This window comes from Mobula birostris, chromosome 4 (assembly GCF_030028105.1).
Source record: "Mobula birostris isolate sMobBir1 chromosome 4, sMobBir1.hap1, whole genome shotgun sequence".
NCBI lineage: Eukaryota > Metazoa > Chordata > Chondrichthyes > Myliobatiformes > Myliobatidae > Mobula > Mobula birostris.
This window is the reverse complement of record NC_092373.1, coordinates 65464390-65588068: the sequence shown is the minus strand read 5'-3', so window position 1 is coordinate 65588068 and position 123679 is coordinate 65464390. Positions and strand designations below refer to the sequence as shown.

Below are 123679 nucleotides of genomic sequence, written 5' to 3'. Positions count from 1 at the left end.
CTTTTTGTAGTGGATTGCCAAAATACGGTGAGGATCAAAGGGGACGTGCCATCCTGAGGAAGTAGAGAAGCTGGTGAGCTTTCTATGCTATTGGTCTTGTTCACTCCTAGTAACTTGAAATTTCTTTCCTCACAATTGGTGGTGGATGTGTGGAACAAACTGCCAAAGGAGATAGTAGCGGTGGGTATATTTACAAGATTTAAATGTTTGGACAGGCGCATTGATAGGAAGGTTGTAGAGGGATGTAGACTGGATGCCGCCAAATGGGTTGTCATAGATAAGTATCTTGGTTGGGATGGAAGAGTTGGGCCAAAACAAAAATCCTTTAATCTGATCACCTCTACCCAACTTTATAAATCTGCAAATTAAGACATAAGCTGCCAAGTGGATGTACTCCTTGCCAAGTAATTAGTGCCAACAGGTCAAATAAAACTAAGGCTATACTTGGGCACACTACAATCAGGTTGGCTTTAATGGTCTTTTGGATCTTTTTATGCCTTCTGCTTTTTTCACCTTTAGCTGCTTCTTATGTGTTTCTTTGTAGTCTGGTGAGATATGGTGTTGGGACTGGAGAAGGAGTATATGGATAGCAAGAGACTAGTGGGCAAAGGAGGGCAGACCGAGGGAGACCACATTCCAGAGATTTTATTTAATTGAATATCCTACAATCAGCTAAAGAGACGTGTGTGCCATCTCTTTTTCACCAAAGGATGTGGACTGGGCCATCAGGCGTAGATATGCAGCTCTACTGCTTTTTATTGACCAGCACCCTGCCACTCTCCAGTCTGCTTCTGGCTGTAAAGTTCATTGTGCATTAAATGCCCCAGCTGCCACTGAGAGAGTGCTGCCAGTGACACAGAAAGCAAAGTTAATGCATGTACAATAGCAGCTAATACGAGATCATTATTCTTGTCCAATGCAACTTTCTATCTAGCTTACAAATATCCTTTAAGAAAAGCATATCATCCTTACTGAATCTGGCCGATGTATGACCAGCAACAATATGGCTGCTTCTAAAACTAACTTTCTATGGGTGGTACTAATCACTAATGTTCCACACTGATCTATGTTGGACCTACAATTATTCATAATATTTATCAATGACAAACAAGTAAGTGGCCATTTATACAAGTTTGCTAATAATGCTGGGATTGCTGGAAAGTAGAAAAAGTAGTGATTTGGGAGTTCAATCAGACAGAATGTAAAGGTTAAATATAAAGTTTAGGGGAACTGCAAATGTTCAATGGCCACTAACCACTACCTTCTCAGTGGAATTAAACAGAATAACAAATACTAACCTCTTTTAAACTTTTCATTTGATTTTAATTCATTTTCAGAGGTAGTGCATGGTAACTGGCCCCTGATCCTACACCAGCCAGTTACAGTCATGTGACCAATTAACCTACTAACCCGTACATCTTTGGAATCTGGGAGGAGCCAAGAGAACCTGGGGGACACTCGTGGTCACAGAGAGAATGTACAAACTCCTTGCACATAGCAGCAGAATTGAACCCAGATCAATGGTGCTGTGGTAGTAGTACACTAATCATTATACCACCGTGCCACTTCTGGCTGACAATGCTAAACGCTGTGACAAAGGGAAAATAAAACCATAAGACACAGGCGTAGAATTAGGCCATTTGTGCCATTGGGACTGCTCCGTCATTCCACCGCAGCTGACTTATTAACCCTCAACCCTATTCTCCCATCCTCTCCCTGTAACCTTTGACACCCTGACTAATCAAGAACATATCAACCTACATTTTAAATATATCCAGTGACTTAGAATTCTGAGGAAGTGCCCACTGGTCCTAGACCACCCCATACAGGAAACATCCTCGCCACGTCTACCTTTCAATATTCGATAGGTTTCAATGAGATCCCCCTCATTGTTCTAAACCCCAGCGAGTACCTAGCCACAGCAATCAAATGCTCCTCATTTGTTAACCCTTTCATTCCTGTGATCATTCTTGTAAACCTCCTCTGGACCCTCTGCAATGCCAGCATCGTGATTCAATAAGGGGCCCAAATCTGCGCAGAATATTCCAACTGCAGGCTGACTGAAGTCTCAGCTTTTATATTCTAGTCTTCTAGAAATGAATGCTAACATTTCATTAGCTTTCATCACTGACGCAACCTTTAGATTAACCTTTAACCTTTAGGGAATCCTGCACGAGGACTACCAAATCCCTTTGCACCTCTGATTACTGAATTTTCTCTCCATTTAGAAAATACTCTACACCTTTAATCCTTCTACCAAAGTACATGACCATACCTTCCCTACACTGTATTTCATCTGCTACTTCCTTGCCCATTCTCCCAATCTGTCCAAGTCTTCCTGCAGACTCTGCTTCTTCAGCTCTACTTGTCACTCACCTATCTTTGTATCATATGCAACTTTCTTCACAGTACCATAAATTCCATCATCCAAGTCATTGATACATAGCGTGACATGAAGTAGTCCCATCAGTGACCCCTGCAGAATATCACTAGTCACCAGCAGCCAATTAGAAAAGGCCCCCTTTATTCCTACACTTAGCCTGCTGTCGGTAAGCCAACCTATCCATACTAGTATCTTTTCTGTAATAACATGCACACATATCATGTTGAGCAGCCTCATGTGTGGCAGCAAGTAAACATTCACCAACACTCCTCTGTTTATCCTTCCTGTTATTTCCTCAAAGATTTCCTATTCAGGAAACCATGCTGACTTTGACCTATTTTATCATGTGCCTCCACATATCCCAAAACTTTGTCCTTAGTAATGGACTCTGACCACTGAAGTCAGGCTAACTGGCCTATAATTTCCTGTCTTTTGCCTCCTCCGTTTCTTAAACAGTAGAGTGATGTGTGCAATTACCCAGTCCTCTGGAACCATACTAGAATCTAGTGACTCTTGAAAGATCACTACTAATACTTCCACAATCTCTTCAGCTACATCTTTCAGAACCCTGGAGTGTACATCTGGTCCAGATGACATCTACCTTCTTCCTAGTAACTCACTTTTGTTCCCCGATATTCACGAATTTCTGCCATGCAGCTGGTCTCTCCTGCATTGAAGACTGATACAAAATGCTTAAGGTTTGTCTGTCATTTCTTTGTCCTTCAGTACTATCTTGCCAGCCCCATCTTACATAAATCTGATACCTGCTCTTGCCTCTTTTACTCTATATCTGAAAAAAACTTTTGGTATCCACTTTTATATTATTGGCAAGTTTACCTTAATATTTCACCTTTTCTCTCCTTACCACTTTTTTCCGTTGCCTTCTGTTGATTAGTAAAAGCTTCATAATTCTCTTAGCTCCCCTCTTCATCATTTTTGCTTTTATGCTGTTCCTGGTTTCCTGTATCGGCTACTATTGCCTCATCCTCCCTTAAGAATACTTATATGTGAAAAAGCCATCCTGGGCCTTCCAAATTGCTCCCACAAATTCCTGCTATTGTTCTTCTGCTGTTATCCCTGCAATGTCCCCTTCCAAGCAACTACAGCCAGCCCCTCTCTCATCCTCTGTAGTTCCCTTTACTCCTTGGTAATACTAATATATCAGATTTTGGCTTCTCCCTTTCAAACTGCAGGGTGAATTCTGTCATGTGATCACTGACTCCTAAGGGTTCCTTTACCTTAAGCTCCCAAATCAAAACCTGGTTCATTATACAACATCCAATCCAGAATTTCCTTTTCCCCAAGTGGTTCAATGCACAAACATTCTACAAATTCCTTCTCTTGGGATCCAGCTCCAACCTGATTTTTCCAATCTACCTACATATTAAAATCCTTCATTACTATTATAACATTCCCCTTTTTACATGCCTTCTCTATGTCCTGTTGTAATTTGCAACCCAAGTCCTGGCTACTGTTCAGAGGCCTGTATATAACTACCATCAGGTTCTTTTTATTCTTGCAGTTTCTTAACTCTACCCAGAATGCTTCTACATCTTCCAATCCCATATCACCTCTTTCTAAGGATTGGATTTTATATTATTTTTAGCAGCAGAGCCACTCCACTCTCTCTGCCTACTTACTTGTCCTTTCAATACAATGTGTATCTTTGGAAGTTAAGTTCCAACTATGATCCTCTTTTAGCCATGACTCAGTGATACACATGTCATACCTGCTCATTTCTAACTGTACTACAAGATCATCTACCTTATACTGTATACTGCATGCATCCAAATATAATACCTTCAGTCAACCTTTTCAATTTTGCTCTGTTTCCAGAAGTTAAAATTATCCTTAAATTTTCTTATTTATTCTAAAGACTTTCATTTCCTCTTCTGCACTCTCCTTCCCTTTTACTTTATCCTCACTTTTCCAAACTGCTGAACCGACAATTTAATTTAGAGATACACTTCAACCCATCCCACTGACTGCAATTTTGTCCTGTCAGCTGTCTATCAAATTCAAGTTCAGTTGCCATCCAACCATACACACAAATACAGCACAGCGAAAAGCATTCTTTGGGAGCCAAGGTGCAAAACGTAGTATGAACAGTCATATGCAGCACAAGGCACATATAGTTACAATAACGTAAAACGTATAGTCATGAAACATTATAGTACAAGTCGTCGAATGTCATGACCTGTAGATTGATGGTGCATTGGATGTTGTCCTGCAGCCATGTTTCTGCAAAGACAAGCACACAGTCTTCAGTCACACACGAGTGCACCTGCAGACGAACGCAGCCCAGCTTTATCTTCCAACAGGTGAACACTTGAGGCACGACGGGTCCTTCTTCAGAGTCTCACTAAATGTTGCACCTACTTGTATGCCAACTGCCCCACTCTCTACCCTAACACTCCAGTTCCTAGCCCGTTCCAAATTAGTTTAATTAAAAGGCATCCATTAGACTTGTGAGACCATGGATCTGCGCCTGGACAGTCTTCACTCTCCAGGGTATAGGCCTGGGCAAGGTTGTATGGAAGACCGGCAGTTGCCCATGCTGCAAGTCTCCCCTCTCCACGACACCGATGTTGTCCAAGGGCGAGGGTTGATACAGCTTGGCACCAGAGTCGTCGTAGAGCACTGTGTGGTTAAGTGCCTTGCTCAAGGATACAACATACTGTCTCGGCTGGGGCTCGAACACACGACCTTCAGGTCACTAGTTGAATGCCTTAACCAATTGGCCACATGCCCACACCAAATTAGTTTATACCTTCCCCATCAGCTCTAGCAAACCTGCCAGCAGAGATATTGGTCCCCCTTGTGTTCAAGTGTAACCTGTCCTTTTTTGTACAGGTCCTACCTTCCCTGAAGGGATCCCAGTGATCCAGAAATCTGAAGCCCTGTTCCCTGCTCCCTCCTCCAGTTCCTCAGGCACACATTAATCTGACAAATCATCCTATTCTTACCCTTACTTTCACATGGCACAGGCAGCAATCCAGATTACTACCCTTGAGGTCCTGCATTTCAGCTTTCTACCTATGTGGCTCCCTATAAATAAAGTACATATGTAAAACTTGTTACATATGGGACACACCTTAACAAGGATGCAATATTTGCAAATAATGCATTGTAGATAAACCAGGACCAGGCCATAACCTTAAATTAGCAGGCTATTCAGATGAGAATCAGGAAACTGCTCTTTGTATAATGAATGCCAAATGTGCCACACTCTTCCACAAAACAAAACAGTAACCTTAGCTCAATTATTAATTTGAGATCTATGAAGGGCAAGACCTTATGGCAACAAAATTATAAGTGGAAACCAAAGCAGCTACATCAAATTGAGATTCCACTTAACTTTGATCCCATAGAATGGCAGAACAGGGCAAATGTCGTATGGCTGTCTCTGTGGACTTAGCTGAGAGCCATGGAAGATGACATGAAAGTGGTTCTGAATTATTAATGAATGGCAAAGGAATTGCAGGGCATCAAACACCTACTTTTATTTCTATTTTGTTATGTTCTTTTACTGAATATATTAATTATGCCACAAAACCATTGAAAAAAAGAGGTAATGTTGTTAACCTTAATTTTCAAATTCAGTGTAAAATTATCAGTATTTGAAGATGCAACCTCAGAATGTCATTGCACATCAAGCATGAAGGGCGAAGGTTTGCCAAGGATTACTATCAATTCAAAATTGTATTTATCAGTGTACTACTTAGGTCAGCAGGAAAAAAAAACCATAATGCAATGATCTTGTTTCTGTCTGGTTCCATTGCAGACAGATTGAAAATGGCAAATAAGGTTGAAAAAGTATTTAAAAAGCATGTAGTATTCAAGCTTCTATAATTGGCAGCCAGATATGTTCGATCAGGTTATGGTTAGAACTCCGACTGCGCTACTCAAGGACATCGATTTTCATTTGAAGTCACTCCATGGTTGTTCTGGCAGTGTGCTTTGGCTCGTCGTCCTGCAGAAAGACTAACTTCCTCCCCAGCTTTAAGTTTCTGGCAGAGACTAGCATGTCTTTTTTTATCCAGGAGCTCTCTGTATTTAGCAGCATTCATCTTCCCATCAATCTTGGTCAGATCTCCAGTCCCTGCTGCTGTAAAACATCACTATAGCATGACGTTACCTCCACCATACCTTACAGTAGGGATGGTGTCACCTGGCTAATGCGCAATATACCCTACAAAGTTCCTCTTTAGTCTCATTCAAACACAAGACCGTCTTCCACATCTTTACAGTACCTAAGTGACAGTTCGCAAACTGCAATTTTTTTTCAAACCAGGATTTCTTCCTTGCCACTCTTCCATGAATACCATTTTTATGCAAGGCCTTGGAGATCATGGAGTCATGAACTTCATCTCCTGTTGCAGCCACTTACTTCTGCAGCTCAATCAAACTGACTGTTGGCATTATGGTAGCCTGACCTAGGCAGTGTGGCTGCAGTTTCATATTTTACCCACCTTTTCACGATGGACTGCACTGAGCTCCGAAGCCACTTCAGAGCCCAGTGCCTTTGAGATGGTTTTGTACCATTCCCCAGATTTGTGTTTCTCAAATTTCCCTAACTTCCCTCGAATGCATTTTTGTCTTCGTTTTGGTTTGGTATGTTGAAAAGTTGGACCTTACAGAGAAAGGGGTCAGTTGGTAAGGTAATATAGCACATTGCATCAAAGCGGATGAATACTTTTTCAGCCTCACAGTTTTGGTTTTTAACTTTTAATAAATTGTTGACACATTTTGGAATATTCCTTTTGATTTGACATGATGCATAATGTTTTGTAGATTATCTCAAAAATTCCTACTTCAATATATTTTAAATTTAGAAACTGAGACAGTAAAATGTGAAATTAGTTGTGGAAGCTGAATTTTTTTTTTCCAGGCACTGTAATTAGGATAAACTGGGGCTCTCCACAGAGAAGAGGACTTTGCAAGGGGATATGTCAGGGGTATTTAAAATCATGAAGGTTAAAACTGGTTCCATTAGTGGAAAGGGTAACAACCAGGGAGAATAGAATGAATATGATTGCATCACTTCTGTTTTTTTTTGCCCAAAAAAGTTTATATTTTGTTTTATGGACTCAGCAGTTACAGTCTGAAATGTACTAGCAACAGCAGCTGCAGAGGGAGATTCAAAAGGAAGTTGGGTAATCATCTGAAATTGCCAGGCTATGGTGAGAGTATAGGGGAGTCTGCAGAACCCATTGTAATTCTGTGATCTATTTCTGCAATACTAACTGCATTATACTGAAAGTGAAAGACATTTATGAAACAAGACAACAGCATTCCACTTTTTCAAGCAAAATTGCTTAAGGTGACATTAAAACAAGAATGCTTTTAAATAAGCATCTGATAATAGATTAGATGGTAGCACCAGAGGAAGAGAGAAATTTCACATTAAGAATCAGAACTGTAGTGACTGTACCTGTACTTAAATAACTCACTTTTGGTAATTATTAAACTTTTCATATATCATCCATAAAGGTAGGAGAATTATTTTTAAAAGAATGTTAAAAAGATAGAAGACAGTGCATCTCGGTGAAAGTAGAAAGAGGAGATAGGTAATGACAATTCCTCCCCTGACACCACCTTCCCACCCCTGATGGTGCTTGACCTGCTGAGATTTTGTTTGCTCCAGATTCCAGTATCTGCAGTCTCTTGCGTCAGTAAGATAACATTTACATTTCACACAAATTGCAACATTTTAACTGATCAAATACTAATTCATGAAATTAAACCAATTGCAAAGTAACACTATCCCCAAAAGATCAGCTAATTAATGCTGATCCGTGACCCTCCATGATTATATATTTGAATGACCAAGTGCATTCATTTGCTGTTTCATCTGGGATACCAGTATTGGTGAGATGTAATGTAAAAGCTAATGGCATCTTGAAAACAGATATTTTCTTCAGTATTATGTAATGCAGAAAGGTTAAGGTGCAGGCATTGTGAATCTGAAGGAATACATACTGTACAGCCTTACTTAACATAATGATCAATCCCAGACCTTTTGTTTGTTGTTGTGTAACAATTGTGCAAAACATTTCAATGTCTCTAATTTACCACCTGCACAATTCCAAGTGAAAAGGTTTGTGACAGCCAGTATTTCCAAGCACCAAGAATTGAACCTCTTTGACGTCAGATGCTTAAGGATGCCCACAGGCATAATGTGGGTTTTATTAGTTCTAAACCAGGCCATCATGGATGCCCATACAACTGCTGGACAAAATAATATGGCTGCTTCATGCAGCCAATTGATGAAACATTAACTACAAATTTCATGAAGGAAGCTGGGCCAAAAGAAGAGTTTTTAGAATAATATGCGAAAAGATTTATCACACACCTAATCAATATAATCAATACAAATTTCCAACAAAAATAGCCTTTAGAACTGTAACAGTCTAAGATTAAAATTCTATATATTTGTAATTGGAGATTTTAAAACAGTGATAGAAATGCACAACAGGTCAATCTCCAGCTGTTGTTCAGCACAACATTTCCTGGTCTATCAAACAATCCATCATTAAAATAATGCAGCAAAATTCTGTGAGAGTTGGGGGCTTTACTTGGAGCAAAGCTTTGGTTTCACATGATTTTCCACATATTGCACAGTCAAGACTAACTAAAGGTCCCTCAAAAGCAGGGGTTCTCAACTTTTTTCTGCCATGGACCCTTACCATTAACAAAGGCGTCTAAGGACTCCTCCTCTAAAAGGTACTTCTGATTCTAGAGCCCGTGCTCTGATTTAACACTTTCTGAACATAACCACTGCTTAAATCATATTGTCAAAGTCCATCAACAGCAGTTCAATGACTAAATCCAGTTAGATCCTGGGGGACCAGACTTTGTAGACTTATGAATATTACTTAAACATTACACTAAATCGGCCTTCCATTTGGAGCATAACATGGATAAAGGTACCAATGACAGCCGACACCTTGTTTACCCTGCACAATTATCCTGGGAAACCCACAGTATGGCTTTATATCACTGATAAAAATTATTCTATTAGCTTATATTTCATAACTGTGTTTGCTGCTGGAGAAAATCTAAATGGAATTGCTGAAGTTGAATGTCTTTTGTAGTGCAGTTCTATCCATCATCTCAATTTTAATTGTTTTATTAATTCTCAAGTTACAGTTATGTTGCATTGGATTGTTTTTTCCATACATTTACAGTTTTGGTAATTTATGCTAGATAATAAACTATAATGTTTCAAGCAACCAGATAAAATTACAAGATGGAAAACATATATAATCACAAAGCAGACACAGGATCCTTTGCCTTATTAAATATTTATCTTTACATCTGAGTAGTGTCACTAGCTGCTCTTTGTAAAGAATGGCAGAATGACATAAATGTGTGAAAAGAACCAAGAAGCAGCAACATCCTTCAAAGAAATGGCTCAATATCAATCTCAAGCGCAGAGCAGGGCATGGTCAGTTCAAATTTGGTGATAACATCAGGGTGAAGAACTCCCAGCTTGCCTATGCTCTGACCTTTAGCAAAGATCTCTGCACATCGACCCGGGAAGAAAGTGGAATCTATAAAAGGAAGAAACAGAACAAAAACCATCAGTATTTCTCTATCTTCAATAACCAGCAGATGCAATTCACTTCCATCACTCTGCCCTGCAGCTGGTAACTGATAACAGCTTTAATTAAATCTCAAACAGCTTTAAATGAAAATTTATAATTGTCTTCCGCAGGTCAGGAGTAAGCTACGCTTTGATGATGGTGGTCAACACCCTGTTTTTTTTTTCAGAATCCAAATGAGTAACTAGTCTTTATCACATTTTCAAGATAATTAACCATCAAAGGCACAAAATGCTCTTCACCAAAGAACCAAGCGGTAAAATAATTAAAAATGTGGAGTTAATTTCACTATTTTTTTTAAAGGATGCAACAGTGGTTTTTTGTAACAATTCTTACTAGTGTTGTTGCTTCCTTCCTGTTTTGTCTCACTTCTACATCAGCAAACAAACTTTCTGCAAATGATTGCAAGGCAGTTGGCTGTTTTTAGACATCTGAACTAGTCTTAGGTCATTTTTCTCTGCTGAAATCCTCACATTCTGCACATTCCTTCTTTCTGCCTTCCCTAAACTAAGGATCAGAAATGATCTACAGAAAATACCCTTTTCATATTCTGCAATCAAATGTCCCTTTTTGATATAAAGCAAAAGTGCAAATTAGTATTAAAAAGTATTAAAAAATAACTCATCTCCTTCTACCTTAGGCCACAAACTTATCAATCACCCCTGATGAGTTATTAACCTCAAACTTTCTGCATAATCACTCAAAGAGTTGAACTGCATGTGCATGTAACGAGAGCTGTATAACTCATCTCCTTCTACCTTAGGCCACAAATTTATCAATCAACCCTGCTGTGGACACTTTCTGGAGGTCCAAGATCCGTATGCTCCACGACCGCTGGACTACGTGTGTAAATGTAGGAAGGGTCTATGTTGAAAAATAAATGTGCTAGGTTTTCTAAAATTGACTCCCTTTACCTTAGGCCACGAACTTATCAATCACCCCTCATATGACTTTGAAAAATTCAATTGGTCTACAAAATCTAGATTCTAAAACTAAAATTTTAAATTCAAAAATTGCTATACCAGATAAAGAGCCATCACCTGCTGTACATCAAAACTTGCTCTTACCAATGAATGTCAGTGGTACTTGGCCCTGCAAACTGCTTAAACTGCAAGGTGAAAATGGGATGATGGCATCTGAGTAAATTGTCAGCAACTGTGTAACATCTTAACCAATCATTCTGAAGGATTTTGAATTGAATGGTACAAAACCCAAAAGAGGAAATATCTGTTAATAGTAGTGTCTAATGTCAAACCAGATACTGAATGAAAAGTAAATAGGTGGAAAGAATATTTCAATAAGGGAAGATCTTTTTTTAAAAAAAAAGAACCCCAGTAATAACTAAGATCTAAAGGAAAGCGCACACCGATAATTATTCATTTTCAGAGGTGGACAAGATTACTAGTAATTAATAATATTCCACCACTCAATGCACTGTCAGATTGAGAGAAGGTTTCATGTTACAGCAGAATAGATGCACATAAAGCCTTTGAATTCTTTGTCCAACTGCACAACTGGCTTCTTTGAAGTTATAAATATCTGCAAGGGCAACAAGCCTCAGATTTACTTTGACCAATTCTGTCCAATTATTTTTCCACATATTGAGGCAAACTCCCATTTTCCCTACATACACCATTTCTTTAAAGAAAAACAGGGAAGAAGTTAATTTACACAAGTAAATGTGTCTAGGTCAGCAGAGATATACTTTAGTATCTTTTACACACTGAACTGAACACACTGATGAGGGAGAGGGAGAACTGGAGAGTCCGTCATCGTGCCCGACGCTGGTCCCCTAGGCCTGAGTCGAAGTAGTAGTAGTATCTTTTACACATCTCCAATTTGCATATTTAAATTACTTTAATGGGATGAAAGTGAAAGTAGTCTCCATTCTCATTTTTGAAGATCTACAAATCAAAAACTTCCAAAACAGCTTAGTCATACATTAGTCCTTCAAGCTCCTCTGAATGCTTGATTCCAATTATGTCATTTTATTTTGGAGTACTGTCTTTTTGGAGAGTTCAAGAAATTGATTTGAAAAGAACTTGATTTTCCCAAAGCTGGAAATCAAGTGAAGAATTAATGATTGTCCTTGTAACTTAAAACAAAACATCACTATTCACACTGAAGATTGTGAAATTACTCCTGAAGAGTTTGTTTTCTTTTCTCCCCTTTTTAATTCCTCAAAATGGCATTTCATTAGTTTCTAATTTCCCTTGTACAAGAAAATTAAGTGTTTATAGTGCAGCCATTTTAATTATGCTTAGTTATCAAAAAGCAGCATGTATTGGCCAGATGGGACACACAGTAGAAACCCACACCAATGAGCACAGGAGGTGAGTCTTTTTGGGTTACCCAGAGAAATTGGCAGTAGCAGAACACTGCATTCTCTATGGCCATAGGACTGACTTCAACAGCACAAAGCTACTGTGGCTTTTGGGCCTGTCTGGTAAAGGAAGTCATTAAAATAGAACTAGAGGAAAATAATCTTAACAAAGACGAACATTTTGCTCTAAGTAAGAACTGGAATTCGATTGTAAACCAGGCAGAGCAGAAACCTGATTGGATGAGGAGTAACCAATAAGGAGGGACAGACTACAGGGGTATAAATACCACCGGACTAGACATGCCCAGGCATCATCCCTGAAGATGGCAGAACTGATCATTGAAACATGAGTTATAATCAATACCTGTACACAGCTGGAAGCCCAAGAAGAGTTTATTCGTTATGCTTAGCTAGGGTAAAAATTCTTCTATAATCAAAGTGAAAGATGATTTGTTGCATCAGTTTTACACAGTTTGAGATAAATGATGCTTGGCGAAGAATTGCTTTAATAGCCTGGTCGAAAATAAACGTAATCAAATATGAGACTGATTCAACTACTACAGACCTAGAGTATTGCAATTTTTTTGGAACTGGGCAAAAAACCAAAAATTTAAACTAGACTATGTTCCAACACAATGGTGAGGGCTTCTCTTTCTCACCCCAAATCACCCAGGTTCTTGCTGTAAAAATTTTCATCTAGCAAGTACTTTTCATTAACATTTTTTGCTACACTGGCAGAAGTGATCACCTGTCTACTTGAGACTCCATTAGATTTTCACTCCAGTTTCTCCTCATTTGTCTGATAGAAAAGCAGGTACAATAAATGTTCAGCAATCACTCCATGTCTTCTTGGAGTCATTCAGCAGATGGATTCCTTACCACATGGTGAAACTGACAATCAGCTTCTGGCTGTGTTTCTCATTTGGCAAATAACAACCACACTGACTGACAGCTCAATGTATTGATGAAATCCAAAGACACCCATTAATTAATAAGTGGTGGCATCATTCTGCATCCCAATTCAGTCTATTAAATTCCTTTTTTAAACAACAAAAATATTTTTCCAACAATTCGAATTAAGGGTCCACAGTGGATGGGTTACACTTTCCACTAGTTTTTATGTACAAGTTCTAGTTACGTATCAGAACATTGAAAGTTTGATAAAATAGCATCTAGTCACACTGTGTGTCATTTCTGATTTTTAAAGTAGCAAAATTAAATTTTAAAAACTGGTTCAACTTCAAATCCACAAAAACAAAAGTGGACCACAACATTGTGCTAAATGAAAAGCATAGTGAATAGTTCTTCAAAAGCATATCTTGTTTAATACAAAACCTTAGAAATGGACTAACTGCCTCCTCAGGAAGTTTAAAATTAATAGTCACTGCGTCTTCATTTGACTCAAGTACTTATTAAAAGCATTTCCCAGTAAAGCAACCAGATGCAGTCTTAGTGTCTGAATTGAACAGGTGTAAAGCCTCTCAGGTAGTATGTCTAATCCCTTTAGGTTAAGCACCCTTTCCACACATCAAAGAACACATCAACAAAAGATACCACTGTCAGATCCAGAGACAGAATCCAGTGGTTAAAACCAGCACATAACTTCACTATTTCCCCAGTCTTTGCACTGCTGGATCTGGGAAGAAAGTGATGTTATCTGTTGGTTCATGGTAATGAATCATTATATTATTTTAGTATCATTAAGTATTCTGTCCCTCTTCTCTCTATTTGCACACAACGTAGAATTACATCACAGTTATAATACAACAAAATGCTATCTGGTTTAACTCATCTTCTCTTACCAATCAAGAATCCAACCTGACAATCAATACTGAACACATAGATTTCTGATCTAACACAATGCAAAATGTAGAAGAATAAAAGCCTGTAATTTAAATTCATGGTAAGTGTACAGCAAGGTGTCTATATTTTTAGAAACATAGACAACCTACAGCACAATACAGGCCCTTTGGCCCACAAAGCTATGCCGAACATGTCCTAACCTTAGAAATTACCTAGGGTTACCCATAGCCCTCTATTTTTTAAACTCCATGTACCTATCCTGGAGTGTCTTAAAAGACCATACTGTATCCGCCTCCACCACCACCGCCGGCAGCCCATTCCACGCACTCACCACTCTCTGCGTAAAAAACTTACCCCTGACATCTCCTCTGTACCTATTTCCAAGCACCTTAAAACTATGCCCTCTCGTGCTAGCCATTTCAGCCCTGGGAAAAAGCCTCTTGACTATCCACACGATCAATGCACTCTCATCAAATTGTACACCTTTATCAGGTCACCACTCATCCTCCGTCGCGCCAAGGAAAAAAGGTCGAGTTCAACTAAACCTATTTTCATAAGGCATGCTCCCCAATCCAGGCAACATCCTTGTAAATCTCCTCTGCACCCTTTCTATGGTTTCCACATCCTTCCTGTAGTGAGGTGACCAGAACTGAGCACAGTGCTCCTAGTGGGGTCTTACTAGGGTCCTATATAGCTGCAACATTACCTCACGGATCCTAAACTCAATCCCACATTTGATGAAGGCCAATGAACCGTATGCTTTCTTAACCACAGAGTGTCCTATGGATTCGAACCCCAAGATCCCTCTGATCCTCCACACTGCCAAGAGTCTTACCATTAACACTATATTCTGTCATCATATTTGACCTACCAAAATGAACCACCTCACACTTATCTGGGTTGAACTCCATCTGCCACTTCTCAGCCCAGTTTTGCATCCTATCAATGTCCCGATGTAACCTCTGACAGCCCTTCACACTATCCAGAACACCCCAAACCTTTGTGTCATCAGCAAATTTATTAACCCATCCCTCCACTTCCTCATTAAGGTCATTTATAAAAGATCATGAAGAGTAGGGGTCCCAGAACAGATCCCTGAGGCACACCACTGGTCATCGAACTCCATGCAGAATATGACCCGTTTACAACCACTCTTTGCCTTCTGTGGGAAAGCCAGTTCTGGATCCACAAAGCAAAGTCCCCTTGGATCCCATGCCTCCTTACTTTCTCAATAAGCCTTACATGGGGTACCTTATCAAATGCCTTGCAGAAATCCATATACACTACATCTACTGCTCTACCTTCATCAATGTGTTTAGTCAGATCCTCAAAAAATTCAATTAGGCTTGTAATTTTTAAAATTAGTTTCATTTTGTACTTATAATACTCAACATAATGCCCAACCTAAGATTTTGTACCTCTGCCATTATATTTCCCAATGACAACCTCAGAGATCCATTTGAGAATCATCATAGATTCTGGCAGACTTCCTTTTCACTCAGCTTTTCATTGAATTCATTTTTAATGAATCTGTCAGATGACTGACACAAGTTCCATGGTACTTTTAATAGGGGGTTCATATCACTCTTCAATTACTGGAGAATTTTTTTTTTCTACAATAGAATGAATATCCAAAATATCCTAAACTCCCTGCAATCTGCCAGATATTGACCACAGAAGAATATAGTGCATCACTATAAATATTTTAAAGCCTCTAATTATCTCATAAGCAATCTACTTAAAGAGGATTTAGACATTTGTAAATTATTACTTTAGAACAATGAGGCATATATCTTGAATATATTGTTTCTCTACATGAAATGACTGAAAAGTGGATTGGCATACTCTATCTTATTTCTGGATTTTGAGAAATGCATTTGGGTAGTGTTGCGTCATATCAGAGTTTACATAAAATTATCAAAATATTGAACAAAGAAGGGGAAATCTGCAAGATTAAGGTGGAAATAGAAATACCATGAACAAACACACAAACAATATTCAGCTATCCTTTATACAGGTGACCGCTTGCACCAACCTGATATATTAGCTCCTGTTTTTTTTTTGTCCTCAAGATTTTTCCCTACCTGCTGAGTGCTTGTGATTTTATTTTAGAATTCCAGCATCTGCATTTTTTTGCTTTTCCAAAAATGGCAATTTTCACAGATTATAGTTGTAACACACACAAAATGCTGGAGCTCCATCACATTATTTACATTGGGACATTTAGCAGCAGATAACACTAATGTCATCTACAATTAGCAAGAGTCGACTGACTTCCATTTGGCACTCAATCAGTGCCCCAGTGTCAACATCCTGAAGCTTACTGTGAACCACAAGGAGAATTGGAAAAGCTTATTACACCTTTGGCTACTAGAGCAAGTTAAAGGCTGGATTTTCTGCCATCAAGTATCTCACCTCCTGAATTATTAAGTCTTTGCACCATTTACAATGCATGTGCGTAGCAACAAGTTCTCCATTTGCCTGGATATGACCAGTTCAAGAAAAACTCAAATACTTTAGATAATGGACAAAGCAGATATTCTAACTAGCATGTCACCCTACACACAACAGTTAACTCCTCAGTCTATGGTACACCGTTGCAGCACTGCATGACATCTTCAAGGTTTAGCGCAAGAACTTACCAAGGTTTCTTTGCCAGCACTTTAAAATCAGACAAGGACAGCAGGGTAAAGGAAAAACCATCACTACAGGTTTTGCTGTGTTGAATCCCAACCTAACTTGGAAAAATATCACCATTCCTCCTTTCATCAGTTCATCAAGCTCCTGAAACTCTATCCAATAATATAGATATTGCAAAGAATCAAGAAAGAAACTCACTGACAGAAAGATATTCAATACTGGTCATACCAACAACACCCAAATCATGAGTCCATAAATCACAAATCACTCAATACCAATGCTCTGATATTACTTAACATACATTTCTAACAAAAAATTATCTTCTGAACCAAAGTATCCCAAGAATATTGCAGTCTCTACTATGAAAAATTAAATGCTGACATGTTACCTGCTTTTTAAAGTCAAACCATTTTAATTGGTTTATTTAATTCGAGAGTGAGATCATCAAGCAAGTCTAAAAATGGAGTTTAAATTTCCCTGGTAGACTCCAACACTGTTAACGTTTCCAACAAAATCAAGTTAACTTTGACAAAATACACAAAGTACGTCTTTTACAAAGAACAGGTACAATATTTGTATGGAGAAAGCTCACATTGTTGCAAAACAAGTTGACAGACATTTTGCATTCTTGAAGTAGCTTGATGCTCTGCAACACAGCCTTGTCCAAACTGTATGATTTTGTTAAAAGGCAATGGTTTCCAGAAGCAATTCACAAAATATGAAAAATTAATTTTCTTTACAGCATCCTCATTCTGACCAAAATAATCCAATTAACCACTTGTAATCATTTAATAACACCCCATGGCACTAATTACTTAGATTATAAGTTCAAATTCTATATTCTAAAGGAAAAGCTCCATGATTTTGTGCCATGAATGCTTATTATAATACCATTACACCTCTTCATTCTACATATAATGGACTTAGATTCACCACCAGTCCCAGGAGATGTAACTGAACCAGACTTCTGACTCGTGCAAGTCTGCTTTGCTACGCCTGTTTGCTAATGCTGCTGTTCCGTATCCAAGCTTTAACAGGATCACTAAATCTCCTGATGATACACATTACCCTGAACGGCCACCTACAGTATCTCTGCTCCATTTTCAGTAGACAGAGCCAGGATCATTTTTCACACAATCTCTAAAAAGGCAAATGGCACTCAACAATTTCATCCCTATTTCCCGTCATCTAGATCTATGAACAGGTGTTTCTAAGAAGGCGACAGAAGGTCAGAGTGCAGATGCAATATGAAAAAAAATGTAATTTACAACCATGAAGGTTTCAAAACTTGCTCAACATGAGATACTAAGTCAAAAAGTACAAGATAGTTAATTGAAGGATATTGTAACTTTAAGGTGGCCTTCAATTGAATAGTTTTATTCAAGCTAAAATGATTTGCATCTAAATGCAAGTGCACATTTTTTCCTGCCAAATAGCAGAATTCAAATAATTTTGTAAATTTATAAAGCAGCTTCATTACATCCATGCAATGGAAACACAATCATAAAATTTACTTGGGTACTATTTGTAGAAACTAGTCGGAGAATTATAGAAGCCTACAGCAAAGAATGTTTTAAAAGGAGACACCCATCATTAAGGACTCCATCACCCAGGACATGCCCTCTTCTCATTGCTATCATCAAGGAGGTACAGAAGCCTAAAAACATGCACTCAACGTTTCAGGAACAGCTTCTTCCCCTCTGCCATCAGATTTCTGAATGGACCAAGAACCATGAACACTACCCTCAGTGTGATTATTTCCTGCTCTTTTTGCACAACTTATATTATACATTTTAAAAGGTATATAAAAAAATCAGAGTAGCAAATTATGTATTTCAATGAAATACAGAACAAATTAGAACACTACCAATAGTACAACAGCAATATAAAACTGTGTTTTAGTTCCTAATAGTTATCAGAGGAATTCATCCAGTGCATACAATGAATAAAATCAGCGCAGAGTGCAAATAATGAACTGCCTTCATACATGCTATTGACAATTGCATTTCCAAATCTTCATTTTCATTGTAATATTCAAGATGATTGTTGATACCTTCAAATTCTTCATAGTAGCCAACATGCTGAAGTAGTGCAATTGTTTAATTTTCACTCCTGGTCATTTCTGGCATCTCCAAGCCTGAATGCTTGAAACTGCAGTAAGCAAAACAGTTCTGAATTGTCTTACTGCTTATTTCTCGTCAACTATCAGTAACAAAAATCACTACTATTTAAAACACAAATAGATGCAACTAACGTTATTTAAAAACTGCTCACTCTAAGCATGGCTGTTAGGTGCTACACCATGCAAGTGTGTGTGGCTGACACTATTAAAACCCATTCGGCATCAGACTCCTGACCCAACTAAGTGGCAAAGTGGCCCAAATAAAGAAAGGGAATCATAGCATTCTTCTCAGTTAGTTCTTTTAAGAGTCATCCCATAAAAGCAGCTGTCCCAATTAACTGACAGCTTAATTAAATGGAATCCACTGTACTTCTTATTGTAATTTATAGTTTTTATTGTTATGCATTTCAATGTACTGCTGCCACAAAACAACAAATTTCCCGACATATGCTAGTAATATTAAACCTGATTCGGAGGCCACTCAGTTTGTGCCTCTGCTGATTCACTGTTCTTAAACCTCCTTTTCATCCATAACCTTGTTAAAGTTCTTCTAGAACAACTTGTTTAACTCCCTTATATAAAAATTTATGGAATCATCCATCAGCATCTCTTCAGCCAGAGCATTCCAGAACCCAAAACTAACAATAAGAGTTACTGGGCCGATGTTTTTATTCCCTCTAATTCATCTAGCAAGAATTTTGGGAACCACTATTGTATCTCCTCTATTATAAGGAAACCAGGGTCAATTTTTTATAAAATTTCCTCTTGAATGAAACTGCTCATTCTTGGTAACATTCTGATAAATTTCTTGTATTTTTTAATATCCTGTGGTGCCCATAATTGTCCATTATCTCATTAATCTAATATCTGCAATGTGGCCAAATGGTCTTTCTTCTCAGAAAATAATCCTAACCCTCCATTAGTAGCTAACTTGCTTGTCTTTCAATCTTCACTTTGGTCTCTGTTTAAACTTGTCAGTTCTGCATTCAATACCAGAACACATTTTATTTCACCCTAATTGTTAATTACAAATTATACAGCCCTGTTAAAATGGTTCTGAGAATGTCAAAGAAAAAGATCAGCTGCAAATGTAATTAATCTAAATAATTTTTTAAAAAGCACCAAAATAATTAGCTTGAAGTGCCTCATTTTTTTCCCATCAATAATTTCTACCTTTGATGAAGCTCTATGCAAGCTCTATGCAAGCATAAAGAATGTATAGACAATGAATTACGGAACAAGCTCACCCAATATAGCTCAGGTATTCAATGCATTATCACTATGGAGCTGATTCACACTTACAATGAGAAGGTTGTAGACAGCTGGATTATACACATCCATTCTCATGACTTTTATAGCTACGCAGTGGAGAGCATCCTAGCACGTTGCCTCACTGCATGCTACCGAAACTGCTCTAAGGTGGACAGGAAGGCTCTACAATGGGTAGTAAAAACTGCCAATGTATGACCAGCACTCGCCCACCAGCTATTAGGGGCATATATACACAGAAAGGTGCCAGGAAAGGGCCTGTAGCATCATGAAGGATCCCACCACCCTGCTCACAAACTGTTTGTCCCTCTCCCAACAGGCAGCAGGCTACCATACGCAAAATAAATATTTTCCCCAAGCAGTAAGTCTGATCAACATCTCCATCCATTAACCCAGCGCTCCACACCCCAACCACTACTACTTTATCACTTCCTGTCAGTCACCATATGTACAGACACTCCTGTGCCTAGCATCAATTTATGGACTTTGTGATGTTAGTCACTTACCATAAGATACAATGTATACAAATAAGCTATCTTATGTGTTTATATTTATTGTGTTTTTTTATTATTGCATTCTTTATTTTATTGTGTATTTTGTGCTACATCATATCTGGAGCAACAATTATTCTGTTCACATTTACAAGTGTGTACTGGAAATGGCATTAAACAATCTTGAATCTTGAATAGAGGTTCCATGTTTAATCTCTGGATGTTGTACTAAATTAGTCACTCTCAGCACAACCAGCCTGAAGACTCCAGTACCATAAATGGAAAGAAAACTAAAATTGACTATGAAGGCCATTCCTGACAACAATCTCTTTAGGAAGTACCACAGTGGATGGTATCAGAAAGTGCCTGTGGTGAGCTTGTGCAAAGCTGCCCTGGACTGCTCAGGGGTAACCGAAGGTTTGTATTTGACTAAAGTAATGGAGGACATCCAAGATTCTGGAACGTACATGGAGAGCAGCATTCAACAGAAAACACCTTTTCCTTCAAAGAAAAGGTTTGATCTGAGTGCACACATAATAATCAGAAATTTCTATTCCCTTACTGTTAAACCCCAGTAAATAACATAATGCATACAAAAAGTGAATATTGCACACATTTTTACAATTAAGCAAATATTCAGATTATTCAGGAAAGATCTAGGATGCCCTTTCCCATAAACTAGCTAATCTAGCTAAAATTAGTCATGAGTACTCAAAGTGAATAAATGCTCTTAATGGGTTCAATAATTTACTTTTATCTGATGCTGATGCCATCCAAAATTAACCGAAGCATTTCACAACCAGCTGCAAGATATATACTAAGCATTCAACATTTTTCTAATCAAACCGAAAATGTGATGTATTTTAGTGTCTGTAACCACAGATATTTTCTGCAGATCTCTGCTAAAGTTAATAGAGATCACAAGATCTCTGCACTGACTATACTCGCAAGTTTTAAAAAGGCTCATTCAGTTTAATTCTACAAAGAATAAAATGGAGGGCATTAACTGAGTGCCCTGGTTAGCAATGCTCCCTCCAACAATATGGTAAAAAAAAAACTAATTTATTCATTAAAAAGCTATTTGTGGAACTCACTGTACACATATTTGCTGCTTTGTGCAGTCACACTTTGAAATTCCCCATGATTAAAAAAATAATTCATGAGTTGTCAAAATAGTCTTCAGAAATGAGCTATACAATGGGTTATTGCTGAGTACCTCCAGCATTTTGTGTGATTTCCTAACCTGCAGAATCTCGCGTCTCTTATTTTGCTGCTTATACAATTGTGGCTACATAATTTGGAATGACTGGGGATTCAATGCCATAACTATCCCAAAAGGAAGCATGACCCCAGGGAGTATGGAGGCTTCAAACAGTTGTGACACCCAACTATAGACCATCCTGATTGCCTTCTGAGAGTATTATAGCGACATTCTCGCTAAAGATCTCTGATGATCCCAGCAAGTTAGAGTCACTGGAAATAAACAAAAATGTTACACAAAATTAAAGCACTTAATACATTTAACTTGTGTGTATTATTTTAATTATTATTAATGTTTTCGGATGAATTCAGAATAAAATAACTTAACTTTATAATGAGGTAGGGTGATCCCATTTAAATGAATTGGCTGCCCTAAAGTACAGGAAGTACAAACTGAGAAGACAGATGCAAAGTACATTGCAGAAAGTCCCTTGACTCAGTGGTGAGTCCAAGGACGGAAATGCAGGCCAGATGTACCTCTACTTGACCGCCAGCATTTTCAGTGCTCCCCTGTTGCATTGTCCAGGTGGAAATCCTGAGCACACTAACATGTTCATTGCAATTAGCCGGCATTTCTTTAAGTAACAATGCAATTCTCTCCTTTGCTTGCCCCATAAAAAATGTTTTGTATTTTTTGTAAAACTAAGTCAATCAATTTAAGCACAAGATGGAAGATTTTCTTGAGGTGCAATCTAATTCCTTTTATTGATCAAGGCCCAAATGCTTCACTGTGAAAAATCAGTACAACAGGGCATGGCACAGCTAATCGTTTTTAAACTTAACCTTACTTTCTTAAAACTCACCACTTCACTCCAGGTGATATACGAAGCTTACTAAATAATTTTTGAAAATATAGCTTACTTAGGGACCTTTGTGGATTGGATATTTCATTTTTCAACAATCTACATTAGCTGAAAGAAACAAACAAATGAACTTGCATTTATTCAACCACTTTATTACAACCCTTCAAAGTACTTTGCATAATACAAGTAACTATTAAGATTCAGAAACTGCTATAAAGGCATATAAACACAATATGAACCCTATAAACCCTAGGGTCTGACTCATTCTTGTGCATGTTCTCATCATCTGATGACCAAAAGACAGTTTATTAGCTTTAATTCCATTAGCTATGTGGTTGCTCAGTAAAAATATGAAAGTCCTTTTGGTTTATATTATGCAACTTAAGCTTTCCTATTATAAAAGTGGGGCATGTAACAGAGCACATTTCAAAGAGTGCATTCTGTATAAAGAGGCTCTCTGGTCACAAGTTCTCTGTTCCCTGGCATTTCCTGTTCCCACTATTCATCCAATTTTATTTTTCCTTACTGGAGTAAGAGAAAAAAAATCACTAACTGACTTAGTTATACTATTTCAACTGGCAAACTGTAGATAGAATGCATGTCAGAAGTAATATTTATAGTAACTAAAGAAAATAAAAATGATTTCACTGGAAATCGGGTGCATAAGAAACAGCCAGACATCCCACATCACACATAGATGAAATCATGTTAGAAGATGGAAATGTTCCAGTTATTAGAATATTTCCATTAATGCAACACTAACTATATTTTAATCAGTGAAGTACAGTACACTCTCCTGGAGGGTGGTATTTAATTTTTGGTTACTTCCTTTGGATCTAAAACGTTGCTGCAAGCGTTGCACAGATTAATGTACCATTACACTATCAAGCTTGCCAACAGCAAATTCCTCTAAAAGCAGTAGGTGGGTCACATTCTGAAGTAACTGCAGGATTACAACTACACTAATGTTTGCCTTTTTTTTTAAACACATTTTTGGGGATCTGAACATTAGTGACAAGGGCAATATTTACTGTCTAGTCCTAACTACCCCTGAAGAGGTGCTGATGAGTCACTACTCATCACTGCAGCAGCCTTTCTGAGCAGGATATTCCCAAAGTGCTAATGATATGGAAGAATAGAGGAACAGTACTACGTCTCCAATTTGAAATGGTGTGTGACTTGCTTGCAGCTCTTAGTGTTCTTATGCACATGAAGTCTTGTCCTTGTGGGTGTTAGAGGTGCTTGATAAATTAACTCCAGTGTCCTTTGCAGATTGTACACCAGCAGCCACTGTGCATCTGTGGTGGAGGGAATGAGTGTATGGGGTAATGGACGAGATATCAATCAACTGAATTGCTTTGTCCGGATGCAATCAAGCTTTGTGAACGTTATTCCAACATAACTCATCCAAGGAGCAGAGTGTATTCCATGTTCTTCTGTTTTGTGTCTGGTAGATAATGGAAAGGCTTTGTGATGTTAGTCACTCACCTTAAGATACCATGAATCTTATTCAGTTGTGGCCATGTACTTATGTGGCTGGCCCTGCCGTACCTTTGGTCAACGGTGACCACAAGTTAATGGCGGGCATAATAGCGAGGTTGATGCCATTAAAGTCAGAGGTAAGTGATTAGAGATACTCCTATGTACCATCACCTACAGGTTCTCCTCCAAGTTAAGCCAACCACACTGAATTGGAGATGTAACACTGCGCAATGGCTGTTGCATGTACTTTCTACATCGGGCACCGTAGCTAATTCATCAGACTACTCTACCGCCAAGATAGACAAATATTTGAAGTTGGCAGGAACAATATTTTTGCAGATTCTCCTCCACATCATACCATTCTGAAAAGCAGATGCATCATTGCTCCACATTGTCCAAATCCTTATGCCATTGTGGGGTTAATGTTACTTTAGAATCAGAATCAGGTTTAATATCATTGGCATATGTTGTGAAATTTGTTTGTTTTGCAGCAACAGTACATTGCAATACATAATAATAAAACTGTAAATTACAGTAAGTATATATATTTAAGTTAAATTTTAAATTAAATAAGTAGTGCAAAAAGAGAGGGGAAAAAAGGAGTGAGGTAGCATTGGGCCAGGCAGCATCTCTAGGAAGAGGTACAGTCGACGTTTCTGGCCGAGACCCTTCGTCAGGACTAACTGAAGGAAGAGCTAGTAAGAGATTTGAAAGTGGGAGGGGGAGGGGGAGATCCAAAATGATAGGAGAAGACAGGAGGGGGAGGGTTGGAGCCAAGAGCTGGACAGTTGATTGGCAAAACAGATAGGAGAGGATCATGGGACAGGAGGCCCAGGGAGAAGGTCGGGGGCGGGGGGGAACCCAGAGGATGGGCAAGGGGTATAGTCAGAGGGACAGAGGGAGAAAAAGGAGAGTGAGAGAAAGAATGTGTGTATAAAAATAAATAACGATTGGGGTACGAGGGGGAGGTGGGGCATTAGCAGAAGTTACAGAAGTCAACGTTCATGCCATCAGGTTGGAGGCTATCCAGACGGAACATAAGGTGTTGTTCCTCCAACCTGAGTGTGGCTTCATCTTCACAGTAGAGGAGGCCGTGGATAGACATGTCAGAATGGGAATGGGATGTGGAATTAAAATGTGTGGCCACTGGGAGATCCTGTTTTCTCTGGCGGACAGAGTGTAGGTGTTCAGCAAAGCGGTCTCCCAGTCTGCGTCGGGTCTCACCAATATATAGAAGGCCACATGGGGAGCACCAGACACAGTATTTAACAAGACCAGTGCTCTAGTTCTTGAGCTACGGGTTGGAGGAACAACACCTTATATTCCTGACGAAGGGTCTCGGCCTGAAACGTCGACTGCACCTCTTCCTAGAGATGCTGCCTGGCCTGCTGCATTCACCAGCAACTTTTATGTGTGTGCTTGAATTTCCAGAATCTGCAGAATTCCTGTTGTTTACCTTATATTCCGTCTGGGTAGCCTCCAACCTGATGGCATGAACATTGGCTTCTCTAACTTCCGCTAATGCCCCACCTCCCACTCGTACCCCCATCCGTTATTTAGTTTTATACACACATTCTTTCTCTCACTCTCTTTTTTTCTCCCTCTGTCCCTCTGACTATAGCCCTTGCCCATCCTCTGGGTATCCCCCCCCCCCCATCTTTCTCCCCGGGCCTCCTGTCCCATGATCCTCTCATATCCCCTTTGCCAATCACCTGTCCAGCTCTTGGCTCTATCCCTCCCCCGTCCTGTCTTCTCCTATCATTTTGGATCTCCCCCTCCCCCTCCCACTTTCAAATCTCTTACTAACTCTTCCTTCAGTTAGTCCTGACGAAGAGTCTCGGCCTGAAACGTCGACTGTACCTCTTCCTAGAGATGCTGCCTGGTCTGCCGCGTTCACCAGCAACTTTGATATGTGTTGCTTGAATTTCCCGCATCTACAGAATTCCTGTTGTTTGTGTTGTTTGTGAGGTAGCATTCATAGGTTCAATGTCCATTCAGAAATCTGATGACAAAAGAGTTCCTGAATTGTTGAGCGTGTGTCTTTAGGCTCCTGTACCTGCTCCCTGATGATAGCAATGAGAAGAGGGTGATGGAGGTCCTTAATGATGGATGCCACCTTTTTGAGGCATTGCTCCTTGAAGATGCCCTGCATGCTGGGGAGGCTAGTGCCCGTGATGGAGTTGGCTCAGTTTACAACTTACCTGCCACCTATCAGTCCATGCTGGTTAGCTCTTGGACTTGCAATCTGCCCGTGAACCACTTCTTTCAGTCTCCTAACATAGCAAAAAGTTGCCACTGAAAAGATTTATTTTCATTCATAATTTAAGTATTTTCACAGAATAAGTAGCTTCTGAATGTGATTATAGGAAAATTTCATATTCTGTATCTGAGATTCATTTCCTTTTAATTAAATTTGTGGAAAGTAAAAGTATGCAAATAGTATAGTAATAAATAGTATAATTTTTAATTTGTGACCGCAGGACCCCACTTACATCGGTGGTTCGCAAGTGGAACAGGTCAAAAGCTTTAAGTTCCTCGGGGCCCATATCACAAATGACCTGACTTGGTCCAACCAAGCAGAGTCCACTGCCAAGAAGGCCCACCAGCGCCTTTACTTCCTGAGAAAGCTAAAGAAATTTGGTCTGTCCCCTAAAACCGTGACTAATTTTTATAGATGCACCGTAGAAATCATTCTTCTAGGGTGCATCAGAACCTGGTATGGAAGTTGTCCTGTCCAAGACCAGAAGAAGCTGCAGAAGATCGTCCAACCACCGCACGCTGTCAGAGCAGTGCTGGCAGAATAATTAAGGACACAACCCACCCAGCCAACACACTCTTCATCCCTCTTCCCTCCGGGACAAGGCTCAGGAGCTTGAAGACTCGTACGGCCAGATTTGGGAACAGCTTCCTTCCAACTGTGATAAGACTGCTGAACGGATCCAGACGTGGATCTGGGCCGTACCCTCTAAATATCTGGACTTGCCTCTCGTTTTTTTGCACTACTTTGCTTTCCCTTTTCTATTTTTTACTTATGATTTATAATTTAAATTTTTAATATTTACTGTTGATTTGTACTCCAGGGAGTGCGAAGCGCAGAATCAAATATCGCTGTGATGATTGTACGCTCTAGTATCAATTGTTTGGCAACAATAAAGTAAATATCGCTGAACATTATCCACAAAAAATTCCCAATCAGACTATCTATTAGTGAATAGATACCTGGCAGAAAATATGAAAAGTGAACTGAAGTGAATCCCAATTCAATTCAGCAAATATGAGCACTAGATCGGGGTTCCCAAACTGGGGTCTATGGCATAAGAATGGTTGGGAACGCCTTGCTCTTGATCAAGTAAATGCAATTTTAGGACTTAAGTACCTGATCCTGGCTGACACTGCAGTTACAGCCACGGAAATACATTGTCAGAGATGTTACATTCCAGTTAACGTAGGACTGGATGTTGCAGTGAAGAAATTAGCAGATTCACATCATTAAATCATACAGCAACTTCCATCAATTACAGAGTCACACATGGAATTCACAAAACTGTAATCGAAGCTGTTTTGCAATAACAAAGATTCACCAAGAAACATGCGGAACGTAGAAAGTTGCTGTAGCACATAAATGGGTACTCAGTAAACATGCCAGAAAAGTTCACTCTATTGCCAGAACATTTTCAATGGCATTGTAAGTTTTAATAATGTCAAACACCTGCCTTACCAGTGAAAATTAACTTCAACAAATGTGGAGTCTCAAGGTCAAAAACAGGCAAATATATTTCCTTTTTATGTTCCCACCTTACCTCCTGTTTTATTTGATTTCTGCAAATAAATTTACAGTAAATTAACTATTGTGACTGAAATGTTGCCTGTTTGAGACTCTGTGATGCTCATGAAGAATTGTCAGTCTGATTGATGAAGGAGTGATACTACTGCTTTCCCTGTTCACTTGGGATATATCTGCTCTAGAGAAAATGGTACTAGAGTGGCATTTTAATCACTAAACCTTCCATGAAAAATCCTATTGAAAATCGGTACACGTGTGTACTGAATGACTGCTAGTACTCACACTGCAGATTGTAAAAAAAATTAGGGCTCTGGATTTTTGGACCCAACTCTAAAACTAGCTCGTCATACATCCCTCAAATATTTCTATGAAATAGACTAACTGCTTCTTTATGTCATTATTTTACATGCATTTCTGTGCTACATTAAGCCACCTAATTCATGTAGTACTTTATATTCCATGTCTTTTAAAATAGCTACTCACCATCTGCAGCCTGCATGTAGTACCCATTCGCATGTCCTGGCTTCAGGTCAAGAAGTTGCATTATGCGGTCCAGCAAACCATGAATCACCTCAAAACCAGGGTTCTTGTTGTAGTACAAAGCACAAAGGTGTCTTTCATTCTTTGCACCAACATCTGAATTGCAAAAAAAAAAGTTAAATTGGTGATTAAGTCTTTTTATTATTTACTTCCACAGGAAAACAATGCAACTTTCAGCACCATCGTTAGGGGAAATAGAGCTGAAGGATAATGTGGTTTCTAACTTAGAAACCACTATTAGCAACAATTAAAAAGAGCCATAGAGGATAGCTAGGGAAATGCAATTACGGGCCTGCTGAACTGCATGAGTACTGCTGTCTATAGACACGTGGGCCAACAGATTTTGGTTGAAGTCACAAGAGATTCTACTTCCAATATCCAGTTGGCCTTTTAGATCTGGGTTAAATGTCAAATTCAGATAGGTGGTGAAAAAGGCATTTAGCACCCTGGCCTCTATCAGTAAAGGCTACCATTAAAATCTGACTCAATATCCTCTTGAGTAAATATATTGGATTTAATAGAGATGGACACGCTCTTAGTTTTACTCTGAGAACTGGAGTGAAACTGCAAACCCCCTCCACCATCCAAAAAAATCTATTTTGATCTCCTGCCCTGATATGTGTCTCTTGGGCAAAAATTATATCAGGTTGGAATCGGTTAATGATTTTAAAAGTTTTTTTTTCATCTGATAGGATGATTCCAACCACGTACAGTCCAACTTATTACATTAATCCACTTAAATATCATACTATAATTTTATTTTACTTTACACATGCGCACTGCACATATCAATACGGGATGATCAAAAATGGTTGCGATGAAGAATACAACCACATAGAAAACACACATGCTCTGGAACCACCCAATGGGGAAAAAACCCCTAACTCTATTAACTACACATGGGCAAATCTACTTCTCACTCGTTTGCTACAGGGGTATCTTTCTGACATACATCTGTGTTGTGATGGAATATATTTAGAGAATAAATTGGGAGAAGATAGCCTTCTGACCTTGCTGCTTGATAAAGGTCTCAAGACTGGAGCACAACCAAATTAAGCCTGGAGCATTACTGCAGTTTATCTGCACATTCCACCATGTAACTGGCACCTGCACTCCGATCATTGAACCAGCCAATGATTTTTTAAAATCCTATATATCAGAGTATTCTTGAAATTAACTTTGATGACCTGTGTTCTTGCATTTAGCTATTATACAGTAGCATTTATATGTCATTTCATTTACAAAATCATTCCATCACATACCAGAAGTGAAAAGGCTTACAGCAGACAGGAGATGAGTTATTCTTCACTGAGTATCCATCTTCAGACTTGCTTCAATAGTCATGTTGTTGATGACAACTGACCTAGTTAGGTTTCAGACTATCTATGACTGCCTCCATTGCCAGCCCTACTCGATTTCCAATTTGATGTTCATATAGGGGACTATCACTACTGATCAAAACCATACCAAACCAGAATATTTATTTATTGAGATACGGCATGGAATATGCCGTTCTGTCCCTTTAAGCTGTGCCACCCAGCAATCCCCCAATTTAATCCTAGCCTAATCACAGGACAATTTACAATGTGCAATTAACCTACCAACCAGTTCATCTTTGGACTCTGGGAGGAACCCAGAGCACCCAGAGGAAACCCATGCAGTCAAGGGGAGATTGTACAAACTCCTTACAGATAGTGACAGGAATTGAACCCAGGTCGCTGGTACTATAAAGCGTTGTGCTAACCACTACATTACCATGCAGTAATATGCACAATATTATTGCAAAGCAGGGCAAGAATATGCAGGTGAATGGTTAGTGATTTTCCATTCCAATATTGCTTTCTACTTTCACCTCATTTTACATGAATTTTGACTCCAACATGAAGGGAGGTATTTCATGACTGCCCCCCACTCTTTTGCTACAATACTTTCCACATTTTTAAGCATAAATATTCTCCATGCTTAAATTAAAGCTATCAGCTGTTTAAAGATTGTGCTCTTTTTTTAAAAAAAAGACTATTCCAATCTACAGGTATTCAAACTATTTTCTGTAATTTAACAAGACTGAAATTATGTTAGGTAACTTAATAACTGGGGTTCTTGCAGCTCATCATTACCTAGTGGCCTAAGCTGGGAAATGTACTTGGGTGGACAGGATGAGACTCAGCTGTGATTCCTCCAATGCTTAGATTAAAAGTATAGCAATATTCAATTTGCAAGCTAACATACAAAGTGTGGGCACAAAGTAGCCACCAGCTTACGTCCCTAACATAACACAGCAAAATTTAGAAAACAATTTCCCTGTGGTGGGACTCAACAGTCTGTCCCTCAATGCAGAAAATATCGGTTAAGTTAAACTTCAAGAGGGAACCAAATCAATTGAATATTCAAATTTCATAAGTTTAGGGCAGGGGAAAAAAAGGGGAAAGTTATTGATTCTACAAAAATGAACTAGATATGCTGAATATTGTTTATTTCTTTTATCGTTCAGCATCGTTAGTCACAGTTTGTTTTTTATCTGCATATTCTTCCTCTGCACAGTATGGAACAGCTTCCCTCAAATTCAGAAATTTTACCCTCCCATGTAGAATATAATCTGGTTCTGCTTTCATTAAGAATAAAGCCATTTCAGCTAATAAGAGAGTAGAATTACTGAGCACAAAATAAATTCTTGCTTAATGTCAATAAAAAGGATACTACACATCAGATAAAATACTTATGCTATATCCTAGTAGTTTCAAGTAATTAAACAAAAATATTGTGACAATGTTATGAAAGAATTTCACTGCAACCTATAATAAGTAAATCATGTTTACTTAAGATTTGAGAGAGATCACTGGCTGCATGACTAACTGAATTTCCACCACACAAGAATTCTGTTCCGTTTTTGAAGTCTGGCACATGCAGGATATGAGACTGTAATGTGGCATGCTTTGAATTTACCCCTGATTAAAACATTTTAGCTGTTTTGTTTGTTCAGCATCAGCCACTGCATTGAACACATCTAGATAACGGACTCAACACAATATCTTGCCACAGGAGACTGCCAAAACAAAAATGAGCAAAAGGTCCTAAAAATATACATATTGCACAAGCTAAAAATTTTAGTGAAAAATGAACTATAATTTTCCCTGATAACTTTTTGGGCCCTGCAAACAACTGTCTCCTTTTGCTTCGCTGACAATGCACGCCATCTGAAGCTTTTCCCCTTCATTGTTGGAGTCAGGGCCATTATGACAGGACTTCAGACAGCAAGTGCAAGTCGCAGTCACTTATGTCAGTAAGATCTGGCCTGTCATTACAAGTGAATAATGTGAAAGCACCATCCAAAAACAAAAATACCAATTACACTTCATTGAACTTTTCTTAAAAGCCTTCCCTGATGGATCAGCAAGATTTTCTGATAAGTAGGTGAAGCACATTGACCAATAACTTCCTAAGATTGATTCCCGATATGTACTGAATCATTTGGCACAAAAGTGAAGGCTAAAAAACTATCCTCCTAAGGTCCCAGAAAGAAAGAAGACAAAGAAAATACCAACCAGGAGTGGAGCAGCTGGACATTCTCATAAAGCTTCTACAACTGCTGTGGCTTTCATCTGCAGACTTGGTACAAATCTACTACTGAACCCAAAATATTCCTGGCTTTCATTGTCTAGTTCCATTATGCTAACCTTTCAATATAATTTAATCAACTATGCTTTAATATCATAAATAATTGTTCAGAACACTCAGTATTCATGAAGGTGTAGAATATTGAAGTCATCTTTGCATTTACAAACATTTGCAGTTATTGTGCATTAACTAAAAAGGTATAAAGCAAGTTAAGACTAAATAAATATATTTAACTAAGTGCAAGTACCTTTTGATGGATCTTTCAGAACAACATCTGAAATTTCAAACAATTTCAGAGGTAGTGGCATTTTTCTGTTGGCTGCAACAGTCTTCAGCAGACCAGAGAGAAGAGTCGTGCGAGCTACCTGAATCAAAATAAAAAGCAGATACTAGATGTGTCTTGTTTTCACATAACAATGTGGCTCAATACATATGAAAAAAAATCCTCATATTGACAGGAGTTTCCATGATTGCTCAAAATGCTAATAGCGTCAAGTAGCTCCATAAGCTCTAGTTAGAGCTGACTCCATCAAACACAGGAACAGAATTAGGCCATTCAGTCCATTGAGAAATATGAGAACCATTTCATTCACAAAATAAATTTAGTCAAAAGAACAATAACATAAAACAGCACCTCTGAAAATTTATTTTTCTATAAGAGAATTGTTACTTAAAACACTTGAGCACAATGATCTAAGCTAAGGCGGGTGCTGAACTGTTTGATAAACATCTTTCTGATAAGATGTTAAACTAAGGAACTAATGTTCTCTCAAGCTGCCTCAAAAGTCCCTTGCCATTATTTTGAAGAAGGGCATGGTAGTAATCCTTAGTATTTAGACCAATTCTTTACTCCAATCAACATTTCTATAATATAACAAGCTTATGTGGATCATTATCACACTGGCATATTGCTGTTTATGGGAACTTACGAAGCTCAAGTTAGTTTCCAACTTTCTTACACTAGGGCAATGGCTACAGATTAGAAATACTTCAGCAGTAATGCACTTTGGGATGTCTTAAAAGAAATAAGGAACTACATTAAAGAGCAAGACTTTCCTTTCTTTAAATAGTATTTCAGTAACTTTTAAATGTAGATTCTATTACTGTAAATCCAGTTAATGAAAAATGGGTAAATGGAACAGCACAGGAACAGGCCATTTGACGCACTGAGTCTGCACCAACCACGAAGTTAATCTAGCTCATGGTCTGTATCCCTCTATTCCCTGCCTGTTGATGAGTCTGTCCACCTTTTAAACATTGCTACTGCACCTGCTTCCACGGCAGTGCATTCAAGAATCCCATTGTATTAAGTTTAAAAAAAACAACTTTTTTTAAAGTTTCCCCTTCCACCTCAAACCTACGTGATCTACAATTTGACACCTCCACCTTGGAAAAAGAACTCTGATTATCTACGCAAACACATGGAAATCTGCAGATGCTGGAATTTCAAGCAACACACATAAAAAATGCTGGTGGACACAACAGGCCAGGCAGCATCCATAAGAAGAGGTACAGTCAACATTTCGGGCCGAGACCCTTTGACTGTACCTCTTCCTATAGATGCTGCCTGGCCTGCTGCGTTCACCAGCAATTTTTATGTGTGGTGCTCTGATTAGTTACCCTATGTCTCCAATAATTCTTTATACTTCCACCAGTTCACCATTCAGCCTCCAACACTCCAGGGAAAATAAGCCAAGCTTGTCCAACCCTCTCCTTGTAGTTAAGTCTCTCCATTCCAGACAACATCCCCTTCACTGTCCAAAGCCTCCATTTCCTGCTGGCAAACAGAACTGCCTACAATATTCCAAATGCAGCCTAACCAAAGTTTCAAACAACTCCCAATATTTATACTCCATGTCCCCACCGATGAAGGCCAGAATGTCGTACACTTTGTTTACCATGGTATACATTTGTGTTGTCACTGGCAAGGAGCTATGTACTCACACCCTCATATTCCACTGTACATCAATACTCCTAAAGGTCCTGTCTTGCATTTGACCCTCAAAATGCCACACCTCATACTTGTCTGGACTAAACTCCATCTCTCATTTATCTGTCTAAATTTCCAACTGATCTACATCCTGATATATCTTTCAGCAACTTTACTCATTGCCCACAATTCCACCAGCTCATCTACCAACTTACCAATATTTTCATCCAGATCATATCTATCACAAGCGAGAGGACCCAGCAGCCAAACATTGATCCTTGCAGTACACCACTGGTCAAAGACCTCCAGAAAGAGAAACATCCTTCCATTGCCTCCACTTCATAAGTAATGCAATTAAACAGAACCCCCCCAAAAATTAAAGGAATTTGGTTAACACTCTACTTAAAGATAAATACACCTTCACAAATTAGATATTATTTAGCAATTCAGGGAACTACAAATTCAACTTAAGAATCAAAAATGAAGCAACATTTTACAAACTGAATTCTCAGCAGTAGAAAAAGAATTAAGAGAAACTGGAATAATATCGCCACCTTGTGGCCTTCTGTATTATAATATCAGTGACTGATATTAATCTGAAATGTCATCTCAGTGTTAAAAATTAATTATATTGCAATCCATTGGTGATAAGAGTGGTAAGTATAAACTGATGAAGCCAATTTAAATATCACAGGAACATCACAAAGTCAGGTTTGAAACAAAAGTGCACTCTCAGTTATTTTACCATGCAATTTGAAATTTCTGAACACCTGCTAACCATCCTGCATACTACATTTCGACACAGCCCGACTTGTTTGATCCACCTTGATGGGAGGTAACCTCCAACTTTGTAGATCTCCAGGACCTCTGTATTCCTCTGATCTGAGCTTAAGTTAACTCTAATTGCTCCAGTGAGTCAGCCACACAGTTTAGAAATAGGCTTGTCCGCTCCTTGGGCATATACTCCACTGACCCCTTACTTATACCTATTTACACGAACCTCATTTACGGTTGCCAGTTACTCTCCCAACCTGCACAGCCTTAAGACGTGGTAGGAAATCACAGCTTCGACAAGAAACCAATCACAGAGAAACCGTACAAACTTCACAAAGACAGCAGGAAAGGTGATGATTGAACCCAAGTCACTGGAATTGTGAGACAGCAACTCAATTACCCCAGTGCAATGGGGCAGCTGCACCCAAGCTCAGAAATCCGCTCTCTAGAGCTTTCTGCATTTCCATCTCATTACCTCTCTGACCATGCATGGAGGCTCAACAGCAGAGGAAGTTTCTCATAGCCAGTTTATTTACCACGCCACCCCACCCCCCAACTCCCAAAGCTTCACCCAATCATTTGACTTAAAGATACAAGGGACCCTCAAAAATTTAAATTTAGTTCTAAGCATTTTAGGAACCACAGAGTCAAGCGTAGGTTATCCAGTATTCAAAAGATGGTGGACATATCGAAACTTGCTTTTTCTCATCCTTTCTCTAACGTTCTTGAGGCCTGCATCCAATATTTATCAATCCTAAAAACTCAAATTCCTAGGATTTTTTGGAAGGATGAGTAGGAAAGTATCCTTGATTTCTAATCCTATTCTAAGAAGAAGTTTCCAGATTTTGGTTCCTCATGCTCTAGGCCTAATTTTAAAAATATATCCACAATCCTTAATTTTGCCAAGAGAAAACAGTTTTTCCTTCCTAACCCAACAATAATTTTTGCATTCTGAACACCAAAATGCCACAAATGGATGCATATTGGATCATATGAATTAAAATAACTCCAAAACTATAGAAGGTTTGAAACTAGCAACAAAATTATGAACATTTAGGAAGAAGAATTGTTTGGATCTTTGCCTTAAGATTTTTGTCACTTGGTTTTCCAAGATTTTATTTGCAATTGGCTATGGGCTGTGTTGAAGCCAAAAAATGTGAACCAAAGAACACTAAAAATAGTGTGCAAATGAAATTAAATAATTAGCCAAGTTGTTTCTGCTGCAGCCTTCCCATTTACTTTCTTGTGTGCAGCTGTCAAATGCAAAATACATGAGGAATGAAAATGGGGAGCAGAAAAGGGAAGACAGGAGCGACACAAGAAAATGGAAACAGGCAGATTAGTCAGATAATGAAGTGGGAAAAGATGGGGTTTGGAAGATGGGTACGTTCTTTGTTGCAAAATAAATAATTTTCTTAATGGTTAATTCATGATCTTGCTGCTAATACTGTACAATGAAAATCTTCCCAGTGCTGCCCATGGAACTCCAAGATCCATGAAATCAGATTTATAATCACAATTAAGATGTAAATTTAATGAATTTACAAGTAAATTAGTTCAATGCATTCACTAAATAATAAATAACTTCCCAGATATATCCTTTATCTGAAAGAAAAATACTAAATCTAATGGCAATCTTGCTAAAGAACATAACAGAAAATTCTGAATTAGTGAAGTTGCAGGACAGCTGTACTTTAAATCTGTATTATATAAACCTATCTAAGCTTCTTTAGACACAAATCTTCCTTAAATATGGTTGACACAGACAGTTAACTCTATTAATTACCTGAACAAAAGTGTATCCTTGGTTCTTACCTGAAATTCAGCTGTCTTGGGATTGGCGATATGTACTGCTCTCGTCTTTGCCAGATCCTTACCCAGTTTGTCAGCAATATCTTCCTGAGAACACTGAAGTAATTGGAAAAAAAATACTACTGAGAAAAGAAGGCAATGATTAAGTCATCAGAGCATCAACCAAATTCAACTGATCTTTTTCCTGTTCCTTCTTAAATCCAAGACACCTTGCAAGGTGTTCAAACAAATCGAGATACGACTCAACAGTGCTTCAAAGGAAACTGTTAGGTCTTTTATTGGTTAAAGTACGTTTGCCCACAAGATTGCTGGATGTCCAGGCTGGGTGTAGTATAGTGACGACAAAAGACCAACCAGATAATCAGACCAACAATATATCGCCTAAACTAATAAGATTTCATTAACATATAAAAAAAGCATGAATAGGTCTAACAAGGATGGTGAACATGTGTAGATGAAGTTAATGACAAATCAATATAGAATAAGAAATTACTAAGAGAGAAAGGAAGATTAAAAATACGTAAAAATATAAATTTAATAGTCTCTAGTGACAATGTTAATTGTAAAAACAAAATTCACTTCTAATGCTCTCATTTTGAAACAGAGATTACTTCACAATTGTTACATATATTCCTCAATTTACAAATATATGAATATGCGCCAAATTTATTGCAATAGAATACGTATCCTGACTCTCAATTTACTAAATAATTTTGTCTTTGGGAACATAATTCTTTAGTAAATCAGGAGATCTAAAATTACTTTTTCCTTCAAAAGATTGTTTACATGATTAATTACTAGAAACTTAAGCAGGCAATGAAGGTATCTTGAGATAAATTAATCAGGGTGATAGTGAAATATGATATAAGATCTAAGGAGCAGAATGTAGAGTTCATCTGCATAGAGATAAGGAATAGTAAAGGGAAAGAATATCACTGGTGGGAGTTGACTATAAGCCAGAAATCATAACAATAAGCTAAAAAAAATATCTGATGCATGTAAGAATGGAATGACAGTTGTCATGGTGAATTTTAGCTTGCACGTAGATTGGCAAATCAAGTTGGTCGAGGTAGTCTATAGGAGGACTTCATAGAATGCATCTGTGATAGCTTTCAAAAACAGCATGTCAGCAAACCCAAAGTGAAAATGTGACCTTAGATCTAGTCCTGTACAAGGAGATAAGTAACATTAATGACTTTGTAGTTAGGGATTCTCCTGTAAGAAGCGATTAGAGTATGGCTGAATTTCTCAGGCAAACAGTTGGAGCAACAGTTTAATCTAAAACTACTGTATTCTGCCTAAACAAGGGAAACTACAATGGGGTAAGGGAGGAGCTGCCTGGGAACACAGGCTATTGGTGGAACAGGCTATAGTTGAGGAACATTGTAACATTTAAATAAATTTTTCATGGTTCACAAGTTAAAAGCAAGGGCAGTAAGGGTGGGGTGAGCCAGCCTTGGATAACTAAGGACACAAAAGGTTGCATCAAAGTAAAAGCTCATGTATACAGTCACCAAGAGTAGTGGGAAACTAGAAGATTAGAAAGATTTTTAAATACCGCAAAAAAATACACCGAGCACGCAATAAAGAAAGGGAAGACAGATTATGAAAGTAAATAGCACAAAATATAAAAACTATTAGTTTAAGTTTTTATAATTATATAAAGCAGGAAAGAGTGCCTAAAGTTAAGAAGGAAGAATTAATGTGGAAACAGCCCAGGCCTTGATTAACTATTTTGAGTCAGTCTTCAAAGAGATGTTATGAATGTAATGAGAGTTGAGGACCCCGATACAGTCGCTGTCACTAAAGAGGTAGTGATGAACAAACTAAGGGGCCTAACGGTATAGGCTAGTCTCCTGGTCCCTGATGGCTTGCATCCCAGGGTACTGACAGAAATGGTGGAAATTATAATAGTCGTGTTTGAGTTAATTGAGCAATACTTTACTGGACTGAGCATGCCCCGGCGGACTGAAAGACATAGGCCAATTAGCTTAATGCCAGTAGCTGAGAAAATGCTTGAGGAAGAAGCAGTGAGACGTCAAGATAGAAAAGGTTCTATCAGGCAGACACAGAATGGGTTTATGAAGAACAAGTCCTTATTGACAAACTTACTGAAATTCTTTATATGAGCGCAGCGGATAAAGAGGAACAGGTGGATGTTGTAGACTTGTGATCTGGGAATACAGATCCATAATTCCTTGAAAGAGGGGCATCATGGGAAGATAGTGTTGTAAAAGAGAGCTTTTGGCATATTGAGCTTCATAAGTCAATGTATTGAGTACAGGAGTTGTGATATGATATTGAAGTTATTGGTAGGCTAAATTTGGAGTATTGTGTGCAATTCTGGTCATCTACCTACAGGAAGGGTAGTAATAAAATTGAAAGAGTGCAGAGAAAACTTACAAGGATTTTGCCAGGACTTGAGGACCTGAATTATTCAGAAAGATTGAATAAGTGAGGACTTCATTCCTTACAAGATAGGAGAATGAGGGGGAGATTTCATAGAGGTATATAAAATTGAGGGGTATAGTTAGGGTAAATACAAGCAGGCTTTTTTCCACCAAGGATGAGTGAGCCTAGATCTAGGGGTCATGGGTTAAGGGCGAAATGTTCAATATTTAAGGGGAACAGGAGGGGGAACTTCTTCACTCAGACGGTGGTGAGAGTGTGGAACGAGCTGCCAGCAGAAGTGAGTGATGTGGGTTCGATTTCAGCACCAAAGAGAAATTTGGATAGATACATGAATGGCAGGGGTAAGGAGGGCTATGGTCTCGGTGCAGGTGACTGGGACTACGCAGATTAATAGTTTGGTATGTACTAGATGGGCCAAAGATCCTGTGTCTGTGCTATAGTTCTATGACTATGGCGTTCAATAAGGTACTGCATACAAGACAAAGATGCATGGAATTGGGGGGTAACGTATTAGCCCCCAATGTCCCCTGATTCTAGCATATACAGGATTGGTTAACCAATAGAATATAGAGAGTTGTGTTTCTCTAATTGACACTCAGTGATGAGCAGTGTGCCACAGGGGTCAGTGACAGGCCCACAACTGTTCACGATATGCATTAATAATTTGGAAGGGGGACTGAGTGTAATCTTTCTAAGTTTGCTGATGATACTAAATTCAGTGGAAAAGCAAAACTGTGCAGATGCGGTGAGTCTGCAGGGGGGTATAGATAGGTTAAGTGAGTGGGCAAGGGTCCAGCAGATGGAGTACAATGTTGGTAAATGCAAGGTCACCCGCTTTGTTTGTAAGGAATAATAGAAGTTCTGCTTATTATTTAAATGGTAAAAGACTGCAGCATGCTGTTGGGCAGAGAAACATGGGAGTGCTTGCACATGAACTGCATGCAAGTGCAAAAGGTTATCAAGAAGGCAAAGGCAATGTTAACGTTCATTGCTAGATGGTTTGAATTTAAGAGCAGGATGTTATGCAGCAACAGCACAGGGTACAGGTGAGATTATATGCAGAGTACTGCATATAGTTCTGATCTCTTACTTGAAGAAAGACATACTGGCTTTGGAGGCAGCGCAGAGGAAATTTACCAGGTTGATTCTGCAGAAGAGTGGGTTAGCCTATGAGTAAAGATTGAATCCACTGGAATTCAGAAGAATGAGTGGGGCTCTAATAGAAATATAAAAAAAAATAAAAAATATTTTAAAAAGATAGATAAGATAGAGGCAGGAAAGTTGTTTCCACTGAGAAATGAGACTAGAACCAGGGTACATTGCCTCACGATCGGGGAATAGATTTACGATGGCGACGGAAAGAAAAATGCTTTTCCCAGAGAGTAGTGAAGCTGTGGAATTTTCTGCCCAGGAAAGCAGCAAAGATTACCTCATTAAAAATATTTAAGGCACAATTAGTTAGTTTTGCAGAGCAAGGAACTGCAGTTTTTAAAATGGGTGCAATAATTGTTTAGCAATTGGCAACATCATTAACAATAAAACATCATAGTTAAAAGTCTTTTACGTCATTTGGAACCTGTACATTAGTCAACTGTCAAAGATAAATTTATAGCTTTGTTAATAGTTAAGAATTGATTCATATGACCAAAAAATCTTGCACTAAAGCTTTAGACCCAAGAGCTTTGTAATAAGCTAAAAACAGCACCTTTACTAAATAACCTATTGTATAAAGCAATCAAGTTAGCCAACATTTTAACAGAAAGTGCGAAGGTATTCATAGTGTTTTCTTTAGGAGTGTTACACTTACTGCATAAAGTTTACAAATTTTACCACATCAGAAATTTGTCACCTGGATTCCCATCCAATTTTTTTATTACTGGGAGATCTGGTTCTACCCAAGTCTACCACAGTCCACCTTCCTGCCTCCTTGGCTTCAAAGAATGCTTGTTGCTCTCTAGCTTTTCTGTAATGCTCCATTTATCTCTACAGGGAAGGTGTACAGTGACTCATTCCCTTCATTAGAGCAGCTTAATAAAAATCAAGCAATTACATTAGACCTAGCAGAGTTGAACATTGTACCCCTGAGATGAGGTACTGGATGAGGGAACGGGGAGATCATGCTTAGAACCCAAATCCTAACTCTTGATGAATGACCATGCTAAAAAAATTCCAGAAATTGCATTTCTCTCCCCAACCTTATTAAAATCAAATCACCCTATATAAGCCAGTTAATAGAAAATGCGTGCTCCTCCCTGTTGAGAGATGACGCATACAAAATTCAAAAAAATAAACTACACCATGCTGGAAATCCTAAAAAAAGAAAGTGCTAGAAAACTCAACAGGCTGGAAAGCACTTGTTGGAATGAGGAACAAAGAGCGTTTCAGATCCAGGACCCTTCCTTTGAACATGATCATGAACACAAAATGAGATCATGAATATGTTTATCTTTGCAAACCATTCTGAAACAAAATGAATGAAGTAGATCTTAAGTTTATTGTAACATTAAAAACTTACCAGAGCAAAGGTCAAGGCCTCTGTGAAGCCCCCAGCTGCCATATCTTGCCTCAGCAACTCAGATAATTTGTTCAATGGAAACTAATGAAGACAAAATAAAAACATGGCAATGACCAAGCTGGATATTGTTCATGCTGATATCTAATCATGTTGTCAAGTAAGTTGTTTTTTTCCCCTCACAAAGAGCAAGTAAATATAGATTACAGTCTGGCAATTATTCCCAACTAAAGTGGCCTCAGGTTCTTGCAACCAATAGGAAAACCTACTGATTTTCTGATTGTTGTGACCTTAATTCTCCATACATAAACTCTAAAGGACAAAGCTCTCTTCAGGCTAAATATTTTTAAGTCTTAATTTTTGCTGCTCCTACTGAAGTGAGGAAATGGAATTGCTGGAATTGTCCGAAGAGAAATGTGGACTTGATGACCCAAATGAATTCCTAGGTCATAAGGAAATGAGAACTAACTGACCCATTCTAGTGACCATCATGCAACAGTGCAGATTCCATCTTGTCAATTCACAAGGGCAGCATGGCAGCGTAGTGGTTAGTGTAACGCTTTACACCACCAGCGATCAGACTGGGATTCAACTCCCACTGCTGTCTGTAAGGAGATTGTATATTCTCCCTGTGGCTGCATGTGTTCCAATAGACAATAGGTGCAGGAGTAGGCCATTCAGCCCTTCGAGCCAGCACCGCCATTCACTGTGAACATGGCTGATCATCCACAATCAGTATCCAGTTCCGGCCTTATCCCCATAACCTTTGATTCCGCTATCTTTAAGAGCTCTATCCATCTCTTTCTTGAAAGCATCCAGACACTTGGCCTCCACTGCCTTCTGGGGCAGAGCATTCCACATATCCACTACTCTCTGGGTGAAAAAGTTTTTCCTCAACTCCATGCTAAATGGCTTAACCCTTATTCTTAAACTGTGGCCTCTGGTTCTGGACTCACCCATCAGCGGGAATACGTTTCCTGCCTCCAGCGTGTCCAATCCCTTAATAATCTTATATGTTTCAATCAGATCCCCTCTCATCCTTCTAAATTCCAGTGTATACAAGCCCAGTCACTCCAATCTTTCAACATATGACAGTCCCACCATCCCGGGAATTAACCTTGTGAACCTACGCTGCACTCCCTCAATAGCAAAAATATCCTTCCTCAAATCTGGAGACCAAAACTGCACACAATACTCCAGGTGTGGTCTCACCAGGGCCCTGTACAGCTGCAGAAGGGCCTCTTTGCTCCTATACTCAATTCCCCTTGTTATGAAGGCCAACATGCCATTAGCTTTCTTCACTGCCTGCTGTACTTGCATACTTGCTTTCAGTGACTGACGTACAAGAACACCTAGATCTCGCTGTACTTCCCCTTTTCCTAACTTGACTCCATTTAGATAATAATCTGCCTTCCTGTTCTTACCACCAAAGTGGATAACCTTACATTTATCCACATTAAACTGCATCTGCCATGCATCCGCCCACTCACCCAGCCTGTCCAAGTTTCCTCTGGAGTCTGTGATTTCCTTGCACATTTCAAAGACATACAGGTTACCGTTAGTAAGTTGGGGGCACGCTATATCGACGCCTGAAGTATGGCAACTTCCAGCACATCCTCAGAACGTGTTGGTTGCTGATGCAAATGATGCATTTCACTATGCTTTGATGTACATATGACAAATAAAGCTAATCTCTTTACCGTTATCGTGCAGACATGTCCTCTACCTTCCCAATCCCCGGGGAAACCTAGGACCGTCCATTCTTCCAGAACCCTCATGATTTTATAAACTTTTGCGAGGTTTCCCATCATTCTCCTACGTTCCAGGGAATAAAGACCTCTAGTTTAGCATCAACAAACTTAATAGTCATGCCACCATTTATCTGAAGATAGACAAGTCAGATCAACTACTGCCCATGGTTCTGAATGAGGTGGCTGAAGAAATTGTGGAGGCATTAGTCCTGATCTTTCACGAATCCGTAGATTCTGGAAGGGTTCCACAGGACTGGAAAACCGCAAAATATCAGTCCTCACTTTTGGGTGGCAGGGTGGAGATATGTCTCTACCAAAGGAGGTGTAATGCACTCCTTCGTTCTGCTAGCCTGAAGATCACCCTTGGGCAAGGTGTAGCTCCTGTTTAGCCCACCCATCGCCCCCAATCGGCGACATGTGAAGCCATCGGAGCAGGTTATCCGACCACGAACAACAAGCAGGCCATCTCTGAAGAGTATTGATAATGGCTGGCATCACCTGTCTTGTAAAGACACTGCCCAGAAGGTAACAGCAAAACACTTCTGTAGAAAATTTATCAAGAACAATCACAGTGATGGAACGACCATGACCGCCCACATCATACGACATGGCACATAACAAACAAACTCCACTCTTTAAGAAGAGAGAGAGGCAAAAGGCAGGAAATTATATGCCAGTTAGCCTAATTTAAGTGGTTGGCAGGTGGTTGGAGCTCATTATTAAGGATAAGGTTTCAGGATACTTGGAGGCACATGATAAAATAGGCCAAAGTCAGCCTAGTTTCCTTAAGAGGAAATCTTGCCTGACAAATCTGTTGGACTGCTCTGAAGAAATGACAGGCAGGATAAATAAGGGAGTGTTGGATTTTTAAAAGGCTTTTCATGAGGTGCCGCACATAAGGCTGCTAAACAAGATAAGAGCCCGAGGTTTCACAAACAAGATACTAGAATGGATAGAACATTAGCTGCCTGGCAGGAGTGAGAATAAAGAGGGCCTTTTCTGGTTGCTGTCAGTGATTAGCGGTGTTCCACAGCAGCCTGTGTTGGGACTCCTTCTTTCCATGTTCTACAGTATGTCAATAATTTGGATGATGAAATTGATGGCTTTGTGGCCAAGCTTATAGACCATACAGAGTTACTGAGTTGAGAAGGTAGTGTTGAGGAAGCAACGAGTCTGCAGAAGAAATAGTGTAGCGAAGTGTATAGTCATACACTTCGGTAGAAGGAATAAAGGCATAAACTATTTTCTAAATGGGGAGAAAATTAAGAAATTAGACCTGCAAAGGGACTTGGAAGTGCTTGTGCAAGATTCCCTAAAGGTTATCTGGTAGGCTGAGTTGATGGTGAGGAGGAAATGCAATACTAGCATTCACTTTGAGGGGACTAGAAGGTAAAAAGCAAAGGTGTAATGTTGAGGCTTTATTAGGGACTGGTAAGGCCTCTCTTGGAATATTCTGAGTAGTTTTGGGCACTTTATCTAAGAAAGGATGTGTCAGCATTGGAGAGGGTCCAGAGGAGGTTCACAAGAATGATCACGGGAATGAAAGGTTTAATGTATTTGGAGAGTTCAATGGCTCTGGGTCTATACTTGTTGGAGCTTAGAAGGACCATGGAGGATCCAATTGAAACATCAAATATTGAAAGCCGTAGATAGAGTGGACATGGAATGTTTTCTATGAGGGGGAGGGAGGTGATGTTTAGGACCAGAGGGCATAGCCTCAGATTAGAAGTACTTCTCTTTGGAACAGAGATGAGGATGAATTTCTTTAGCCAGAGGGTGGTGCATCTGTGGAATTCATTGCACATGATGGTCGTGAAGGCCAAGTTATTGGGTGTATTTAAAGCAGAGCTTGTTAGATTCTTGATTAGTAAAAATGTAAAAGGCTATGGGGAGAAGGCAAAAGAATGGGGTTGAGAGGGATAGTAAATCAGCCAGGATAAATGACTGAGCACATTCGATGGGCCAAATGGCCTAAGTCTGCTTCTATGTCTTATGGTCTTACTTACATTCATTCATCTCCAAATTATTTACATAAGTAATGAATAACAAAGATCCCAACACTAACCCCATTGTTGCAGGCCTCCAGTAGGAAAATCAGCCTGCAGCCATCACCCTCTCCTTGCTATCATTTAGCCAATTCTGAATCTACATCACTAGCTCCCTGAATCCCATGAGTCTTTACTGGTTAGTATTCAAGGACGCGGCAGCTAACCTCGATGAGTACGCCTCAGCTGTCACGGACTTTATTTGGAAATGCATGGAGGACTGTGTGTCTCGCAAGACGATCCGGGTATTCCCTAACCGAAAACCTTGGATGAATTATGAGGTCAAGTCCCTTTTAAAGGCTAGAGCTGTGGCTTTTAGGTCCGGGGATACCAGTCGCTACACGGAAACCAGGCGTGAACTCCGGAAAGCCATTAAGGGCGCCAAGAGGCAATATCGAGCCAAGTTGGAAGCCCAGGCTAACCAGACGGATGCCAGTAGACTATGGCAGGGTCTAAATGAGATCACTGGGTGCAAAGAAAAGGCTGGGAATATCAATAACTGTGGCGCTTCTCTTCCTGACGAACTAAACATATTCTACGCAAGATTCGAATAGAAGAGGAGCGTCCCGCTCCCTCCAGATGAACCGGACCTGGTGGCATCAAGATTCATCGTCATCGAGGAGGACGTTAGAAGGGCCTTCCCGAAGATAAATCTGAGGAAGGCGATGGACCCAGATGGCTTCCCAGGACTGGTTCTCCGAGCCTGTGCAAGCAAGCTAGCTAGAGTGTTTGCTGACATCTTCAACAGCTCCTTGTTTCAGTCTAAGATCCCCTCGTGTTTTAAGAAGGTAACGATAATCCCGGTGCCGAAGAAGAGCAAGGTGGCATGCCTGAATGACTATCAACCTGTGGCTCTGACGTCAATTGCTATGAAGTGCTTCGAGAGATTGTTTATGGCACACATCAACCACAGCCTACCGGTCAACCTCGACGCTTTGCAATTCGCCTACCAGAGCAACAGGTCAACGGCAGATGCCATCTCTCTGGCCATACATTCCTCCTTAGAACACCTGTAGAATAAAAACGCATATGTAATGCTCCTTTTCATTGACTACAGCTCTGCCTTTAATACCATCATTCCAAATAAACTGATTCCTAAGCTCTGGAACCTGGGCCTTAGCACCCAGATCTGCAGCTGGATCTTCAACTTCCTCACAGACAGGACCCAGGCTGTAAAGATAGGGGACAAGCTCTCCTCTACAATCACTCTGAGCACCGGGGCCCCACAAGGCTGTGCCCCTGCTGTACTCACTGTACACCCATGATTGTGTAGCCAAGTTTCCATCAAACTCAATATATAAGTTTGTGAATGACACAACAATTGTAGGCTGTATCTCGGGTAATGATGAGTTTGCGTACAGAGAGGAAACTAAGAACCTGGTGGCATGGTGCGAAGACAATAACCTATCCCTCAACGTCAGCAAGACGAAGGAATTGGTTGTTGACTTCAGAAGGAGTAGCGGACCGTACAACTCAATTTACATCGGTGGTGCGCAAGTGGAACAGGTCAAAAGCTTTAAGTTCCTCGAGGTCAATATCACAAATGACCTGGCTTGGTCCAACCAAGCAGAGTTCACTGCCAAGAAGGCCAACCAGCGCCTTTACTTCCTGGGAAAACTAAAGAAATTTGGCCTGTCCCCTAAAACTCTCACTAATTTTTATAGATGCACCGCAGAAACCATTCTTCTAGGGTGCATCACAACCTGGTATGGAAGTTGTCCTGTCCAAGACCGGAAGAAGCTGCAGAAGATTGTGAACACGGCGTAGCACATCACACAAACCAATCTTCTGTCCTTGGACTCACTTTACACCGCAAGCTGTCGGAGCAGTGCTGCCAGGATAATCAAGGACATGACCCACCCAGCCAACACACTTTTCGTCCCTCTTCCCTCTGGAAGAAGGCTCAGGAGCTTGAAGACTCGTACAGCCAGATTTGGGAACAGCTTCTTTTCAACTGTGATAAGACTGCTGAACAGATCCTGACCCGTATCTGGGCCGTACCCTCCAAATATCCAGACCTGCCTCTTGGTTTTTTTGCACTACCTTACTTTCCATTTTTCTATTTTCTATTTATGATTTATAATTTAATTTTTAATATTTACTAATTTTTACTATTTTTAATATTTAATATTTGTAATCCAGGGAGCAGAAAGTGCAGAATCAAATATCGCTGTGATGATTGTACGTTCTCGTATCAATTGTTTGGCAACAATAAAGTATAAAGTCTAACCTTCCAGATCAGCCTATCATGTGGGACTTTGTCAAAGGCCTTACTAAGGTACATAAGACAACATATATTACCCTACTTTCATCTATCCCGAGTTACTTCTTAGAAAAACTCCAAAAGGATTTGTCAGGCATCACCTTTCACACCTATAACTATGCTGATTATTCCAGATCAGACCTTGAATGATAGTAATGGTAGATCTGGTCCCTCAGAATTCCCTAGAGTAACTTCCTTACAACTGAAGTCAGGCTCACCAGCTTGTAGTTCCGTGGCCTGTTCTCGCCTCTTGAACAATGGAGCAACATCAGCCACTCTCCAGTCTTCTGAAACTTCAATAGTTGCTAATGACTACGTAAAAATTTCTAAAAGGGTCTCTGCAATTTCTTCCCTGGCTTCCCATATGGTCCATGGGTGCTCTTGGTCAAGCCCTGAGGATGTGCTCACCTTAGTGCTCTTCAAGGCTGCAAATAACTCCTTCCTTGTGGTACGGATATGATCCAAAATCTCACTATTTATTGCCCTCGCTTATTTGTCATCCATGATATTCTCCTTAGTAAGCAAGGAGAAATAGACATTAAAAATCTCAGCCCTCTCCTGTGGCTCCACAAATAGGTGGCCCTGATGGTCTTCAAAAGGACCTGGTCTCTCCCTAGCTACCTTTTACTGTTAATATAACAGAAGAACAGCTTGGTACTATCTTTAACCTTGCCTGTCAAATCCATCTCATAACCTCTTCCTGCCCTCCTGATTTCCTTCTCAAGCCTGGTCATAAACTTAAATCAAGGGATTCATTGTAGCCTCCTCCTTTTTCCTTACCAATGTCTTGATATCAGTCAATATTCCCTGAACTTGGTACGTCTACTCTACACCCCAACAGGAACATTCTGCCCACAGTCTCTTGATACGGCTCTCTTAAAAGCCTCCCACTTGCCAACTGCTCCTTTACCTTCACTGAGTCAACTCCAGCTAGATCCTGCCTAATGCCCTCAGAATTGGCCCTGTTCCAGTTCAGGTTGCTGTGGACCCACTCTCTCTTTTTCCCAAACCATTTTAAACCAAATAGAATTGTAGCCCGTGGTCCCAAAGTGCTCCCCAGCTAGCACTTCAGTTACACAGCCCACATGGTTCCCTAAAAGGAGTTCCAGTATTGCTCCTCCCAGAGTAGGCTCCTCTATATACTATGTGAGGAAACAGTCTTGAACATACTGCACAGATTACACCCCATCCAGGCTCTTTGCACTCTGGGTGGCGCATTCAAAACCAGTAAAATTGAAAACTCCCACTATCACTACCCTATTATTCTCACAACAGCATATAATTTCTTCACACAACTGCTCCTCAACTTCCACAGACTATTGAATCTATAAAACAGTCCTACAAAATGGCCATCCTGTTATCAGGTCCAACAAAATGGTACTATATAGTTTAATTATTTATCATACTAGGGCATTGGAAATCTGAAACTTACTTCACCAGAAGGCATTTTGAAGCATTCTTTACTAAGAATTCCTCACAGTGTCCAAACAAAGTAAATATAGTCATTGAGAGGAAATGAAGAAGTGATGAATGATGGGTGATGCTTGAAAATACAGTAAAATTCCGTTACTCTGACATACATGGGATTTGGTGGACTGGCAGATTATTCACTTAAAATGTTTTTCCAACTAATACAGGTGTCCCCTGCTTTTTGAACGTTCGCTTTACGAAACCTCACTATTATGAAAGACCTACATTAGTACCCTGTTTTTGCTTTCAGAAGGTGTTTTCACTGTTATGAAAAAAAATTCAGCATGCGATAAAAGGCAGAGCGCGTCCCGAGCAGCCGCTCTCCCCCGTCTTGGGAACTGCTTTGCTTTAACACGTGCCTGTGAGCAGCCGTTTGCAAGATGAGTTCTATGGTATCGGAAAAGCCTGAAAGAGCAGACGACGAATCTCGACCTTCCACATCGAGGCGGGCAGAGATAGAAGAAGATGAGCTGCCTGCTCTAATGGAAACAGGCAACGAGATGACACCCCAGTGTCCCACCACCCCACCCCCCAGGCCACGGACAGATACCGATTCAGGGAGAATGCAACGGTAGCCAGGACGTACACAGCACATCTTTAAGAAAAAAGCCAAAATAAACATGCTAATTAATTAGGTGCCGCCGACACGTAATTGTCAGCCCAGATCAGAGACAACACAGTTGGAAATTGTCGGGCGGCACCTAATTAATTAGCATGTTTATTTCGGCTTTTTTCTTAAAGATGTGCTGTGTGCCTCCCGTCTACCGCTGGACCCCTGCGTTCTTCGCGGCAATGTATCAGTCGGCGGCCTGGAGGGTGGGGGCCACTGCACCACCCAACCTGCGACACACCAACATCCGTGTGCTCGGCAAGCTATCTTCCCGATTCCCGTAAGTGATACTACACTGTACATACATTATTTCTACTTTATATAGGCTGTGTATTTTTACGTGTTATTTGGAATGATTTGGCAGCTTCATAGCTTAAAGGTTACTGGAGAGAGTGTTCTTGCCAACAGCGCTTGCGTGAGATTTTCGCTACGGAGAACAGTTCAGTAATGACTGTGGAAAAGTATTTTTACTTTACATAGGCTGTGTATTTATCATATCATTCCTGCTTTTACTATATGTTACTGTTATTTTAGGTTTTGTGTGTTATTTGGCATGATTTGGTAGGTTATGAACTTTGGGTCTATGAACGCTCACAAAATTTCCCCTTATAAGTAAATGGTAATTGCTTCTTCGCTTTATGACATTTCAGCTTACGAACCGTTTCAAAGGAACGCTCTACCTTCGGATGGCGGGGGAAACCTGTACTCCAAAACACTAAATTCATTTTTTAAAAAAAATATGATACGTATGAAAGCAAGGAACCAGGGCATCGTTGAGTTTAAAATGAGCGTGCACACCAGGGCCCTGCTGAGTTTAAAGGGAGTGTGTACTTCAGGGCCCTGCTGAGTTTAAAGGGAGTGTGCACATCAGGGCCCTGTTGAGTTTAAAGCACGTGTGTACATCAGGGCTCTGTTGAGTTTTAAGGGAGTGTGTACATCAGGGCCCTGCTGAGTTTAAAGGGAGTGTGTACATCAGCGCCCTGTTGAGTTTATAGGGAGTGTGCACATCAAGGCCCTGTTGAGTTTAAAGGGAGTGTGTACATCAGGGCCCTGTTGAGTTTAACGGGAGTGTGCACATCAGGGCCCTGTTGAGTTTAACGGGAGTACAGTATGCAAAAGGAAGCAAGGGAACCAGCGCCCCAGTGAGTTGAAAGAGTGTGTGGAGACTGGGGCACCTGTGTGTTAGATGGAGAACAGTAAACAGGGCACTGTTGTGTTAGTGAGATCACAGGAAGTAAGACCCCATGTGTCAGAGAGAGCATAGGAAGAGGGGTCTGCTGTGTTAGTGGGAACATGGAAACAGAGGCAGCACTGTGTTGAAGGGATCGTGCTAATCAGGAATGCTCAACCCATCAGCATTTCTAAACATCAAACAACAGGTTACCTAATTTTTATTGTACACTGGTGATCAGACAATTACATTAATCCTTCTCTTATCTATACCATTCGAATAAACCGCATAAGTATCTTTGGCCTGAGTCTTAAGTAGCCTTGCTCATCTAATGGAAGATTATTGCATTAAAGACACCCTACTCCAATTATCAGAGTACTTAATTTAGACAAGCAACATTATCAGAAGTGCCCTCTTCATTTTAAAAATAAAATCATGACTCACCAGCCTACTCAGATGATATAAATGATCTCCAGGAAGTATTTGACAAACAGAAACTTTAGGTAAAATAGCCAACATGCACTTCTCAAACAACAATTATAAAAGATTAAATGCTCTGTTATTCATTGCTATTGCAGAGACCTTACCATCTATCAATTGGTTGCCATCTTTTATATAGCAACACGGGCATCATTTCAACAATTATTACTGATCTGCTAAGAGTATAATGCAAACCTCAGAAATATGATACTGTATTCCCACCTGATTAGCCACAGTATAGGCTTTGGGAACTGTCATCTTGATATTGTTGTAACCATAGGCTATTGCTACATCTTCTACAACGTCACATGGATGGATGATGTCTGCTCTAGTAGGGGGGATTTCAATTTCTAATTGTGCACCATTCCCCATCACCTTGGATGTTAAATGCATGCAAGTCAGCAATTTAGCAAGAGAATCTGGCGTTTCACTAAAAGATAAAATAAAAATACAAAGTTATTATTCTCCCAAATATAATCAAGCCAATTAAATCTATGTATTAATTTTAATAACTTACTTGATTCCAACTCTTTTATTAATAAATTCTGTGCTCAGAATTTCTTTTCTGTACTGCATCTCCTGCAAAAGAAACATATGCTGTGGTACATAACAATTATTTTAAACCAACTTTAAAAACAAATACCCTTCAATTTTTTTGAGTCACTTCTCCTGAAATCATTTACTTTTGGAAATAGTTCTACAGGTTTTGACTGGCATTTACCAGTAATGATTGTGTTAAGAAACTCCAGTGTGAGTCCAAACCAATCCTATCAATTTAGAAGAGGTATATCAACATTGTTCAAGACAATGTTGCAACAAAAAAATATATACTGAGCAATTTTATGTCTAACATCTCATGCAGGAACATAACTAAAATAAACAATATTTTTCATATCCAAATATTAGCAAATAAACCTGTTCATTAGCTGTCCTGGATATAAAATTGTAACGTCCTATTTCAATGACTTGCATGATTCTCATATTTAAAAGAAAACGTCCTAGACCACATATTCATTAAAATTGCACTGAGGATAATTCACATAAATAGAGGCATACTACTCGCTCAACATTGTGTACAACTGTTTTTCAAATGTTTTTTAATGGTTATTTTTAAAGCTTTAAAATTACATGGAGATTAAATTTGATACAAATTCAGCAGAAAACTGTAACAAGATACTCATAACTTACTTTATATTTGTAAAACTGTAAATATTCTCCAGGTGGTTACTTCTTGACTTGATAATGTTCAGCCATCAAAGGCACAAAGAACATAGAACAGCACAGCACAGCAACAGGCCCTTAAGTCCAACATGTCTGTGCTGATCATTATGCCAATCTAAATAACTTCATCTGCTTGCACATGGTCCGTGTCCTTCTATTCCTTGCCTGTTCATGTACCTATCTAAATGCCTCTTAAATGCTGCCATTGTCTCAGCCTACAGCATTTTTCTTAGCAGCACATTTCAGCTCCTGCCATTGTGTTTAAAAAAATTGCTCACACACCTTCTTTAAGCTTTCCCTTTTTGCCTTAAGCTTATGCCTTATTTGACATTTCCTATTTACATAACGATAAAATATATCTGATTATACTCACTGGATAAACGTACATTTCTTCATTAGGATAAATCACTTGAGTTGCCTCAACTCTATAAGATAAATTCAGATTTTATATAAAAATCAAATTCCACTAAGTAACTGCACTTAATAAGTATATCATATCATAAGTATGCCACTCCAAGAAGAGTACAAAACAAATCATTTATTTTGTTGGAACTCCACACATATTTTAATGGCCTTCAATACAATTTCTTAATGTGTGAACATTACTTCTCTTCTTCAAATTTAACTGCTTATCAAACAAGTATACCCATTTGTTAAGAAACAGAATACTGTACTTACGTAAATGGTTTTTCACAGTATTCACTAAACATTGTGACAATTGTATCAAGCACAATTTTTGCCTGTTATAAGAAATAATAAAGCAATTAATTCAAGATTTACAAGCACTGAAAATGTTGATCTAAGATGGTATAAAACCCTAGCTTATACTGATCTACTTACTTTAGTGCGATCAGTTGCTGTGCATTCAATAAAAACATTCCGTGTGTTGAGTGTTATTTTGCTGTGGTCTCCTGGCAAATCAAAGATATTGAAAAACATGTTCACGGTAACTATATTTTGGACAACCTATGATAAAACATAGCAATAATTTTGGAGAAAAAACATTTACGTTGTGTTTATGTTTGCTTTAGGTACTGTCGCCTCACTGTTTCCTTTATCAATTGTCTGTTAGTGGATGGAATACTATACTCATTCCCAGATTTGAATATTCTGTTTAAGGAAGGATGTCAAGAAAAAAAAGTATGTCTCATACCAACATGTCAGTCCATGGCCTCCTCTACTGTAATGATGAGGCCACATTCAGGTTAGGGGAGCAACACCATATATTCCATCTGGGTAGCCTCCAACCTGATGGAATGAACATCGATTTCTAAAATTTCTGGAAATGCACACCCCCTCCCCCACCTTTCAGCATTCCCAATTCCCATTTCTCTCTCTCACCTTATCTCCCTACCTGCCTATCACCCACCTCTGATGCTCCTTCTCCTTTTCTTCTGTCCATGGTCTTTTGTCCTTCCCCCATCAGATTTCCCCCTTCTCCAGATCCGAATCTTTCGCCAATCGATTTCCCAGCTCTTTACTTCACCCCACCCCACCCCCAGTTTCACCCATCACCTTGTAGTTCTTCCTTCCCTCCATCCACTTTCTCATTCTGACTCATTTTTTTTCCAGTCCTGCTGAAGGGTCTCAGCTCAAAACATCAGCTGTACTCCTTCCCATAGATGCTGCCTGGCTGGCTGAGTTCCTCCAGCATTTTGACAGCGTTGCTTAGATTTCCAGCATCTGCAGATTTTCTCTCGTTTGTGAAAAAAAAAAATTCACTGGATTGTACTGGAAATGCTTGGCTTTAAATACAATAATAAGATTTAGAGGAAACCCAATGAGTGTTCAAATTAATTTAAAGGTTTTAATAAGATAAACAGAAAAACCTATTCCATTCAGTCGGTAATTGAGTAGCTAGAAGGGCAAATAATTAAGACCGTTAGCAAAAGAACACAGAGAAAATTTAAAAGGGCATTTTAAAAATGTAAATTGTTATTCAGACATCAAATACCCAAACAGAAAATAATGGAACAGGACTTAACAGATGTTCAAAAGGAACAGAATAAATGATTGGAAAGTGTGCACAATGTTTAAAATACAGAAAAATAACATGGCAATTAAACTCAGTGGCTAACTTTGCAGAACAGCTGACATCTCCTCAAAAAAATACAACACATTCTTCAAATTTATCATTAAAAATCACTAAATATGAGACAAAAGTAAAACACAGGACAGTCTGCAGATGCTGGAAGTTCAAAGCAACACACACAAAATGCTGGAGGAACTCAGCAGATCGGGCAGCATTTATAGAAATGAATCAGCAGTCAGTGTTTCAGGCCAAGACCTTCCTTCACGACTGAGAAAGAAGGGAGAAGGTGCAAGACCAATGTAACTATGTATGAATAAACTAACATGAATATGATACAAAATGATATATCATAATACGACTGTGTAATTCATAGTCTATGATGGAAGAAATCTAGGAATGCTATTTCATATTGCAGTTATTCCAATTTTGTGTTTAGCAAATACAACGCACAAGCACAATGGTGGGCAATTCCACAATTCCTTTTAATAGCAAAAGAACTGTTTAATTCTTGTTGGAAAAGCAAACCAATGCCATGATGAAATTCTGTAAAAGCCCATGAGTTCTGAATGGGCTGAAGAGTGAAATATGAAATTGTTTAAAATGACAGAGACTGAATGGGTGGAAACAGAAACCATTTCGCTGGTGCGATTCCGAAAGGAGGAGAGACAATCCTACAAAGAGACCAGTTACAAGTGAGAGCAGTCTTCTCACACAAACAGTTGTGAAAATCAACCCTGAATGGTGGAATCAGCAAAACAATTAAATTTTTTAAAAATACAGTAACATTTTGTAAGGAAAATATGGAAAACATTTAAAAAGGCATCATCAGCAGGCATGAGCTGAAACAGAAAAGCTGCCCCAGCAAAAGCATAAATGAGAACACACTTTCCATATTACTGTACTCACCATTTATGATAGGAGGCATAGAAAGAACTATGCCATTGCTGTCGTAGATAATAGGGTAAACTGGTTTGTCTTCAATAATGTGTAAATAATGGCGAAGGTGACTATCTGTCTAGAAATCAAACCAAAGTAATCATTTTCAAAACTAGTACCAGAACAAATTATCGTCAGATAGATGGGATTATATGTCTGCTTCTTTCTCTTATTTATCACAACATTAAGCACAATTGACAATAGAGTGCATTAAGTCCTCAATATCTCACTGTATGTATATATATATATATATTACTTTGTACATATATTACAGGCACTATTCATCATATGGAGTACAGAGAAAACTTACAAGGATGTTGCCAGGTCTGGAGGACCTGAGCTATAAGGAAAGATTGAATAGGTTAGGACTGTATTCTTTAGAACACAGACGATTGAGAGAAGATTTGATATAGGTATACAAAACTATGAGGGGTATAGATAGGGTTAATACAAGTAGGCACTTTCCACTGAGGTTAGGTGGGACTACAACCATGGGTTAAAAGTGAAAAGTGAAAAGTTTAAGGGGAACATGAGGGGAAACTTCTTCATTCAGAGGATCGTGAGAGTGTGGAATGAGCTGCCAGCGCAACTGGTGCGTGTGAGCTGGATTTCAAAACTGAAGAGAAGTTTGGATAAGTATATGTATGGTAGGGATATGGAAGGCTATTATTCCAGAGCAGGTCGATGGGAGTAGGCAGTTTAAATAGTTTTGGCACAGACTAGATGGACCGAAGAGCCTGGTTCTGTGCTGTACTTCTCTATGACACAATGACTCTATTAAAAAACACATTCCTCCATAGCCCTTCACTGTGGTGTCAGGTAAATTCGAGTTACCATGAGATGGATTGTGTTTAATGTTGTCTATGAAAATAGTTATCGGATTTAAAATATCCTTCAGTGAAGGAAATGTGCCATGTTTTGCCTAGTATGACCTTAGTGTGATTCCATAACCACATTACTGTGGCTGGCTCTTCACTGCTTCCTCAAAGAATCTAGTGAGCCCATCAGCTATATTAAACTAAAGCAATACACAGAAATATTGAAGGAACTCAGCAGGTCAGGCAGCATCTAAGGAAATGTCAACGTTGTGGGCCAAGACCCTTCTTCTAGTCTGAAAAGGAATGGGGAAGAAACCAGAGCAAAAAGGTGGGGAGGTGGGGGAAGGAGGCTAGATGGAAGATGATCGGTGAAGCCAGGTGGGTTGGAAAGGTAAAGGGCTGGAGAAGGGATCTGATAGGAGAGGAGAGTTGACCATAGGAGAAATGGGGTTGGAGGAACCCAGTGGGGAGTGATAAGTAGGTGAGAAGAGGTAAAAAGCCAAACTGGGGAATAGAAGAAAAGGATAGGGGTAGGGAGCTATTTCTTTTAACCAGAAAAATAAATCGATACTTATATCATCAGGTTGGGGGCTACCCAGATAGAATATAAGGTGTTGCTCCTGCACCCTAAGGGTGGCCTTATCCTGGTACAAGAGGAGGCCCTGGACAGACAAATCGGAATGGGAATAGAATCGGAATTAAAATATTTAGCCACCACGAAGTCCTTCTTGTGGCAATGGAACGGAGGGGCTTGATGAAGCAGTCCCAAATTTATTAGGGGTCTCACCAATGTAGAGGACACCATATCAGGAGCACCGGACCCAACAGACGACCACAGAAGACTCGCAGGTGAAGTGTTACCTCACATGAAAGGATTGCTTGGGGCTCTGAATGCAGGTGAGGGAGGAGGTGAATGGGCAGATGTAGCACTTCGGCCTCCTGCAGGGATCAATGCCAGGAGGGAGACGTGGGAAGGGATGAATGGACAGGGAATCGTGGGGGGAGTGATCCTTGTGGAAAGTGGGTAGGGAGAGCTAAAGGTACGTTAAGTGGTCGGATCTCTTTGGAGATGGCGGAAGTTATGGAGGATGCAGAGATTCACGGGGTGGTAGGTAAGGACAAGAGGAACTGTACCACTGTTAAGGAGGCGGGACGATAGGCGAGCCTGGATGTGCAGAAATGGAGATGCAGGTGAGGGGAGCTTCAATAGTGGAGGAAGTAAAGAACACTGACACCTCTGATGTCCTGGAAAGGAAAGCTGCAAACTGGAAACAGATGTGGCAGAGAAAGAACTGAGAAAGGGAATAGAATTTTTACAGGAGATAGATGGGAAGAGGTATAGTCACGATAATCGTGGGAATCGGTAGGTTTATAAAACATGTCAGTTGTCGAGAAGGGGGGGAGGAGTCAGAAATGGACATTTAATATATATAAAATATCACAATTGCAAGTTTTTCTTACCCTATAAAGATCCATAAGTTCAGGTGCAGTGTATTCCCTTGACTGGTTTAACGGTTTGAACTTAATTTCAGATGGTGGTTGTGCTGTGTAAGTGAAAGGTCCTGATATTGTATCCAGATCGTGCGTTCCAATAGCAACAAGAGCTCGCCTCCTAGAGAAATATGTACATGCACGTTAGTCTCAAAATTTATTTCTGCCCTAATCATTCAGTATTGCAATAAAAACACCGCAAGACACAACATAAAATGAAACATCCAAAAATTGAAAGGACTGCAAGCAGTTAATTGCACATATGATATGAGCAGAAAACACTAAGACTACTCAGCATATCAAGCAGCATCAGTGGAGAAAGAAACATTGTCAACCTGTTAATCTTTCAAGCAAACGTCAGTTCTGATGAAAGGCCACCGACTTCAAATATTAACTGCTTCTCCATCATTAAACCGCTGAATCTTTCCAGCACTTCTGTTTTTATATAGAAACTCTGAGATCAGTCATACTTCAGGCATGTTTCAAAACCACACCTATAAAATTTAGATTTTATTTTAGTCTTGGATGGTCAGAAAATCAGAGAATGAGAGGTCTCACCTGCAGATGTTCTGATGTAGTTTTTCTTGCAGCTCAATGAAACTATCATAGCGATCCTTGGTAAAAGTTATATTGCGAAGAACGGCTGCTACAGCATGTGGTCGAACCTGTGACGTCTACAAAAGGAAAATCTTCACAATAATGACACTTACGCAAAGTAATATTAAGGATACAAAATAACACTGCTACACAGCTGTGAAAGGCCCAGACCTTGCAACCATAATATCAAAGATTGCTAAATGTTACTAAAACTGTCAGCATCTTCAGAGTTTCTCTGTGTGTGTGCACTTGAACATAGGAACCCAGTAGTGCTGTCAGTGATTCACACTGCTTTCCTCTGCATCCTTACACACTATAATCAAGGGAAATGAACCATTTGATAAACCCTGGAGTTAAAATATAGCGAAAGATCACACATTCTGTTTCCTGTTTGCTGTCTTTGTAAGTTTTTCAATACTCTTAGCCCTGCAGCCAGCAGGAAGCTTGGTGACATCATAGTTAGAAGAAGGATCTATGAGGTACCACGAGGCAGCTAATAATGGAAAGGGGAAAAATCAAAGAATGACAGATGACAGATAAGCAAAAACCTGGGCCCCTATACCTCCTTCTGCAACTGGATTCTTGGCTTCCTCACCGGCAGACCACAGTCAGTGCAGATCTGAAATAACACCTCCTCCTCGCTGACTATCAATGCAAGCCTAGACTACTGCTCTACTCTCTCTACAGCCTAGGCACAGCTCAAACACCATCTGTAAATTTGGCTAAGACACACCCGTTGTTGGCAGAATCCCAGATAGCAACAAGGAGACATACAGCAGTGAGACAGAATGGTTGGTTGAGTGGTGTCACAACAATCTTGCAGTCATCATCATTAGGAACAAGAAATTGATTGTGAACTTCAGGAAGGAGCAGTCATGAAAGAACACACACCAGTCTTCAATGAGGAGTCAGCACTGGAAACTTCAAGTTTCTGGAGATCTCTGAAGATCTATCCTGGGCCCAGCATATTGATGCAAGGCATGCCTGCTGCTATATTTCTTTAGGAGTTGGAGAAAATGTTGGTACATCACCAAAGGCTTTGGCAAATTTCTACAGACGTACCATGGAGAGCATTCTGACAGGGTGCATCACTGTCTAGTATGGAGGTGCCACTGCACAGGATTGGAAGAACTTCAGAGGGCTGGAGACTCAGCTAGTTCCATCATGGGCACCAGCGTCCCAAGCACCGAGGACACCTTTAAAAGGCAATGCCTCAAGGGCTGACTTCCGGGTCATCAGGGGAATGGCGGCGAAAGGAAAAAGTCTCTCGACAAAAAAGAAGGTAAACTGCCCCAAAATCGAAATTAGGCAAATACTTAATATTGTATAACTATATTAATAAAAGGGGCAAGGATGATGTCTAAGAACAAGATTAAAAAGTCCGCTGAGAAGGCTGATAAACACAAAGAGACGCAGCAAGGCGACGGGCCTAGCTCCCCCACGGCAAGCCAGGACGGAGATAATGAAGAGCAATCGGTGAATCTGTCTTTGATTCTCAGAGATTCGCGAGTTCCGACAAGGTAACAACAAACAGCTGGAAGATATTAAAGGAGAAATAGTAAAAACTAATTCGAGGATAGATGAAGCTGAAGCGAGGATTGTAGGAATTGAGGAGAGGCTGCAAAACGCAGAGGAAGTGATAGCAGAAATGCTAAAGGTCTTGAGAGGAGAGGAGGTCAGAGAGGAGAAACTCCACCTTCCTGGAGAGAAGCGATTACTTCAGTTATTCCTAAAGAGGGTAAAGATAAACTAGAATGTGGTAATTATCGGCCAGTTAGCGTTCTTAATTTAGATTACAAATTATTTATATCTATATTAGCACGCAGATTGGAAAAGCTTTTACCTGGCCTAATCCATTTAGACCAGACTGGATTTATTCAACAAAGAAAAACACAGGACAACATAAGGAGAACTCTACACGTACTAGAACAGGTTACTAAGAACGGGACAGAGACAATGGTAGTGGGACTAGACGCTGAGAAAGCTTTTGAATCAGTTAGTTGGGCATTCCTATACAGAGTGTTAGGAAGATTCAGCTTTCAAGAAAAGTTTATTAAAGTAATCCAGACTTTATATGACAGCCCTACAGCTCGAATTAAGATAAATGGGGACCTCTCTGACTCCTTTATTTTAGAGAGAGGGACTAGACAGGGATGCCCAATTTCTCCTCTCCTTTTTGCGCTATACATTGAACCACTTGCCCAACTAATAAGACAGAGCGAAATTGTAAAAGGTATCAAGGTGGCAGGGATTGAACAGAAAGTGGCGTTATTCGCAGATGATGTTTTAGTCTATCTGAGTGAACCAGAAAAATCACTTATAGGATTGTTTACACTGTTGGATGACTTTGGGAAAATATCAGGTTATAAAATAAATGCAAAGAAAACGCAGGTTATGTCCCTAAATTATACACCATCCAAAAAACTGCAGGATACATATGATCTTAAGTGGGAAGCTAAATCATTAAAATATTTAGGAATAACCCTGCCGAAGGATCTTTCAACGCTGTCACAGGTAAATTATGGGCCATTAATTTCAGAGGTAAAAGCAGATATACATAGATGGAATCTTAGCCCCTTTTTAAGTTTAAGTTCAAGGATAAATACTATAAAAATGAATATTCTCCCTCGGTTACTCTATCTTTTCCGGACTTTACCTGTGGAGGTGGATGATAATCAATTCAGGGAATGGGACAAATGGATTTCCCGCTTTATCTGGCAAGGAAAGAAACCTAGAATTCGATATAACACCTTACAGTTAGGGAAGGAAGGAGGAGGTATGGTGCTTTCTCACTTGAGAAGTTAATTTTTATGCTTCACAGATAACCCCTCTGTTATATTGATGTAATAGGGAATATAAGGCTAGATGGAAGGAAATAGAATTTGGATTGGTTGACAGTTTTCCTCTACAAGCCTCAATAGTAGACAAAGGATTGATGGCCCAATTGGAAAAGTTTAAAAACAGCTGGATAAATCTTACATTAAAAGTATGGCAGAAGGTGGTTAATTCATGTGGAATCAATAACATGTTAAAACTTTTCAGATGGTGTGCATATGATACTAAATTCCTTCCCAACAGAGGAGATAAAAGATTTGAACTATGGATAAAGAAAGGTCTTACAACCTACCTCTCATTCATACATAAAAGAGTATTACAAAATTTCCAACTCCTGCAGGACAAACATGGCCTACATCACCTTCAAGTACGACACTATGTTAACCAGAGTTGTAGATATACAGACTTATCAACAGTAGAATTATAATTTTTCAAGATTCTGAATTCGCCTTACAGTTCAATACCAAGTAAATCAGTTTCTCGATTATATAATGCACTCTCCCATGCTAAAAATGTAAACACATTGTATATTAAAGAGAAGTGGGAGCAAGAAGCGAGGTTGGTACTTTCAGAGGAGGCTTGGGGGAAAATATGCAGCTTTCAGTGGTATTCGACTAACTCTTTGACTTGGACAGAACATTGTTGGAAAAATATTATAAGATACTTCAAGACCCCATACCAGGAAAAATATAAAGACACAAATGTGATGTGTTGGAGAAGGTGTGGCTCCAAGGAGGCAAATCATTTCCATATTTTCTGGGATTGGCCTAAATTAAGTTTATATTGGAAAGGTATTCATAGAACATTAGTTAAGGTATTTAAGACCCAGATACCTCTTAACTTTGAGACGCTCTATTTGGGGCATGTATTGTTTCTTGAACAGAAGAAAGATATAAAGTTGCTGCAGGCCCTGTTAGCGGCAAGTAAGAAATCAAACACTAGAAAGTGGCTAAATCCAATACCACCTACATTAGAAGATTGGCACAAAATTATCTTGGAAATATTTAAAATGGAAAAGATGACTTACTGTCTGAGAATTCAAAAAGAAAAATTTTATCAAATTTGGAATAAATGGATTGAATATATAACCCCAAAGCGAGCAGACTTTAGATGACTCTCCTAATGATTTATACTGCTCTTCTCATCAACACAGTAATATTGCTAACGTAAGCACCCCTGGTCTGAACGTTTACTGTTTTTTTTTGGAAAATGGAGAATTAACACAAGTCAAGGAAAAGATTTGGGAAAGGGAAAAAAATGATAAAATTAAGTAAATAAGTACATAGGGATTGGATAATTATATTTGGGGGTAGGAGCAAACATGAACAAGTTAGGATATAAACACCTACAATGGTAGTTACATAGGCTTACATACAATATTTTGGACCAGAAGAGATATATGGAAGTTATTATTAATCCACTATTATTACTATTTTTCTTAACAACTGATATCATTACTTAGCCTAATAGAGTAGAATTTCAACTGCACCTAATTATCTATTTAAGTGCCTAATTTCTTTTTATATCATCTCAATGTGTACTTAGGAATGTATAAATAATTATAGATTTATATATATATAAAAAAAATGGAAAAGGTTATACATGTGAAAAAAGTTCATGATACTTGTGAATTCCTTATCCAAATAAAAATAAAAAATTTTTAAAATATTTTTAAAAAGGCATTGCCTCAGGAAGGCGGTATCCACCACGATGGAGCCTCACCATCCAGGGCATTCCCCCCTTCTCAATGCTTCTATCAAGGAAGTGGTACAGGAGCCTGAAGATGCACATTCAATGCTTTAGGAACAGCTTCTACTCCTCCAGCATCATATTTCCAAACGCTCCATGACCCAACAATACTGCCTTATCATTTTGTTCTCTTTTTGCACTATTTATTTTTGTTTTATATATTCTTATTCCAACTTATACAAATTTTTATGTATTTCACGACATAGGGAAGAATCGCTACTGGGTCCCTTGTCGTTTGCACCTATATCAATGATCTAGACGATAATGTGGGGAGTGTGGTAGAACAGAAGGATCTGGGAATACAGATCCAAAATTCCTTGATGTCACAGGTAGATAGGATCGTAGAGAGAACTCTTGACACATTGGCCTTCATAAATCAAAATACTTAGTACAGGAGTTGAGTTATGATGTTAAAATTGCATACAATATTGGTGTGGAGTATCATGCACAGTACTGATTATCTACCTACTGGAAAGGTATTAATAAAATTGAAAGACTACAGAGAATTTAAAATGAAGTTGCAGGACATGAGCATATGTGTTACAGGGAAAGGTTGAATAGGTTAGGACTTCATTGGAACATGCGAGAATAAGGGGAGCTGTGTTAGAGGTACATAAAATAAGGACTGGCATAGATAGAGTAAATGCAAGCAGGCTTTTTCCACTCAGCAACTGAGGTTAGGTGAGACTACAACTGGAGGTGATATCAGCTCGTGGATATGCATACACATGCACTAATGAACTATTGGAAAAAGCAGAATCACACTTTTGCATGCAAAATTAGTGTAGAATAACAATTGTACCCTAAAAGAAATCACTCATTCATCTGAGGGAGAAAAACCTTCAGTAATCCAATGTCTTTTTATACACAACACAATTTAATACCACAGTAAAGCAAACCACTATGAAGACAAGTAGTTGCTGACCTTTACTACAAGGACATCAGATAAAGTCTTGCTGCAATTATGTAGAACTTTAGAGACCACATTGGAATAATGTACAGTTTTGTTCTCCATATTTTCCTAGCTTTCGGGCCATGTAGAAAAGTTCTTTGAAATGAGTGATAGGTTTGTCCTATAATTCATTAGCATGGCACATGGTTTCAAGGGCTTACAAGAATAAGCTAATATCATTGAAATACAAGATTCAAAGAGTCGAATAAGTGGATACTATTCGCCTGGAATCATCTTACTACAGTAGGATGAAAGAGTTTGTGTTTACTTAGAGGTCATCAACCTTTGGAATTCTGTAGCCAACAGAACTAGTGCACCAAACTATTGCTTAGAAATATTGTTGGATGGAGTACCAACAATAACAGCCATACATTTAACCATTTTATTGAATACAAACACAATTAAACAAAGAAATAATGCATGACTGACACCCTTCATCTTCAGCAAATGTAATTACAAATAAATACTCAGATGCTTCACAGAATTGACAAAATAGTAACAGGTGCTGTTCACAATTCTGCATCTTACACTTCAGTTCACTATTTTTTTCATCCATTTACAAGGCAAATTATTTCATACCTCTTTGGTGATCACTAACTTCTGCATGTCTCCATTTAGTGGTCCCACTCTCGTGTATCTAGGACCTTCAATTCTGTTTTGGAACATGAAAATTAGACTATAACCATCACTACACTGCTGAAGCAATGGATATTTGGAACATTAATGATTTCATAACAAACCGAACAGTATCTAAGAAACAAATTCTGAACAAAGTAAAGGAATAATATAATTTTTTCAGAAATATTACTTGCTCTTGAAGACCTGCAATCCACGGGTTAATCCTTCCAAGCATAAGAGGTCATAGCGATTCGCAGGCACGTCAATTTTATATAGTACCACCTCTGATGCACCATCGGCTTTGCCATCTCCTTGTTCTCTGGTTATAATATCCTTTTCAGATGTCTGATGATAGTGAAATATATATATATATTACATACATATATACCATATATTAAATATTTATATTTACACATATCAATTTTATAACCATTGGGCATTATTCTATTTGGATTAGAAGTACTGTATCCCATAATGTGACCACGCCATCAAGCTAAGGAGCTAAACAGAATGAAGTAGAATGATAAGGACCACTGACTAAGACTTGATCCCAGACTGATGCTAATAGTTGTTCTCCATCGCTACTAAATAAAGTGAAATGAACTCTAATTCACCACGTGGTTTGCAGGCTGGTGGAAGCAAATGAGTACAGTCATGTATCCACACTTTGTGCTGTTTAGTTAAGTTTAGTTAGTTGAGAGAGGGTAAGCCAGGGACAAATTTTTTGTCGATCACTAACTTTACCTGCTTCATTATTTCACTTATTCTGCTAATTGTGCAGTTGCTAATTTTGATCACTCATCTTTGCTGGTTTTGTAATAAAGGACTGAAGGTACTTTTCTTGACTTGGAATTCAGTTATTTGGAAACTCGAATTCTTCCCTCAGTCTCTCAGTGATTTTGGCTTGTTTTTAAGTAACTGCTACAACATACATTAGGACAAGTTCAAATATAGCACCCTATATTATTTACAAAGAATGATCATGAGCATGAGATAAAGCTAAGCAGGGTAAATACACCATGCAGTCAGCAGAGAACACCTGGGAGGACAAATCCTCCCATACTTTTCTTTCAACTAGAACGTCTGTTTCCTTGCAAGACAGATCTTGACATCTAGATGTCATATTTACAAGCTATTTATATGGCATTTAGAAACAATAATTTGATACTGTACCACTTCATCCAATTCCAGGCCAAATTCAAAACATAATTCATCAAATTCTTCATCAGCTGTAAAACAAAATAATCAAGTTGGACATTGCAGAAACCAAAAACTGAACTAAATGTCTGAAATAGTCCTAGAATGTCACAGAGTTAAGAGAAGCCATTTGCAGAGATGCATTAAGTCTACTTTAAGTATCCTATTTTAATCCTCCTTGCATTAAAAACTTAGGTAAGCATCAAATCACTGTTTGAAAGTCAATATTCAACTGACCACATCATCGGAGGATGGAATATACACTTCAAAGATTTCTATTCAGTGAATGCAAGTCCTAATACTGATGGAATGCTAGGTTCATCACAAATTGGATTCATGTCATTTCATAGCACTGTCTTAGACTAACACTTAAAGGAATTAGTTTCAATCAATTTGAAGGACAGAAAATTCTGTATTCTTCAAAAATCTAACCTGAAGAAGATTAAGGAACTAAGTTTTTGTTAACTTTCTACTATCCTCTAATTCTGTGATTAATTTACGTCAATTCATAATAAAAAGAATCTAATAACAGCTCAAACAAAAGAGAAATATAATGAAAGCCATGTTCAGTTAAACATCCTGTCAGTTAATATAACAAAAAAGCTACATGTTTTTTTTTCTTGCCTCATCAACTGAGATTTCTCTAGTACTTCCTTCCTTAGGAAAATCCTTTAATTATCTCCGTTTTTTTCTCCTCTCCTAAGATATTTTTTCTGCTCTTCCGAGGGTTTTTACTGTACATTTCTCCTAATCTGCTAACTTTTTGACTTCAATCCAGAAAGTAGACACTGTCAGGCTTTCTAATTGTAAAGAGATTTGCAACAAGGCAAATGCTGAGATCTTAGTGGTAAGAACATGAGAATGCTCTCCAGCAAGAGTAACAAGATATTACCCAGGTTGCAAGATTACACTGACCCCTCCCTCACACACAAAAGAAAGGCAAACTTTAGTGCCCAATACAGCCTAATATCAGAAAGACAAGGTTCAAAATGTCAGGCCTTTTAGTATTTATTACAGAGGTTGGCAAATGTCCTTCTATACAAGTTTAGAAGTTGACTGGAGAATGATTCGTATGGCAAAGAGGAGAGGAATAGCAGTGAGATAGATCAGCTGGTTAAGTGGTGTCACTTCAACAACCTTGCACTTAATGTCAAAAAGCCCAAGGATTTGATTGTGGATCTCAGGAAGGGGAAGTTGGGACAACACAAAATTATGAGGGGCAGTGGTTGGTTTACAAAATTATGAGGAATATAGATAGGGCAAATGCAAGCAGGCCTTTTCCACTGTGGTTGGGTGAGATTAGAAGTCATGGGTTAAGGGTGAAAGGTGGAATGTTTAAGGGAAGCATGAGGGGAACCTTCTTCACTCAGAGGCAGTTGAGAGTGAGGATTGAGCTGCCAGTGGATATGGGTTCAATTTCAACATTTTAGAGAAATTTGGATAAGTACATGGATGGGAGGCGTATGGAGCGCTATATTCCAGGTGCAAGTTGATGGGACTAGGCAGAATAATAGTTTGGGAAGCACTAGATGGGCTAAAGGACCTATTTCTGAGCTGTAGTGTTCTATGACTCAATGAACACACACCAGTACACATTAAGGTGTCAGCAATGGAAAGCATGAGCAGCTTCAAGTTTCTTAGTATCAACATCTCGAGGGATCTACCTTGGGGCCCAACGTATTGATGCAATCATGAAGGAGAAATGCCAGTGGCTCTACTTCCGCAGGAGTTTGAGATGATTTGGCATGTTACCAAAGACTCTTGCAAATTTCCACAGATCTACAAATCAATCCAATGCATAGGACCAAAAGACATTGCAGAGGGTTGTAGACTTAGCCCATCCATCATGGGCTCCCCACTATCCACAACATCTTTATGCGGCAGTGTCTCAAAAAATGTGGCAACCATCATTAATGACCCTCACCATCTAAGACTTAACCTCTTCTTGTTACTACCATCAGGCAGCAGGTACAGGAGTTTAAAGACCTACACATAACTATTCAGGATCTAAATCTGGCTTGATGATAAGAGGCAGAGGGCAATGGTTGAAGTATGTTTTTCTAATTAGAAGTAGTGGTATACCACAGGGTAGGTGTGGTGCAAAGATCCTTGTATGTGACCCAGATTACAAATGCACTACCTATGGACACCCATGCATACAAGTTCACACAAATATTATTAAATTCACATGAAAAACAGCCTTGTTTGTATGTAACCCCCCCCCCACAGTAATCACAAATCATTGTCTCTGAATAACATAAGCTGTCAGTTTCACCATGTTTTTGGAATCACTTCTATTGATGCTTGTGCAATGACACTTTATTTGTAATCCAACATGCACTGATACTTCAAGCACATCAAAAACAGGTATGAGATAATTCAGCAAACACATGGAAATCTGCAGATGCTGGAATTTCAAGCAACACACATAAAAGTTGCTGGTGAATGCAGCAGGCCAAGCAGAATCTCTAGGAAGAGGTACAGTTGACGTTTCGGGCCAAGACCCTTCGTCAGGACGAACTGAAAGAAAAGCTAGTAAGAGATTTGAAAGGGGGAGGGGGAGGGGGAGATCCAAAATGATAGGAGAAGACAGGAGGGGGAGGGATGGAGCCAAGAGCTGGACAGTTGGTTGGCAAAAGGGATATGAGAGGATCATGGAACGGGAGGCCCAGGGAGAAAGGGAGGGGGGGAAGCCCAGAGGATGGGTAAGGGGGATAGAGAGGGGGACAGAGGGAGAAAAAGAATACACAATAAATATATAACGGATGGGGTACGAAGGGGAGGTGGGGCATTAACGGAAGTCAGAGAAGTCAATGTTCATACCATCAGGTTTATTATATATGTATGTATTCTTTTTCTCCTTCTGTCCCTCTAACTATACCCCTTCCCCCCTCCCCCTTTCTTTCTCCCTAGGCCTCCCTTCCCATGATCCTCTCATATCCCTCTTGCCAATCACCTGTCCAGCTCTTGGTTCCATCCCTCCCCCTCCTGTCTTCTCCCATCATTTTGGATCTCCCCCTCCCCCTCTCAAATCTCTTACTAGCTCTTCCTTCAGTTCGTCCTGACGAAGGGTCTTGGCCCGAAACATCGACTGTACCTCTTCCTAGAGATGCTGCCTGGCCTGCTGCGTTCACCAGCAACTTTTATGTGTGTTGCATGAGATAATTCAGATTCTGTACCACTGTAACTAGTTAGCGGGTAGACAATAAATAAATATTCACATTAACTGGCCATCATCAACACCTTTCATTTCAATACTGTGGAGGTATGTTTATCATTATGAGTAATTCTGTGCACTTTCTAACTAATAGACATCTATAACAACAAAACCTGTTCGTAACCCAAGGACGACCCAAAGTCCGTATATTAATGATTTATGTGTTATGCTGCAGGTACTGTATGATTGCTAAGTTTGTAAACACAGAGAAAATCAGTTGGAGTTATGGTTGTCTAAATCTCCCTGTCCAAGTTATGGTCACCACACTATAAGAGGACACGGTTACGCTGCAGAGAGTGTAGAGAAGATTCACTGAGATGTTCGGTGGATTGAATGACTTTAGTTGTGAGGATAGATCAGAAAGGCTGGATCTATCTTCTAGGAGCAAAAGAAGCTGAGAGGATACCTGATTGAAGTATCCACAATTGCAAGAAAAAGTTTCTGAACCCTTTGCAATTTCCTGGTTTTCTGTATTAATTACTCATAAAATGTGGTCTAATCTTCACGTAAGTAACAATAATAGATAAGCACAATCTGCCTAAACTAATAACACATAAACAATTGTACATCTTCTCGTCATCAACACTGAGTACACCATTTCAACAATCATAGTCTAGGTTCAAAAAAGTACATGAACCTCTGAGATACTGCCTTCTACAAAAGGAGTCAGGTGTTCCAGTCAACGAGATGAGATTAGAGGTGTGGGTTGTGGAGGAGTCCTACCCTATAAAAAGGACACAGAAAGTCAGGTTACTGACAGGATTCTCTTAGTGTTGTTTAGAGTAGGAAAGATGGGTTGTTGTTTAGAGTAGGAAAGATGGGTTGCGCAGTTAAGATTTTCATGGATACCTGAGCATGCTGGGGTGGAGGGAAATGAAATTGTGGATGGCATTGCAAAGTATTCCTTACAGAGCAGGCAAGTAGAAATTCCCCTAGGCAGAGCAGAATTGAGAAGTAGGATTAAAAAAGATAAAAAGAAGTGGAAGGAGGATTGGAAAAATGAATTAAGGGGCAGGCATTATTTTTATAGTCACCCACTAGTTAAAAAGGTCTCAGACTGGTACCTTTTACGTTGTAGAGATATGGTGAAATTTACAAGATTTAGGCTGGGGCATTGTGGGCTAAACTGTTATTTAAAGATAATAGGAAAATATCCTACTGGATTATGTGACTGCGGTAGTCCAGAGACAGTCCAGTGTGTTTTGCTGAGCTGTAATCAATACAAAATTGAAGGAAACATGTTGTTCAAGAGGCTATCTGGCTTAAATTTATTTTGGTTTTCTATTCCATCTTTGTTTGGCCATCAAGAGAATCAACATCTGACTGAAGAGTCTATCATTCAGTTTATACGTGAGACTAGGTTGTATTTGAGAATTTGAGTTCCCTGAAGTTCTGTAATTAATTATACACCCTGCGGAGGGCTGTAATACGCCTAGATGTGTCTAAACAAGGAGAAGAAGAAGGTTACTGACAGAGCCTGTTCTTCTCAAGAAAGATCTGTTTATGTGGACCATGATGTGATAACAGCACATTTGGAAAGCGGTGAAATGATTGGACAAAGTCAGCATGGATTTGTGAAAGGAAAATCATGTCTGATGAATCTCATAGAATTTTTTGAGGATGTAACTAGTAGAGTGGATAGGGGAGAACCAGTGGATGTGGTATATTTGGATTTTTCAGAAGGCTTTTGACAAGGTCCCACACAGGAGATTAGTGTGCAAACTTAAAGCACACGGTATTGCGGGTAAGGTATTGGTGTGGGTGGAGAGTTGGTTAGCAGACAGGAAGCAAAGAGTGGGAATAAACGGGACCTTTTCAGAATGGCAGGCAGTGACTAGTGGGGTACCGCAAGGCTCAGTGCTGGGACCTCAGTTGTTCACAATATATATTAATGACTTGGATGAGGGAATTAAATGCAGCATCTCCAAGTTTGCGGATGACACGAAGCTGGGTGGCAGTGTTAGCTGTGAGGAGGATGCAGGGTGACTTGGATAGGTTGGGTGAGTGGGCAAATTCATGGCAGATGCAATTTAATGTGGATAAATGTGAAGTTATCCACTTTGGTGGCAAAAATAGGAAAACAGATTATTATCTGAATGGTGGCCAATTAGGAAAAGGGGAGGTGCAACGAGACCTGGGTGTCATTATACACCAGTCATTGAAAGTGGGCATGCAGGTACAGCAGGCGGTGAAAAAGGCGAATGGTATGCTGGCATTTATAGCGAGAGGATTCGAGTACAGGAGCAGGGAGGTACTACTGCAGTTGTACAAGGCCTTGGTGAGACCACACCTGGAGTATTGTGTGCAGTTTTGGTCCCCTAATCTGAGGAAAGACATCCTTGCCATAGAGGGAGTACAAAGAAGGTTCACCAGATTGATTCCTGGGATGGCAGGACTTTCATATGAAGAAAGACTGGATGAACTGGGCTTGTACTCGTTGGAATTTAGAAGATTGAGGGGGGATCTGATTGAAACGTATAAGATCCTAAAGGGATTGGACAGGCTAGATGCAGGAAGATTGTTCCCGATGTTGGGGAAGTCCAGAACGAGGGGCCACAGTTTGAGGATAGAGGGGAAGCCTTTTAGGACCGAGATTAGGAAAAACTTCTTCACACAGAGAGTGGTGAATCTGTGGAATTCTCTGCCACAGGAAACAGTTGAGGCCAGTTCATTGGCTATATTTAAGAGGGAGTTAGATATGGCCCTTGTGGCTATGGGGGTCAGGGGGTATGGAGGGAAGACTGGGGCGGGGTTCTGAGTTGGATGATCAGCCATGATCATAATAAATGGCGGTGCAGGCTCGAAGGGCTGAATGGCCTACTCCTGCACCTATTTTCTATGTATGTTTCTATGTAAAACAACTTTCAGAGGATTTTAGAAGAATTGTAGAGATGCATGAAGCTGGAAAAGGCTAGAAACACATTTCTAATGACCTGAGTGATCATCAGTCCACAGAAGAGAACCTGTCTATAAATGGAGGAAATTCAGTACTGTGTCACTCTTGCTAGGAGTGGGCGTCCTGCAAAGATTGCACCAAGAGCACAACGTGAAATGCTGAAGGAGGTGAAAAAGAACCTAAGGATAACAGCAAAGGACCTGCAGAAATCTCTAGAACTTGCTAAAGTCTCTGTTCATGTGTCCACTATAAGAAAAAGACTGAACAAGAATGGTGTTCATGGAAAGGCAAAATGGAGAAAACCAATGCTCTCCCAAAAAAAACACCAGTATTGAAACTTGCATGTCCCAAGTTTGCAAACACCACCTGGATGTTCCACAATGCTTCTGGGACAATGTTCTGTGGACAGATGAGACAAACATTGAACTTTTTGCAGAGATGTGCAACACTACGTTTGAAGGAAAAAAGGCACTTCATACCAACACCAAAACCTCATCCCAACTGTGAAGCATGATGGAAGGAGCATCATGGTTTGGGACTGCTTTACTGCCTCAGGGCAGTAAAGCTTGCAATTATTGAGGGAACAATGAATTCAGCATTGTATTAAGACATTTTACAGGAGAATGTCAGGATAGCAGTCTGTCATCTGAAGCTTAATAGAAGTTGGATGATGCAATAAGGCAATGATCCGAAATACAAGGGAAAACCAACAACAAATGGTTTAAAAGGAAGGAAATTCGTGTTTTGGAATGGCCAACTCAGAATCCAGATCTTAACCCAATTGAGGTGCTGTGGCATGACCTGAAGAGGACTGTTCATGCAAGGTATCCTAGAAATATTGATGAATTGAAACAGTTTTGTATGGAGGAATGGTCTAAAATTCCTCCTCGCCATTGTGCAAGTCTGATCAGGAAACATTTGGAGGTTACTGCTGCTAAAGGAGGTTCTACCAGTTATTAAATACAAGGGTTCACATACCTTTTCCAGCCTGGACTGATAGTGATTAAACACTGTGTTCAATAAAGGCATGAAAAATACAATTGTTCGTGTGTTAGTAGTTCAGGCAGATTGTGTTTGTGTATTATTGTGACTTAGACGAAGATCAGACCAAATTTTATGAGTGATTAATGCAGAAAACCAGGTAATTGCAAAGGGTTCACAAACGCTTTCATGTAACTGTGAAATAGGCAGCACAGATAGGGTAGACAGTCAAAATATTTTCCACCGAAGGGGTAACAGACACAAATGAGAAGGTATTTCAACGGGCAAAGGTTTACTTTCAACCCCCGCTCGCGCGCCCCCCACCCCAAAGAACGCAATGATAGGTGAGATGGTGGCATCAGATATAATCACTATATGTTAGAGTCGTTTTGACATACTGTATACTTCAAACACAAGGAAATCTGCAGATGCCGGAATTTCAAGCAAGACACATAAAAGTTGCTGGTGAACGCAGCAGGCCAGACAGCATCTCTAGGAAGAGGTACAGTCGACGTTTCGGGCCTGACGAAGGGTTTCGGCCTGAAACGTCGACTGTACCTCTTCCTAGAGATGCTGCCTGCCCTGCTGCGTTCACCAGCAATTTTTATATGTTTTACTGTATACTTCAATGGGCAAGACAGAATGATATGGATACACAAGAACCCACAGGTGCTGCAATCTGCAGCAAAGGCAAACTGCTGGAGGAACTCAGTGGGTCATGCAGTATCTAGGGAGGCAAAGCGATTGTCAAAATCAGGGCTGTTGCAGGGTCTCCACCCGAAATATACGCCATTCCTCGTAAATAGACAAAAGGAACAGCATAGGTGTAGTGGGCCGAATGGCCCGTATCTGCACTATTTGACGCTGTTTGTTGAATAAAATATATTTATTGGAAAGGAGGAGAACGCCCATTGCACGCTGCAACCACAGGAATGCAAACGCCGGCTGCGTGATGCAATCGCGGGACGGAAGGGTGTTCAAATGAATGAATACAGGACCCTAGAAGGGCCTGCATCCAAGCTGTATTGCTCTGTGGTTCTAGCGGAGGCTCCACACAGCCTGTCTGATGTTGCACATTTTACACTGTATAGTCCACCCTGCAGCTTCAGCTTCCTCACCATCCCCTCCGTCAGTCTGTGTCTGTCCCCGCCCCGTGTGTGATCTTTCTTTCACCCCCCCCCCATCGTCGTTCACCGAGACCCTCAAGCCACCGACACGTCTACAATGAATGAGTGAATCAATCAATAAACTCACTGTACGTTTGCCCTAAAGCCCGAAATAACAAATCCCGCTTCACACTGACGGTCGGCATGGTCACAACCGGAGGAAATCAACACAGAGCGCATGCGCACCAAGGCTGACCTTAACCCCCTGATAGTTGTCTTCTCCCGTTCCTGCGGTCTCCTGCTATTTTGATTTTTTTTTTGAAAATAATGTTTTAGAAATATACGTTGTTTGTTAATTAAATCTTATTGAAATAGTTAAAATATACATTCGTTTGGCGTACCCTTCCGGCGAGTAATGTAGTTACCTACTCGGGTACATTAAGAACTAGTAATGTACCAGGACCGGGGGTGCCTGGTGTAATTTCTGGGCGGATCCCGAGAGAAAACGTGGGCGAGGCGAGGGTTGGAGTTACCAGCTGTCAGTATGTGGCTTTTAAAAAGCGAAAAGCTGCATGCGTGCGAACTACAAATACGACTGTGGCATGTCCGTACATATTCGTATTCGACAGAGTTGCAAACATCATTTATAGTGTACATGCAACACACATCAAAGTTGCTGGTGAACGCAGCAGGCCAGGCAGCATCTCTAGGAAGAGGTGCAGTCGACGTTTCAGGCCAAGACCCTTCGTCAGGACTAACTGAAGGAAGAGTGAGTAAGGGATTTGAAAGTTGGAGGGGGCGGGGGAGATCCAAAATGATAGGAGAAGACAGGAGGGGGAGGGATGGAGCCAAGAGCTGGACAGGTGATTGGCAAAAGGGATATGAGAGGATCATGGGACAGGAGGTCCGGGAAGAAAGACAAGGGGGGGGACCCAGAGGATGGGCAAGGGGTATATTCAGAGGGACAGAGGGAGGAAAAGGAGAGTGAGAGAAAGAATGTGTGCATAAAAATAAATAACGAATGGGGTATGAGGGGGAGGTGGGGCATTAGTGGAAATTAAGAGAAATCAATGTTCATGCCACCAGGTTGGAGGCTACCCAGATGGAATATAAGGTGTTGTTCCTCCAACCCGAAGCTCAAGAATTAGAGCACTGGTCTTGTTAAATACTGTGTCCGGTGCTCCCGATGTGGCCTTCTATATATTGGCGAGACCCGACGCAGACTGGGAGACCGCTTTGCTGAACACCTACACTCTGTCCGCCAGAGAAAGCAGGATCTCCCAGTGGCCACACATTTTAGTTCCACATCCCATTCCCATTCTGACATGTCTATCCACGGCCTCCTCTACTGTAAATATGAAGCAACACTCAGGTTGGAGGAACAACACCTTATATTCCGTCTGGGTAGCCTCCAACCTGATGGCATGAACATCGACTTCTCTAACTTCCGCTAATGCCCCAACCTCCCCCTTGTACCCCATCTGTTACTTATTTTTATACACACATTCTTTCTCTCACTCTCCTTTTTCTCCTGTCCCTCTGAATATACCCCTTGCCCATCCTCTGGGTCCCCCCCCTTGTCTTTCTTTCCAGACCTCCTGTCCCATGATCCTCTCATATCCCTTTTGCCAATCACCTGTCCAGCTCTTGGCTCCATCCCTCCCCCTCCTGTCTTCTATCATTTTGGATCTCCCCCTCCCCCTCCAACTTTCAAATCCCTTACTCACTCTTCCTTCAGTTAGTCCTGATGAAGGGTCTCGGCCTGAAACGTTGACTGCACCTCTTCCTAGAGATGCTGCCTGGCCTGTTGCGTTCACCAGCAACTTTTATGTGTGTTGCTTGAATTTCCAGCATCTGCAGAATTCCTGTTGTTTATAGTGTACATGGTTCCTTCTGCTTAGTTGCAATGTTAATGCGCGGGTATCTGTGACAAGTTTGGGGCCAGAGCTAAATGCAGCACAAAACCACAACATTATTTGACGTGTTATTTGACAACTGGTCAAACTGATCCTTTGTTCTCTGCACCTCGAGATCCAATGATCTGACGATGCTGAGGATCCGGGTTGAAGGAGCCAGAGCGTGTACCAAGAACTGACTGTTTTGAATAATCAAGGGAAAGACGCCAACTCCCTCTTAATTGCAGCAAAGAACTTGATCATATTGTGCTCTGTGTCATGGTGTATGGCACAGGTTATGTCCATACACCACATCTGTGTTACAGCAATCATTCAGAATGAGTTCCAGGGAGCATGTGGATCTGCAAGTTCCATAGAAAGTGTAAGGTATACCCAATTTAACCCTCATCCTGCCAACCCTGGTACTCAAATACCATAAGATAGACTGTAGGAGCAGAATGAGGCCATTATTCCGTCAAATCTGCTCCATCATTCAATCGTGGCTGATTTATTCCCTCTCAACAGATGCCTTCTCCCCTAACGTTTTGACACCCTGACTAATCAAGAACAACCTGTGCTTTAAATATACCTAATGACTTGGCCTCCACGGCTACCTGTGGCGATGAACTACCATCTGGCCAAAGAAATTCCTCCTCATCTCTCTTCTAAATGGATATGCCTCTATTCTGAGACTGTGCCCTCTGCCACTATGGGAAACATCCTCTGTGCATCCATCTAACTACGCATATCACTCCACACTGAAGTCCCACATGTTCCCAGTGTTGCAAAGGGGTGGCCTGGTCTTCTACCCATATAACCTTCTATTCTGTTGGATTTTGCCATATCCCCTGTCTCTCATAAATTTCTGCAAATGAACACCTTTTGAAAACAAGTCAATCAGCCTGTGGTCTGTGCAGAAAGCCTTCTAGTCCTATGGAAGAAGGAGATGGTGGAATCTGTGAGGTGGTTTCCCAAGCAAACTCTTAGTCATTTTGCGTAAGTGTCATCATTTCAACAAACTTTCAACAAAGCTTCAAGGCTTTCCATGGGCAGTGGTGACATGAGCCATCTGTTAGATTCTTCATGAACACCCAATGTCTATGTCCCTCTATGCACTCTCCTCAAGGTGGCGGCTGTGTGAATGAGACTGTCATCCACCTGCTTATGACACACTTGCAAAGAAAATCCAGAAAGAAATGCTGTGGTCCTCCTCGAGATTCACTTAAGTATTTACATAAGAGAGCTCTACAGCACAAACTGAGAAAAATATCAACTGCTGCTGGGAGATCATCACCTCAGTGAAAGGCAGCCCTTGGTTCTCGTGAAATGTGCTGGTGAGCTGATGGCAAATGACAGCTGCAGGCTGGAGCTCTTGAAATCAACCTAATGTGCTGAAGCTGGCTGCAGCTGGTGCAAAGGCTCTTTGGAGAATGGGTCCTCCCACCACTGGACACTGAGCAGCTGGGCCTGCCTGCGTAACAAACATCAGGCTTATTGCTGACAACATACTTGGGATGGAAAAAAATTATGGCATGGATAGAATGTCAACATTAAATATCAGTGTAATGATATGAAGACAATCAATGTTCCCTAATCTATAGTTCCACATTTTATGAATAAACTATGACTTGAAAAAGAGGGTGAACTTCACAGACTGCAAGACATTTGAAAATTAAGAGTAAACTGGAAGGCAAATGAAATATTCTCCTTCATTACATGGAATATCAAGTATAAATGTAAGAATATCTGACTATGACTCTTCAAGAGTTTGGTGAAACCACACCTTGAAAATGGTTTGGTCCCCTTTCATTAAGGAAGGACACACTTAGTAATGATGCGCCGAAGTTTCATTTGATTCTCGGTAATGAAAAAATTATTCTACAAGCAGGGTTGGGTGGAGTGGGTTTAACGTTATAGAACTTAGAACATAAACAGTACAGCACAGAAACAGACCCTAATGTTGTGGGGGACCAAATAAATTAGCAATCAAGTGTCCAACTAAATTAATCCCTTCTCCATATCCCTCCCTTTCATCTACATTCATGGTCCTATCTAAGAGCCTCCTGAATGCTTCTGTCATATTTACCTCCACCACCACCTCAGGCAGCGCACTCCAGGCAGCCACCATTCCCTGTGTAAAAATAAACTCTGCATATCTCTTTTCAGCTTACCCCCCTCACATTAAATGCATGCCCTCTGTATTTGATATTTTAATCCTAAGAAAATTATACTGGCTGTCTACTCTGTCAATGACTCTCATAATCTTACAAACCTCCCCAGGATAGATCCTCAGAGGTGTTGACACCAAGGACATCTATCTTGCTTCAGTATGCTTCCTCATTACCATCTGAAATTCTATCAACAATTGTCATTTATAACAATCTATGCTGCTGGTCCATTTAAGTTTCTGTTCAACGATGGTTCCTAGTATCTTCAAACTGTTGGATTAACTATTGTAATTGCACAGAATAGCAAACGAAAATGATTAAACTTTCCTTTTGGAGATGGTCATTGCCTGGCACATCTGTGGTATGTATGTTATTTGCCATGTGTTAGGTCATATGAGAATGTTGCATAGATCTTCTTGTATTTGCTGCAATATTGATAATGGAATCGCTCATTATGCAATCATCAAACAAAAACATCCCATATGAGGAAGATTATTGATGAAGCAACTGCAAATGATTAGGTTGCTCTTAAAAACTCTAGCAATGGTGTTCTAAGGATTGAAATGATGGACCTCCGATAACTATAATCTTCTTTCATTATACTATGTATGATTATAGCTGCTGGATTTTTTTATGCCCATTGTCTTCAGTTTGATGATACACTTCAAATGCAACTTGGATGTCAAGTGTAAGTAACCACCACTCACCTCTGGGATTCAGCTGTATTGTACTTGTTTAGATGAAGGATGTCATAAAGTCTATCGAGAGTCAATATTAGATCTGTGTGCAGATTACAGATAGTATGCCTTAGACCAAACTGTTTGTGACACCTTCTGTCATAAAATATATTCAATCAAAAGTAAAAGTTAGGAAGGATTATGGGTTATTTAGATCTTGGAGAAATGTGGAATTGATGCTAAAGTTCAAATCATCAATATCTTTTTAAATGTGAAGAATGTTTAAGGAGCCACAAGGGCTATGTATATTGGAGTTTCTATTGTTTTTATGCCTGGACTTATAATACTGATAGTAATAATTAGCAAGTGTGTCATTCGCCTAAATTAATAACCCACATAATAAGCACAATTTTCATTTAAAAAAACTCTTCCACTCAACATGGAATAATACTGAAATATCAGGAACTGATCCAGATCTGATCTATAATTATAATTTCTTTTTGCTATATGCTAACTCAAATGACCTTATGCGTAGTTCTCTTAATTTCTAAATTACAACAGTAACAATATGTAAGATGTAAATCATTATTTGCTAACTATTCAAGATATTCCAGGGTTGTAAAAGTCAGCACTGTATACAAATGCAAGTTCTTTCAGTTTAATTTTGATCACCCACATGTAATCTAATTAGGGAAGCAAAATATATCTAGATAAATAGCCCCAATTTGTTAATTATGAGCACATGCATGACCTTAGATAATACATCCCATCATGTCCGGAGACAATAGTTACAATATATTACCAAATGGCATGTTGTCACAGCTTATGTGTTCACAACTGGGTTGCTTGCTACAATATAATAGAATGGTCAGTGGTAAGCAGGTTTCTACTTCTATTCTGTATCCCTATTAGTAGAAAAACAGGTTTTTATTTTCAAATCCAGCCAAATTTTAAATATACTGTAGTAACTGAATACTATTGCCTTCCATTCATGGTCAGCACATTTCCTGAGTAAAGGTGTGTTCTTTATATTATAAAAAAAAGTTGAGAAGTGTAAAATAAATTACTTCATTCAAACATTAACTTGCATCTCAAGTTTTCTACAAGATACCCTAAGGGACCCATTTAAAATATATTTAAAATGTATTTTAAAAAATATAACTGCTGTATTTACCTTATCACCTTTTACCAACCTGCCCGATGCTTGTCCTCAACACGTAAGAAATTCTTTCACTTACATAATAAAGTCATTATTAATGGCCTCACTGAGAAAGCCTGCTCCATTTCTGTCAATTCCATCGATCATCAGACCGTAAGACATCGGAACAGAATTAGGCCTTTCAGCTTGCTTCACCATTTGATCATGGCTGATCCACTTCCCTCTCAATCCCATACTTCTGCCTTCTCCTCATAACCTTTCACGCCCTGACTTATCAAGAATCTACCAGCCTCTGCCTTAAATCCACTCAATGACCTGGCCTCCACAAATTCCACAGATTCACCACCCTCTGGCTAAAGAAGTTCCTTCTCATCTTCATTCTAAGTGGACATCCCTCTATTTTGAGGTTTTGCCCTCCGGTCCTAAACTCCCCCAGTACAGGAAATATCCTCTCCAAATTCACTCTATATAAGCCTTTCAACATTCGATAGGTTTCAATGAGATGCCCCTCATTCTTCTAAATTCCAGCGAGTACAGACTCGGAGCATTCAAAGGCTCCTCATATAATAAGCCTTTCAATCTTGCAATCATTTTCGTGAACCTGCTTTGGGCCTTCTCCAATGTCAGCACATCCTTTCTTAGATAAGATGCCAAAGCCTGAGATCTTCTGACTCCCACGACACATCGATCTCCTATCTGGACACCAACCTCCAATTCCACACCCTCCCCCAGTCTCCAGTGCCACAAAATCTCAGACCTCCAAAGGCGACAAAGCTCTTAGGCTGCGCACTTGGCATGCCGATTAACAGCCAGTCACGAAACCCCGAGAGCAGGTCCCATTACCGCAAAGAACCATAGTCAGCACGTAACTCCAGGTCAGGATCTTCAAAAGAGCCTGAAAGGGAAAAACAGAGATAAAGATAGAAATAGAGCGGTTTCCAAAGATGCAAACAAAGGAGTCGCTGTTAGGCGCCATTGCTAAGCTACTTTTCACATTGTCAGTGATTTGGATAATGGAATTGATGGTTTTGTGGCAAAGTTTGCGGATGATACGAATATGGATGGAGGGGTAGGTGGTGCAATTGCAGAGAATGGGCAAAAATGTGGCAGATGGAATACAGTGTTGGGAAATGTACGATAATACATTTTGGTAAAAGGAACAATAGCACGGACTATTATCTAAATGGGGAGAAGGTTCAAACATCATGGGTGTAGAGGGATTTAGGAGTTCTCGTGCAAGTCTCCCAGAAGGTTAATTTACAGGTTGAGTGTATGGTAAAGAAGGCAGATGCAATGTTGACATTTATTTCAAGGGGAATAGAATATAAAAGCAAGGAGATAATAAGACACTATTCAGGCCACACGGAGTACTGTCAACAGTTTTGGGCCCCATAGCTCAGAAAGGATATGTTGTAATTAGAGAGAGTCCAAAGGAGGTTCATGAGGATGGTTCTAGGAATGAAGGGGTTAAGATATGTGGAGTGTTTTGCAGCTATGGTGGGGGTATCTGGAACTAGAGGGCGTAGCCTCAAAATTGAGGTGAGACCTTTTAGAACAGAGGCCAGGTGGAATTTTTTTTAGCCAGAGAGTAGTGAATCCATGGAATGTTCTGCCACAGACTGCAGTGGAGAGTGAGTCTGTGGGTATATTTAAGGCAGAAGTTAATAGTTTCCTGCTCAGTCAGGGTATCAAAAGATTTGGCGAGAAAGCAAAAGTATGGGGTTGAGTTTTTTATTCATTTATCGGATGTGGGTGTCGCCTGCTAAGGCAACATTTGTTGACCATCCCTAGTTGCCCTTGAGAGGGTGCTGATGAGCTGCCTTCTTGAACCGCTGCAGTCCCTGAGCTGTAGGTACACCCACAGTGCTGGTAGGGAGGGAATTCCATGGTTTTGACCCAGCAACAATGAAGGAATTACGATATATTTCCAAGTCAGGATGGTGAGTGACTTGGAGGGGGATTTCCAAGTGGTGGTGTTCCCAGGAACCTGCTGTTCTCATCTTTCTAGATGGTACGGTCATGGTTCCGGAAGGTGCTACCTTAGGAACTTTGGTGTGTTGTTGCAGTGCATCGTGGATAGTACACACTGCTGCAACTTTTTGTCAATAGTGGAGGGATTGGATGCTTGTGGAAGGGGTACCAATCAAGTGGGCTGCCTTGTACTGGATGGTGTCAAGCTTCTAGAGTGTTGATGGAGCTGCACTCATCCAGGCAAGTGGCGAGTATTCCATTACACTCCTGACCTCAGCCTTATAGATGGTGGACAGGCTTTGGGGAGTCAGAAGGTGAGTTACATGCCATGAGTGGGATCCAGGATCAGCCATGATGGAATGGTGAAACAGACTCAAAAATGCTGAATGATGTAATAGTGCTCTTATGTCTTACGGTCTTATTTCTCCTTAAAGAAACCATACTGACTTTGGTCTATTTTATCATATGCCTTCAAGTACCCTGAAATCTCATCCTTAACAATCAAATTCAACACTGAGGTCAGGCTATCAGGTCTATAATTTCCTTTCTTCTGCCTCCCTTCCTTCTTGAGGAGTAGGGTGATATTCATAATTTTCCAGTTCTGCAGAGCTACACCAGAATCTGTTGATTCTTGAAAGATTATTACTAATACCTCCACAATCTCTTCAGCTACTTCCTTCTGAACTCACATGTATAGTCCATCTGGTCCAGGTGAATTATCTACCTTCAGATCTTTCAGCTTCCCAAGCACCTTCTCCGTAGTAATAGCAACTGCACTCACTTCTGCTCCCTGACACTCACAAATTTCCAGCATACTGCTGGTGTCTTCCACAGTGAAGTCAGATGCAAAATTATTATTCAGTTCATCTGCTAATTCCTTGTCTCCCATTACTACCTTTAGAGCATCATTTTCCAGTGGTCCGATATCTACTCTTACCTCCCTTTCACTCTTTATATATCTGAAAAATCTTTTAGTATCCTTTTTTATATTATTGGCTAGTTTACATTCATATTTCATCTTTTCAACTTTCTTGTGACCTTCCATCCCAGCAAGAAGCAGACTGATCACAACCTCAGTACCTATTAAATCTGAAGTAAGCTTCTGGCCCTTCTTTCACTGAGACTATTTATTACTGGGTTTCTAAAGTTTATGCTCTTTCCTCAACTGGTCTCATTCGTATTAGCATAACTTCCAATTTTTACCCTTAATAAAGATAAGGTCATTTGAAACTCTGTTGCTCTTTCTTAACTTCACCATGTCATTACTCTCTCATCACTGGCCAACACTGGCACACTGTCTTAAGTTTAAGAATATTTAAATTTAAATGTTAAAATAGCCTTACATTGTGTTCAGTTTTCCTTATTTGCATCTCTCCTTTTTGCTGTGACCTCTCACAGCAACCCCCGCCCAAACCTTTAAGATCTCCAGTTTTGGATGAGCGTCTGGGTTTCATCACTGACACCATATCTTATGCTGCCCGCTAAATGTTCTGGATCTCACCCTAAGCATATCTTAGAACATTTAGCAGGCAGCATAAGATATGGTGTCAGTGATGAAACAATATTTCTAATATGTATCTTGATGATAATTTTTTTTCATGTCTTAAGACTAGGTATTTGGTTATCTGTAGCAGTGTCTTTTTTTTTGCTCCATTCTCATTTCTATTTAATTTTGTTCCTATGATGCACATAGATGCATTTGACCAGAAAGTAAGTACCAGGTTAAGGTGACGGAAATCTGTGCATCTCTGTTCTGGAGAAGAGAGGTCTACCTTTCAGAGAGAAAAGGGCATTTGGAGAAATTACTCATTGCTGGACAATTGGGAATTTGGAAGTAATATTTTTGAAGTTTCAAAGATTTGGGGGGCAATCCTAAAAGTTGCTTTTATTAACAAGACCGCTTTGTTTTTTACAGAACATAAAATATATTGCTAATGACTTTTGACATTGATTTTAGGATTGACTTCCTTTGGAAACTAGTTTTGATGTATCAAAAAAGAACAACTTTTCTCAATGGATTTGAGTAATACAGGGCTACCAAAGGAGGAACAGAGGACTCAAATTTTTATTATGCCGGGGTGGATGGTTTTAGATGCATGAATAAAATCATAAGTAACCTAAAGGGTACAAATACACAGTTCTTGCATAAAATTCCAGAGGTAACATTATCAATAATTAGTCAGGTCGATTCACTGAGCAGCCTTCAGGTAATGATGGCTATGGTTCTGTGGGATCACACTCGTGTGAATATTGAGTAGGGCAGTAATTCACATGAGAGATATATCGATTGGGGTAGTTATAATCAAGCATTTTCTAAGGGTTGCTTTGATCGTTATTAACTGTACACAAGGGGCCATTGCACATTGGGGAAGTAGTGAAAAGGATCACAGAGCTTCACTTCCAGATGAGATCAATGCCTTCTATGCCTGCTTTGACCATCAAAACATGGAGGAACCATCACAAACTCCCACACCCTCCGATGATCCTGTGATTTAATTCTCTTAGGCTAATGTGCAAGCATCTGTCAGGAGGGCTAAACCACGAAAAGCATCCAGACCAGATGAGGTACCTGGCCAGGTGCTAAAGACCTGTTCTAATCAGCTGGCTGGAGTGTTCACTGAGATTCTTAACCTCTCACATCAGCAATCTAAGAGACTGGCCTGCTTCAGTTATACTGATGCCCAAGAAGCGTGTGGTGTTCTGCCTCAATGACTATCATACAGTAACACTTACATCCAGAGCAATGAAGTGTTTTGAGAGATCGCTGATGAAACATACCAACTCCTGCCTGAGAAGTGACTTAGATCTGCTCCAATTTGCCTACTGGTGCAACAGGTCCACAGGAGATGCCATCTCATTGGCTGCTCACTCAACCCTGGAATATCTAGACAACAAAGATGCATGCATGAGGATGCTCTTTACAGCTAATAATTCAATGTCATCATCCCTCAAAACTAATCAATAAACTCCAAGTCCTTGGCCTCAATACCTTCTTGAGCATTTGGATCCTCGATCTCCTCACTTGACCCCAGTCAGTTCGGATTGTCAACAACATCTCCTCCACAAGTTTGCGGACAGCACCATTGTCATTGGTCGAATCAAAGGTGGTGATGAATCAGCATATTGGATGGAGATTGAAAATCAGGCTGAGTGGTGCCACAACAATAACATCTTCCTCAATGTTAGCAAGATCAAGGAGCTGATAATTGACTTCAGGAGAAGGAAACCAGAGGTCCATGAGCCAGTCCTCTTTAAAGGATCAGAGGTAGGGAGGGTCAGCAACTATTTTGGAGCACCTGTCCTTGACCCAGAATGTAAGTCCAATTATGAAGAAAGCACAACAGTGCCTCTACTTCCTTCGGAGTTTATGGAGATTCAGCATGACATCTAAAACTCTGACAAACTTCTATATATATATGTAGTGGAGAATATATTGACAGGCTACATCACAGCCTGATAGAGAAACAGCAATGCCCTTGAACAGAAAATCCTACAAAAAGTAGTGGATATGGCCTAGTCCATCACAGGTAAAGCCCTCTCCACCTTTGAGCACAATTACGTGAAATGCTGTTGCAGGAAAGCAGCATCCGTCATCAGGTACCCCCACCACTCAGATCAAGCTCTCTTCTCACTGCTGCCATCAAGAAGGAAGTACAGGAGCTTCAGGACTCACACCACCAGGTTCAGGAACAATTACTACCCACAACCATCTGGCTCTTGAACCAGAGTGGATAACTTCACTCAACTTCACTTGCCCCATCATAAAATTTTCCCACAACCAGTGGACTCATTTTCAAGGACTCTTCATCTCATGTTCATGATATTTATTGCTAATTTATTATCATTAATTCTTTCTTTTTGTATTGGCACAGTTTGTTGTCTACTGCACTCTGGTTGAATGCCCAAGTTGGGTGTCTTTGATTGATTCTGTTAATGTTATTATTCTATAGTTTTATTGAGTATGCCCATAAGTAAATGAATTTCAGTGTTGTATATGGTGACATATGTCTGCTCGATAATAAATTTATGTTGATCTTTGCACAATGTGAGCAAGTATCATGAGAACACTTGTGGTTTCATTACTGGTGAAAATTGTTCATTGTCTATTTTGCCTGTGAATTATCAGTCTTTCTCTCAATATGCACTGTTGTGACAGACATATTTTATATTTTATACTGCAGCAACAATGGAAAAGTTATACCAAGGGATGTCATTTGGATAGTCATGATGTTACCATTGGAAACATGACCTTAGGGTCTGGCTATTGGAGGATGAACTTTGCCTCAGCCAGCAGTAGATATGGTAACGAACAAAACCCTCATGATTGGATGCACTGATATAGATTGATGTTTGGGGGACTATATTGTTACTGAGTTGCCACCGATTCCCTCACTTGACGGCAGAGTGGACACAAGTTGTGGAGAAGGCAATGGAGATAATATATCAAAAGACTAAACACATGAATGTAATTAAAACACATGCTGATAAAGGCAAACAAACTATTGAATGACTCAGATTTTTAAATAAGTATTGGAATTGGGGACCAAATGTTCAAATACATCATGGATGAGAATGTTTTTGCAAGTTACTGTAATACTAATTTTATTTATGGATAATTGTAATGCTCAATGTATATTAAGTTCAAAGGAGGAAGGCTGAAATGATGTGAAAGTTAGCAGATGGCACTCATAAAATAGAAGAGATGATTCTGGTATAAAAATGTATGAATTCAGTAAATAAAGGTTATTTTTACCTTTACATAACGTGAGTGTAGCACACCTATGGGGCGGGAGGTCCACGGCAGTCAGCAGAATGAGAGGAGGATAATGATCCTAATATAGTTATCTTTGGATCAAGAGGAAGAAAGTGTTGCCTAGAAAGAACTACAATCACAGATCAATAAACAGGAATGAGGCAAGGGCAGTGGAAACAGACAGAATAATTTGTTCTTGCCATGTGGTGACAGGAATTGAAGTGGCCATTTTGTGAGACTGCCCTTGCAGCCGCCATCTTGTGGAAGTGTTTGGTGAACTGATTCTTGCTCTTCTATAACTTAGTCAGAGCAGTGGAATGTGGACACAATGAGTTTCTCCTAATCATCTGCTAAATCTGAGACATACTCAGATAAGAAGCTGTTTATTATATAAAATGGCAGGTTTGCAAAAGGAACAGCTATGAACTGGTTATCTGGCTCCAGTGTTTCACTGACCAGGTTGGACTGATTTGAACCAGTCTGAGTTGGACAAAACAAAATAAATTATCTCATGTGCAAAGCTGAAGGGAGGGCCATAAAACAATACTCCTAGTGGTTTTGCACCTCATCCAATGAGAAACTGATACAGGTCAGTCAGGTGATCATTTCCGACAACATTGAAACATCATAGATTGGTCCAATGAGGGAAAGAACAAGAATGGAGAATTTTGGGAGCACCGGCAGCGACAGGTCTGTGGAGACCAACAATCGCAAAAGTGAATGACCTCACATTGGAGATGTGGTGATTATATCAGGATCAAGAAGAATGACTGTCCAGTATAGACTCCTTTTCCCAGGTATTGCCTTTTCTTTTCTTTGACTCTTCGAGGAGGATCAGGAAAACCTTTGAGGTGTGCACATAGGCATCTAGTTTGTAAATTCACGTGGATATAAACTGGGCCAATAAAGGTTCTTTTCAGTAAATACAGATCCTCTCGGTGTCTAGCTGATTGTTAATACTTGAGGGCTAATCCTTGTAACACTTAGACCAGAGAGTACAACTTCAGAATAGAGATTCATCCCTTTAGAAGAGATATGAGGAGGTATTTCTTTAGTCAGAGCATTGTCTGTCTGTGGAATTCATTGCCACTGATGGCAAAGTCATTGGGTACATTTAAAACAGAGGTTGATAGATCCTTGGTTAGTTAGGCCATCAAGAGTTACAGGGAGAAGGCAGGAGAATGAGTTTGAGAAGGATAATAAATTAGACTTGATGTGGTGTTGGAGCAGATTCAATGGGTCAAATAGCATAATTTAGCTTCTATATCTTATGGTCGAATGGCCTTGGGTTTTGCAAAAGCAGGAAGTGTGCTGACTACATCAATATTACTGGGAAGTCTGAATTTTGGAGTAGATCAAATTAAAAACTCATAAAATCTAAGGATAAAGAAAAAGTAGAAATTAACTAATCTAAAATGGCAGCTTAAGAACACATGCTGAATCTTCCCTGTTTGACTTGTAACCATCTTTCTCCAGAATTATCAAGGAAAGATACACAATTATCAGGCTCATGAACAAAGGGAACAGCTACGTTCACTTGCCCATCCATTGAGATGTTCTCAAAACCAATGATTTCACTTTAAGGACTCTTTATCTTGTTAACTCAATTTCTCATTATTTATTACTATTTATTTATATTTGCTTTTGCACATTCTGTTGTCTTCTGCACTCTGGTTGATCTTTCATTAATCCTGTTATGGTTACATTCTATAGGTTGCTCACAGGAAAATAAACCTTGGGGTTGTATACGGTGATATATATGTACTTTGGTAATACTTTGAACTTTGAAAGAAGTCTTGACTTTCCTTAAACATTACTGTTGTTACAGAGTTGGTTGGTCATCGTATCTTCTCAAAGTTATCATGGAAATGTTCTAATTAGGCTTTAACATTTCCCCATTCTAATCACAACCCTTTACAATGTTTATGGTCTAAAGATGAAAAACGTGATAGTGGTGATATATTTTAACGTGATATATTTTAAACAGGATTAAAATTGGCCTGTTCATCACAGGTGCGGTAGCAACACTACCCCAAAAGAAACGCGAACACATTGTTTTGAAAATGTAGCGGTCGCAGCTGTTTTGATCAACTTTCTGTGTACATACAGAGTTGGGTTTGGAAATATTGTAAAACAGATAACATCAGCATCAGCTGTGAGAAGGAACAAGGTAATGATTCAACTCCTTCATGGGTACGACCAGCACCATAACATCAATTTTCTGCTCAGATGTTAACTCTTCCGCTCTGCCCCAGACTTTTGTTTGTTTTTGGTTTCAAATCCCCAAAATTTTGACGGGGATACTTTAAAAAATTAGATTTAGGAATGAAATGTTTGGCTCCCCCTGTTGTTCCTCCTAGCACCTCTCTCCTCTGGAAGTCAAAACACGCCACGTTTCCGAAGTGAAGCGCGTTGTCCTGAACAAGAAAGATTTATAAAACTCCAGCAAAATAACTTAATTCGTTTAGCACATCTCACAACATTCCGAACAGCAACGGATTTCACAATATCCTTCAATAAAAGTTGTTCCCTTTATAAAATAGGAAGACACCACCCTGGCTCCGAGGTAAGATTCGGTTCGAAAGCATTTTAACACATTTCGGTTTAACAAATTACACGCAAACGAAGGGACCGACAGTCGTGGAAATTCGTTACAGTGCTAGGAAATTGATTTGTTTGGACGTGGTGCTTTCAATTTACGCGCTGACTAAACAGACGTAACGTATGGCGCTCACTATCTTTCAGATCTGTGAAAGTGCTGAGGTATTTGCAAGGAGCTGCGGTGAATATGAAGATTGAGTTTGCGCCCATTAACATTCCTTTTAAGAGGAGGATTCAAACGTTTGCTGTGCTTCAGTGGATCTTCACTTTCTTGTTCCTGGGTAATTTTTCATTATAATGTTGGGGTAATTTATGAAAATATTGTATCCTTTTGTTAAAAAAAATTCAACGTGGTTGGATATACACATTAATTCATTGCCGTCTGGGCATTTCTCTAAGTGTCTCCTGTGCAGAAAACTTTTATAGTGTAAAGTTACAGTCACGGTGTGGCTATTTCCGTAGGGTCCCCATAGCAGCAAGTGTCTTCGTTATGTGATGCCACTAATATACAAAATACTTAACCTAATGAGTGCTGACTTAAAGTTTGTCCAAAATACACGTGGCGAGTGTTCAGTTTAAAATTCAATTCCAAATTATTTTCTGCTGATCTCAAGAAACAACCAGAGTAAGATTTTAAATACAGATACTGTATTGATGATAGAAAACAACAATTTTCAAAGAGGCGAGGCATAGCATAGACAACGGCTGAACATTGGTGTGCTCAGAGTCAGATATAATTTTCTAATTTTTTGGGACAAGGAATAGTCAATTTTTTTACGACATGGTCATTCTTTAAAAAATAAGAACTTTAAATAGGAAAAAAATGTCTCAGCTGTACAATTACCAGTGTTCAAGAGAATATATTTGAAGGAACACTCAAAGCAAAATAGCCAGATTCAAGAAACACACACATCAAAGTTGCTGGTAAACGCAGCAGGCCAGGCAGCATCTCTAGGAAGAGGTACAGTCAACGTTTCAGGCCAAGACCCTTAGTCAGGACTAACTGAAGGAAGAGTTAGTAAGAGATTTGAGAGGGGTAGGGGGAGTGGGAGATCCAAAATGATAGGAGAAGACAGGAGGGGGAGGGATGGAGCCAAGAGCTGGACAGGTGATTGGCAAAAGGGATATGAAAGGATCATGGGACAGGAGGCCCAGGGAGAAAAAAAAGGGGGAGGGAGAAAAAAACCCAGAGGATGGGCAAGGGCTATAGTAAGAGGGACAGAGGGAGAAAAAGGAGAGAGAGAGAAAGAATGTGTGTATATAAATAAATAACGGATGGGGTACGAGGGGGAGGTGGGGCATTAGCGGAAGTTAGAGAAGTTGATGTTCATGCTATCAGGTTGAAGGCTACTCAGACAGAACATAAGGTGCTGTTCCTCCAACCTGAGTGTGGCTTCATCGTTACAGTAGAGGAGGCTGTGGATAGACATAACAGAATGGGAATGGGATGTGGAATTAAAATGTGTGGCCACTGGGAGATCCTGCTTTCTCTGGCGGACAGAGCATAGGTGTTCAGCAAAACGATCTCCCGGTCTGCGTCGGGTCTCGCCAATATATAGTAGGCCACATCGGGAGCACCGGAAGCAGTATATCACCCCAGCCGACTCACAGGTGAAGTGTCGCCTCACCTGGAAGGACTGTCGGGGGCCCTGAATGGTGGTAAGGGAGGAAGTGTAAGGGCATGTGTAGCACTTGTTCCGCTTACAAGGATAAGTGCCAGGAGGGAGATCAGTGGGGAGGGATGGGGGGCACGAATGGACAAGGGAGTCACGTAGGGAATGATCCCTGCAGAAAGCAGAGGGGGGGAGGGAAAGATATTCCTCATGTTTACATTTTTAGATTCAGGAAACATCTCGTTAGGAAGAAAGGAATAAAAGACAGAGGTTCTTAAAAGGAATTTCACAGAAGAAGCCTGACCTGGTAAGGTAAGTGGAATGAGGTATATAAAGTAGGAGAGTTTTTGAGGATTAAATGATAGGAAGAAAGAAGAATAAATTTGAACACAATAATGAAAATATAAGATTTAAGGAATGGTGTAGGTGGACAGAACTCTGCCATGGGTGGTCACAAGCCAGGCTGCAAAAGGAGGGTTGGGCGTGGGCCTAGTAACTCCATCCGTAAAAAAAAAAATCAGTGCTACAGAAATGCCAGCAGAAGCGCAAAAGGCCTAATCCCTGGCAGTGGGGGGATCTTCAGCTGGAAGACGTATGAAGTGTGTGGTGAAAGCAGAAGCTGCAGGACTGGTGGCCATTCAGCCCAGGATGGAAGACTGACCATCTGCTGTCAGCAGCCCATGGGCTTAAGAAGAAGAAGAAGGCTGACCGGCTGACTTTAAATATTGGCAGTAAGTATTTAGATAATAATTTTTTAGACATAACTTTCCCTTTGCATATTACCTTTGCCAGTGTCCCAAAGTACTTTATAATAATTGAAGTACTGTATTTCAGAACATTCTTCGAGAGGGTAACCCTTACATGGCGAGATGCAGGGTGATGAAAACCTGTGCTGACAAACTGGCCAGAATGTTCAAGGACATCTTCAACCTCTCACTGCTTCAAGCAGAGGTTCCCACTTGTTTCAAAAGGGCAATCGAACTTGCACCTAAGAAGAGCAGGATGAGGTGCCTCAATGAGAATCACTCAGTAACTCTCTCATCTGTTGTGATGAAGTGCTTTGAGAGATTAGTCATGGCTAGAATTAAGGCCAGCCTCAGCAAGGACCTCAGCTCATTGCAATTTGTCCATTGTCACAATGGGTTTACAGCAGAAGCAATCTCATTGGCTCTCCGCTTTGCTTTGGAGCACCTGGACAACAGCAATATACATGTCAGAATACAGCTGACAACTATGCAGAATCTAGCTCACAACTAATCAACAAGCTTCCTCAAGCTCCAAATGAAATATAGCTGTAATCAGGACTTCTTTATAATTGCAACAATATGTCGGGCTCAGGACAGATCTTCAGAGACGTTGACACCCAGGAACTTGAAAATGCTCCTCTTTCCACTGCTGATCCCTTGATGAGAACCGGTGTGTGCTTCCTCAATTTCCCCTTCCTGTAGTCCACAGTCAATTCCTTGTACTTACTGATACTGAGTACAAGCTTGTTGTTGCAACACCACTCAACAGCTGATCATCTCCCTGTACAGAACCTCCTTCTCACTATCTGAAATACTGCCAACAATAGGTATGCCATCATCAAATTTATTAATGGTGTTTGAGCTGTGGCTAGCTACACAAGTCATCGGTACAGGGAGAGCAGAGCAGTGGGTTAAGCACACATCCCTGATGAATGCCAGTGTTGATAGTCAGCGAGGAGGAGATGTTCGTTCCGATCTGCACTGACAGTGGTTTCCTAAGGAAGTCAAGGATCTAGCTGCAGAAGAAGGGACAGAGGCCCAGGTTTTGGGGCTTGGTGATGTGTTGAATGCTGAGTTTAATAAGCAACCTGACATGGGTATTGCTGTTGTCCAGGTACTGTAAGGCTGAGTGGAGAGCCAGTGAATTTGCGTCCACTGTAGACATATTCTAGTGATAAGGCAAATTGTAGTGTGTCTACGTCCTTGCTCAGGCGGGAGCAGATTCTGGCCGTGAGTGCAACTGGGTTACAGTTGTTTTGGCAGCTCATCCTGCTCTTCTTGGGCATTGGTAAAATTGTCGCTCTTATGAAGCAGGTGGGAACCACCGACTGCAGCAGTGAGAGGTTGAAGATATCCTTGAACACTGCGGCCAGTTGGTTGGCACAGGTTTTCAGTGCCATACCAGGTATGCCATTGAAGCCCGATACCTTGAGGGTTCATCCTCTTGAAGAGGGTTCATCATCTGGAAGTGAAGCATCACAGCCATTCATAATGTTAGATTTAGCTTTGTAGGAAGTAATGGCCTGCAAGCCCTGCCAGAGCTGAGGTGCTTCCAATTCCATCTCTAATTCCAATCATAATAGTGTTTTTTACTCTCATTCTTAAAATGGCCTTCTTTAAGTTGTACCTGGACTTCTAGCGTAGTGCTGGATCACCAGTCTTGAATACTGCTGATCTAGCTTCAGCAGACTGCAAATCTCTTGGTTCATTCATGGCTTTTGGTTTGGGTATATCTGGTAAGTTATCAAAGGCACACACTCACCTAATAACTGTGCCATATCTATTTGGATTTGAAAATGAATCCTTGAATATTGGCTAGTCCACCAATTCCATTCCTTAGCCTCCCTTGACCATACCTCTGTGCTTCTCGCCACTGGTGCTGTGGTCCTCAGCCTCTGTCTGTATGCAGGAAGTAGAAGTACAGCTAGATGATTGGGCTGACCAATGTGGGATGGCACAGTAAGTGTTTTGATGGTTTTGTAATGGTGGTCAAGTGTGTTGGCTCCTCTGGTTCCACAGGTGATATGTTGGTGGGAGTAATTCAGAGACAACTTCAAGCTGGCCTGGTTGAAATCGGGAAGGCATCGGGGTGCATTGTTTTGTGCCTGCCGATCACGGTGCTCAGCTTCTTCAGTGCCTGCCTGACATTAGCCAGGTTTGGAATGTACATTGCTATCAGGATGATGGTTGAAAACTCCCTTGCCACTCAATTGCTAGATATGCATTGGGTGACTACAGTCAGTGTGGATTGGTAATAACATCTCCTGCTCACTGATAGTCAACACAGGTGCACCTCAGGAATGCATACTTAGCCTGTGGCTCTTCTCTCTCCCTACACTCATGGCTATGTGGTTAACCATAGCTCAAGCGCTCTCTATAAATCTGCTGATGACATTGCTGTTGTTGCCAAAATCTCATGGTAACGAGGGGTCATACAGGAGCGAGAAAGGTCTGTTGGTTGAGTGGTGTCACAACAATAATCTTGTACTCAAAGTCGGCAAGACCAAGGAACTGATTGTGGACTTCTGAAAGGAGTAGTTGGGTGAACACACATCAGTCTTATTTGAGAGTTAAGTGTTGGAAAGGGTGAGTAGCTTCAAGTTCCTGGTCGTCAACATCTCAGAGGATCTGTCCTGGCCCAGTACATTGACGCTATCATGAAGAAGACATGCCTTCACCTTTACTTCATTAGGAGTTTAAGGGAATTTTCTTCACAACCGGGTATGGATGCTCTGTTGTGCCGGATCACAAGAGGCTGCAGAGGGTTGTAAACTCAGCCAGCACCATTACTGGCATCACACTCCCACCGTCAAGGATATCTTCAAAAGATGGTCCCTCAGGAAGGTGACAACCTCTTGGGATGGGAGCCTGATGACCCACATTCAATGTTTTAGGACAGGTTCTTACCCTTTGAATTCAAAATTTTTAAAATATCCATGAGCACCATCTCTCTATGCCTCTTTTGCACTATTTATCTATTTTTGTAACTTATAGTAATTATTTTGTGCCTTGCACTGTACTGCTGCCAAAAAACAACATATCTGCATGTTAGTGATGATAAACCAGATTCAGTTTTATAACTTGCTGTTGCCATTGTGTTGTAATTCACATGCAGCAAACTTTCACAAACAGTAATGTGGTAATGAAGAGATTATTCCCTTGGCGGTATTATTGAGAAATAAGTGTAGTCCGGGAAGTCAGGGTAATGCCTCACTTTATGTTGAAGAGTGCTACATGATTTTTAATAAATAACAGATAGCACAAGTTTACTGACTAATTTGAAAGATGGCATTTTCAACCATGCAACTCTCTTCCAAAGTACAGTGTCACCTCAGGCTTGTGTCTAATTCTTTGAAATGAAACACAAAACCACAGCCTTATGACTCACAACCTTATGACTTGGAGGCAAGCATACCATCAGCTATGCTATGGCTGGTACTTGTAGGTTTACCAGGAATCGTTGGAACAGTGTCTTTTCTCTGAAGATAAGAAAAGCATTGACAAGCTTGTAGCACATGAGCTGAGGCAGTTAATATTTCTGGAATTGAAGTAAACTGTCCTGATGGTAGAAAAAAAACTGTATCAGAAGCTCAATTTATGGTTGGAGAGCACTTTCAATTTTGAAGAGGCTGTTTTTACCTGAGAAGCTGGCTAAAGGAAGATTGAATGATTTGATTGAATTGGGCTCAGAAGTCTTTAGTTTTCTCAGTGTTTAGCTGGAGGGAATTACTGCTCGCACAGTACATACAATGACAAAAATATTCTGAGCAATACAGGGTATCAAGAGGTGACATGATTGTACATAAACAGCCAGATGTTTTTTCTTCATTTCTGTCACTTGGGATAAGAATGTGGATCAGGAATTGGGAGGAACCAAGGATAGTTATGCATGATGTCACATATAATGTTGAAGGGTAGGAGAGAATCTGCTGATGGAAGTAGTCTGAAGGCAAATAAGTAAGAGTGGATGGTGCCACTGGATAACAAAAGAGAGGTTTTGGAAGTAAATGATGCAGTAGACTATATTAAAGCCTGTTGGGTTCAGAGAAGATTGAGCCATTTACAATAGATGGGTTTGTGATTTTAAAACTACTTGTCTTATTTAAGATTCAATGGTCATAGTTTCTTTCACAGCAAGGATGAAGATGCTTGCAGGGCCGTTTACAATATCTGTTGGCATGGGCAATGGAAAACAAAGATCGATGGTCAGCTTTTAAGCAGAATGTGGGCTAAGTGAAGGAAGGCATGGACATTATGAACTTGAAAAAGTGTTGCTGTTGTTGAGTAGCTCACCGAGCTGGCTTGTTAGCTTGCAGACGTTTTGTTACCCATCTAGGCAATATCATCAGTGCAACTTCGAATGAAATGTTGGTGATCGACATTGTCCGTCTTTTATGTGTCCTGTGATTAGTCCACGTGTGTGTGTGTGTGTGTGTGTGTGTGTGTGTGTGTGTGTGTGTGTGTGTATGTATGTACCATTTCTGTTGGAAAAAGTGTCAAAAGAATAGCCAGAACACCAAATTCAAAATTCAAAGTACATTTATTATCAAAGTAGGCATAAATGATACAACCTTTAGACTTGTCTGTTTACAGCCAACCACAAAGCAAGAAACCTGAAAGAACCCAATTTAAAAAAAAGAAAGACCAACACTCAAAGCGCAGCGAAAGAGGAAAAAAAAAACCACAAATCATGCAAACAATAGAAGCAAGCAACAGCATTCTGAACCAAATTGAGTCCAGTCCATAGACCTAAATCCCTGGAACAGCAGAGTATCCCCAAAGCCTTTGTTCATCATGTAGCGGGGCAAGCTGCCACGAAGCGCGTAAAGGCAGGAGCAGAGCCACAGCCTCAGCGTCGCGGAGGGAGGAATAACATCACAGGAGAGCGAGCAAAATCGTTCCAACCCTCGCCTCCGATCCTGGCTCCCTGCCTTTCCAGTCTATCTGTGTTGGTGTTTAAATCATCCAGACACTGGCCTAGGCCTCACCGCCTAGCCCGAAGCTGTTGTTGACCTCTTCAAATGGGCTTGGTGCTTAGAGCAATCCAACCTCAGACCCAGTTCAGGTGGATGGGCACCAGAACTTCTCTGCCTCATCTCCTCTTCGTATCGCTCACTCTAGCTCCATCTCCGTTTCCAAAACCTTCTCGAAGATGTGCCCTGACTTTGCAACATACCAGCATGATTCATCCCTCGAGTCAGCTTCGCCTCCTCTTGCCTTTTCATTGTTGGTGGTGATAGTATACCACAACTTACCTCATAAAAAGTGTTCCTAATGTTTTTAGTTGATAGTAAGATTGGAGATTACTCTCCAGTCGCCTTTTTTTTTCCCCCCAGAGGCTTTGGGGGGGGGGGTCATGGGTTTAATTGGACACAGTGAGATACCCCTAGTGTATAAGTGTGGAGGGAATTGATGGCAAAGTGGGGAAATGAAACAGCATTAGTGCGGGATTGGTGAAAGTGGGTGCTTGGTTGTTAGCATGGACTCAGTTGGCTGAAGGGCCTTTTTCACATTGTATGAATTATTAACAAGAGTTATGAACCGAGCATGAAAGATAATATTAATGATAGTTACTGATTGTATTTGAAATAGTTGCCTTGAGGTGGTGAACACGGGTAGCACAAGTAATAGGGGTCTGGGTGGATCTGTGCTAGAACTACTGTTGTTCCTGATGACAGAACCCTGCATGTGAGTGAACAGTGACTTAATTAGTTCTGTGCAATTCATTTCCTACAAGCAATATTTTTGATAAAAGGTATGAATGCTTCTTTTATAAAACTCCCATTTCTTCAGCTAGATTAAGATTCCCTTTCTCAATGTTAATCACACATTGTATCTATGTTCTTTAATATTTTAAATTTATTTATGACATCCATCATTTTGCTCACTGTGCCATCTGCCAGTCTTTTATTAATACCTCGAGTGGCCTTCCTGAAATCCTATTTTGTTTCTTGAATGAGACTTGGATCTTCATTTTAATACTGTTGGTGTTAGCCAGTGACAGGGATGTGAGATATTGCTCAGCTATTTTCAGTCAACCAATTAGTGAAAAACCACCAAATTTCCCTTATAATTTATCATTTAACTGTGTTACAATGGAGAGTCAATGTATTAGACGAAGCATAAATGGGAGGTGATCTGCATTGTTCATGCCATTGAGAGATTATTTTCTGTATTTTAAGTTTGCTTTGTCATAATTCCCAGTCAGCAATTCCAGTGATAGTACATTGAAATTCAAGCTTTATTTGGCCTCCTTACTTTATCTTGATTTTCAATAATTTTTTTCTGGTACTACTACTTGTGGCAAAATGGAGCAGCAGTAATTTCTCTGGATATTTACTCTGGCACATGCACTTCTAGAATTTAAATTGGATAAAACGACATTCAATTTAAATTTAATTGAATGTAGTTTTCCATTCAATTTAAATGGAAGTGACACACATCAAAGTTGCTGGTGAACGCAGCAGGCCAGGCAGCATCTGTAGGAAGAAGTGCAGTCGATGTTTCAGGCCGAGACCCTTCGTCAGGACTAACTGAAGGAAGAGTGAGTAAGGGATTTGAAAGTTGGAGGGGGAGGGGGAGATCCAAAATGATAGGAGAAGACAGGGCGGGGAGGGATAGAGCCAAGAGCTGGACAGGTGAGTAAATGGAAGTGAGTTTGCTACTTATCACACAATGTAATACTGCTGTTTGCATACCATAATATTGTTCTTGTACTCTTTGAGAATAACTTCCCTTAAACCATCCCGAATGAAAAACTAATCTGAGGCTCACTCAATGTAATAACCAAATCATATGGTGTTAAGGGATCACTGGTTCACCTTGATGGTATGATACATGTAGCAATTCTCGGTACAATAACACATCTACCCTTCAAGTCCACTGGTATTTCATAAGAAATAGCCATTTCCACCTTGAAAGTTTGAGGCTTTTATTTGAAACCTAACTCATTTGACAGAATTGTTAGGTTCATCCAAAATAAATGGAGTCCCATTTATACCGAGATAGACAGCACGAGTTATCCATGTGAAAGTAATCCCGGGTTATCCTACAGCATACAGCATGAGCCCTTCAGCTCAGCTCATTCATGCCAATCAAGGTGCCTACCTGTGCTAATGCATTTGGGCCATATCACCCAAAACCATGATCTATACACCTGCCACTTTCTCTGGTAGCTCATTCACTATACCCACCACTCTCTTTGTACAAAATTTGCCCTACTGGTCCCTTTTAGATTTTTCTTCCTCTGTGCCTTGTAGTTGGAGGCTGTCCAATCCAAGAAAAAACCTGATACTTTAGCTTATCTATTCCCTCTCATGATTTTATACAGTTCCAAGGTCCTCCCTCAGCCTCCTACATTCCAGTGAAAGCAGTCCCAGGTTCTCCTACATTCCTTATCTCTCAAGCCATTTAATCCAAGCAACTTATTTATTTGTAATAATTATCTATATTAGTTGATCAGACTTGTATTGAAAACATTTTTATTTTTAATTCTTATGTTATATCTTGATATAAATATTTCAGAAAAGTTATGTATTCATAACCGTGCTTGGAAAACTAAGACTATTCATCATCACAATATTGAGGTTGACAATTTCTTGCAGCAGTAAGAAACGGTGTCCTCAGGAGAATTTCTTTCCCCTGGATGAAACAGTATACCATGGCCCCATTTCCCAACTTGCAGGGAAGTACTTTGTAGAAAAGCAGGGACATTTACCCACTTTTCTAGCTGATAAATAGACCTCAGTTAATCTGTGTTTCTTATATTGTCACAGTGATCTCACTTCAGAATTACTTTACTGGCTGTAAGAGACTTGTCTAGGAATTTCAGTTACTTGACATCCTTAATTCATGAATAAAGTTGTTTTTATTACAAAGTATTTAACTATATTCTTCACTTTTGAACTCTGACCATTGAATCTAAAAGTCAAACTTGAATTTTGTTGATCATGGTATGGCTATAATTTCTTCTCTTCATAGGTCAGTGTTGCCTTGCAGTCTTTGTGCTTCTCCTCTTTGCTGGTTACTGGTACATAGCTGCAGCTTACGTTGTTTGGTTGTACCTTGACTGGGAAACACCGAATCAGGGTGGTAGAAGATCACAATGGGTCAGAAATTGGACCATCTGGAATTACTTCCGTGACTACTTTCCTATTCATGTGAGTTGTATTCTTTAGAGTTAACGTGTCAATGACTGTGGAAGTACTTTTTTATTGGAAATGTGCAGAAGAGAGTTGACTGCGAACCTCTTTCCTGCATAAATCTTACTGGCCACCGTTCTGGATGCAGCTTGTTAACTGAGATTCCTGACAGGGACCTCCAGAATGCACGCAAATTATGTATTTCAGAGGCAGAAATTGCAAAGCTTCCTGAAGGCAGGTGGACACCTTTCAGGATGAAATAGTCATCAAAAGTAAGGGGATATCTTTCCTTCGTCAGACAAGGAAGAGCAGGTAACAAGGAAAGCAGAAAACAAAGAAAACCCTTGCCTTAGACTAAACTTGTAAAGAAAAAGTCCCTAAATTCCCTTTTCCCACTTAATCGGCCCTTAACATATGGTATTTCTACCTTCATTTCCACCCATCAGCAAGATGATGACCCCACCAAACTCCCTCCCTCCAATTTTGAATGGGCAGCTAATAGATGGCAGGCAGATGAGGTCATAAGTTAAAGGACCAAATCTCACATTAAGTCATAGGAGTGTGTCTTGTCCCAAACTTGATGGTAATGCTCGTAAAAAAAAAAAAGAGTAATCCTATAAATTGCTAAAAGGTCTAAGCCATGTAGGTCTGAAAAGAGATAGAAATGAACAGTCAAGGGTTCATTTGAAACTCTTAATCTTGCCAGTCCAGATGAAGGGTATTGACTCAAAATGTCAATTGTCTGTTTTGTTCTACAAATGCTTCCCTTCAGTACCTTCTGCATTGCTCCGTATTCCAACATCTGCAGTTTACATCTGGAAAGGGATGCAGTGATACCTGTGGAGATTTGTTCCAAGCAGCTGTGTAACCCAGGATGAATGTAGATAACAAAATGCTCCAATTATATTTACTATATTCTGAATGATATATATTTTGGGAAGAATGCTCATAATAAAGTGTTTAATTGTTTTAATTAGAAAATATATTTATCCAAATCGTTCAAATTATACTCTGTGAAGTAACTATTCTGGAGGTCTATGATGTAGAAGATTTATTTCATGTATTTTATGTCCCAATTATGTTAGCTGTCAACAGCTGGATGATAGCAGTTGTGGAAAAAATGTTCACTTTTTTTTAAACTGATAATTTGGGAGAAAAATATCTTTGACAAACATTTAAAATTTAGAGTTGCTATACCATTCAATTCCTTTAGATGCAAATAATATTCTTAATCTGAAAGAAAATCACTTTTCAGAAACATTTTATTTATTTATTTATTTATTTTACCTGTGATCTAAATAAAGCATTTCCAACAAAGGTTGCTACTGATTTTGAATATTGAATTAATGCTTGAGGAAAGTTACACAATCATTCACAATTCTATTGTGGTGGAAATAATTGGACTTTGGGTAGTGTATCATATGTACTTTATGATATCCCACCAAAATATTATGTTTTATGGATTAATGAGTACTTTTTTTGGATAGGTAATGTTCAGTAAGCTTCGGATGAAGAAGTGTTGTTAATGTTCTTCATCCATTAGAGAGACAATGGTCTCCCTAAATTCCCTCTCTCCTGTTTTGGATGGGAAGCTAACTGAATGCATGTTGGAGTCCTGAAACTAGAGCTGTACTTATATGACTAAATTTCTATTTTTAGTTGCTCTATGATAACTTGAGCATTAAATCAGTTTAAGCACAATACCATGATGGATAGTTGGGTCAGGTCAATTTCCCAAAGAAATTACTATGTGCCAGATTAAAAACATGTAAGCAAAATGAGACCCAAAGACTAAGACTGCCCCATAAGAGTAAACCAAATGGGATATACCATCCCTCTGGAGGCTATATTTGAAGTGAAAGCTTGAGTTTTGTGGCAATATGACTGTCTGATTGACATGTGGTCTAAAGTGATGAAGTCCATCTGAATGAAACAGATTGTGGCTATGAGACCAAGCCCTTTAATACTTCTTTAACATTGCAATTGATGAACAGCCAAATATCCATAGTGAAACATCAGAGGAAATGGTTAGCTAACGTTGATGGATCTGATTAGGCATTCTTGCGGCATTGCAGATGAGCTCTGGGGTGAAGGGTACAGTATGTATATCCATACTGCAAAAGAAGCACCACACTACTTCCTTCATTTATTTAAAGAAACAACATCAGTTGAAGGGCTTTAAGATTTAGTTTAGAAATTGGACCAGAAAGTTTTTTTTATTGTCCTAAAAAAATCTTTGTATTAATCTTCCTTATAGGTTTAAAATACTGTTCTTTCCCAAACTAATGTTGGTCCCATTCCACCATGGTTGATTCTTCTTTGTCAACACTGGAACATTCTGTCAATACATTTAGGAATGGGGTTAACTAGAAGTATCCAAATCCAAAGAACTAATTAAAATTGTAATATGCTGCTTGACATTTAAGATCAAAATGATGCAGTAGCTGCAAGTCTTGCTATATCTAACTATGTGCAGCAAAGGAAAGCCTCTGGATTGTCCAGTTCTAAATAGCAATATCAGGCAATCAATGGCACAAAGAATAGTTTCTCCTTCCTGATCATTTTTATGATAATTATATATAACACACTCAATAAATAGGTTCCTTTTTTTTGTTTCAGTTTTCCACATTGTTGTATGATTAATCTGTACAATGATGTCAAGTTGATATCATTCAGTACTACAGTGGATTCCAGTTAATTGTGGCACATCAGGACCAGTACATTTTGGTTCAATTAAGCAACTGCCCCAATAAACTGAAGTTTCGTTGAAATATTTAAAAGGTATAAAAAAAAAAAAACAAACTGCATCATTTTGGTCTAATATGTCAAGCAGCATATTACAATTTTAACTGAGTAATAAATTATGTATTTAAATGAAATACAGAAATAGTTAAAATACTATCAATATTACTACAGTACTATAAAACTATGTATAATTCCTGATAGTTATTGACAGAGGAATTTAGCCAGTGTATGCTGCCGTGTGCTTTTGATCAATTGTAAATGAACAAAATCAGTGCTGATAACTATTGTAGATAATTGACTGTCTTAGTTGCCTTCCTGCATAAAGTCAAAAAAGAAATCACAACTTTTTGTATTGGCATCTGTTGGCCCAAATGGATAACATAACATGAGCGCACGCAACTAATGCTATTTCAAAACTTCTTGTTCCGTAGTGTTCAAAGGCCACACAACTGCACATGCAGATGACAGTTAAAAACTGTTTGGCAACAGTCCCCTGTCCCAATTAATTGGTGTATTTTCTGTATTAGTTTTGTTTTTTATGAGCTGTCCTAAATAAGTGGCTGCTGTGATTAACCGATGGCCCAATTATCTGGAATACACTGTATTTGCATCAGTTAACAAAGATGAATTGAGAATGGATTTGAACCAGAGTCAAAATAGTACAAGTGTGTTTATCAGCAAGATCATTTATGCTTTAACAAAATTCAGATTAAAACATTGAATCTTTTACTACTTTGCTACTTTTAGGTTTGTTTCAAAAAATAATTTTATTTAACTGTGGTGAAAGAAATAGCTTTCTATATCCTCCATTGTCTCGTGAATTATTTAATGTGAACATTCATATTCTGAAACACTAATGTACAGTTGAAGCTGTATCATAATTGCATTGGCTGATGGCACTAATTCTGATTTCTCTTTGTTATAAGCTTACAAAAACAACTTCTTTGGATCCAAAATACAACTATCTGTTTGGATTTCATCCTCATGGGGTGCTTGTAGCTGGAGCTTTTGCAAACTTTTGCAGTGAGACTACGAACTTTCAGAATTTGTTTCCAGGTTTGACATCGTACCTATGTGTGCTGCCTTTCTGGTTCAAGATTCCTTTTTACAGGGAATACATCATGTGTGGAGGTAATGGTCAAACACATACAATTTTAAAAATTGCAAAATATTCTTAGCTTGATTTTTGCATGCCTGTGATCTATGAAAATGACAGTGTATTATTACTTTATTGATAAATTATTTGAGGAGCATTTTAGAAGTAGCATGAACTTATAATTCAGACAATTCTAAGTTCAAAATTTATTATCAAAGTCACCATATACAATCCTGAGATTCATTTTCTTGTTGGCAATCTCAATAAATCTATAGAATAATAACCATAATAAAATCAATGAAAGAGCCAACTTTGGCATTCAACCAGAATGTAGAAGATAATGAACTGTAAAAATACAAAAAGAAACAAATAATAATAAATAAACAAGCAATAAATATCCAGAACATGAGATGAAGAGTCCTTGAAATTGAGTCCATTGCTTGTGGGAATATTTCAATGATGGAGTAAGAGAAGTTGGTTGAAGTTATCGTCTTTGGTTCAAGAGCTTGACGGATGAGAGGTCATATCTGTTCCTGAACCTGGTAGTGTGAACCCTGAAGTTCCTATATCACCTTTCTCGTGGCAGCAGCGAGAAGAGAGCATGTCCAGGGTGGTGTGCCTGATGATGGATGCTGCTTTCCTGTGACAGTGCTCTATGTAGACATGCTCAGTGGTGGGGAGGTCTTTACCCATGATGGATTGGGCTCTATCCACTACTTTTCCTGGGATTTTCCATTCAAAGGCATCGTTGTTTCCATACCAGGCTGTGATGCAGCCGGTCAATATACACTCTACTACACGTATGTAGAAGTGTGTCAAAGTTTTAGATGGCATGCTGAAACTCCGTGACTTCTGAAGAAAGTCGAGGCACTGTTGTGCTTTCTTCATAATTGGACTTCCGTGCTGGTCCTCCAAAAAGACAGGTCCTCTGAAATAATAACGCCATGGAGTTTAAAGTTCCTGACCCTCTCCACCTCTGATTCCCCCGATGAAGGCTGCCTCATGGACCTCTGGTTTCTTTCTCCAGAAGTCAATAATCAGCTCTTTGTTCTTGCTGATAGTGAGTGAGAATTTGTTGTAATGGCACCACTCAGCCAGATTTTCAAACTCCCTCCGATGTGCTTATTCATCATCACCTTTGATTCGGCCTACGACAGAGGTGTCATCAGCAAACTTAAATACGGCATTGGAGCAGTGCTTTAACCACCCAGTCATAATTATCATACGAATAGAGCAGGGAGCTAAGCACACAGCCTTGTGGTGCACCTGTGCTGATGCAGATCGTGGTAGAGATGTTGTGGCCAATATGAACTGACTGCGGTCTGTAAGTGAGGAAATCGAGGATAAAGTTGCACAAGGAGGCTTGGAGGCCAAGGTCTTGGAGTTATTGATTCAAAATGTAGATTAAAGCTCATTTATACTTGCCTGCCCTTAAACTCTCCTGCAGTTCCATTAGGTGGAAGTTTTGTCAGTGATCAACATTGAGCACTTTATTAGGTGCTATATTTGTTTCACATATCTAATTAGTAACATTGAAGCAAGGTAGAAAGAGTAAGAGTGGCACGCTAAACATCAAGGTTTCTTGGAATAATTTTACATCAACAGGACTAGTGATCATTGTGGGGAGGTGCTCAGAGGAGAAGGGGAAGGGAGTTTTAAAAGTCACAACAGCAAAACCTGACTGTAATGGATTACAAGGAATATACTTAACAAAGAGTATTGGGGTGTGTATTTCTAACTGGCTCTTTAGAGACAAGTGGCTGAATTAAGTAGTTTCATCTTCATGCCAAAAACTGGGGTTTTCCAAGCTTTGGAAAATCCAGCAGTTGAATAGAGGTGTCAAGGTTAATTGATATATAACACTGCTTCTTTGTCCTGTGGAGGAAAGGGCACCACCCTTTTTCCTAGTTCCAAGTACAGGTGACTCAATAGCAGTTGGGGGTGGGTGGGGGTACAGGGAGTTACATTCCTAGAAAATGGATTGTATCGTGTATTTGAGTAACATGAAGCTGTGTCATCCATTCATGTATCCAGGGATGTAATTTGTAGAAGCAAGTTTTGAGTGATGTGTTTACTTTATTCCCATACAGATTTCACGAACAGATTCTATTATCTATCTCAAACTTCTGTGTCGCAATTTGTGAATTCTATAAAAGCAAATTTCTGTAACTTGAATAACCATAGTTCAGGGGTTACTTGAGAAATTTGTTTTCCGGTCCATTCCCTTGATTTCACCAACTCCTGGCTTGCCTCCCCACTTTTCCCTATTTCTCCATGATTTAACCATGACACTTCCCCCACCTTACCCATTATAAAGTGCTGGAAAGTGGGTGCAAAGGCAACAGAGTTAAGCAGAAGCTCAGTGTATGATAGTCAGCATGAAACTAGTGACTGACAGGCCCCTTTCTGTGCTGTATGACACTAAAGTGCATTTTATCTAACTGATAAAAATTATTTTCTGTCTGATTTTAGGTTTGGTCTCGTCTGTGAAGAGTAGTGCTTCTCACATCCTAAGCAGGAAGGAAGGTGGTAACGTGGCTGTCATTGTAGTAGGCGGTGCTGAGGAATCTCTGGATGCAAGGCCTGGAGCACTAACTTTGAGAATCATGAACAGGAAGGGATTTATTAAATTGGCTATAAAATGTGGGTATGTAAACTAACTGTGTGGGGAAAATATTGCCTACGAATGAATGTTCAGAAGTATTATTACTCAATAAGAGGATAGTTAACATTTTGTGAGCCTAATTTTTTTCCCATCTATTTGAAAAGTAATGAATTTTGTTATGTTGTTCCAAAGGATTGCTAGTTATTCTGTATTTTGACTAATTGGCAATTCTTTAATAAGGGGCCAACTGAATAAATAAACTGGGGGGAGGCACATCCTTATTCTGGTTTCTTTCCCTTTCTTTTCCAGTACTGATGAAGGGTCTTTGCCCAAGATGTTGACTGGTTATTCATTTCCATAGATGCTGCTTGACCTGCTGATTTCCATCAGCATTTTGTGTGTGTTGCTCGGGATTTCCAGCGTCTGCAGAATCTCTTGTGTTTATGATTGTAATGTATCTTTTTTGTAATGTGAATGTTAATCTGTACATTTTCACAGGTCCAGAACTGCACACTCTAATCCGGGGTGGACACTTCACCATGATACAATTGCAGCAAAATTTCTATACTCATATTAAAATTTCTTTGCTGTGAAACTGAACATACATTGTTTTTCCCATTACCATAGAACCATAGAAACTACAGCACAGAAACAGGCCTTTTGGCCTTTCTTGACTGTGCTGAACCATTTTCTGCCTAGTCCCACTGACCTGCACACAGACCATATCCCTCCATACACCTCCCATCCATGTATCTGTCCAATTTATTCTTAAATGTTAAAAAAGAACCCGCATTTACCACCTCGTCTGGCAGCTCATTCCATACTCCCGGCACTCTCTGTGTGAAGAATGTTCCCTAATGTTCCCTTTAAACTTTTCCCCCCTCACCCTTAACCCATGTCCTCTGGTTTATTTCTCCCCATGCCTCAGTGGAAAAAGCCTGCTTGCATTCACTCTATCTATACCCATCATAATTTTATATACCTCTATCAAATCTCCCCTCATTCTTCTACGCTCCAGGGAATAAAGTCCTAACCTATTCAACCTTTCTCTGTAACTGACTTTCTCAAGTCCCGGCAACAACCTTGTAAACCTTCTCTGCACTCTTTCAACCTTATTTATGTCCTTCCTGTAATTTGGTGACCAAAACTGAACACAATACTCCAGATTCGGCTTCACCAATGCCTTATACAACCTCATCATAACATTCCAGCTCTTATACTCAATACTTCGATTAATAAAGGCTAATGTACCAAAAGCTCCCTTTACAACCCTATCTACCTGTGACGCCACTTTTAGGGAATTTTGTATCTGTATTCCCAGATCCCTCTGTTCCACTGCACTCCTCAGTGCCTTACCATTAACCCTGTATGTTCTACCTTGGTTTGTCCTTCCAACGTGCAATACCTCACACTTGTCTGCATTAAACTCCATCTGCCATTTTTCCAGCTGGTCCAAGTCCCTCTGCAGGCTCTAAAAACCTTCCTCGCTGTCTACTACACCGCCAATCTTTGTATCGTCAGCAAATTTGCTGATCCAATTTACCACATTATCATCCAGATCATTGATATAGATGACAAATAACAATGGACCCAGCACTGATCCCTGTGGCACACCACTAGTCACAGGCCTCCACTCGGAGAAGCAGTTCTCTACTACCACTTTTTGGCTTCTTCCATTGAGCCAATGTCTGATCCAATTTACCATCTCTCCATGTATACCTAGCGACTGAATTTTCCTAACTAACCTCCCATGCGGGACCTTGTCAAAGGCCTTACTGAAGTCCATGTAGACAATATCCACTGCCTTCCCTTCATCCACTTTCCTGGTAACCTCCTCGAAAAACTCCAATAGATTGGTCAAACATGACCTGCCACGCACAAAGCCATGTTGACTCTCCCTGATAAGTCCCTGTCTATCCAAATGCTTGTAGATTCTGTCTCTTAGTACTTCCTCCAATAATTTACCTACTACCGACATTAAACTTACCAGCCTATAATTTCCCGGATTACTTTTCGATCCTTTTTTAAACAACGGAACAACGTGAGCCACTCTCCAATCCTCTGGCACCTCACCTGTAGACAGCGACATTTTAAATATTTCTGCCAGGGCCCCTGCAATTTCAACACTAGTCTCCTCCAAGGTCCGAGGGAACACCCTGTCAGGTCCCGGGGATTTATCCACTTTAATTTTCCTCAAGACAGCAAGGACCTCCTCCTTTTCGATCTGTACAGTTTCCATGATCTCACTACTTGTTTCCCCTAATTCCATAGACTTCATGCCAGTTTCCTTAGTAAATACAGATGCATAAAACCTATTTAAGATCTCCCCCATTTCCTTTGGTTCCGCACATAGGCGACCACTCTGATCTTCAAGAGGACCAATTTTATCCCTTACAATCCTTTTGCTCTTAATATACCTGTAAAAGCTCTTTGGATTATCCTTCACTTTGACTGCCAGTGCAACCTCGTCTTCTTTTAGCACTCCTGATTTCTTTCTTAAGTATTTTCTTGCACTTCTTATACTCCTCAAGCACCTTATTTACTCCCTGCTTCCTATACATGTCATACAACTTCCTCTTCTTCTTTATCAGAGTTGCAATATCCCTTGAGAACCAAGGTTCCTTATTCCTATTCACTTTGCTCTTCACATTTCTATTCACATTGTTTGCTCTTCCTTTGTATTAGCATTTTGCATTTCAAGTTCAGTGGTTTGATGCCCTACAAAAGATATTTATCCAAAAATAGAATGCCAGTGTGAGGCCTTGAATTCCCAATGTCTTCTATTGGATTGGTCTTGGGAAAGACAATGGATAAATACAGCAACCCTTGCCCTTAAGGTCTACTTCCAGTGACACGATCGTTCATTAGTTTCTGAATGTTTACCATGCCTTCTACCAAATGTCAATTTGAGAACTGTCACTATGAGTAGAGATAATGTTTAAAATATGTGCTTCTTACTCAGTTTCCTAAAGAATGTGCAAGCTGTTCCAGGACTTGCAAAACTATTTTGACATATTGTGTAAGAAATATAACTTCCTGTTGCCTTCTTTTTAAAGCACCAAAGAAGTTCTAGGTTACTGAGTTTTATGTTCACAGTTTGCAAGATATTCTATATTTGTTTCTTCTTACCAACTTTGATAAGATCACTTTTCCTTTCCTGCCCTGTTCCACTTGTTTACTTTTCAAGTACTTCAGTCTGTTTCACCTACCAAAATTTTGCCTAAGCTCTAAAATAGCTGGAATTGGGCCCTGCCACTTTACTCTAGGGTGATATCCAGAACTAACAGATTCAGGCATTCAAATAAGTCAGTACACCTACAAACTATTGGGGAGGTTGCATTTACATAGAAACATAGAAAACCTACAGCACAATACAGGCCCTTTGGCTCGCAAAGTTGTGCCGGACATGTCCCTACCTTAGAAATGCCTAGGCTTACCTATAGCCCTCTATTTTTCTAAGCTCCATGTACCTATCCAAAAGTCTCTTAAAAGACCCTATCGTATCTGCCTCTGCCACCAATGCTGGCAGCCCATTCCACACACTCACCACTCTCGGAGTAAAAAAATTTACCCCTGATATCTCCTCTGTACCTACTCCCCAGCACCTTAAACCTGTGTCCTCTTGTGGCAGCCATTTCGGCCCTGGGACAAAGCCTCTGACTATCCACACAATCAATGCCTGTCATCATCTTATACACCTCCATCAGGTCACCTCTCATCCTCCGTCGCTCCAAGGACAAAAGGCCGAGTTCACTCAACCTATTCTCGTAAGGCATTTGGAATATGTTTCATCACCCTGCTATAGGAAACATTATATTTAGCTAGAAAGAAGGCAGAGGAGATTGGAAGCTGCTGGGACTTGAGTGATTGAGTTACGGAGAAAGGTTGAGCAGGTTGGAACTTTATTTACTGAGTGTAGGAAAATGAGGGGTAATCTTACAGGGGTGTATAAAATCATGAAGGGCATAGATAGGGTGAATGCAGGCAGTCTTGAACCCAAGGTTGGGGAATCAAGGACTAAAGGTGATAATTTTAGGGTGAGAAGCGAAAGAGTTAATAGGATCCTGAGGAGCAACATTTTTCAAACAGAGGGTGGAATGAACTGCCAGAAAAAGTGATAGAGGCAGGTATGTTAACAACATTTAAAAGGAACCTGGACGGGTATGTGGGTAGGAAAGGTAATGGGCCAAATGTATGCAAATAGAACAAATTCAGCTGGGAAGCTTGTTTGGGATGGACTGTTTGGGCTGAAGAGCCAATTCCCTGTTCTGTGACTCCATGATCAAAATTTCCAGATCCCAACCACTCTGAATAAAATAGAATATCTTGTGTTTATAGAATAGTTTTCTCTATCCTCTCAGTATCTGTAATCCAAAATTTTAAATCTGTGTTGTTTAATTTTGATCCTTCTAATACTGGGGCACAATTTTCCTCTATTTTACACCATGATTCTCCTTTGATACAAGATGAACAGGCCATCTTCTCTAGTGTAACTTTATGGATGAAATCCCTCATCCTTGGAAACAGTACAGTTCAGGAAATCAGCCTATCTCTGAAATTAAGTTGCAGGCAGTACTCTGAGGGTCTGAATCCAAGAAATAATAAACACTTTAAAAAATATTTTTCCAGTTTAATACTATCAAGGAAACCAAGTTTTACACCTTAACTTTGTGCATTCTATTGTGTTAGGTCTTATTTAGCTAGTGTATTCTAGTATTGGGTGAAGCTTTAATGACTAAATCAGGAATGTTTGCCTGCACCTTAATTGTCATCTCTCTTTAGGGCACATCTGGTTCCAGTCTTTTCCTTTGGGGAAAATGAACTTTTTAATCAGGTAAACAATCCCAGAGGGTCAACACTTCGAACAATCCAAGAGCGATTACAGAAAATCATGGGGTTTGCTTTGCCGTTGTTTCATGCCAGGGGTGTCTTCCAGTATAACTTTGGGCTACTACCATATCGGAAACCTATCTACACTATAGGTATGCACAATTTCATAAAGTATTGCCAAAACTAGTGTTATATGTATGTTGTATTTTAATAAACCAGGATCTTGTAGTAAAATAATTTCCTGTACACTCAGATATGCATTTTTGTTACCGGTTACATATTTTCACACTTATCTCTTATACATGCAGTTCACATATTTTCAGATTAATTATGATTTGTGTTACTTGTTCTGCAAGCTATGCATCAGAGGAACATGAATGATCGCTCAGATGCATATGTGCCAGTATAAAGAATTGTTGGATAATTTTCAATGAATACTTCTCTGTATTGAATGTAGTTAACAGTGTTTGAATGTTAATTCAGTTTTGGACATAGCCATATTACTTCACATATAAATCCAAAGAAGCTAACATTTGGGGAAAAATATTGAAAATAAACAAGACCAAGGTTGCGTGGAGCCTCAGGAGATGGGCAAGGTTTCAATGAATACTTCTCAGTTTTTACTGAGGAGAAATACATGAAGATTTCAGAACAAGCAAAAGTTAATGGGGAGGAATTGGGAATAGTCTGCCTTACAGTAGAGGAGAAACTGTATGTCTTGAAACATATGAAGGTAGACAGATTTCCAGGGCCTGGTCAAATATATCCAAAAATACTCCAGGGAATTAAAGAAGGAATTGTGGGAGCCTTAGCTGAGATATATGCATCATCATTAGTCACGGGTGAGGTAGCAGTACACTGAAAGGTGGTGAATATGTTACCTTTATTTGATGAGGGCTGCAAAGAAAATCCTGGGAACTAAAGACCAATATACTTAATATCCTGTGGTAGGTAAGTCACTGGAGAATATTCTGAGGGCAGGGCATTAGGCATGATCTACAGTATATGGAGTTAAGTGAGCCTTTTGATAAGATTCCACGTGGTAGTCTGCTCTGGAACGTTAGAGCACATGGAATCTAGGGAGGCCTGGCTAATTGGATACTCAATTGGCTTGATGGTAGGAAGCAGTGGGTGATGGTGCAAGATTGTTTTTCAGACTGGAAACCAGTGACTAGTGGTGTGTCTCAGGGTTCAGTTCTAGGCCCATTCTTGTTTCTCATCTATATTAATGATTTGGATGAGAATGCACGTGCATGGTTAGTAAAATTCTAGATGATACTAAAATAGGTGATATTGTCAATAGTGAATAAGATCAAAAATTGCAGGGGAATCTTGATCAGCTGGGTAACAGGGTCACAGAATAGCAAATTGAGTTTAATTCAGTTAAGTGAGAGATGTTGTATTTAGAAAGTCAAACCAAGGTAGGACTTCCATGGTGAATAGTAGGGCTTTGGAGAGTGGTGTAAAACAGAGGGACCTTGAGTTCAGGTACTTGGTTCCCTGAAAGTGGAATCACAGGTGGAGAGGAGGTGAATGATGGCTTCCATCATTCAGGGCACTGAGCACAGAGGCTGGAATGTCATGGTGCAGTTGTACTAAACGCTGGTGAGGCCGCACTTGAGTGTATCATTCTCATTTTAAGCCACTCTGCTGTAGAAAAATACTGTTAAACTGGAAGAAGTGCAGAAAAGATATACAAGGATGTTGCCAGCACTTAAGGGAGTGAGTTATAGGGAGAGGTTGGATAGGCTATGACTTTTATCCTTTGAGCAAAGGAGACTGAGAGAGTATAAAATCATAAGGGACATAAACAGGATCAAGGTTTAAGGTGAGAGGTGAAAATTTAGTAGGAACTTGGAGGGGGGCACTTTTTTTTAAAACTCAGATGGTGATAACTATATGGAATAAGCTCCCAGAGTAAGGGGTTGATGCAGATTCAATAACAACGTTTAAAAAACAATTGGACAGGTATATAGATAGGAAAGATTGAGGGTTATGAGCCAAACACAGGCAATTGGAACTAGCTTGGATGGGCATCTTGATTACTGGATTAAAGGGGCAGTTTCTGCGCTGTATGACCCTGACTTTACAAACTATAGATGTTGGAAATCAGAAATAAAATCAGATGATTCTGGAAGCAATCAGCAGGTGACACAGCATCCAATGAAGGACGTTGACCTGAAACATCAACCTGTTTATCTTTTCACAAATGCCACTTCACGTTCTGGGTGTACCCAGCATGTTCTGACTTTATTTGTGTTTGTTTCTGCTGTTCAATTTTTCACTTAATGTGTGCTGACAAAATGACAAGCCACAAGTTACAACTGATGATGAGTGAGTGAAGCCTCTGTCGGTCAGGGATGTTGCACCCTAGCTGTCTTGATACACAAGCTGTTATCCATGTAGCAAGCTCCCCCTCTCCATGCATCTGATGAACTCAAATGAACAGCAGAGACTGATACAGTTTGGTACCAGCAGCATTGCACGAGTTGCCAGTCAGCATGGAACTCAATGTAGGACTGCCTTAGGGACTCCAACTCCAGATTTTTCCCTCGGGGTTTATTGCTGAAGCCTTCCCCATGAGTGGGTACAGCCACAAGGCGGTAGAGGTCTGAGATAAAAGTTTTCTTTCTCCAACTGACAAGTGCAATGGAAATTGTCATTTTTGATTTGTAACTTTTCCATTGACAGTGGAGGATACATTTCCAATCGCAATTTGCTGTAAGTTTTATGAAATGCATCCTCATCTCTATGTTCAACAGTGCTAATTGAAATTGTTATTAATTTGTTATGTATTTATAATTTATTTTAAAATAATTAATTATTTATAAATCCTTTATTTTAATTTTTTTGTCCAATTTGATATTAATTTTCCCTACTTTCCTTTTCATTGTTCCTCCTTCCCTTTTTGAAACCCTAGCGTCATAGTAATTTCTTTATCTACCAGGTTCATAATTACACAATCAGGATTCTTTGATGCATTTTAGCACCACCAAAATGAATACACATAAAAGAGAAGAAAAATTGAAATCTTTTAAAGATATGAAACATAATAAGTAGGAGAAGGTATGAGCCATTTGGCTGATTGCGCCTGCTCTGCCATTCAATAAGATCATGGTTGATTTGGCATAGACTGAGCTCTATCTGCCTGCTTTTTCTCCATAACCCTTAATTACTTTGCTATGCGGAAATCTATTTAACTGTGTCCTAAATGTATTCAATGATGTAGCATCTGTAGCTTCCCGGGGAAGAGAGTTCCATAGGCTTCTCTCTCAAAAAATGCAGTTTCTCCTTGTGTCCATGAAGCCTCAGGGTATGTCCCCAGGTTCCAGTCCCACTTACCAATGGAACAGCTTTCCTGCCTTTATTTTATCTAACTGTTCCATAATTTTATATGTTTGTTGCACCTTCCCCTCCTACAAGCTAGCCAACACACACCCACTATGAATTTTCAAATCTTCAACTGTGTTTTTGTTTAAATGTACAAATATTCAGAAATTACAGAATTGCTCAGACCTTTACTTTCCATTTAACTTTAAAAAGAAAACAAGTTTTTAAAGATAAAATCCTTTAATGTTATTCTTGAGAATTGTTGTGAACTGCTGACTTAGGAAGAAGTAGGCAAGTGACAGTACCACAGTACCTGAAATATTAGTCTGTCCCGAGCCTTATAGGCTCATCAGGCTGGTGCTTATGCCGGTTTCCATGGCGTGAAGTGACTGAGAGTACCCCCCCACCCCCGCCGGATAGGACGCCAGTCTATCGTGAGGTTAACCCCAGCATTCTGCCAGTACCCATTTTCAGCTGGGTGGACTGGAGTTGTGTGTGGTTAAGTGCCTTGCTTAAGGACACAACATGCTGCCTCGGCTGGGGCTTGAACTCACGACCTTCAGATCGCTAGTCCAACGCCTTAACCACGTGCCACATACCTGAAATATTAGTTATGATTAATAGTTTTGTTTTGTTTTACAGTGGGAAAGCCAATTGTTGTGCAACAGAGCCAAATTCCTTCAAACCAAGAGATTGAAGCGCTGCATAGTAAATATATTGAGGCACTAAATCAATTATTTGAAGAACACAAAGCTCAATATGGAATTCCTGAAACAGACCATCTGATTTTCAGTTGAATTTCCGATTTGAGCACTTGAGTTAAAAAGCACATTTAGCCCCAGTGTAATGAATAAATTTGTTTTGAGCTGTTCAGTACTTAGTTATAGAAAAGTCGCAGTTAATTGAATCATTTTGGAGATATTTTATGCTCTTATTTGCAGTAATTGTCAATGGTTTACAAACAATTCTATGTTAACCACTAAGTACTAATGTTGTCCTACTGGTGTAATTTCTGTGTATTGTATTAGATGTACAGCACTTTACAAACGTTAGCTAAAGAGATATTCCTTGATAAGGTTACACTTTACAATTTTGCAATGTAAAATTAGCTTAGTGTTTCCACAATGCCATCAACTGAAATTGGGATGAAAAATGCTTAATATTATGTAATAATCTGAATACCTACGAACTGCAAAAGACGTACAATCATTATAAAAGTTACTCCTTAAAAAGAGGTATGAATAGAAAGTATGGATTAAGATATTGTTTGAATGACAGTAAACTCAGAAGGTTTAATTATTACAAAAATCTTCCTTTTTACCAAGCAAACATAACTTGTAATACCATATTAATGTGCCTTAGAAAGGATTATCTCTGCATCATAGTCTCTCACTGTTATCTTCTTGACTCAAGAAATTAAAATCCAAAGGTTCAGTAATTTTTTAATGGATTATATTAGTATTAGCTCATCTTTAATCATTTGTCACACTTAAGTAAGAGTAACTATTTTGAAGTAATCTGTGAAAGAAAGTAAATGATAGCTTTCTAAACATTTTCAATTATACCTAAAAATTCTAAGTTTAACAAAAATATATTAAAATAAATTACTGTTGAGCTTGTGTTGCAAGTTTGATTTTTCAGAGGACTTGATCATCTTTTTGTAATTTACTCATTCTGTGTAGACCCATGAGCAAATTAAGTTTATCACTTAACCTTCCGACTATTAATTTTTAAACTCAGAAAATCATTTAATTACTCCCTTTTGGATTGTATTCCTTTGTTCTGCAGAATATTCCTCTATTTTGTACTAAAAATGATTAATTCAAGTATTTACTTGTTAATAATTGTGTATTCAAAAGTTACAGGAATTTATATATATCAGAATCAAATTGTATTATCACAAGCATGTGTTGTGAAATTTGTCATATTTCTCCTGTATGTTTTCCTTTTTCTTTTGTATGATTTTGGTGTGGTCTGTGAGTCTCCTTACAGAGAGAGGAAACTGATTCTTTTTAGTAATTCCTAAATTGTAGAATGCCAAAATGTCATGGCTATTACTAGCAAATTAAAGGCGCTGAATAAGTGGAAGATGCATTTGTTCTAGCCAAATACTGTAAAGGAAATGATGCAAAAGTACCGCCGTGATGTGGTGCAAAAAAACACTGTATGTTTCACTTCCACATTATTTTATACTTATGCAAAGTGAAGTATCACTTGTATCCGTTATGTCTAAGTGGACTCTGAGGAGGAGGAGGATCAGGCCTATGTGCGACCTGCTGACAATGCAAGAAGGTGCATACGTGTATAGATTGGAAGGTGGTGGAGTTCTTCTATTGTTTGCACTGGATATCTCTCTGCTCCTGACAAATGAACTTGGGGATCTCAATACAATCCAAAATGCTTTTTCACCATTTTGAGGTGTTGCAGGAGACCTATACAGAGAGTCTTGAGAATCATTTCTACAGGCTGTCTGGTAACTTCTGTGACCAAGCTTGGAATAAAAAGAAAACAAACCTTTGCCAGTGCCTATAATTAAAAACATTAAACTGGAAATATTCAAATACTGGAAGGCGAATTGAGTGTTTCTTTCTCCACAGAAGCTAAGTATTTCCAGCACTTGCGTTTTTACCTTCAAACAGAGTACTTGCTCCTGGTAAAGAACATTTGAGTCTAGTGATGTAGCCTGTCCTTTGGAACTGACTAAGTGTAATTAGAAGCTTTAAGATGGGAATGTTAGTTAGTTTATCCTGCAATGAATTGAAGGTTTTGAGTGTCTTGAGGTGCCTGCTGTGTAGGTAGTCCTTGTCTCAGAAGTGTACAATATGGCAGTGTTCTCTGCAGTTTGACACATCATGACCTTTATGCCAAATTTGAGGATTTGATCTTCTAAGTACATTTTTCCTCAGGTGGCCAAGGACTATATTGGTGCCGGTACTCTTTTTCCATAGTTGCTGCCTGGCCTGCTGAGTTCCTCCAGCATTTTGTGTGTGTTGTTTGAGTTGTATTACTGTTTATTGCTCGCCAACTATGCAAAAATCACTGCATTTTGAACACAAGCACACAAATGACACTATTTAAAAACTGATCTAAGCACAGTAATGACCACACCAGCACACATGACTGGCACTAGTTAGAAAATGTTCAGTAACAGTCGCCTGCCCCAGTTAAGTGGTATAATATCCCAAATAAACAAAATCCAGGCTGTTTTCCCAATTTGTTTTTGTTGTCTCAAATAAGTGGTTGCCCTGATTAATTGATGGACCAATTTACTGACATCCACTGTATAATCTTACATCAGAACAGAAGAGAAAACAAATTAATTTGCAGAAAAAGTGGGAAGGGTAAAGAGGATAAAAGGGAAGGTTTGTGATAGAATTGGAAATGGTTGGTTGTCAGTCTTTGTGTTTAGTTTCTCATTGATTCTATTGTACTTTATTCTACTATGAATGCCTGCACAAAAATGAATCTCAGGTTAGTGTATTGTGACATGAATTTACTTTAATAATAAATTTACTTTGAACATTCTTCCCCCCTCCTTTTTCTTTCCCTGATCCAAATGCCCTCTGTCCATATCTCATTCACCTTCTCCACCTGCCTATCACCAACACATTCCTCCCACCGGTTCCCCTTCCCACCTTTTTCCCTCTATTCCATGTTCCACTGTCTTCAGCCTTTTTCTCACTTCCGACTATCACATCCCAGCTCCTTACAAATTCCCCACTCTCCTCCCTCCCTCATCTGCCTATTAACCCCACTCTCCCCAGATCTAGATATACCTATCACCAGCCAACTCTTGCTTCACTCATTTCCCTCCACTTTTTTAGAGTGGCTTTCCTCCACCCCCTTTTCTTTCAAGTCCAGATTACACTCAATACCGCTTTGGGTACTGTTGGGGGGTTTGACATATTGGGAGGAGCCCCAGTGACTGAGTCTTTGGCACTTGGTCTTGCGCTGTGGCTCAGAGGGGAAGGTGGGAGAAGAGGGGTGTGGTAGTGATAGGGGATTCCATTGATAGATGAGTGGAAATGAGATTCTGTGGACACGATAGAGACACCTGGATGGTATATTGTCTCCTAGGTGCCAGGGGCAGGGATGTCTCAGATTGGGTCCAGGACATTTTTAAGGGGGAAGGTGAGCAGCCAAGGTCTTGGTATATATTGGCACCAATGATGTAGGTAGAAAACTGAGAAGGTCCTAAAGAGAGAATTTGGGGAGCTAGGTGGAAAGCTGAAAAGCAGAACCTCCAGGATAGCAATCTCTGAATTGCTGCCTATGCCAGGTGGCAGTGGTTTGGCAGATGAAAGCATAGCTGAGAAATTGGTGTGGGGAGCAGGATTTCAGATTTGTGGATTATTGGGATCTCTTCTGGGAAGGTATGATCTATACAAAAGGGACGGGTTACACCCGAACCTGAGGGGGACAAACACCCTTGTGGGCAGGAGTGATGGGGCTGCTGGTTTACAAGCAGAAGTAGTGAGATTGTCAGGAAGGACGGGTAGATGATAGGACAAAATTGCAGTCGGTGAGATGAGTTGTAGTGTAACGGGGCAAAATCGAAAAGGGTGACAGATACAGGAATAATTCCATATAGTATATGCAATAAGGTGGATGATTTTGTAGTGTACTTAGAGATTGGCAGGTAAGATGTGAGCATCACTGAGTCATGGTTGAAAGAAGATGAAGGCTGGGAGCTTAACATCCAAGGATACACATTGTATCTAAAGGACAGGCAGGTAGGCAGAGGGGCTGGTGTAGATCTCTGGTAAAAATGAAATCAAATCCTTAGAAAGAGGTGACATAGGATTGGAAGATGTAGAATCCTTGTGGGTAGAGTTAAGAAACTGCAAGGGTAAAAAAATCCTGACAGGAGTTGTATACAGACCCCCAAACAGTAGTAAGGATGTTGCTTAAGCAGGCTGTGGAGATTCAGCATGAGATTTAAAACTTTGACAAACTTCTATAGATGTTTGGTGGAGAGTGGATTGACCGGTTGCATCATGGCCTAGTATGGAAACACCAATGCCTTTGAACAGAAAATCTTACAAAAAGAAGTGGATTCAGCCCAATACATCATGGGTAAAGCCCTGACAACCATTGAGCAGGTCTACATGAAACACTGTTGAAGGAAAGCAGCATCCGTCATCAGAGATCCTCACCACCCAGGCCATGTTCTTTTCTTGCTGCTGCCATCAGGTAGAAGGTACAAGAACCTCATGACTCGCCAGCAGGTTCAAGAACAGTTACTACCCCACAACCAACAGGACTCTTGAACAAAGGGGTTAACCACACTCACTTGCCCATCCATTGAGATATTCCCACAACCAGCGATCTTACTTTAAGGACTTTTTCGCTGCCGCTGTTACAGTGTGATCCAGAATCTCCGGAGGGGAAGGCCCCGATTCCTCAGCTTTGCTTGTTGCTCGGCGGCCGGGACAGGGTTGAAGCGCTCGTCAGAGATGGTGCTCGGGGTGCTCAGTGTCGAAGGGCTGGTCGAAGGCTCGAAGTTCTCGGACGGACTCGGAGTCAGCTGTGGTCGGGTGCTTCCAAAGCATCGACATTTGTCGGTGCCTGGAGGTTTATGGCAGAGAGAGTTTCTCCTTTCTGCCGCCTGCTATCAGGGACTATCGGGAGTTGATCGGAACTTTGAGACTTTTTTTACTGTTCCCATAGTCTGCTCTTTATCAAATTATGGTATTGCTTTGCACAGCTGTAGCTATATGTTATAATTATGTGGTCCTGTCGGTGTTAGTCTTTGGTTTGTCTTTTTTTTTGTGATATCGCTCTGGAGGAACATTGTATCATTTCTTAATGCATGCATGCATTTCTAAATGACAATAAACGAGGACTGAGTGTCCTCAAAATCTAAATAATCTAAATCTAAATCTTCGTCTTGTTATCTCATGTTCTCATTATTTATTACTATTTACTTATATTTACATAGTTTGTTGTCTTTTGCACTCAGGTTGATCTTTCATTGATCCTGTTGTAGTTACTATTTTATAGATTTGCTGAGTAAGTCTGCAGGAAAATGAAACGCAGGATTGTATATGGTGATATATATGTAGTTTGATAATAAAATTTACTTTGAACTTTTAACAGCATAAATGGCATGATGCTTCACTCTGACAAGTTAACTCCTTTTTTGCACATTTTGAAAGGGAGAATAACACTGCACTTGTGCAAATCCCACAGCATCCAGCAACCCTATGATCTGTGACTCCAGCATATCCTTCACAAGGGGTCATGCCCCAAAGGAGTACTTTGCCAAGTACTGAAAACCTGTGCTAACCAACTGACTCAAGGATTCAGGGACTTCTTCAGCCTCTCACTGCTGTAGTCTGAGGTTCCCACCTGCATGTAAAGGACAGCAATCTCAAGCTGCCTCAATGACTATTTGTCCAGTAGTACTCACATCTATGATGGTGTTCTTTGAGATGTTAGTTATAGCTAGAATTAGCTCTTGCCTAAGCAAGGATCTGGAGCTGCTGCAATTCACCAACTGCCACAACAAGTCTATAGCAGACGCGATCTCCCTCGCTCTGCACTGTTTTGGAGCACCTAGAAAACCACAAAACATAAACCAGCTTGCTATTTATCAATTACAGCTCAGCATTCTCTCATTCCTTCAGTACTAATCACTAAACTGTAAAAGCTGGGCCATTGTACCTCCCTCTGCAACTAGATCCTTGCCTTCCTTATTAGGAAACCACAGTCAGTGCAGATTAGTAATAATATCTCCTCCTTGCCAACAGTCAACAGAGGTGCAGTTCAAGGATGTGTGCTTAGCCCACTGATTTACTCTCTCTATACTCATGACTGCGAAGCTAAGCACAGTTCAAATGTCTTCTATAAACTTGCCAAAGACACCACTGTTGTTGGTAAAATCTCAGTTCCAATGAGGGAATGTACAGGAGTGAGGTAGATCGGTTGGTTAAGTGTTGTGAAACAACAACCTTGCACTTAACATTAGCAAGACCAAGGAATTAACAATGGACTTCAGGAAGGCGAAGTCAGGAGAAGACATGCCAGTCCTCATAGAGTGGTCAGCAATGGAAAAAGTGAGCAACTTCAAGTTTCTGGGAGTCAAAACTTCGAGGATCTACCATAGGCCCAACAAATTGAAGCAGTCACAATGAAGGCCCTCCAGTGGCACTACACTCAGAGGGCACTTTATTAGGTATACCTGCTCGTTAATGCAAATATCTTATCAGCCAATCATGTGGCAGCAACTCAATGCAAACAAAAAGCATGCAGACGTGTTCAAGAGGTTCAGTTGTCATTCAGACAACTCATCAGAATGGGGAAGAAATGTGATCTAAGTTACTTTGACTCACATGCACTACTTGCACTGACAGCTCGTTCCATGTTCTCCCAACACACTGTGTGAAAAAGTTTTCCTTCAAACATTTCACCTCTCACCCATAACTCATGACCTCTAGTTGTAGTCCCACCCAATCTCAATGGGAAAGTCTGCTTGCATTCACCCCTCATAATTTTGTTTACCTTTATCAAATTTCCCCTTCATCTTCTACATTCCAAGGAATAAAGTCCTGACCTATTCAATCTTTCCCTACACCTCTAGTCCTCCAGACCCAGCAACATCCTTGTAATTTTTTTTCTGTACTCTTTCAACCTTATTATCATCTTTCCTGTAGGTAAGTGACCAAAACTGGACACAATTCTCCAAATTAGACCCCTCCAATGTCTTATACAACTTCAACATAACATCCCATTTCCTGTACTCAATACTTTGATTTATGAATGCCATTGTGATAAAAGCTTTCTTTATGACGCTAACTAGGAAGTGAGAGTCAAGGTAACACACACCAGTCCTCATCAAGAGATCAGCACTGGAAAGAGTGAGCAGTTTCAAGTTGTTGGATGTCAATATCTCTGAAGATCTATTCCGGGCAACATTGATGTAATTACAAACAAAGCACGGCAGCAGCTATATTTACTTAGGAATTTGAAAAGACATGGTATGTCACCAAAGACTCTTGCAAATTTCTATAGATGTATCATGGAGAGCATTCTAACTGGTTGCATCACCATCTGGTATGGAGGGGCCACTGCACAGGATCAGAAAAAGCTGCAGAAATTTGCAAACTCAGAAAGATCCATCATGGGCACTAGCTTCCCCAACATCAAGGACACCGTCAGAAGGTGATGCCTCAAGAAGGCAGCATTTATCATTAAGGACCACCCTCCTCCCCCCCCCCCCATTGCCTAGGACCTGCCCTCTTCTCATTGCTACCATCAAGGAGGAGGTACAGGAGCCTGAGGCATACACTCAATGGTCAGGAACAGCTTTTTCCCAACCACAGTCAGATTTCTGAATGGACAATGAACCCATGAACACTACCTCAGTATCTTTTTCCCTCTCATTTTGCACTACTTATTTAAAAAAATATATACATACACCATACTTCTTATTGTATAGTTTTATTATTATATATTGTGATGTACTGCAGCCGCAAAACAACAAATTTCTTGACATAAGCCAGTGATATTAAACCTGATTCTGATGTGTTATCAACAGAAATAAAACAGGTTTGAAAGCTAACTTACATCTATAACTTATAATTATCCAAAGCAACCTTTAAGAAAATAGCAAATAAATATAATTCAGACAAGTGTGAAGTGTTGCATTTTGGATGTCAAATGCTGGCAGGACGTTTACTGACAGTAATCTATTGAGTGTTGATATATACATAGAGAGGCCTTGGGATGTAAGTTCATAGTTCCCTGAAAACAGCAACACAGGTGGATAAGATAGTAAAGAGGCATTTGCCAAGGCATTGAGTGTAAGAGTTGGAATGTCATTGCAGCTGTGCAACACTTTGGTTAGGCCACATTTGTGCACAGTTCTGATTTCCACACAACAGAAATTCACCATGATGTTGCCTGAAGTGGAGAGCTTTGGTTTGTTAGATTATGAGGGGCATGGAAAAGGCGTTAGTCTGCCTCTTTTTCCCAGGGCAGAGTAATCTAGGACTATAGGGCATCATTTTGAGGTGAGAGGGTGGAAATTCAAAGGAGATCTCCAGGAGAAGATTTTCCACACAGAGGTGGTTGGTAAAAGGAACACAGAGTGAGAAGAGGTAGTAGAAGCAGTAACAATTATAATGTTTTCAATCCTTTTAGACAGGTATTGGATGCGAAAGGAATAGAGGGATATGGGCTTTATGCAAACAAATGGGATAATATAGACATATGTTAGGCTGAGGGGTCAGTTTCTCTGCTGTACAGCTCTGTATAATTTCTTTTTAATAAAACCTTTTTTCATCCAATCTATTTTGTAATTCACCCAGTTTTCTGTAATCATGTCCAAAAAATTGGATTTTGCATATT

At 39.9% G+C, this 123679-nt stretch overlaps 2 protein-coding genes across 3 annotated transcripts; one reads left to right on the top strand and one right to left on the bottom strand.

Annotated features, from left to right (window-relative positions):
* Positions 1-8541: 8541 nt before the first annotated feature.
* Positions 8542-74233, bottom strand: farsb (phenylalanyl-tRNA synthetase subunit beta). 2 transcript variants are annotated; one of them, XM_072254611.1, is made up of 17 exons: positions 74147-74233; positions 65775-65830; positions 64792-64946; positions 64563-64635; positions 58409-58524; positions 57821-57971; positions 55512-55620; positions 53414-53484; positions 53252-53313; positions 52947-52998; positions 51870-51931; positions 51575-51782; positions 41566-41646; positions 36642-36734; positions 32370-32487; positions 28451-28603; positions 8542-9939 (listed from the first exon to the last, which is right to left on the bottom strand). In XM_072254611.1, the coding sequence occupies exons 1-17, from the start codon at positions 74202-74204 to the stop codon at positions 9788-9790; spliced, it is 1770 nt and encodes a 589-aa protein (XP_072110712.1). In that variant the 5' UTR covers positions 74205-74233; the 3' UTR covers positions 8542-9787. The 2 variants fall into 2 exon arrangements, with proteins under 2 accessions (XP_072110712.1, XP_072110713.1); XM_072254612.1 differs by lacking the exon at positions 65775-65830 and having other exon boundaries at positions 74147-74227.
* A 14869-nt stretch (positions 74234-89102) lies between these two features.
* Positions 89103-116986, top strand: LOC140196378 (2-acylglycerol O-acyltransferase 1-like). The gene is made up of 7 exons (XM_072255487.1): positions 89103-89187; positions 89367-89503; positions 99562-99740; positions 103394-103598; positions 106036-106210; positions 110951-111150; positions 114971-116986. Exons 2-7 carry the CDS (start codon positions 89410-89412, stop codon positions 115123-115125), a joined length of 1008 nt encoding a protein of 335 aa, XP_072111588.1. The 5' UTR covers positions 89103-89187; positions 89367-89409; the 3' UTR covers positions 115126-116986.
* Positions 116987-123679: the final 6693 nt, after the last annotated feature.

Excerpts from the sequence above, each read along its gene's own strand:
- LOC140196378 (XM_072255487.1), top strand. The coding sequence starts at position 89,410 with ATGAAGATTGAGTTTGCGCCCATTAACATTCCTTTTAAGAGGAGGATT. Across the intron at positions 99,741-103,393 it reads GTGACTACTTTCCTATTCAT|CTTACAAAAACAACTTCTTT; the intron begins GTGAGTTGTATT and ends CTTTGTTATAAG. Across the intron at positions 111,151-114,970 it reads GAAACCTATCTACACTATAG|TGGGAAAGCCAATTGTTGTG; the intron begins GTATGCACAATT and ends TTTGTTTTACAG.
- farsb (XM_072254611.1), bottom strand. The coding sequence starts at position 74,204 with ATGCCGACCGTCAGTGTGAAGCGGGATTTGTTATTTCGGGCTTTAGGG. Across the intron at positions 52,999-53,251 it reads TACTGTGAAAAACCATTTAC|AGTTGAGGCAACTCAAGTGA; the intron begins GTAAGTACAGTA and ends TTTATCTTATAG. Across the intron at positions 36,735-41,565 it reads AGGCCTTGACCTTTGCTCTG|TGTTCTCAGGAAGATATTGC; the intron begins GTAAGTTTTTAA and ends CAATTACTTCAG.